The sequence below is a fragment of the Vipera ursinii genome, assembly GCF_947247035.1.
Source record: "Vipera ursinii genome assembly, chromosome: 14".
In the NCBI taxonomy this organism is placed as follows: Eukaryota; Metazoa; Chordata; class Lepidosauria; order Squamata; family Viperidae; genus Vipera; species Vipera ursinii.
Genome location: NC_139527.1, coordinates 968,029 through 1,101,676, shown reverse-complemented (window position 1 = coordinate 1,101,676; position 133,648 = coordinate 968,029). Strand labels below are relative to the sequence as shown.

The 133,648-nt window shown below is 50.9% G+C and overlaps 11 protein-coding genes and 1 long non-coding RNA gene across 29 annotated transcripts in view; 6 read left to right on the top strand and 6 right to left on the bottom strand.

Moving 5' to 3' along the window:
* The window catches only part of CUX2 (cut like homeobox 2), a 24,280-nt gene extending 8,266 nt beyond the window's left edge, over positions 1-16,014 (top strand). Inside the window, exons 3-21 of the mRNA XM_083373869.1 lie at positions 1,638-1,754; positions 2,069-2,189; positions 2,705-2,781; positions 3,586-3,652; positions 4,402-4,450; positions 4,574-4,678; positions 5,218-5,409; positions 5,868-5,926; positions 6,204-6,252; positions 6,962-7,061; positions 7,754-7,905; positions 7,988-8,402; positions 9,647-9,748; positions 10,614-11,413; positions 11,492-11,651; positions 11,902-12,171; positions 12,944-13,132; positions 14,064-14,337; positions 15,139-16,014. Of these exons, the coding sequence (XP_083229995.1) occupies positions 1,638-1,754; positions 2,069-2,189; positions 2,705-2,781; positions 3,586-3,652; positions 4,402-4,450; positions 4,574-4,678; positions 5,218-5,409; positions 5,868-5,926; positions 6,204-6,252; positions 6,962-7,061; positions 7,754-7,905; positions 7,988-8,402; positions 9,647-9,748; positions 10,614-11,413; positions 11,492-11,651; positions 11,902-12,171; positions 12,944-13,132; positions 14,064-14,337; positions 15,139-15,922 (4,082 nt within the window). The 3' untranslated portion in view covers positions 15,923-16,014. The remainder of the gene's footprint in view (positions 1-1,637; positions 1,755-2,068; positions 2,190-2,704; positions 2,782-3,585; positions 3,653-4,401; positions 4,451-4,573; positions 4,679-5,217; positions 5,410-5,867; positions 5,927-6,203; positions 6,253-6,961; positions 7,062-7,753; positions 7,906-7,987; positions 8,403-9,646; positions 9,749-10,613; positions 11,414-11,491; positions 11,652-11,901; positions 12,172-12,943; positions 13,133-14,063; positions 14,338-15,138) is intronic.
* LOC310646977 lies at positions 14,404-15,721 on the bottom strand. The gene is made up of 3 exons (XR_014493802.1): positions 15,652-15,721; positions 15,280-15,428; positions 14,404-14,782 (listed from the first exon to the last, which is right to left on the bottom strand). It is a non-coding gene; the product is annotated as an uncharacterized lncRNA (long non-coding RNA).
* PHETA1 (PH domain containing endocytic trafficking adaptor 1) lies at positions 15,894-21,912 on the bottom strand. Of its 3 annotated transcripts, XR_014493801.1 has the most exons (3): positions 21,450-21,912; positions 17,628-19,767; positions 15,894-15,926 (listed from the first exon to the last, which is right to left on the bottom strand). XR_014493801.1 is itself a non-coding variant. In XM_083373870.1 (2 exons), the coding sequence occupies exon 2, from the start codon at positions 19,763-19,765 to the stop codon at positions 18,938-18,940; it is 828 nt and encodes a 275-aa protein (XP_083229996.1). In that variant the 5' UTR covers positions 19,766-19,767; positions 21,450-21,912; the 3' UTR covers positions 16,215-18,937. The 3 variants fall into 3 exon arrangements, 2 of the variants coding, with proteins under 2 accessions (XP_083229996.1, XP_083229997.1); XM_083373870.1 differs by lacking the exon at positions 15,894-15,926 and having other exon boundaries at positions 16,215-19,767; XM_083373871.1 differs by lacking the exons at positions 15,894-15,926; positions 21,450-21,912 and adding an exon at positions 20,074-20,297 and having other exon boundaries at positions 16,215-19,767.
* Positions 21,913-23,983: 2,071 nt separating this feature from the next.
* SH2B3 (SH2B adaptor protein 3) lies at positions 23,984-49,696 on the top strand. 6 transcript variants are annotated; one of them, XM_083373652.1, is made up of 9 exons: positions 23,984-24,119; positions 24,688-24,790; positions 30,237-31,010; positions 43,070-43,171; positions 43,624-43,712; positions 44,399-44,493; positions 44,900-45,114; positions 45,851-46,022; positions 46,333-49,696. In XM_083373652.1, the coding sequence occupies exons 1-9, from the start codon at positions 24,082-24,084 to the stop codon at positions 46,644-46,646; spliced, it is 1,902 nt and encodes a 633-aa protein (XP_083229778.1). In that variant the 5' UTR covers positions 23,984-24,081; the 3' UTR covers positions 46,647-49,696. The 6 variants fall into 6 exon arrangements, with proteins under 6 accessions (XP_083229778.1, XP_083229779.1, XP_083229780.1 ...); XM_083373653.1 differs by lacking the exon at positions 24,688-24,790 and having other exon boundaries at positions 30,245-31,010; XM_083373654.1 differs by lacking the exon at positions 24,688-24,790 and having other exon boundaries at positions 23,988-24,119.
* Positions 49,697-49,940: 244 nt separating this feature from the next.
* Positions 49,941-76,914, bottom strand: ATXN2 (ataxin 2). Of its 9 annotated transcripts, none has more exons than XM_083373643.1 (25): positions 76,856-76,914; positions 70,868-70,904; positions 69,409-69,468; positions 68,072-68,143; positions 67,234-67,384; positions 65,399-65,523; positions 65,023-65,114; positions 64,558-64,755; positions 64,182-64,360; positions 63,680-63,886; positions 61,790-62,005; positions 61,006-61,203; positions 60,172-60,282; positions 59,710-59,780; positions 59,314-59,615; positions 58,719-58,782; positions 58,024-58,176; positions 57,737-57,803; positions 57,403-57,587; positions 56,833-56,965; positions 54,412-54,465; positions 51,985-52,130; positions 51,393-51,620; positions 50,796-50,967; positions 49,941-50,117 (listed from the first exon to the last, which is right to left on the bottom strand). In XM_083373643.1, exons 3-25 carry the CDS (start codon positions 69,439-69,441, stop codon positions 50,089-50,091), a joined length of 3,186 nt encoding a protein of 1,061 aa, XP_083229769.1. In that variant the 5' UTR covers positions 69,442-69,468; positions 70,868-70,904; positions 76,856-76,914; the 3' UTR covers positions 49,941-50,088. The 9 variants fall into 9 exon arrangements, with proteins under 9 accessions (XP_083229769.1, XP_083229776.1, XP_083229770.1 ...); XM_083373650.1 differs by having other exon boundaries at positions 57,743-57,803; positions 76,856-76,911; XM_083373644.1 differs by lacking the exon at positions 76,856-76,914 and having other exon boundaries at positions 61,820-62,005; positions 70,868-73,199.
* A 2,505-nt stretch (positions 76,915-79,419) lies between these two features.
* BRAP (BRCA1 associated protein) lies at positions 79,420-85,438 on the bottom strand. Its single transcript, XM_083373868.1, is given in 13 exon segments — positions 79,420-79,609; positions 79,612-79,886; positions 80,546-80,649; positions 81,039-81,128; positions 81,339-81,448; positions 81,803-81,941; positions 82,060-82,135; positions 82,236-82,384; positions 82,669-82,782; positions 83,088-83,277; positions 83,617-83,818; positions 84,520-84,681; positions 85,245-85,438. Coding segments are annotated over 13 exon segments (1,770 nt in total). The 5' UTR covers positions 85,327-85,438; the 3' UTR covers positions 79,420-79,532.
* Positions 85,439-85,547: 109 nt separating this feature from the next.
* Positions 85,548-95,184, top strand: ACAD10 (acyl-CoA dehydrogenase family member 10). Of its 2 annotated transcripts, XM_083373836.1 has the most exons (21): positions 85,548-85,741; positions 86,236-86,431; positions 86,713-86,861; positions 87,246-87,440; positions 87,955-88,113; positions 88,344-88,503; positions 88,809-88,950; positions 89,202-89,270; positions 89,356-89,537; positions 89,706-89,856; positions 90,427-90,572; positions 90,997-91,170; positions 91,265-91,638; positions 91,974-92,114; positions 92,455-92,592; positions 92,723-92,813; positions 93,137-93,295; positions 93,498-93,670; positions 93,832-93,975; positions 94,232-94,309; positions 94,570-95,184. In XM_083373836.1, the coding sequence occupies exons 2-21, from the start codon at positions 86,245-86,247 to the stop codon at positions 94,723-94,725; spliced, it is 3,168 nt and encodes a 1,055-aa protein (XP_083229962.1). In that variant the 5' UTR covers positions 85,548-85,741; positions 86,236-86,244; the 3' UTR covers positions 94,726-95,184. The 2 variants fall into 2 exon arrangements, with proteins under 2 accessions (XP_083229962.1, XP_083229963.1); XM_083373837.1 differs by lacking the exons at positions 85,548-85,741; positions 86,236-86,431 and having other exon boundaries at positions 86,742-86,861; positions 87,293-87,440; positions 94,570-95,180.
* A 681-nt stretch (positions 95,185-95,865) lies between these two features.
* ALDH2 (aldehyde dehydrogenase 2 family member) lies at positions 95,866-103,068 on the top strand. The gene is made up of 13 exons (XM_083373723.1): positions 95,866-96,092; positions 96,692-96,796; positions 97,855-97,995; positions 98,109-98,188; positions 98,931-99,042; positions 99,604-99,732; positions 99,906-100,019; positions 100,459-100,561; positions 100,992-101,176; positions 101,563-101,727; positions 101,934-102,091; positions 102,417-102,531; positions 102,670-103,068. The coding sequence occupies exons 1-13, from the start codon at positions 95,958-95,960 to the stop codon at positions 102,700-102,702; spliced, it is 1,575 nt and encodes a 524-aa protein (XP_083229849.1). The 5' UTR covers positions 95,866-95,957; the 3' UTR covers positions 102,703-103,068.
* A 1,085-nt stretch (positions 103,069-104,153) lies between these two features.
* MAPKAPK5 (MAPK activated protein kinase 5) lies at positions 104,154-114,977 on the top strand. 2 transcript variants are annotated; one of them, XM_083373708.1, is made up of 14 exons: positions 104,154-104,742; positions 105,281-105,354; positions 105,560-105,635; positions 106,934-107,031; positions 107,540-107,648; positions 108,586-108,675; positions 109,047-109,142; positions 109,248-109,328; positions 109,437-109,624; positions 109,930-110,050; positions 110,405-110,535; positions 110,749-110,864; positions 111,427-111,531; positions 112,027-114,977. In XM_083373708.1, exons 1-14 carry the CDS (start codon positions 104,707-104,709, stop codon positions 112,119-112,121), a joined length of 1,416 nt encoding a protein of 471 aa, XP_083229834.1. In that variant the 5' UTR covers positions 104,154-104,706; the 3' UTR covers positions 112,122-114,977. The 2 variants fall into 2 exon arrangements, with proteins under 2 accessions (XP_083229834.1, XP_083229833.1); XM_083373707.1 differs by having other exon boundaries at positions 110,749-110,870.
* A 261-nt stretch (positions 114,978-115,238) lies between these two features.
* On the top strand, positions 115,239-119,111 carry LOC310646900 (disintegrin and metalloproteinase domain-containing protein 21-like). The gene is made up of 2 exons (XM_083373706.1): positions 115,239-118,053; positions 118,903-119,111. Exons 1-2 carry the CDS (start codon positions 115,991-115,993, stop codon positions 118,910-118,912), a joined length of 2,073 nt encoding a protein of 690 aa, XP_083229832.1. The 5' UTR covers positions 115,239-115,990; the 3' UTR covers positions 118,913-119,111.
* On the bottom strand, positions 118,871-127,653 carry TMEM116 (transmembrane protein 116). Its single transcript, XM_083373709.1, has 11 exons — positions 127,091-127,653; positions 126,605-126,651; positions 126,186-126,249; positions 125,508-125,648; positions 123,388-123,492; positions 121,969-122,018; positions 121,650-121,733; positions 121,307-121,433; positions 119,976-120,120; positions 119,679-119,752; positions 118,871-119,577 (listed from the first exon to the last, which is right to left on the bottom strand). Exons 1-11 carry the CDS (start codon positions 127,157-127,159, stop codon positions 119,362-119,364), a joined length of 1,122 nt encoding a protein of 373 aa, XP_083229835.1. The 5' UTR covers positions 127,160-127,653; the 3' UTR covers positions 118,871-119,361.
* Positions 127,654-129,790: 2,137 nt separating this feature from the next.
* Positions 129,791-133,134, bottom strand: ERP29 (endoplasmic reticulum protein 29). Its single transcript, XM_083373874.1, has 3 exons — positions 132,918-133,134; positions 131,906-132,044; positions 129,791-130,787 (listed from the first exon to the last, which is right to left on the bottom strand). Exons 1-3 carry the CDS (start codon positions 133,071-133,073, stop codon positions 130,279-130,281), a joined length of 804 nt encoding a protein of 267 aa, XP_083230000.1. The 5' UTR covers positions 133,074-133,134; the 3' UTR covers positions 129,791-130,278.
* Positions 133,135-133,648: the final 514 nt, after the last annotated feature.

Sequence of the window (133,648 nt, the reverse complement as noted above, 5' to 3'; positions counted from 1 at the left end):
CAAGGGGGCCCTCCGCAAGAGACACAACTGCCCTTTTATTGGCTCTGGATTTATGGTCTCCACTTCTCGGCACATCTTTGACCCTGGCAAGGAAGACCCCCTGAGTCCTCTGTTGGTGGCTCCCCATTTGAACAGCCCCCCCCCCAAGAATCAGACCAAGCTCAGACAAGGGCTGAAACATTTATGAGAACTTGGGAGTATTTAGATCAGAGGTGTCCAACCTTGGCCACTTTTAAGACTTGTGGACTTCAACTCCCAGAATTCTCCAGCTGGCCATGCTGGGAGTTGAAGTCCACAAGTCTTAAAGTGGCCAAGGTTGGACACCCCCAATTTAGGTCCTGCCACCTCGAATTGGTCAAACAATCCTGCATCTTTGGGCTGCAGAGGTCCATGGTGGCCCCCCAGCCAGAAGTCCGAGGCTCAGCTTTACAAAAATGGTTTTGCTGTATATTTGTAGATTTGGCTGATTCCCCCCCTTCCCCCGGTTTGGGCAAAGCTCGCCTCTCATTAAGAACTCTGCATTGATTTAAAAGAGATTTGATTGATTACTTTGCTAAATCTGCCGTGCATATGATTAAATCCGTAGCTGTGAGGAAGATGACATCTTTTTACCGTTTTTTGTTTTTTTTCACACAACCCTCGCTGCCACGCTTTAGGTTGAAAGCTGGAGGGAGGGAACCGGGCACAGAGTTTGTCCGTGGCTGAGAGAGCCACGTTCCAAAATTCCTTCTGTGGCAGGGCCCCTCAGTGCCACTGTTTCCATCCAACGGCACATTTCGCCTATAATGCCTGTTTGCTTAGGCAGTGGTGGGCAGGTGTGTTTCCAAGAGGCCCCTTCCTCTCCCAGGGCAACCCACCATTATTAGCCAGAGTGCCTGGCTGGGGAGGGGCTCCTAACGCCTCCCAGACCAAGGTAATTATGCACTGACATAATTAACCCAGCAAACCCCATTAGGAAGGCCAGCTAAAAAAAATGCATCCTTAATTATTTGTTGTGTGCATGCTAATGAGTCCATCTGCACTGCCATTGTACGACACAAACAAATTAATTTACCAGCCCGGATCATTTTTAATAAATGTGAAAAAATGGGGCTGGTTTCTCGCTTCTTTTTCCGTTTCTTTTCAGATCAGGGTCAGTGGGGGGAGGGCGGCGGGAGCCATCCATCCCCTCAAGGTTAGGCTTCGGACCTGGCTTATGAACTCTGACCCCCGTGGGAAACTTTCCCACCATTATTCTAGGCTGAGGCCTACGGATTGCAAGAGGGAAGCGAAACCTGGCTTTGGGCTTCTATTTCAGGGGTGGCAAAAATGTTTGAGAAAAAAGTGGCCTAGGCCTGTTGCGAGTCTGAAGTCCCCTCACCATTGTGTCCCCCTTAATAGGGCCAGGGAGAGCGAATAATACACCAATGTCTTATATAGACTTACAATCCTTTTGGAGGCATTCTCTCTCTCTCTCTCTCTCTCTCTCTCTCTCTCTCTCTCTCTCTCTCTCTCTCTCTCTCCCATTTATCATATCTAATCCATCTATTCTCTCTCTCTCTCCCTCTCAAATAATGTTGAGCTTGACCTCTGGGACTTAGGGCTGCTCTGGAGGTGGGCCTCCAAGGTCACCTCTGCCTTTCTCCTCTTCCCTCCAGCAGACCCTCTGCCCACCCTTGAAGGGCGGCACCAGCCACTTCACTGCCTGGGCCCCGAGAAACCCCCCCTGAAGGAGCTGAACAGGCCCTGGAAGAAGGAGTTGCTGTTCCCCAAAGGTACCCACATGGTCCTAGTTCTTCCACTGACAGCATAAAGCAGCCAACTCCAAGGCACGTTGCTGCAGTACAGGGAGACGTTCAGAGAAAAAAACCCTCCAGGGTCAAATGAGGGTCCATCAGTGCTTCAAGGCTGTGCTTGGAAGTGCATGGAGGAGTTTTTTCACTCTGTAAGCCTGGCAGACCCGTGGCCAGTGGCCCACAGCCGAAATGATCTGAAGGAGGCAGACAGCAAGGAGAACTAGCTGAGACCTATCCAGCTTAGACCGATCCTATTGCTGATGTAGATTTCCCCTTCCCGTCCCCCCTCCCAGAGCAAAAAGAAGGAGTCCTCCCTTGTGGACTGGCAGTTTCAGAGGCCAAGTTTGCTGGGCTCGGAAGCAAAGCCTTGCTGACCGACTCGTTGTTGCAGAGAAATGAGGTGGAGAAGCAAAAGTACGTGAGTATGAGCCAGGAGGTGAGGAGGGGGAGGTAGAGGGGAGGGTGGTCCTCCTCAAAGGAAAATATAATTCAGCTCCATGATCTACCTTGCAACAACATTTATGCTGCCTGAGAAGGAAGGGCCAATGTTACGTAAGAAGCACTGCTTCTTCCTCAGTGAGATTCAGAGATCGTGGAAAACCATTCCTCTACAAATTCATGCCACTGAGACCCAACCGTACATAATAAATAATAATAAAAAAATCTATGAATCAAACTCTGTCAACACTGGGCACTTTTCATAGATTTTCTTTGTGAACAAAACCCAACTTATCTTTTTAAAGAATTCAGGTATATCTCTAGACAGGCCTCTCCTTTTAATTCTTTCAAATAGAGGAAGTTCTCTAGATGTTTAGCAAAACCAGCCAAATTATGCAAACAAATTGGGAAGTATGGGAGGTTCCCTCAAGGGACCTCAGGCTGGGGGTGGGTTGCCTCATCAAGTCAAGGAGATACCTCTCTTATCTTAGGGGCCTTCAAGAAGCCCAGTTCACTTTGGCCAGCCGGCTGGGGGAAGCAGAAGAGAAGATCAAAGTCCTGCATTCAGGTACTTTTCATGATCAAGGGAGGCACAGCTGAAGTTGCCGGAGCATTTGCCATGGCTTCCTCCTGAGCCCTGTTAATTCTTGGTGGGTTCATGCCTTTGTAAAGCTCAGCATGGCACTTTCTCTGCTCCATTTAGCTCTTAAGAAAAAAAAACTTGTTTTTTTGTACCTGTTGAAAGATCGTGTCTTCACAGGGCCAGAGTCCAATTTTCTTTGCTTCTCTGTTGTCTGGCGTTTTCTCTCAGACATTGGAGTGATGGCCAACCTCTCTTTTTCCTCCAGTCTCTCAAATCCTTCCCTTTTTCATGATATCCAGCCCATATCTGAAATTAGCATTTGACTCAGAGTGGTTGAGTCAGCCTGCATGGAAGAGACAAAGAGAGTGCTCGTATTCAAAAGTTCTGGAAATGTAAACCACTGCTGCCTAACGAATGAAACGTATCCCTTTGAGTTCACCTAGAAATGTTGGTCTTAACTGAACTCAACTAACTTGAATAAGGCTCACAATCTCTCTCAATCCACTGTCCTAAAAGAGAGCAACGCTAACCGGGATGGTTGGTGCCAGGCAAATGCCAGGATCCGTAGCCCATTGGCAGAACTTCTGCTCAATTCTAAACCTCCGAGTGGGTTGAGGAAGACCTGAAGATAATTAGTGGAGCCAATGGGTCTACAAATGTCTCCATTCCCCCCTAATTATCCAGTTTATGACTGAATATTTACTAGCCCTGAGTAACATTCTTTGAGCACAGTCCACTAGAAGAACATTTCTTACTCTCTGTTTTTATGTTCCCCCTGTTGCTGGCCAGCACTAAAAGCCACCCAGACGGAGCTGGTTGACCTGCGATGTAAATACGATGAAGAGGCAGCTTCCAAGTAAGTTGGTTGGTTTGTTCTGTTCTGTCAGATGTCCTTGCAGCTGATGGGTCAGGTTGTGAGGGTTGCCTGGTGTCTAAGTAGGAGAAAGCTCTGATGAACACTTGAAAAGGGCTTCACAAATAAAGAAGCTTAAGAAATTATAGAAGCTGGGGGGGGGAATGTCCGTAACACGTGTGTGTGTGTGCACGTGCGTGCTCGGTTTCTTCCTTCCTGCTTCCAAATATTTCCAGCATCCTCACTGATGTTTTGCCATGACTATGATCCCCAACGGCCTCTTCTCTCCTACGTGATGGTGCTAAGAACACTTAATCATATCCTACCAAAACAGATGGACTTTGATCCTTCTGGCACATGGCGTGAAATAACATTGACTTTGATCAAGACTGGGGCTCGTATGTGCTGAACGAGGAGGCACGGAAGGAGGACTGGGATGGACAGGCACTTTGCTGCTGGTTTCCATCCTTTTTCAAGATGAGAGGAGAAAAAGGCCCCAGGCGTTTTGAGGTCCATGCAGTTCCCACCACCCCACTATCTGACATTTAAGTCACCATGAAGCCAGATTTATTGGAAACTTAAACTAGGACAGATCAGAATCTCTGGAAGTTGGTTTTCCCCGTGACAATCTGAGGACCTCTTTTGTTTGGTTCATGCTTCTTGTCCCCTTAGAAACAAATGGTGGCATCTACTCCTAGTTGCCTTTGTAGATGCTCTGGAAGTCAACCATAACTCTTGTCTTCTTGCTGTAGGACAGATGAAGTGGCCATGATAATGTCAAATCTTGAAAAGGCGAACCAGGTGAGCAACAGGCGGTCGTGGGGAGAGGGCTTTGGCTTACCAATGAAAGCGACTTAAAAGACTTGGGAAATGGACGGTTGGTGTGATGTTTCAGCCCAAAGTTCTGATTCTTCTCTTTTCTAGAGAGCCGAGGCTGCCCAGAGGGAGGTGGAGAGCCTGCGGGAACAGCTTTCCTCTGTAAACAGCTCCCTTCGCTTGGCTTGCTGTTCTCCCCAAGGACCAAGTGGGGTGAGGACCAGGAGGGGTTCCTTGTCAATCAAATGAGGAAAGCAGGCTCCCATGGGAATTTCCAGAAGCACAAATCTTCCATTTCCAGATTCCTCACTCTACAAATTCTGGTTGCAACCAGCTTGATGCAGACCAGGCGAATCTAATGTTGAGAAACAATTTACATTTGGTGTTGGCTTCCAAGTCTTAAGCTAAGACCCCCATGTGCTGCTAGAGTCTTGTGTCTACTTCAGCACCTACTTCAGCTTTAGAAGAGGGGCAGATAACATGAGGCCTCCAGACTGGTCTCTTGCTTGTTGAGAGAACAGAATCTTCTGCTGAAGCCTCCTCAGAAGTTGGAGATGATGCTAGGGCGGGCTTAGCAAGAAGTGAGGGCCTCCAACTGATCTGTTTTGGTGTGCAGATGTGTGTCTTTCACAAGGATGCATGAAGTAGCCTGTCTGGAATTGACCTAAACCGGGGTGTAGTCTTTGTTATTTCTAGCTAGAGAAATCCTCAAAATTAGTACATTTTTCCCTTGAGATGCCTTATTTTTGCAGGATAAAGTGAATTATTCTTTGTGTCCGGGTCCACGGCTAGAGGCAGCCCTCGCCGCCAAGGATCGGGAAATTCTCCGGCTTCTCAAGGAAATACAACATTTGCAAAACTCCATGCAAGAAATGGAAGATTCTTCGGCCAATCAAATTGCAGACCTAGAACGGCAATTGGCAGCCAAAAATGAGGCCATTGAAGTGGGTATCATTTTTGTGGCATTATTTCCCCAAGAATTGGGTGTGGGGTGATTTAAATTAAAACCTTTCTCTTCCCCTCCCTAAAGTTAAAAGAGAAGAGAGTCGGATTAATTTTCCAAGGGTTAAAATGGGATGGAAGGATTTGCCACCTGATTTATAATCTAGGCCAAATCAGCAATTAATATACTTTGTCCAATTACTTGGTTAAAGATGAATGCAGGGTGTTGCAAATAGGTGTCATTGTCTATAGAACACACACACGCACAACATTTGAATAATATTTGAACTGAGTTAATGATATGCTAAGCAGTTCGATATATTTTGGGATATGTGGAAGAAAGCCGTGCCTTTCTTTTCGTGTTAAGATTTGTTTCGGGCCATAAACCTCTGCCTCTGAATAAGAATTTTTAAACATTTCTATTTGTGTGTCTCTCTCTTTGCACTTGTATATTCTTTAGAAGTTGGAAGAAAAGCTTCGTGCTCAATCTGATTACGAAGAGATCAAGACAGAACTGAGGTAGGGTTTCCCCTCACTTTGGGTTCTCACAAAGCTCCACCTCTCGGCAGGAGCTATTAGCTGATCTTGCGAGATTCTCCGTCCATCCTCAGAAAGTTAAGATCTAAATGGCCAGGCATTTCTCAGCCCTATTCCCAGGAGAAGGAGAGGAGATCTCTCTGGATTCAGGGATCTGTCTGTGGGAGTGGAAATCCGACGTGGTCCAGGGCAAGGATGTCCTATCACCTGGACTCATCAGCTCTTTGCAACTCCTAATTTCCCCTCTTTTCTTCTGCAGCATTTTGAAAGCAATGAAGTTGGCCTCCTCCGACTGCAACCTGTCCCAGGCAAGTTGGAAACCTTCCTGACAGGTGCACACACCTTAGCTGCAGCCTCGATCAGGTTGTTCTGCAGGAAGAAGGAAAGGAAAGGAAAGGAAAGGAAAGGAAAGGAAAGGAAAGGAAAGGAAAGGAAAGGAAAGGAAAGGAAAGGAAGAAAGATCACTAGGGCTTCTAGGGTCTTCTCAGATAGACCCCGTCATTAAGAATTGAGAAGACTTTTGCCTGCAACCTGCTCACTTCAGAAGTATTTTCAGTGGACAGACTAAATAATTCCTGAGGTTTTGCCGATCCTTGCTGGGAAAGATCTCTGTCCCTCCGTGGATCTTTTTAATTTAAACTCCTTGGATCCACCACCAGTCTTCCAATTCTTGAATTGGTAGTTTGCAGCCTTTGTTCATTTCTTGCATTTACCCCCTGCTACTCCACCAGATGGTACTCCAAGCCGGGAAGAACAGGAAATCCACAGCCACGCGCAGAAACAGGAAAGTGGCACCCGGTCAGATGGCTGAACTAATTGCCACATTTTTAGGGTTGACTGGAACAAGTTGCCGCTTTCATTGAGTTACTTTTGTTGATGATCTTTGCGTTATGAATAAGAGTAATTTTGGCTGATGGGTGCCTCGGGTGGCAAGGGCAGAACGTCAGGCTGCCACTTAAAACAAAAATGGAGAAAAGGAAGGAATTATAATCCTTAGCCCTCTTATTTTGCATTTAGAGTATCTCAAAGCCCTCCGACGCACTCTTTCTGGGAAAAGATTCCTTCTACCCATCTCGGAAGTATATCTTGGAAAAACCAAACCTCACCACCAACCCTGGTAGGATGGCAAACGGATTGGGGGGGGAAGATGTGTCAATGCAGAGAGCCCTTGTCCGTTAAGGGGATGGACTAGAACTGTGTTTCTTCAACCTCAGCAGCTCTCAGACAGGTGGACTTCCATTCCCAGAATCCCCCAAACAGCCATGCGTGGATTTGCGTGTGCAGTAGTTTGCACAGATGGCTTAATAAATTAAAATTGCGGAAGGGTTAGGGTTTAAGGCAGGGGCCTTTCCAGTTATTTTAGAGCAGTGATTCTCAACCTGAAGAGGTCAGGACTTCAACTCCCAGAATTCCCCCGCCAGTTGAAGTCCGCACATCTCCGGTTGTCAAAATTGAGAAACACTGCTCTGAGCTGTAGGAGGCTTCCCAAGATATGCATTGGATTTCAATTCCCATCACTCCTGTGGGGATTGTCCAGTACTCTGTCCACTTATTCCCCTTCTATAAATCACTCCCATTGGCGGAAAGAGCTGTAAAAATGCCTTAAATCAATAAACCATGGGACCTTCCTCAGAAAAACCATGGGTGGACATTGGAGAGGGAGCCACTTCCTTCCTCCAGCTTTCCCAGGCTGTCCAATGTTCCTAGCTGCCCATAAACAAGGGCTCTCCAGGTCCCATCATCCCCATCCGGCATGGTCCAGGGAAGCTATAGTTGGTGTGTGTGTGTGTTCCTCTCTTTGGTCTCTAGAGGAGGATCCCTCGGAAGACGAATCGGTGAAGGACTCCATGGGCCCCGAGCAATCTTACGCGTCTCCCCAGCAGCTCCTGCACAACCCCAGGGAAGACTCCACCTCCCCTCCGCTGCTCCAGCCCCTGCTGGCCCCCACGGTGGCTCCGGAGGTACTGGGCATCTGTGCATTGGCGTCTCTGGGGCCAGGCTGCTGGCGAACCCCGAGCCTGAGACTCCCTCTCCCCACCACAGATGGGCCCCCCAGGCTACAAGAGCGAGAACAGCAACACGGGCAGCTTCCCCTCCGCCTTCTATGCCGCCAAAGGGCTGGTGCTGCCCGTGAACCCCAGCCTGGGCAACGACGGGAGCCCCCCAAGTGACCAGTCGGAAGGCAGCAATCCCAGCTCAGCCGATGAGGAGCAACTGGACACGGCGGAAATTGCTTTTCAGGTGAAGGAGCAGCTGCTGAAGCACAACATCGGTCAACGAGTCTTTGGACATTACGTTCTGGGCCTCTCACAAGGCTCGGTCAGTGAGATCCTGGCCCGGCCCAAGCCTTGGCGCAAGCTGACCGTCAAAGGGAAAGAGCCCTTTATTAAGATGAAGCAGTTCCTCTCCGATGAGCAGAATGTCCTGGCGCTCAGAACGATCCAGGTGCGCCAGAGAGGTGAGTGGTCCAGGTGGGGAACCCGCTGGGGTGGGAGGTGATGGGTGCTTCTGGGGGAGGGGGGGCAGGGACCACTTTGCACAGGTTCAACTCCTCCTCCTCTGAAACCAAAGTTCTCCCTGCCTCCCTACCTTCTCTGTGACCTCCTAAGCCAAGACCAGCCAGCTGAGATACATCCTCTTCAGTTTGGGTCTCTCTGGGGCTTCTCTCTCCTCCGTGCAAATGTTTGCGGGTGAGCTCCTTGTGGACCTGGACCTCTTCAAGGCACTGTGCATTCTGCAGGCTGAAGAAAAATAATATTAGAACTGAGCCAGGCTCAAAGATGGTTATACAAGAGGCTCCTCTGCAAATTAAGTGAGTTTTAATTAAGATAATGCTGCTACCACTAATTGACTTGAAGTAGGATACAGCTCTATTTTGGAGACCCACCAAATGCACACAGCAAATCTAAGAGGTTGGCCCAACAAAACATGTTCTCTGAGAAGCTTGATTTGGGAGTTAGGGTTAAACCATTGGAGCTGTCAACAGGATGTCTTTCATAGCTCCATTTTTCAAAACCTCCAGACCAGTCACACCACATAATTCAGAACCAAAATGACTTCTGTTTCTCTTTGGGGGAAGGTTGCAGCTCAACCGGTCCAACGTGGCCTGCAGAAGTTCCCATGGTCAGCCCTGGCATTTCAGGGAGGGCTGGGAACACCTTCTGCCTCAGTGGAGACCACCTTTGGTGCCTTAGTCCCACCAATTGGTCTGCCAGAGAAGTTGCTTTCTCCAAAAGAGAGGTCTACGCCTACAAGGATCCTGTTATAATATTTATCATTTATGGGAGAGTTTGAAGCTTTAAGGGACTTCCTAGATGGCCTCCATATTTCACCTAGGCTATATGGACCAATCTTGCAACTGCATTCAACCTGAAGCCCTGGAGACCCACCCAAGGTTCTGCAGAAGTAGATGGACCAAGGCTCTGATACAAGCCTCATACAATCTGGGCTTCAGTCTTTGTGGCAGATTCTTAGCCAAGGATAAGAATTGCTCCAGGATTATTAGGATTTTCCTTTCCTGCCCTCTCCCATTCCTCTAGCCCAAGGCCCAGATTCCCTCCCTAAGGACAAGAGATGTTTCTTCAGACAGGAGCTTCTTTAAGAAAGAGGGTCCCTGATGTCCCTACGTAATTCCTTGACTTTAAGTGAATGGAGCTGTTCCAGGTCAGAAGATATTCTTCGCTATTCTCTCTCTTTGATCAGGAAGCATTACGCCAAGGATTAGAACTCCAGAGACTGGTTCAGATGACGCCATCAAGAGTATCTTAGAGCAGGCCAAAAAAGAGATTGAGTCCCAGAAAGGAGGTAAGGGGCCCATGGGGATGGGGGAGGCCTTTGGGGACACATTTTGCCCTCTGAAATTTAAAATTAAGGGGCTGTTGCCCAGATAGAAAGGTGAGACTTGGTTGCTTTAAGTTCTTCTTAACTTTGGCTGTTGTCTTGTGCCCTTAATTGGATGCATTTTTAAATTCTTCCTTAAATAAATTCTTACTTCTCTCTTGATAAAATAAGGGGCAGTCTTTAAATATTGTAAGCATTGCAATAACTAACTCCCTTTCCTTGAGTCAGTTGGAATTAAGGTGTCGTCTGCTGCCCTCTGCTGGTTCCGTTTATATAGGAATTCCGCAACCTATCCTGCGGTTAGTAATAACAAAATAATTCTGTGTACAAGCAGAGGTGGGCCATAAAAGCTCAAAAAAAGGCATTGCGGGGTGGGGGGAGAGTATGTGCCTTCCAGTCAAAATTCTCTTAAATTCAAATTGATGTAATTGACAGCTTTTTATTTCATTTGCGTAATTGACGCCCCTACGTCATCAGCATCAATTCGCAAATGATTTCAATTAACTGAAATGATGGGGAAAAGTCAACTGCATTATTAGATGAATGAAGTCTGTGGTCTGGACTGCTTCAGAAACTGTGGATTCTGCCCATTTGAAAAGGATCGTCCACAGAACCTGAAGTTGGGTTGCAAGAGTCACAGTAGTCCATCCAAAGGAGCAGAATTGTCTGGAGAAAAAAGGGCTGTACTTGACCCCAGGGGTTGCGTGGCCCATCCTAAGACATCACAGACACAAAGTAGCTCCCATGAAGTAGCTCCTGTTGATTTGGGTTCGTGATGACTTGGTGGGACTCCATCCCACGTTCTTCTCTCTTTTGCCCTGCTCCGTAGGAGAGGCGAAGACCACCTCCATGCCCCAGGTGGCCACCAACGGCGTCAGCACCAGCAACTCAGAAGACGCCATCAAGAACATCCTGGAACAGGCCCGCCGTGAGATGCAAGCTCAGCAACAGGCCTTGCTTGAGATAGAATCCGGCAGCCCCAGCCAACCCATGTCCACGCCCTCCCCTGCCGAGCCCTCCCCTCTGCCCTCCCTCAGCCAGAACATTGTCCGTGCCTACATCAAGCAGGAAGAAGGGAGTGGGCTGGGCCCCAACACCAGTGGCGGCAGCAGCAGTCGTGTGACCCAGACCCCTCTGGCGGTGCTCTCCCCTGCAGCTTTTGTGCAAAACATCATCCGCAAGGTCAAGTCTGAGATTGGGGACGCTGGCTCCTATTTTGACCAGCACTGGGCCTCCGACAGGAACCTCCTCAGCCGGCCCCTCACCTCGGTGTCCCCCTCCCTCTCTTCCTCATCCAGCTACTCCAGCATGGCCAACGGTCGAGTGTGGCCACGAGGTGAACCTGGGGACTCTGGACTGAATGAGGAGGACTTGCCCACCTCAGAAGATGAACCCCATCGGGTGTTAGAAGTAAAGTCAGAAGGGGTGGGTTCAGACGCCCAAGGAACTGGGCGCTTGTCTTACTACCCCTCCTATGTGCCGAGGACTCTCAAGCCCACCGTCCCCCCCTTGACCCCAGAGCAGTACGAGATGTACATGTACAAGGAAGTGGACACCTTGGAACTCACACGGCAAGTCAAGGAGAAGTTGGCCAAGAACGGGATCTGCCAACGGATCTTTGGGGAGAAGGTAGCTCAATCGTCAGTCGTGAGGAAGCCAGGTTAGCTGGCTTGCGAAGGGAGGTCAACATTCTCTCCTCTCCTTCAGGTGCTGGGGTTATCACAAGGCAGCGTGAGTGACATGTTGTCCAGGCCTAAACCGTGGAGCAAGCTCACCCAAAAGGGACGGGAACCGTTTATCCGGATGCAACTTTGGCTCTCCGACCAGCTGGGCCAAAACATCAGCCAGCAGGCCAGCCTGCCTCAGGGTAGGCACCTCCGTCCTCTGCAGCCGTAACCCCCCAAACCTTTGGCCACCCTATTTATTGTTCTTCTGCAGTGCCTTTTAGCTATTTAAATCAGTTATGGTGCTGCAAAGATGCCCTCACAAGGGCTGTGGAGGTCTTCTCCAATCTTGGAACCAATTCTCCAATTATTATTGGAAAATAATCATTCTTATTTGACCTCATCAGCTCCTCCCTCCCTCCCTCTCTCCCTTCTTTCTTTTTTCATTCACAGCCAGCCCTGGAGAGTCTCAGTCTTCTCCTTCCCCGCCAGCCAGTCCTTCTGAGCGAGAAAAAAGCCCACGGGAGCCCCTGAGTCTTGCCCTGGAAAGCAGCAAAGAAAACCAGCAGCCGGAAAGCAAAGCCGGCTCCTTGCTGAGTGGCAAAATGTGCCCCAACCATCACAACTCGGTTGGCATTCAGGAAATCGTGGCTATGTCCCCTGAGTTGGACACTTACTGCATCACTAAGAAGGTCAAGGAAGTCTTAACCGACAATAATCTTGGTATGAAGCAGCAGGTGGTCCTGTTCCCAGTAGCCTTGTGGGGGGTGGGGTGTTTCCAAGAGAATTGCCTTGCTCTATGATGGAGGCCAAGGAGATGTTTCCACCAGGAACCTGATCAGACATTATCCTGTCCAGACGTTTCAGGGATCGAGGACTTCATAGCCATTTCCTTTAACGAGTGAGGCATATTTTGCAGTCTCCTAATGGCAACTTCTCCTCTGCCAATTTAGTGTGGTGGAGATAACTAAATTAAAAACCGCCAGGCAGAAGGAGGCCATCTAATTAGAATACGCGTTGGGGTCCAGCACTGAGGACGTACTAAAAGCTCTTGAGGGGTTTCTCTCTTCCAGGGATACCGCTAATCGTTATTTGTATTTCTGTAGTATGTTCCCAGAGGGATTATGATGGGAATTAGGTCAGGGACTGAGAAGGCTCTATCCTTCCAGAGAAACAGGTAATAATTGGAGGTTTAAATTGAGATCCTCACCATTGTGGTTGGGTGTTGATTGTAGAATTCTTCTCATCAGTTGGAATTAGCCCCGAGTAAAATTTTAACTCCTGCAGGACAAACTCGGTCTGCTTCTGCCCAATCCTTTGGAAGAGTGAGGAGGCATTTTCCGGTACTCCCTACATGAAAAAGCTTGAGGCCAGGCTGTGTATAAAAAGAACCAAATTTACCCCCAACTTTTAAAGGGCTCAATTAAATTAAAATGACAAATTTATCTTCGCGCATAAACTGCAGCCTCAGTTTCCAATTTCTCTCCTTGGTCAGGTCAGCGTCTTTTTGGAGAGAGCATCCTGGGCCTGACGCAGGGGTCAGTCTCGGATCTCCTTTCAAGACCCAAACCTTGGCATAAGCTGAGTCTTAAGGGAAGGGAGCCGTTTGTCCGCATGCAACTCTGGCTGAACGACCCTCACAATGTCGACAAGCTCCGGGACATGAAAAAGTTGGAGAAGAAAGGTGAGACGCCCTCGTTTCTCACATTCCTGGCATGCAGTGGGAGAGAGAGATGCGCCTGTAGTGGGTCGAGTGTCACGTCTCCTCTGGAGATACTACCTGAGGGGGTGGAGCTACACCCACCACAAATCTTAGTTGATCCCCTTCGAGTTGTTTAAGGCAAGGGCCAAGAGAGCAAGGTTGTGTCAATAACTTCCTGGGGTTTCCTGCTTGCCAAAAAAGGGATGCTGCTCACGTGAGGCGTCTGTCAGTGACTGGCCTTGTGGTTATTTTGTGATGACTGGTCTACAAGTAAGCTCACATTCTGCCACGATTAATTTCCTATTACTTCTGGCACTCAGCTGCTTGCCAGCAGACGAGGCCTGGTGTATTCTCCCTCCCTCCCTCCCTCCCTTTGGTGCAGTAGATTTTATCTTTCCATGAGCAGCTACTGATTACAAGTAGTCGTCCTTGACTTACACGTTCATTTTGTGACCCTTCAATGTTACATCGGCACTGGGAAAAGTGAACTATGACCGTTTTTTGCACTTAAAACCATTGCAGCCTCTGCGTGGTCATGTGATCAAAATTCAGACGCTATATTTACGAGAGTCGGGTCCCAGGGTCACGTGATCCCCTTTTGCAACGTTCTCACCAGCCAAGTCAATGGGGGAGCCAGATGCATTTAACAACTGTGTCACTAACTTAATCACTGCAGTGACTCACTTGACAACTGTGGCAAGAATAGTCATAAAATGGGGCAAAATTCACTTAACAAAGGTCTCACTTAGCAACAGAAATGTTGGGCTCAATTGCGGTTGTAAGTCGAGGACCACCTGTATTCCATGGATCTGTGGCAACGTCTCGGAAGCCACAGCCAGATTGGGATTTATAAAAGTGAAGACGTGACTTCCCCTAAAATGCACAGCTTCCTCTGATTTTCTCCCATCTGTAGCCTATCTGAAGCGTCGTTACGGGTTGATCGGTGCCGGCTCAGACAGCGAGTCTCCCAACCCTCGTTCTGAGTGCCCCAGTCCCAGCCTTCAGCTGCAAGACCTCAGCCTCCTGCAGATCAAGAAGCCAAGGGTGGTCTTGGCTCCAGAGGAGAAGGAGACCCTGAAGAGGGCCTATCAGCTGGAACCCTACCCCTCCCAGCAGACCATCGAGCTGCTCTCCTTCCAGCTCAACCTCAAGACCAACACGGTGATTAATTGGTTCCACAATTACAGGTAAAAAGCCTTGTGCCGCCTCTTGTGTCAGACCCCAAGAACCAAGAACGGCAGGTGGAATTACTTTAGTTTCCTTTATGCTTCTTCACCTTTAGACAGAATCTTGCCGGACTAAAGCAACAATTTGCAGAACTATAAATATACTCTGGGAACCGCTAGGGAGGAGCCATTGTAATCTCTCTGTGTCAATTCTTCATGCTTGGCTGCCTCTTTGTCCTTTGCAAAGCAGTCCCTCTCTCCTGGAAATCCAGACTACCTTCCACCACACTTCCTGGTCTTTAAGATTTGCAGCAGACTGGGTCAGATAGTTCACGACAGACAGATAGTTCACACTGGTTGGAAGTGAAGGCAGCCACAAAATCTTCTAGGCTCCTAGAGTATTAATAGTGGTTTCACAATTGCAATTTTGGCCTCACCCTCAGATTTTTCTGCTCTTGATAAAAACCTGTAACTTTCAGGGGAAAAAAACTATTTTTTCTATATCCATATAACGGCTTTGTTTGCGTAACATACTTACGGCTAGTAGTAAATTAAATCATTTTTCTGCCTGCAAATGCAGAATCATGGGCAACCCAGCAAAACACACTAAGCCACAAAGAAGCAGCCAAGCTTGAGCCATGCTAAAAGAAGACAGCCCACTGGTCTTTCCCCAGAGGGCTCAGATGTGTTGGGCAAATCCAGTCCAGGAGTTGAGGCAACTCAACCTCCTGAGCTACATTGGCCTAGTAGTGTTTATCTTTCTTGCCGATGTTTTGGGATCTCCTGTGGATGCAAGAAGCCCATGGCCTTTTTCTTTGGCAGGTCTCGGATGCGCCGAGAGATGCTGGTGGAAGGAAGCCAGGACGACACAGACGCAGAGCAGAGCACGGCCCCCGCTGGCCCTTTGCCCAAGGTGGCCCAGCCCCAGAGCCCTGACTCGGAAGGGGAGGACCACAAACCCACCTTCAGAAATGCTGAGTGCCAAGGAGAAGGCAAACCGCTGGTTGAAATCAAGGAGGAGCAGCTGGATGCTGGCGACAAAGATGACCGGGTCAGCAGCAGAGACTCCTGTAGTCCGGAAGGCGAAGTAGCGCCCGCATCCGGATCCAGCCCTGGGGAAGACCCGGAAGAGTCCAGTCGAGTGAGCCCACACGAAGCTCCCAGCCTCACCTGGGCCAACACCCTACATAGCAAGGCACACCTGCCTGAGAGCCACGATTATCCCAGTTTCCATAACCCCGGGGAGACCAACAGCCACGAGAGGTCCCCCTCGGACCCCGTTAGCTATAAATCCACCTCCGAATCTTCCCGTTGCAGCCTGGAAGTTTCTCTGACCTCTCCGTCTGCCTCCTCCTCGCCGGGACTCCTGATGTCCGTCTCCCCCATCCCATCCTCCTCAGCTCCCATCTCCCCCTTGCCGGTGAGCAGTGCAGCCACCAAAGAGCAGAGCGCCAGTCCGGCCGCAGATATGGGCAGCGTGCCACCCAGCGCAAAACTGACTACGAACATCCAGCGGCGGAACGAGAAAATGGCTAATCTCAACAGCATAATTCATCGGCTAGAAAGAGCCGCCAACCGCGAGGAGACTCTGGAGTGGGAATTTTGAAGGGCTAAATGGGGAAAAAAGAAAATAATCAAAACCGAACACCTAAATTATGTTTTCCGTGTTCTAAACTCCACAGAACGTGTGGACAAAGCAGGGAGTCCTAGCAGAGTGTATAGAGGAAAAAATCAGATCTATAAATATATATATATATGAACACACATATACACATATTTTATTAATTTCATCAAGTCTAAGGAAGAGACAACAAAAAAATCAGCTGCATTTTGTCGGACCCGAGAGATAGTTGCTTTCTTAGCTCCTGAAGGTAACCTAAAACTGACTTTGGGGGGTTTTAAATGTGAAAACAGACACACAGGAACAGAGAACACTTTTAGAAGGAAAAAAAATATTAAAGTAATATTTATAGACCTCTTTTAGATATTTTAATAAAAGGAAACTTTGGAATTTATTAACAGCTCAAGCTGCTTTGATATTAAGATAGCTATAAACTGTATCAGTTGTATCATTAAATGCCCACTGAAAGTCTTGTAGTTTGCCACTGGATGAGATTAAAGAAAAATAATTAAATTTTAAAAAATATGAACCTTGGCTCATTGATCCAAGCCATCAAGAAGCACTATGAGACTGACCAAAATGTTATGAAACTTTGATTGGCAGACTCTGCGTTTGTCTGTAAGACGTCACGTTATGACAACCTGTCAAGAAACTTTGTCTTATAGTCCACGAAGACTCTAAATTTGGAACCCGCGGTGCCATCTTGAGTCTGCTATTTAGCCTGAGTGGTATGTTCTCTTCATTTTATTTTTTTCTTTCTTTTTGGGGCAACACAGGAAAAAAAAGAGGTGTTGCATGCTGTTGTATGGAAATATGCTTTCAAGAGCCTTGTTGAACAAGATGTACCCCAATTCCAGAGAATGACTTTATCTCCTTTACAAAGGGGCCATCCAGAAAGGGGTTTTCCCCACTTAAAGGGGAAAAATGCAAATCATTTAAGTCTGTTAGGCCAGGGAAGACTTTAAAGAGAATTACGACTCCTTTTTTTAAAAGCATAAAAACAGTCCCTTAGCTCAACATTTCAGCTTTGGAGGAAAGCAGATATTTTGACACATTCGCCACAGGGAGCACTAAACTAGAATAGTGGCTATAAAATGTTTGCCCCCTAGAGTAGTGGCAAATAAATTTAATAAGTAATAATAGCATCTTGTGCAATTCACCCTCCAAAGCTTGGAGAATAGGCGAAAGTTACGCCCAGGCTCCTTCTCCAAAGGCCTGGATCCCTCTTCCATGCCAGAAGGAAGGATGCAAATAGCCAGTGTGGTAGGAAGCTGTTCCCAGATTATTTATAATTCCCATCCATTTATCTCAAAACTAGAGTAAGAGCTGATGGGACTCTAGCAGGTTTCTTCCTTCAAGGGAAGTATTCCACCAGAGGTTTTCCTAATTTGAAGAGACCCCAAAGGCCGCCGCCGTGACTTCTCCAGCTTTTAACTGAGTTGAGTGATCTCCTCAAGCTTTTCAGCCTGCTGTTGATTTATTCCCCCAGATGTGATGAACCCTTTTTGAACCTGATTTACAAACGGGGAAAGAGAAGTCGCTCACCTTCCCCACACCCAAAAAAATGTGTTTTGCTCTCCCACGATGAGCATTTTTATCAGAACTGAAAGTATTTTATACATTTAATGTTCCTTATTTCATCCAGTTCGGGCTATCTGCCCACCTAAGCAAACCTGGATGTGTCACTTACCTTAGAAACCCCCTGAACAAATTCAGCTTCTATCTGTCCAAATGAAATGTGGAGTTGGGTCCATGAATTCTTCTTCACCAAAGGCTCGAGATTAATTTTAGTGGAACAGGATTTGGGTTGTTGGTGGTGGGGTTTTTTTTTTTTTAAACTAAGCACTTAAGTGTTGGTTCTCCACCCTGGAAAGCGACCGGCTGCATTTGAAGCCGGCGAGATGCGTCGGCCCCTTTTTTTCTAGGCTCCTGTACTGTACTTTGAAACAATTTCTACAAGATTGACTGAAGGTTGTTAAATACTGAAAAAAGGCCTATTACGTTCTGTAAAGAGCCGCTAAAAAGGAAAATACAGACATTCTAATAACAACTTGGCTCAATGTCTGTTTATTGCGTTCAAGGCTTGGGCCGCCTAGATAACCGTTGCTTTCATCCACTCCTGTCCTGCGGAATGAATAAAGCAAATTTTCCAGGGAAAACAGCTTTTCTCTCTCCATTGTAAACCGTGAGGTGGTGGCTGAAGAAAATGCTTACAAGGGGTGAGGTGAAGAGATGGAACAAGCAGGCTACAAGGGAGACTGTTTCAGCTCCTTCGTTTCCTGATTGCAAGAACAGACCCCACCTGTCCTTCGAGAAGACCCAGGCCGCATACATGGACCTCGCCGCCCGATTCCCAGCCTCCCAACAACCCTGTGAGATGGTTTAGGTTACAGGATGGCGACCACCCAAAGGCCTTCAGGACTGAGCAGCAGTCTCCCCTGATCTTGTCCCCACTCTTGAACTACACACTACACACCCACAATTTCTTTTATGGAGATATCTTCCTCCTTTAGCTGAACTGGACCACACGTTCTCCTGTCCTCCTGGAGAAGTCATCCAGCCAAGCCCAACCACTTCCATGGTCCTCCAGTTCTTCTGCAGATCTCCTCCTCCTCCCTCTGCGCGTCCAGGAATCGAAAGAGGCTCCTGGCTCACTTCCGTTAGTTTGCCTGCTGGGGCTGCGAGTGTCTCCAGAGGAAAACCGTGTCTGATTTCCATCAACATCTCAGCGTGATCCCTTAACCGTAGAGGTCTCCAGGAACTAGGAAGCGTTGCCTGCTGAGGAGGGGGGGGTGTTTGGAGGCGGGGGGGAGGATGTGAGCTGGCACCGGCCACGACTTTTCCATGAATCATGGAAGGGTGCTATCGGCAGACCAAAGTCAAAGTTCCCAGCAGCTGCCTCTGCAAAAGACGACGGCGCTGGTGGCTTTCCAAGTGTGGCTGCCTTTCAGCCAGTTCAGCTTTTCCAGGAGGCGCCTCTCCACCCCGGGGTGGGGGGTGTCAAAGGCTGCTGTCCTTATCCTTCTGACCCTCCAGCCAAGCCTTCTGCAACTCAGCAATCTCCCGGCCGTACCAGTCATGCAGTTGGGAAAAACACACGACGCTTGGAGACACAGGGGTGTCCGAGTTCGGGCTGCTGGAGCTGCTCGGCAGGGACCGTCTCCGAGGGGGCAATGGGGGTGGCTTGAGCCCCCCATCGTAGCTCTTGGCCCCGCTGGAGGAGTCTGTCTCTCTGCAGGCAGGAGACAAGCTGGCCGAGGCTTCCGAGTTATTCCATAAGGCGCAGCCATTCTCTTTCCCGGGGATGCAAACGGGCAGGGCCGGTTTCTCGTGAGGCAGAACAGCCAGTTCCAAATTGGGAGCCGTTTTGTTTTTCCGATAAAGCAGCCGCCGTCTCAGCCCCGGCTGGGCGCCCGGGAGGGCCTTCTGCATCTCCTCCAGCTGCTTCTCCAGCTCCCTCACCACCAGGCGCAGGTAGCCAAAGCTGGCCCTGGAGAGCGCCTTGACCCAGCTCTCCATGGCGGCCTGGCTCTCGGCCGCCAGCACGTAGGTGCGGGACTTGGGGCAGTCAAACCTGATGGCGAAGGCAAACTCCTCGGTGGCCTCGCACAGCTCCACCGTGCAGCCCTCCAGAATGATGACGCCTACCGGCTCCCGGCTCTCCCGGTCCTCGAAGTAGAAGAGCATGTTCCCCCTCAGCACGAACCAGCGCCGATGGTAGGCCGCGTTGCGCTCACCCTTCTTGTGCAGGAAGCCGGCGTTGTCAGCCGGAGAGGCGCAGGTGGCGTAGAAAGACAGGCTCCGCTCGTTCAGCTTCATGGTGGGCATCCCTGGGAAGGGAAAGCGAGAAAGGGGGGTGGGTCCCTGCAGCCCCCATCCACACCAGGTGAGAAAGGGGCCCTTTGGGTTCTTGCAGCCCCCAAATGGCTGCACCTATAGCATGTTTCTCCACCTCGGTCAGTTAAGGCGTCTGGACTTCAATTCCCAGAATTCCCCAGCCATAGTTGGCTGGGGAATTCTGGGAGTTGAGGTCCAGATAAATCCTAAAGTTGCCACTCTTTCTTTCCTCCGCCCCCTGGATTCTTTCTAGGCAGTTTGTCAACAACTAAAACTCAGTGGAGCAAAGGTGGATTTACTAAATTCAAGGAAGTTGACCACACAGCCCCAGCAGAGTCCTGTTTGGGTTAGTGGTTAAGGTGCTGGCCTAAAAACCAGGAGACCGTCAGTTCTGGTCCCGCTTTAGCCATGAAAATCATCTGGGTGACTTTGGGGGAATCGCTGGGAGACTGTGAATTCTAGTTCCACCTTCGGCATGAAAGCCAGCTGCGGGACTTTGGGCCAATCCGACTTTGGGCCAATCCCTCTCACAGGGTTATGAGGATAAGAAGAGGAAGGAGAAGCGTATTCAGTAGGTTCACTGCTTTGAGTTACTTAAAAGTAATAAGGGGAAATAAATAAATCCAGGGGCCCCGGCCAAGGAGAGTGACAGGCTCATGACTAGGAGGGGAAAATGTGGCTGGCGGTGATTCCACCAAACCTCACAAGGGAGCCAAGCAGAGCCCTGGTCAGCCACTTCCCCCCTCCGGACCATTTAAAAGAACGACGAGAAGTTGCTGTTAGGTCCAACCATTCCTGTCCGCCCAGGACTCAGTAATTCTCCTGCTTGCCACCCACACTTATCCTGCTGCTGAGGTAAACTCGGGGCAAGAGTTTGAATGTCAACTTAATTGTTTGGAAGCAGCCACCTTGTTGATACTTGCAGACCAACACGTGCCAGCCTGGCCTGGCACGGAGGCAGGAAACACACCAGGCCGGCCGTGCACCCACCTCTGAAGCCCAAGAGTCACCAAGGGGGGCAGCCCTCAAAACCGGCCCTGTTCTGAGTTTGGCCCCGCTTGCTGGAAATGGGATGAAGAAAACCAAAGCCAGCTCAGAGGAGCAGGGGGGCATTTGTCTGTAAACTGGCACGGCTTGAGGCGGGGGGGGGGGCTCTCCGCAAAAGCCTCTGGACAAAATCGCTTCAAGGATGGTTTATCAGTCGGGAGAGCCAAGGGTGGTCTCCAAGGAAGCAGCAGCCAAGGCGCCCCCCTGGGCTGGGGGTGGGCAGAAGAGGAGCCCCTTCCCATCCAAGCCCCGCCTGGCTTGAAGCTGGCGGGGCTCTATTCTGGGAGCCCCCCCCCAGAAAGAGGGGCAGACGGGGGCTTTTCTGCAGAAATCTCCCCCCCAAGCATGGCTCTTCAGACGGGGCTCTCCCTGCAGCCCCCACCGACCAACAACGCTCGCTGGGATTGGAGAGGACTTGGGGGGGGCGGTTAATGGGCTTCTCTCCCTGCCGCCCCCTCCCCACACACACACTTATTTTGCAAGGAGCGCATTTGGCCTTTTGGGGGGGGGCTTCTGGCCTGCAACCTCGGCCGAGGAGAGAGCCTCCTCCGGTGGGCGCCCCCGGCCCTGGGCTCGGCTCGGCGCGCCTCGGCCAGGCGGGGGACGGGACGGGGAGCCCGGCACTCACCTGCCCGCCTCCTCGGGGGGCTCCCCGGCGGCTTCAGCCCCCGGCCCGGCGGCTGCCTTTGTCCGCGGGAGCGCCGCGCTCTGCCACGACCGGGCGGCGCCTCCGCCTCCTCCTCCTGCGCTGCTCCCGCGCTCCTCCTCCGGCTCTCCCAGGTGGAGGCTGGGCTGGCCTCGCCTCTGGCCGCCCCCCGGCCTTCTGCTTCCTTCCGGCCGGCCCTGGCGAGCCCCCGAGTGACCTCCGCGGAAGCCCCGGGAGGGGCTGCATGGGGGGCTTCAACTGCCAGACTCCCCAGCCAGCCAGCCAAGGAAGCAATAAAGGCTCCGCGAGAGGGAAAAACTCCTTTTTGCTTTTGCAACACAGGGAGTCCGTCCTCGTGTTAGGACCGCAAGAGTCCAGCATTTACGTCACTAAATGAAACATTTGTTACCTGAGCTTTGCCCCTTTTTACGACTTCTCTTGCCCGTACCACCGATTCCGTCTACCGGCAATAGACCTATCTCTTGCAATTATTACTCTATCGCGGCGCTTCCAGGCAGGCCACAGAGATCGTAGCTGCAAGAGGTAGCCTCAGCAGCTAATCCGGGTCTGAAATGTGAGATCCCCAAATACGGAATCGAGTCTAAATGTGTGAATGCGGCCACACCAGGATTATGCTAAGTCTCCAGGCAGGGCAAACTAAGCCATATAGCAGGGGTCTTCAAACTTGGCCCTTTTATGACTTGTGGACTTCAACTCCCAGAATTCCTCAGCCAGCAAAGCTGGCTGAGGAATTCTGGGAGTTGAAGTCCACAAGTCATAAAAGGGCCAAGTTTGAAGACCCCTGCCATATAGAATAGGCTCCTCCAACAACTTTAGGACTTGTGGACTTCAACTCCCAGAGTTCCTCAGCCACCCGCTACAGAATATCCCTTCGACGGGCTCAAGGTAGTTATCGGTCTGGCCACCGGATGGCGCTCGAGCCACACTGTATTCATTCGCAAGGGCACTTTTAAGGGCCGGCGTTCCTCTCGGAAGGCAAAGGGCCTTGACGGTTGTTTTGCAATACCTTTTTTTCTCTAAAGGCGTACACAAATCCTTCAAAGCCCGCTTATCGAACGGCAAAGTGTGCCTCGCCACGCACTGCCAACCTCCCACGCTTAAAACAGGCCTAAAAGTTGAGAAAGCCTGGCTTAAAAGACACCGTGCACTTAAAGGATAGAGAAAACAAGACAAACGGCTGGTTTTTGGGGTGTGCTGTGTGGCCTGAAGCTGTCAGAATCGGTCATTCTTAAACCAAACTGCAGTTGTCAAATGCGCAGCTTGGCCGGAGTTTTTCAGAGGTGGTCTCTGAATTTCGTGAATAATTGGGCCATTCCAGAATCTTGATCCCTCCCTGTTTTAACCTGCCCAGCAATCTGGCCCCTGGGTTAACAAGAAGACCCCCCCCCTAAAAAAAAGTGTCTTCTCCTTCCTCCCTTTAGAAGGGACAGGAGCCTTATGTTAATGCCACCCAGCTTGTGAACTGGGGAACAGAGCCCTTATTTTTCATCCTGGCACCATTAAAATAAAATAAAGGCAAACGGCTTTGGAAGACCAGGCTCTGCAGCCCCCCCCCCTTTTTTTTAAAAAAATGACTTTTTGACTGCTTGGACAAACAGCAAAAATGAAGTTGACGTGTCCTTGGTGGCTTCCATGGGTGATTTCAAGAGTGGAAAGTCTCGGCCTTTGCAACTGAGTGCGGTGGGGCAGGGGTCTGCAACCTTGACAACTTTTAAGTCTTGCGGACTTCAACTGCCAGAATTCCCCAGCCTGCAATTCTGGGAGTTCCAAGTCCGCAAGTCTCAAAGTTGCCAAGGTAGCAGTTGGGGAATTCTGGGAGTCGAAGTCCACAACTATTAAAAGTTGGCAAGGTTGCAGAGACCTTCTGCAGGAGACTGGCCGGGCTTCCCTGGGGGGGTGTGGGGGGGACATGGGTTGAGGTCCTCCCCCCCCCCCCGCCGCCCGCAAGAAGACACTGGCCGTGTGGCTGGTTGATTTGGGGTCGGGAAGAGAGTGCGAATCCTGAGCACCCTACCCCGCTGAGCTCCACGCACCCAGCGCTACTTCCCCCCCCCCACAAGGATTCCCGGGCAGAGGGATCCTGGCTGGGGCGACCCCCGCTTCCTATCCCAGCGTTTCCCAACCTTAGGAACTTGAAGATGCGTGGACTTCAACTCCCAGAATTCCCCAGCCAGCATAGCTGGCTGGGGAATTCTGGGAGTTGAAGTCCACGCATCTTCAAGTTCCTAAGGTTGGGAAACGCTGTCCTATCCAAGCGTTCGCTCGGACTCTGCAGCCCCCCGCCTTTTCCCGGGCAGGATGGGGGGTCCCTGGCCGGGGACTTCGGCGCCCCCCGCCGCCGTCCGCGCCCTCGGATGGAGCGGGGGTTCCTAAGGAAGAGACCCCCCCTGCCGCCTCCCAGCCGGGTCCTCCTGGCGGTGCCCCCGCTCCTTCCAGCCGCCGCTGCCGCCGCCTCCGCCCGGCGCCGCCTCCGCCTCCGCCCCTCGCCGGCCAGGGAGGCGTCGGGCCGGGTCGGCGTCGAGGCGCCCGCCTGCTCCCCGCTCCTCCCGGCTGCAGGCGGCTCCGACGGCGCGGCGCGGCGGGCCCGGGCGGCATGGGCCGGGCGGCCGAGGGGCGCCGCTTCTCGCGCAGGTGAACGGGCGGGCTCGGCGGCGGCTCCGGCTTCAGCTGGCTGGGCGCGGGGCTGCTGAGCATGTGCAGAGTGCCCGCGATCGCCCGGGAGAGCGGAGGCAGGAGGGGAGGGGGGGCGCGGGGAGGGGGCGGACCGCAGGCGCCTCTTTTTTTTGGGGGGGGCTCGCCATCCCTGGATGGGAGCGGGCCGGTGCCAGCCCCGTCGCCCCCCCTTTCCTGGCCGGGAAGGGGCTTCTGCGCGGAGGCACCTGCGGGGGGAGCCGCGGGAGCAACCCCCCCCCTTCCCGGGCTGGCGAAGGCGGCTGCCTGTCCGCGGAAGGTCTCGGGGCAGCGCCCCCCCCAATGATCGCCCCCGGGCGGCACTTTGGGCATCGGAGCAGCCCGAATCGAGATGGGGGTCCGTCTGGGAAAGCGGGGCCACCCCCTGCCCGAGGAGAGAGGGGGGGCGGGCTGGCTCCAAACAGCTGCCCCACATCTGGACGCTCCAACATCGGAGAACGAGGGGGGCGCAGGGGGAATCCAAAATTGCGTGAGGTTTCACTATTTTATTTCTTTTGATTGTTTTAAGGTTTAGAGCGATGAGCAGCAGAGTTCCTGCCTTGAGGTGGGGGAACTGTAGGAATGGAAAGGATACGTGCAAAATACAAGGAACTTGCTTGGGCTTGGAAAAAGTGTGTCTGTCTCTGTGTGTGTGTGTGTTGGTCAGGATGGGGCCAAAATGCGCAGGTTGTCAAAGAGGCTGAAATACTTTTCGGATGCCAAAGACTTTCCAGTTGTTGGGACCAACCACAAAGCCCATGGTGCGCTCTCCTTGCTTGCAAATACCTTTCTGTAGATTTGTAGCTGTTGCTTTTTTTTTTTTTTTTGCAAACTTTTGAGTTAAAGCAGGGGTGTCCAACCCTTGGCCTCTTTAAGACTTGTCGACTTCAATTCCCAGAATTCCCCGGCCTTGCTGAATTCTGGGAACTGAAATCCACAAGTCTTAAAGTGGCCAGAGTTAGACTCCCGCTGGATTAAACTGAGATCCGAAAGAGACGCACCGTCCTGGCTTCTTCTCTTAACCAGATTGCTGGGCGGCAAAGGCTGTTGTTTCTTCGAAGCTTATCAGAACGTCGCGCTTGGGGTACGTACGTTGGGTGGCGGTGGGGCTTGGCGTGCCACCGCAGGGGTGCTGGGTCTGGGTTGCATGCTCGCTTCGCAGGCAGTGGTGGTGCTGCTGTGCAGCATTGGCCCAGGGGAGCTCCCTGCTCCAACAGAAGTCTTGCCGAGACAGACCCGGGTTCAACAGAGACACGATGGGTCGCTTGCTCCCTTCCTTAATCTCTCTAATTTGGCTTCAGTTTGGCCCTGCAGACCTGGCTTCTCCTCTCTTTCTGCTCTGCTTTTTCCTAATCCCCCCCCAGAAGGGATGGAGAGGGGGGCTTTGTTGAAGAAGACCAGCTGTAGGACAGACAAATATCAGAGTTGGAAGGGACCTTGGGGGTCTTCTAATCCAACTGCCTGCTCAAGCCGGAGAGCCAAGGGCTGCGTTCAGATCGCTCCCTTGCAAAGCCCATCCGTTGCCCTTTCGGTTCCAGAGGGACCCGGGCAGCCTGTCTGGGCCTTTGAGGGAACTGAACGCGAGTGTGTTGGTGTGGATTTTCTTCCCACGCATGGGCATACCTGCTGACACGGCAACTCCCCTTCCCGCTGGGCCCAGTTGCCTCTCATAACAAGGGGAAGTTTGGGAGGGGCCTTCCTTCCATAGTGCAAGTTAAAAGCCATTGTGCATTTCAAAGCACAAAACCAAAACTGAGAGGGGGGAGGGGGAGGGGGGCAACCTTCTATTTTTGGTGTGCTGCTAGGAACGTGTGTCCGATTTCTCCCTGCCTGCACCGGGCTGGAGGCTCAGAGCCGCGGCCACCAAAGCGCCTTTCCCAAAGTGTCCCCTTCTTGGTGGGCTCTGCAAACGTGGCTGCTTTGCTCCTTGCCCCCGAGGGACAGCCCGCCCGCCGGACTCCACAGAGATCCTCAGCTCTGTGACGCGGGAGCTGACTTATGTAACTTTGGGTCGCCAGGGCCGTCTCGCGGGCACGGCTCTGCTTCCCATTCCTTGCGGGTGGGGCGTGCTCATTGCATGGGATGGCCAGCGAGACTTTTGCAAGAATCTGGGGCCAGGCAGATTGTCTCTAGCAATGGGGCCCAGCCAGGCGTGCGTGCCTGTTTTCAATCAGAATAGAGCTGGAAGGGACCTTGGAGGTCTTCTAGTCCAACCTCACTGCTCAAGCAGGAGGTCTTACATTATTTCAAATAGGTGGCTGTCCAGTCTCTGCTTAAAAACCTCCAGGGGTGAAGCACCCACACCTTCCGGTGGCAAGCTGGTCCACCGGTTAATTGTCCTCACTCTTCGGAATTTTCTCCTTAGTTCCAGGTTGCTTTTCTCCTTGATTAGTTTCCAACCGTTGTTTCTTATCCTGCCTTTCGGGGGCTTTGGAAAATAACTTGCCCCCCCTCGTCTTTATGGTAGCCCTTGGAGTGCTGCTATCCTGTCCCCCCAGCGTTTCTTTCCCCAGTTCCCGCAACCGTTCTTCATACGTTTCATTTTCCGGGCCTTTAATCCTCCTCGTTGCTCTTCTCTGCGGTTTGCGTCTTTGGAAAAGCCCGTTCAAAGATGGCCCCTCTCTGGGAGGCAGGGGCGGTTAGGGTGGGGCCGCGGGTCCTGGAGAAGCCGAAAGCCCTAGACGGATCGGGCGGGAGGGCACTCCCACCCCTCTGCCTCGGTTTCCCAGGGACCCCTGGCCCACGGGGCAGCAGGACGTTGTCGTTGCGTCTGGGAGGAAGCCTGGTGCTGAGTCATTGGCAGGCTGGTCACACAGATAGACCCGGAGCTGGGGGCCCCGTGGGGGCAAGAGACTCAGGCACCTGGAAGCATGTTACGCAGCGGCACACAGCTTCGGCTCCTTGCGGCGTCTCTCGGGTTGGTTTGCAAAGCTTGTGTGGTTTTTATTTTGGCAAGGATGGCGGCCGTGCCTGACCAATGAAGTACCCCCCCCGCCCCAGAATTAGGAGAGGCTGGCTTCTGCAAGGGGAGGGCTCTTCGGTGTCTTGGTCTGCCTTCCACCCCCCCCCCCCAGTCAGGGGTCAGGCTAGAAGTCCTCTAAGGTCCAGCTCTGTTATTCTGGTTTCCCCTCTGCTGCTGCTTACAAGCCCCCCTTTCTTCTTAGAGGTCACGAGATGGGATCCTGCTGGAGCCCCTCGGTCTCTGCTTGTTAAGCCCACTGGGTGCCACCTGCGGGCCGGACACTCCTCAGCCCTTCGGCTGAGCTGCGAGCTCTTCGTGGTCCTCTGGCCTTTTCTTCTGCTGCCCTTTCTTCCTCTTAGAAGTCATGAGATGTCCAGAGACATCGCCCCTTTACGGCCACGTGACTGGGCCAGAGGGGGCACACGCGAGAGCCAAAGTCCAGAACCAGACAGTGTCTTCCAAAGCTTTGGGGACATGAGTTCCACTCATCCCTGCCAGGCTGGGCTGCGGGGGCCTTGTAGTCCCAGCATTGGGAGGGGGGTCCTTTATCACCAGGAGGAAAGCCGCCTCACGTTGAAATGCCCAAATCCTGGTATTCTGCTCCTTTTTTCATACTTTGTGTCCCAAATGCCGCCACTGAATTGGGAACTGCCTGTTTCCACCACCCCCACCACCCACCCCGGTCTCTAAAAGGCAAGGCCCGGATTCAGGGGTCTCTCCCGAATGGCAAACTGGTCGGGTGAGGTCCAGTGGTTACAGCAGGAGCCTGACCGGCTCCCCTTTGAAGAAGGATGAGCCAGAAGCGAGAGACCGACGTCGTTCTTTGGGCGGCGAAACTTAATAGTTGCACTCTTTCTGACCTAGCAGAGTGGTGTTCCTATCAGCTTGCCGAATTACGTGAAAGATTCATATGAGGGCAATACATGAGTGACACGGCTTCACACCTTATTGTGCTCGCTGGGCTTAGGCTGGATAGGAAGTGCACAAGGCAAACCTTGTGGTCTGTGAACCTCAGGTTAGGGCTTGCTGTAAAGTAGGTCATCGAGACGCCTTTGATCGGGGTGGGGGGGCTTTGCACAGGTGTGAGCAAGCAAGGAGGTGCGCACACAATCACAGACTGTATAAAGACAGTGCAGAGAAAGGGAGAGGAGTAATCTATCGATTTTAATCTCACTCGGCCACGTCAAAAAGTGCCCGGGTTGATTAACTAAAAGCTGGAAGCACTGTGCCTGTGGGCTTGTTGATGTACGTACACACTCAAAAGCTCCCTGCGTTTCAGTTCGCTAGTCTCACTGTCTCCAGGCGAGTAAACAGGGATTCTGCGCGCTGTTACCCGCTTTTGTTTTGCTTTTGGAAAAATCTCTCACCCTCGGGAAGACCTCCTCAAGGTGACTCCCTGGCCGGCCCACACCGCTGTGGCGAGGAAGGCCCGGGGCCTGCTTGCACGAGGAGGCGGCAGTGTGGGGCCGCACAACAAACCAGCTTCCTGTTTCACGGCTTCCTTGCCTGAGGAGGATAAAACGAGCCGTTTTGCAGGAGAGAGAAACGCCTGATGGCCGGGAGCTTTGCAAAAACTTTGGAGCAAAGTGGACTTCTCACTTCTTGTACACTTTGGCAGAGCTGCGGCTGGGTGTTTTGCACACCCACACGAGACCCCTCAATGCTGGGGGTTTCTTTAGCAGGGCCTGACGGTCCTGAGAGATCAGGCTAGTGGTGGAGCATCCCGCAGGTGGGTGTGTAGAATCTGTCTTTTCCCAGCCGGGCACCATTCGTACATGCAAGAGGGGTCCCAGAGAAAGGATCAGGCAAATTTAATGTTTAAGTCTGGCATGTGCAAAGAGGACAGGATTCCATTCTGGGTCTGACCGTTAGAACTTGTCTCCAGAAGTTGTGGGTGCTCCATCTCTGGAGGTTTTTAAGAAGAGATTTGTCCAGAATGCCTCTGGCTTGAGCAGGGGGTTGGACTGGAAGATCTCCAAGCTCTCTTCTGACTGTTGTTCTGTTTTGGGAAGCCAGAGAGTTAGGCGAGGCAGGAGGATTGGCTGAGGGTCGCCCAGTCATGGCAAGGAGAGATGGGAACACAGACCACTCAGACTAGCTCGTGTTTCTCAACCTCGGCCACTTGACTTCAACTCCCAGAGTTCCCCAGCCATGTAGACTTCAACTCCCAGAGTTGAAGTCCTCCGATCCTCAAGTGGCCGAGGTTGAGAAAGACAGGTTGAAACCATCCGTAGGTCCAACCCTTGGCCTCTTTAAGACTTGTCAACTTCAATTCCCTAATTCTGAGCTGGTTGGGCCAGTTTCTTTCTGTATTGCCTTTCTGCTTTCCCTTCCACCTATCAGCGGTGGAAGGCTGCTGTGTAGGAACGTTGACGGGAGTCCCCCTCCTTGCTCCTGTCCAGGACATGCCAGGTCATGTTTGAAGGGCGTTGTAGCCACCTCGATTCTGCTCCAGGAGTTCACAAACAGTTTAAAAAGGGCCTGTAGGAGAGCTGTGCTGGCTTGCTGAAGGGCCCGATCCCTTCTTGTGGCTTACCCACTTGGGTAGAGACGGCTTTGGGAGACGGTCCTGGGAGGAGAGGTCCTCAGGATGGCCGATGCACTCTGATGTAGTTGGGCTGAGGAGAGTGGGACCCTGGTGCGTGTCCAAGAATTGTCTGCAGAGCCAACCAGCCACGCTGGTGGCATCTTTGTAGCTCAAGGTTGAACTAGGGGGTCCTTGGCACTCTCTGACCATGGCGAGTTTCTTGCAGATGTTTCATGACCCTGCTAGCTAACATCATCAGTGCTAGAAGGGAGGGGAGCTTGCTATCTGTTTATATACGAGTAGCTTGCCCCATCCAACTGATGGGAGTGTTCTTGACTACCTGGTGTCTACTGAGTTGGTTATAGGTTTCCCACTTATATAAGTCACCGTTGAACGTCTGTGTGGCCTGCAGTGATGATATCTTACATAGTGTGTTTCTCAATTGCCTGCCCTTTTCCAATATGATCCCCAGCTGCCTGGACTAGCCTTCTCTGCTATTTGTCCCAAATTGGTCTGACTTACAACTCCCAAGATCCTCACACCATTTCTTTTCCCTCTTGTCCGTGTCTGGAACTCGTTTCCTTCATAGAACCCCAGGAGATCTCCAGACTTGGCCATGAATGGACACGCCATCCCATCGGGCGACTCCGGACACCCCGGCGGGTGGAACGAGTTCTGCAAGCAGCACGCCATCACGACTGCCAGGGAGCTGGCCAGGGAGTACCTGCACTTCGTCAGCGAGAACCCCCAGCACGAAGTTTTGGCCGCTGAGAACTTCTCCCTTCAGTTTGCGGACCTCTTCCAGCAATATTTCCGTCACGAGGTGAAGGGTACGAATGCTACGGACCAGCTTCACATCCTGCCCTTCAGCAGAGTGCGAGACTACCGGGACACAGGCCAGAAACATGGTGAGGGACCCTCGGGCACGGTTGGGACCAAGGTCGAGGTGGAATTGTCGGACCAGGTCAGCCGGGCCTCTGAGGTCCGCTCAGGTGGACTTCCCAAGTCCTGGAGTTCTGAAGAACTGGCAGTGCCCACTTCTCCATTGGGCGTCAGGAGACATTTTTCTCTGGACCGGCTACGGAGGAGCTGGCGTAGCTTGTTCCGCCGGAGATCCTTGGAGTCGGGCCCTGGCGAAGGGGAGATGGCGGACTTGGTTTTGAGATCTGGCCTTGCCCGAAAGATCTTCCCATGGGCCATCTCCAGGGACTGCTCCTTACAGATCCAGAAAGAAGGCAACCTGAAATACATGATGGTGACGGAGGACAGTGGGACTTGCTGGCAGAAATGCCGGCTAGTTTTATATAAAGAAGGGCCTCCGGACTGCCAGAGTTACGCCTTGGCGCTGTTTGATCCCCCCAAGGTAAGTGGTCTCTATTCTTGCAAATCCCCCTCCTTGCTGCATTGTGATCCCTCTCTTTTCTGAACATCTGTGAGGTGGACGCAGAGAAGAAATAACCTCTTCCTTCAGCAGATCGTTCAATTCCTGGGATCTTGCTGACCCAAAAAGTAGGCGGGGAACTGTGCTTAAATACTTCTAAAAGCAGTTTGGAGAAATCGAGCGAAGTCATACCGGTAGCCGTGGGCTTTCAGCTGAATGTTGAAGAGTGGGTAACAGATCTCAGAAATGAACCCTGGGATGACAGGAGCCTTTGTGCTTAGATCTAATGGTGGGATTTGGGATCTCTAGAATGGTGGAGACTATTTCCCCCTTATTAATGTTTGTTCAGCGCTGCCTCTTTTATCTCAGAGTCTTTGCTCTTCGGAGATTTAATTCTTTTTTTTGGGAGGGGAGTTGATCTTCTGGATGGCTCCAACCATTCAGGACATCTTCGTGGAACAAGTTGACGCAGCTGTTTTAAAAGGCTTGCTGGAACTCATCTGAGATCTTTTAAAAGCTCCTGGTTTTCGAACTTTTTTCAACTTTTTTCTTTCTTTCGTCTGTTCCTTCTTTTGAGATATTACTTTAGCTGAATATCACGGGCGGATATATATATTTTATTTTTTTATTTTATTTATTACATGTATTGTCTCGGTTTCTTTAGCCGCGTTGGCCTGGGCAGGCACCCAGATCGGTGGGCAGTCCGATGCCCCCAGCAGCTGCTGGGTGATGGTAGTTTGGTTGGTGCCACGGATGGCGGGCAGAATTTTCAATCCCTGCTTTAGCTACCAAGCGAGGCTGCAGACTTGGTGTGACTGTCCTGCCCCTCCCCCCTAAGCCAAGGACTGAAGCCAGGAGGCTCCTTAGATGCCACCTCCATCAAGACCGGCCCCTAGGAAATAAGGAGAAAAGCTGAAAAGTCTGGATTTTCCAAAGCAAATAATAAAAATGTGGAATTGTCCCCCTGTTGCTTTCTTATTTTGACCAGCCAAGGAAGGTCAAAACCAGTTAGAGAGAAAATGGTTTTTTTTTTTAAGGCGGCCTCTTCTTCCATCTCTTCCAAAGCTGCCACGAGAACAGAAATCCATTCATCCCTCAAGGCAGGCAGTGAATGGGGGATTCAGCAGAAGCTGGCGTAGGCTTGGCAGAAAACAGCGCTCCGGGTTTGGGGGGTGCCCACCCCTCCTCTTCTGGCTGTCCCCCTTCCCAAATGCTAAACACGGCGCTCTGGGTTGTCTCCTCTTTTCCAAAAGCGGGGTGGCTTTCCCTTGGTGTGTGTGTGGCTGTGTGTGTCCTCTTTTTGTCTGGTTCTTAAGGAGGAGGAGGTGTTTGGGTCGTTCTACCCTGATTTGCTTGCCTGCTCAGTCAAGATCTTTGAGTTTGTGCCCGGGCGTCGCATGAATGCATGGCATCACACGTGTGGGCAGACCTGGGAATCCATGCCATGGCCAGGCAGCTGCTCACCGGGGGGGGGGGGGGGAAGGGGAGGCTCCGAGCATCCAGTCTGATTAATCTGAAAGCCAGCAGGTGGGGAAAGCTGGTTGAGTTTATCCACAATTCCTCAAAGGGCACTTTGTTTATTTTTAGATTTTATCCGGCCTTTATTACTTTACTATTGTATTTATTTATTTATTTATCCCGCCTTTATCACAGTTGGATTGTCCCAAATGATGCCTTCCTTTACCCTCAAGATTGTTACTCTCTTTCCCCTCCCCATTCCTAAGATAATTTTTTAAAAAATAACCCTTTCATTATTTTGAATATTTTAGCTGGGGAATTTGAATATCATCTTTCCTCCTCGCTCATTTTGAGAGAGTGCTTTTACATTTCTCTGGAAACGCCTTGCAAAGAGTGGAACAAACGGGGCCTCGTTTTAGTACGTGGATGAAAGTGCTTCCGCGGGCTCTTTTTTTTGGGGTGGGTGGGGGGGCCTTGGTCAAGTTTTATAGCAGAGCCTGGGAAATTTCACGCTGGCCACCGAATGAATCTGAGTTAGCGCTTTTTCTTTGAGAGACAAGAAAAAAAGAGGAAATGTATCGAAAGCATCCTGTCCAAAATTCGTTGAAGGCATTTTCTTCAGGATGTGGAGACTTTGTTGCACAACTCAAGTCTAGCCAAGTTTGCAAAGCCAGTTTTTTTTGTTTTTGTTTATTTCTTCCAGTGGTGGCCTTGAGGTTCTCCAGGACTGGAGATAAAAGTTTTAAGGTCTGGAGCAGGAGAGGCCTTGGGGCTTTGCGTGGGCTGCTTTGCCTGCCCTCGGCATCTCTGGAGCCCCCAGCCCAGCCCAGCCCCAAATGCAGCTGGTGGAGGAGCAGAAGTGGCTGCAATCAGCCAGGCCAGCAAAGCTTTCCTCTCCCCCCCCCCCCCGCCTCCCCCAGCCAATTCAAGGTCTGGCTTGTCCATTTTTGCTAGCTTCCAAGGTAGTATTTACAGCCAAGATGAAAGTTCCAGGAACATCTGCGTTTCCGATGGAAATGTTTGCAGTTGTTTATGTCATCCAGATGTTCTGGTGAGAGGCAGGTTGAGGAGGAGGAGGACGATGAAGCCTTGTCTTGAGACTTTTTCACCCTGGGAATCACTCTTCCTCTTGGTGACCCCCCTCCCAGCCTTAGAATTCCTTCTCGTTTCCATAGCAAATGGATTGTCGTCTTCGAAAGACCGGTCTCATCCTTTCTTGCACTGTTTCCCAGCGTCCTGGAGGCCCTCACACGCCATCTGAGATCCTGGAGCAACCTTCCTGGCAGGATCCTCTCCGACTGTGCCCCAAGGGACACCCCTTATTTTAGGCTGCAGTTTTCAAAGGCCCCCCCCAAAAAAAATCCCTTTGCTTGCCATTTCTGTGTCTGCTCCTAGTGTTCATAGTCCCATTGTCTTGGATCTGAGGAAATGAAGTCTGGGGGCTTTGCATTTTAAATCCACCTTGATTCTTGGGTGCTCAAAAAAAAGAAGAAGCCAGCTTTCTTGGAGTCTGGAGAAAAAAAAGCCAGGCTAGGGTCCTGGGGAAGAGGGTATCTTTGGAAGGGCATGTCCTGGGTTCAAATTCAGCCCTCTGAGCCAGGTTGGTACTCTGCCATGGGTCAGGAGATCAAGTGTCTGCTGGCTTCTACTTCTCCAAACGATGTTGAGCTTGTGTGGAAAAGTTCACAACAGACCTTTAACAGCAGGGGTCTCCAACCGTGGCGACTTGAAGCCGGGTGGACTTCAACTCCCAGAGTTCCTCAGCCAGCTGGCTGGGGAACTCTGGGAGTTGAAGTCCGCCCGGCTTCAAGTCGCCACGGTTGGAGACCCCTGCTTTATGGCAAAGCTTGGAGAATTAGCCTAGCTTTGATGCCAGGTGCCACCTCTGGGCAGCCGGAGGTTCCCCCTCTTTCTTCGAAGGCCGCCAGGAAAGCAGACGCCGGCGGGCTCCGGGGGGGGGGCCTTGTGTCATCTGCGGGCCCGCTCCTTTCGGAGTTTTGCAAGCAGCCCAAGCAAGGCAAGATGTGTCAAAAGCTTTGTCATTTATTAAACCACAACTTTTTTCCATCCTTGGTCATTTCCGGATGAGGACGTTTGGGCAGGGGGAGGGCGGCTGGCGGGGAAGGTCGCTAACCACACAGCCTGACGTGCGTGTGTGTGTGTGTGTCTTCCGGCTGCTTATTTTGGAAACTCAGTTACCCCGAGGTTGTGTGTGAATTGGATGTTTTCTTGGTTGGCAGGTTGGTTGTTTTCCGAGGGGGGGCTAGAAAAAAAAGGGGAAAAAAAAGACAATTGTTAACTCCTGCCCTTTTGGGTGGGTGGGATGGGGTGGGGGCCAGTTTTCCAGGCTTCAAAAAAAAACAACCAACAACCCAAAAATGCTTTCCCTGTCTTGTTTGGATGCGTGGGCTATTGGGAAAAAAAATTCCAGTATCCCGAGGCGGAAAGTGGGTATTACGGTAGAATTTGTTGTTCTAACATCATGAAGTTATGGAAAGTTTGCCTAAGGGCCGGTTTTAGCCCGCTTGCAAGAGAGGAGAGGAAAAGGCCGAGGTTTGTAACATGGGAAGCTTGGGAGGGGCAGCGTGTCAGGCGGGGCAGGAGCCCTTAGGGCCCCCCCCGGGACCCTGTGAAATTAGGCAAAGTGATGCCCCCCCTTCATTCTCTCTCTCTCTCTTTCTTTCATGCTCTTCCTCTCCCTTTCTTTTTCTCTCTTCTCTTTCTCTTTTTCTCCTTTCTTTTTTTCTTTGTCTTTCTCACTTTCTTTCATGCTCTTCCTTTCTCTCTCTTCTTTCTTTTTCTTTTTTCTCTCATTCTTTTTTCTTCTTTCTCTCTCTCTTTCTTTCATGCTCTTCCTCTCCCTTTTTCTCTTCTCTTTCTCCTCTTTCTCTCTTTCTCACTTTCTTTCATGCTCTTCCTCTTCCGTTGTCTCTCTTCTCTTTCTTTCTCTTTTCTTTTTCTCTTATTCTTTCTCTTTTCTCCTCTCTCTCTCTCTCTTTCTCTTTCTCTCTCTCTCTCTCTCTCTCTCTCTCTTTCTCTTTCTCTCTCTCTCTCTCTCCCTCCCTCTCTCTCTCTCTCTCTCTCTCTCCCTCTCTGCAAGTTTGCTAAATGCCATCTAAGCTGGAGCATTTTTTCTGACTGCATTTTTATTTATTTATTAAATTTATACACTGCCTGTCTTCTTGTCCAGAGTGATGGCTGGTAAATTTAGCCACTGGAATTTGGTAAGGTACAATCCTGCCTCTGCTCACTTTTGCTTGCCTGGCTTGAATGCCGAGGGTTTCAGAAGAGTTTCAAAGAAATGGTGCCGCTTCACCAAGCACCAGATGTGGAAATATCTTCATTTCCCTTGTTTTTCTTCCGGCTTCTCTCCAATTTGCAAAGTTTGCAACTCTTTGCTTGGTCTAACCTTAGACTAGGGATCTCCAAACTTGGCCACTTTAAGACACGTGGACTTCAAATCCCAGAATTTCCCCAGCCAGCAACTGGGGAATCCTGGGAGTTGAAGTCCACAACTCTTAAAATTGCCAAGTTTGGAGATCCCTGCCTTAGACACTTGGGGTGTCATCTCTGCCCTCCCTTTTCTCAACAGATTATCACGGCAAAGCTTTCTGCTCTCACCCCATGAAACCTTGACAATATCCTTAATTTGAAACACATTTCTGAGCACAAGATGTCCTAATCTGCAGAGTCTAAGGAGCCCCCACCCTGTGTGACGGAGGAAGCACTTCCTGCAGCTCAACCTTTGCGTGTTTTCAAAAATATCGAGTGCTGCAATTCAGCCCTTCCAGGAAAGTTTCGAGAAGCGACGCTGCCACTTCCCGTCACCTTGGGGAGGCTGGTGGGACTCTGGCTTTCCATAAGCAGGAAGGTCTTTCTTTCTTTCTTTCTTTCTTTCTTTCTTTCTTTCTTTCTTTCTTTCTTTCTTTCTTTCTTTCTTCTTTCAGACAACTTTTAGGGTTTGCCTCCCCCCCCCCGCAGCTAATCATCCCTCAGGAGCTCCCTCCAGAAAATGCCCCCACCCTTCAGAAGCCTTTTGCACGTGCTACCTCTTCCTCTTAGGGACTCCGTGGCCCATAATCCAGGGTCTGATTCTTGGAGAAGCCCCCCCCAAGACACAGAATCTGTGCCTTCCCTTCCACATATTTGTATGTTTGCTCCCAAATGGCTGATTTCTCCCCCCCCCAACCACACATTCCTCTTGTCTTCCTACCCAACCCCCCCAAAACATCTTTTTTTGCTGTCTCAGCAGTTTTCTTCATCCAGCCAGTGTCTCTCCTCTGGCACAACTGCCTGGGGGCCTGGCCCAGTTTGGGGAGGGGGATCAGCGAGGGGGCAGGACATATTTTCTCCAGATCAGGCTGTGTGTTGTTTTTTTCTGATTTCCTGCATGGCTGGATATCTGCCTTCCTTCGGGCCGAGATGCACAGCCCATCTCCTCCATCTGTTTCCTGTGTTCTCCTGCTGAAGGCAGTCATGTGCTCGGTGGGAAGAAGCAACGGCGGAAGTCGGGGAGGGCAGGCCTGGGGGGGGGAGGCCGCTGGGGACACCCCGTTTGCCAAAAAAATAGACGACAACGTGCAGCTTCCCCATCCCCCACACAGCTTTCATTTTCAAATCTGCTTTAATCTGACTTTTAATCCGCCCAGAGGCCTTTGGCCCTTGGGGCAAGGTCCAGCGACAACTCCTGACTTGCAAGGTCCCAGTCGCTGAATTTTTTATTGCTATTACCTATAAAAATATTATCTATTCTTTATCTCTTGTGTTTTTATCGAGATGTGATGTGAATGCACAATACGATAAAGCAATCAATCTACAAATCAATCCTTTCCTTTCGTTTCTTTTTTTCCACAATGAAATTTTCTCCTTGAAAACAGTTTTGTTTTGACAGAGAATTGAGCATGAGACACTGGCTGAAAAAAGTGATGTTTCACTCTTGAGCAGAATGAAAGTGTGCGGTTTTCGCTTGTCTTTCCTTTTTTGTGATTTCAAGAAAAACACACAGTATCAGCTCCTTCCTATCCCAGCTGAGAGGCCTGCTCCTCTCCTCATGCCTCCTTCGGCTTTCTCCGCCTGGCTGCTCCCTTCGGGAGGCGTGGGATCGCTTCTCTCTTCTGTGCAGGCTGGGAAGGATGGGCCTTGTAGTCTGGCACATCTGGAGGCTCCAAGGGGCGCCCCTCTGGCATGCAGTCCAGCACATCAGGGACACCAGGGTGGGAAAAACAATTTTGCTTGCTGCATTTTTTCATCCTTGCAAAAGGAAATTCCCTCACATTGCTCTGGAAAGAGGTGTCAAATGTTTGGCCCAGTCGCTTTCATTTCACGAGAACCGTTTTCGGCACGGAATATTTAAAGACCACGAAATGCCCTGTTTTCAACCAAAAAAAAAAGATTTATTTTTTGGGATAAGTTAGTGGAGGGGAAGAGGAAGGAAGGCAGGTTTCTTGGGATGTTGGCTGTTTGAGAGCAAATTTCTGGCTCTTTTTTTAACATTCAATGGATCCTATTCTATCCCATTATTCATTTCTCTCTTGCTAATTACTCGTCCTTCAGAGGCTTGCGACCAAAACCCCAAACAGGGAAAGTATGAAAAATGCTAACAGCCTTTTGAAACGGTTTGGGTTGAAAGCTCCTGTAGGTGAAATCCACCTGCTCTGCTTCCAAGCTAAGGGGAAAAGGGTGCAGGAGATCAAAGGCAAACTTGAGGGGGGGAGACGTATGTTAAGGATATTTCTGGGGTAAAATTGCAAAACACTTGTTTTTTTTTAAAATAATTATTTTGATCTTTAAAATGCAAGGATGTTATCTGCTCTAAAGACTTGAATAGGCACTTTTGTCTGTCTGGCTGCTGCTGGCTGCGACCCGGGGGTGAATTTTGGCAGTAAAGGAAGGCTGCGTCCTGGATCTGAGCTGGCAATCTCATTTCCACTCGAAACCCTGGATCTGCAAGCAGAGGGGATCTGCAAGCTGGATTTTTGTGAATTGGGCCAAGTCTTCAAAGCCTCTCTTCTGTTTGTCAGAAGTTGTGGGTGCTCCATCACTGGAGGTTTCTTAAGAAGAGACTGGATAGCCACTTGCCTGACATGGTAGACGGTTTCCTTGCCTGAGCAGAGGGTTGGACTAGAAGACCTCCAAGGTCCCTTCCAACTCTTGTTATTCTGTTATTTAAGGCGCATGGAACCAATTACAGAGAGTCACTGCACTCCTTTTGGGACCTTCTTCCAAAACATAAGTGAGGGGGGCTTAGTCACAGGTGGGTCCTATACGTTCGTACCACCTATGTCATCTGATTATTTTTTTATCTCGGCTATTTTCTGCACCCGTCAATGCCTTGAACTCTAAAGTAGCCAAATGGGCTGAATAAGTAATTTTTTTAAAAAAAACATCTTCTAACCAAGGTTAACACCAAGCACGCCTGCCCCATTGTGCAAATAAAATCGCGATGCTTTGGATTGACCCGGGTCAAACAAATAGCATTAGCTCAGCTGCTGCCATCTTTGTGTTGGCTTCAGAGGTTCCGCGACCAAGCCGAGAGGACTAGAAACTTGATGTACTACTCCTAAAAGAGGAACTGTAGGAAACCTTGAATATGAGCTACGCATCGTTTGGGAAGGTCCCCTGTGCCACTCAGAGCCTCTGAAGCTGATGGAGAAAGGTATCCTGGCATGCCACAGCATGCCACAAGCTTCTTAGCAGGCGGAGGCCTCTTTCATTCTTTGCAAACATTGTGTGTTTGTGCTCGTTTTGTGAGCCTGCTCCCCCCTCCTCTCTGCCCCGTTTTCAGTTCCGAGGGTGTTGAGGTTCTTCTTTCTCTGAATCGCAGTTTCTTCGAATTAGTTCCTTTCCTCCCCTCCCAAGAAAACATGTGGCCGAAAGTGGTTTTTGAGGTGACACGCAGTGCCGGGCCAAGAACTCAGAAGCCAGGGCTGAGCTAGACCGACGGCCAACGTGCCTGCTTCTTGGGCACGCTCAGGGCAGGGCTGCGCACGCATCAGTAACTCCGAAAGCAGCACTGATTTGGCCCTAGGGCGGCTCATGTGAACGGGCAGATCTTGTAGTCATCACCCGTGGGTCCCCTTGCTCGGCATCCGGCGTGCAGGACTTTGAAAGGAGGCAGGGCTGTGGGAACACTGGGGCTGCCTTCCTCATTTCCGGCTGAATGTCGGGGGTTGGACACAGGCCAGGAAAACCCAGGAGAAAGTTTCCATAGGAGCATGAATCTCCAAGTGATGCTGGACCAGACCCCCAGGATGCCAGTGAGGTACCGTGTTGCCCCCAGAGAAAAGGCTGGCTCTAACTTTGTTCAGCTGCTGCTCTTTAGGGTCCCTTCCAATGCTAGGTTGTGGTTCAAAGTAGGATTGCCGGAAACCGTCTTTCCTTGCGGAAGCGTGGCCCATAAAGTCTCTTCTTCACTTCGGTTTGTCCCCTGGTTCTCTCACTGTCCTGGTCAACCCCGGGATGGGGAGGCTGACTTCTGAACCGAACGGTTTGACCAGGGAGGCCTCTGAGCTTTTCCCAGAACTGTTCCGAATTCCAGGATTCCAGACAAATCTTTCTCAACCCTGCTTGGTGGTCCCGGAAGTTGAATTTGGCTGCTGGCCCACAGAGCCTCTCTCTCTGGTCAGCCATGGCTGTTCCTCCTCAGCTGTCAGCCGTGGAGATTGCCTCTGTTTCTGGCCAAAGTTCCCCCAAAGAATGGCCACAATCTTCACAAATGGAGGCAAATCTCCATCTTGCAGGATTCCACCTGAGTCGGTCACCAGGACTGGAGGTTTATTCCTCCGAGCTTTTGGACTTCTGCTGGAGTCCGTTGGAGGTGGTCTCAGTGCAGGGGTGGTGGTCTTCAGACGGTCTCTCTGAGGGCCCCCTCCATTGGGGAGCACAGGGGTCCCCCGGCCCTTGGCTCTCCCTTGGGCTGCAAGATTTCTGGCTGCGGGGTGGCGGGGGGGGGAATGAGGGGCGAGGGAGTCCCACACATCGGGGGCTGGAGAAGGTTTTATTTTTCAGCTCTGGCGGGGTAAATATTGCAAGGAGCGTCCGACTAAGAATGAGGCGGACTGGTGGGATCCCCAAATAAACTGAAAACGGTTAACTTTATACGCAGCAGTCATCAAAATAACTCCTCCTTCGCTCTCTGCCCCCTTGTTCGAAAGCCCAGACTGGAAAGAAAATGATGCATGCCCAATTTCCTTTTGTGCAATTTGTACTCATTGTGACACTTTCATGGGGTTTCCTTCAGTTGCGGTGCTTTTTCCTCTTTGCAAACAGAGGAGCCGGTTCTTCCCTTGCCTGGTTTCCCCCCCCTTTCATGCCATCGGGGTGTTTTGGGATGTTTGTGCACCCAAAGGACGCTCTGTTCTGTTTTGCAGGGCATCTGTTAAGGCTGCACGCTGGACTCTTTATCTCTCACAACCAAACACACGTCGGCTCCCGTCTTTTCAGAGCTTTGTTGCTCCGGATTCCCTTTTGAGGAACGTCTGCAAAAGCGGATGGTTCTTATTGGGCCCAGTGAAAATTTCTTTCTTCTTTCTTTCTTTCTTTCTTTCTTTCTTTCTTTCTTTCTTTCTTTCTTTCTTTCTTTCTTTCTTTCTTTCTTCTTTTCCTTCCTTCCTTCCTTCCTTTCCTTCCTTCCTCTTCTCTACTATTTGAGGACTCCTTTCCCTGTTTTGATTGAAATGTAAAGTGGTCATTACACTCACTCCCAAATATTTTGGGATGAGTGGGGCTTGAGGAGGGGGCATTTTATACCTCTGAATGAACCCGGCTGTTTACTTGCAAATAGAAAAAAAGTGCACAGGGAAAAGAGCACCAGGAGACTTATCTCTTCCCTGAGGCGTTAGCTTTCTACTTGCAGGGATTAAAGCCAAACCACGACGTTTTGGCGGTACCTGTATCCAGGTGGACCCTGCTGCGCTTGTGAAAATAAGTCTCTGCAGGGACCCTTGGAAGAAATGTTTTTCCCGGCTGGCTTGTTTTGTCTGCTGGGATTCCCAGTTGGCTTCCCCCTCAGGCACAGAGCACACAGGACCCCTAAAGAAGGCCCCATCCTGTCTGGATTTCATGTCCTTTTTTCCTTCACGATAAAAAACATTTTTCAGACCAGATTTTCCAGCAAGAAAATTTGCCAAACATGCTGGAAGCCAACAAAGAGAAACAAACTCGGAGTGTATATAACTTGCAAAACGGAAGAGGCTTGCCTTGCCTTCCACTCTGAAGCTGTTCCCCCTCCCAATGCATGAGCAATCTGGACCCCTTCCCCCCCACTGTCCATTTTCCTCCAGCTGTTCTCACAGTTGGCTCCAAACTGCAGACAGGCTGTGACTCATGGGCCCGCAAACCCCAGGAGGAGGCAAAACCCGGAACGGACGTTGCCTGACCCAGGGAGCAGAAGTGGCCCAGACCCAAGATAGATGGGGGTGGAATAGGATATTTGAGGAAACCCCCCCATTTATGGCTCAAAGGGACTTGGCTGCTCCCCCTCCCCTTCAGCCCAGCCCAGCTGAGTGTCTCAAAAGCGATCGGATTCCGCAGGTTATTAATAGATTTGTTTTGCTGCATGCTGGGCACCCTTTGCTGGGTTTTCTGGTGTGAATGGAGAAACAGCAATGCAGAAGCTGAATTCCCAAAGGGGAAATCGAGGCAGGTTGAGGGGCTGTTGGAAGACTGGAATTTGGGATTTGGCCTTAGATGTCCTCTCGGCCGGCCGGATGCCCTGGGAACCTCCCGGATATGATCCGGCGACTTTATTGCTCAGATTCCCAGCCTGTCCAGTTTTACCAGTTCAGCCTTGCCTGGGCCAGTTCTTAAGCTTGTCTCACGCAGAGGTGAAAGGTGAACAATCAGTAAAAGTGGACCTGCACCCAGAGCACTGAACGCCTTGGGAGAAAAATAAGAGGATAAAAACTGCTTTTAACCATCTGCAGTGTGTCCCCCCCCCCCCGAGAACGTTGCGTTGACAAAATGGCGTAGGAAGGTATTTGATGCCGGACGTTGTTGCTCAAGAGCGATTTTTCCAGCCCTGGTTTTAATCCCGGCTTCCCCACGGCTCCTCGGCCCTTTCCCTTCCTTCGCTCTCCTTTTGGGGAGCAAGACACAAATCTTGCTCGTCTTTGGGAGGAGGGAGGCAGGGATTTGGCCTCCTTCCCTGAGGGATTTCGCAGATGTTGGAATCCAAAAGATTTCCTGCAGCTTTGACATGAAGTTGAACTCCGAGGAGACCTTGCCCCGGAGGAGGCGCTGCCAGGATGTAGCCTGGGGGCAGGAGGGGGGCTGCTTGCGTCTCCTCGGCCCACGCTTGCTCCAGATCCTCTCCCGGAAGTTGGTTTAACGCCCGTGAATCATGCTGCCCCTCGGAGCCAAGAACAGCCGGCCAGGACTCTCCGCTGTGGGACAGCCCCCCAGGCCAGCCGGCCATGGCGCTGGACCCGCAGATGGCCTGTCTGGCAAATCCATGGCCCGGCTCCCCATGAATTCCCTGTGGACCCGCTGCGTCTTCAGCGCTTGGGCAATTTGGGGAGTTGAAGCCCACAAATCTTTTTTTAAAAAAACATGTTTAACTCCGGCTTGTTCTTCTGTTTTGGCAGTGCTCCAGGCTCAAACTCCAGTCCCCGTGCTTGGCGATCCAAGAGACCCGGGCGTGCACTCGGCTGGAGATGCCCGACCACCTCCACACCTTTGTGGTCAAGGTGAGCAGCTTCCTTCCCCCGCGGCTGCATCAGCCCCAAGCCGGGAGAACTGGTCTTCTCCCTGCCTGGTGCTCTGGGACCTTCCTGGATGGCTGTGTGCAGAAGCAGGATTCCTCTCCAGAAAACAGAGGGGGCTGCTGCAATGCACGGGGGGGGGGAGCCACGAGCCCCAGAAAGAGCAGTCATCGTGAGGTGGGCCGGGGGTCTGTCTGCAACCGCCCCAGAGATGCTTTTCCCAACTCGAGTGCCCCCACCTGCCTGGCTGAAAACCGCCCTCATCTGGCGTGTCTTCCCAAAGGATCTGGGAGCAGTTTTCACTTAAGAGAGCGGAAAATTCCTCCTGCGATTAGAGGACCCCCCTGAAGTCCTCCCACCCCCATTTTATCTGGAGAGGGGCTGTGTCTGGCTTTGCCTCTGCAGTGGGATTAATGCCTCACTTCTCCCCCAAACAGGTCAACGCCTCCACCGAAATAATATTTGAGGCTGGAGACGAGCAGGAGCTGTCCGCCTGGCTAGCGGAGATTCAGCAGGGCCTGCCCAGGTGAGTCGTGCGGGAAGAAAAGGTGGGGGCGACCTTCCAAAGCAGGGAAGAGGCCTTTAGAACTCGATCGCTCTCAGAATAAACCAGATTGGTTTTTATTTTTGTTCAAGGCCACAGCTGGGCTGCACTTTGCTTTGTGGCTGGGGAATTCTGGGAGTTGAAGTCCAGGCATCTCCAAGTGGCCGAGGTTGAGAAACAACTGGCTGAAGGACGGATAGATGAGAACAATTGTGGCTCAGGGTTGGACTGTGGGATCCTTGCTGCTCTCTTGAGTTGGGTGGTTTTTGGTCAGCAGTGATAGTGTTAACTAGCTGGGTCATGAAACGTCTGCAAGAAAACCACCCAGCTCAGACAGCGCCAGGGACCCCACAGTCCTCCTCCTCCTCCCTTCTGCAAATCCCTCTCCCTCCTAGCACTGATGATGTTCCCTAGTTTGGCAATGAAATGTCCGCAAGGAAACCGCCAAGGTCGGAGAGCATCCAGGATTCCCCTGGCTTAAGGACTTTGCTCACCTTGGCTTTGGGGGGTTTCCCAGGAGAGCGTCAGCATTTGTGCTGTATCGGCAGCGCTGTGATGCATCTCTGCACCTTTAAACCAGGTGAAACCGAGGATTTTCAACATCCCCTCCCCCCCCCCTCCTTGCTCTCGACCTGCCTGTTTCATCCCTCACCGCCCCTCTTTTCCAGATCGGAAGGAGGCCCCCTCGAGGGCACCCCAGACCCTCGCTCGGAGGCCGGCACCCCCAGCCCTGCCAACAGCAGCACCGACTCCCTGCACCAAGGTGCCTGGCCGTGGGGCGTGGCGTGGATGGGTGGGGGGAAGAGTAGGGGGCAGCCTGCGAGGGGCTGGCTATCCCTAATGATCCTGGAGTGGGGGGAGGGGCCTAGGGAAGAGACTGTGAGGGATGAGTTTCATTCTAGTTGTTCAGGCGACTGAGAATAAAATGGTGCGGATTAAGCTGGGGGGTCTCTTGCCTCGCCAGCGGGTAGTTCCTCTCTCGACCCCCAGCAAGGCTTTGCTTATTGCCTGAAAGACAAAATGCAAAAATCTCATCTTTCTGCCCGGCTTCCTTCTGCCTCATGTTGGCTGGGGAATTCTGGGAGTCTAGTTGCCAAGGCCGAGGAAGCCAGATGTAATCGGTGAACGTGTTGGGCCCCAGCTGACATCCTCCTTCCCCGCCCCCACAGGGGCCTTGCTCTCCAGGCCCGCCGAGCAGCCGGCCCAGAGGATCGACCACTACTTGTCCGCCTTCCCCTGGTTCCACGGCTCCATCTCCCGGGTCAAGGCCGCCCAGCTGGTCCAGCTGCAAGGCCTGGACGGACACGGCGTCTTCCTCATCCGGCAGAGCGAGACCCGCCGGGGGGAGTACGTGCTGACCTTCAACTTCCAAGGAAAAGCCAAGGTGACGCCTCGCTTCCCTTTGCCCCCAGCGCAGACGCCGCAAGCTGACCCTGGTTCACGCAGCCCCGGTTGGCCTTCGCGCCTTCTAGCTGGTCCTTGTTAGAAGACGCGAAACCGGAACTGGTTTGTTTGGAAATACAGGTAGTCCTCGACTTAATAACGGTTCATTTAGAGTCCAAAGTTACAACAGCACTGAAAAAGGGGACTTATGACCCGTTTTTCACACTTACGACCGCTGCAGGACCCCCACACGCACGTCGTCCGAATTCAGACCCTTGGCAACTGACTCATATTTATGACGGTCGCCGTGTCCCGGGGTCACGTGATCCACTTTTGCAACCTTTTGACAAACAAAAGTCAAGGGGGAAACTAATTTCACTTAACAACCATGTGACTCACTTAACCACTGCAGTGACTCACTTTAACAACTGCGGCAAGAAGGGATAAAGCGGGACAAAACTCGCTCGACCGACGTTTCACTTAGCAACAGGAATTTTGGGCTCCATGGTGGTCGTAAGTCGAGGACTGCCTGTAAGGACTTTTGTGCTTCGTGCCGAAAGGGAAACCGGCTGTAGAGTTGCCGAGATAAAGCTTCTAGTCCTCATGGAGGTCTGAAAGCCGGGGAAGCAGGAGGTAGAGAGGGCGAAGGGCTTGTTCCTTCAACGGGCCATGCTGGGGGAGGGGGAATCGGGGTGGGGGGTGTCAGAGGGTAACGTCTCTTGTGGCTCCTCCGGCAGCACTTGCGGCTTTCCCTGACGGAGCGGGGCCAGTGCCGAGTTCAACACCTCCACTTCTCCTCGGTCCTGGACATGCTCTACCACTTCCAGCAGTGCCCCATCCCCCTCGAGTGCGGCACGGCCTGCAGCGTCCAGCTCTCTCGGCACGTGGTCTTCGTCCCCCCCCTGCAAGGTAGGCGGCTCCCCTGCTGAATCCCCCCCCGAGGGCCCTCCATTTACGACTGCAACAGAGCCCCGCCCAGCGTGGTCGTGAGTTGCGACGGTCACGAAGCAGATCAGACCTGGTCTTTTTTGCGGTGGTGATTAAACAAACCAATTCTTGCTCTGGAAGTAAATACAGGCGGCCCCCAACGACCCCAACGGAGTCCAACAATTCTGTGGCTAAGTGAGACATTTCTTAAGTGAATGTTGCCCCATTTTACGACCGTCTTCTGATTCTGAAGCAATGACCACCCCTTTCCTTCCTTCCGTCTCTCCCGCAGCCTCCGGACACCCAGCCGCCTTCCCCCCGTCCCCCCACGCCTGCACGCCAGAGGTCAGCTTCCTCCAGCCGAGTCCTGCCGGCTGCCCGCGGACCCACCTGGCCGACAGCCTTCGCCGCCACTCCGTGGAGCAGATCTTCCACCTGGTGCCCCCACCCGAAGACCTGGCTGGTGTCCTCCGGCCCGGCCCCAGCAGCGCTTCCCCCGGCCCAGCCCCTTCGCCCGCCCCCCACCGGTGGGACAGTGACTACGAGGTGGAGGTGCAGAGCCGGGGGCACCTCCGGGCGGTCAGCAACCAGTACACCTCCCTCTGACACAGCTGGCGGAGCCCCCTCCCCATGGCTCTCGCCCAGGACGCTGGACGGCCCCGCCGAGAACTGACCTCTTCTGGCTGCATTTAGTATTTGGGTGGCAAGGCTCCCTTTGGGGGGGGTGACTTTTCCACCAGGATCCCCTCAGCCTGCGTGTCTCCCCCATCTCTATCGGTTTGCACGTCTTCCTTTGCATTTGGCTTTTTTTTGGTGGTGGGAGTGGTACCCTCAATGCTTGCAGTGGCCAGTTGGGGGGGGGGGTCTTTACTACCCCAGATGCCCTTGGATAACAACTGTAGTTAAAGGCCAACTCATTTGGCCGTGGCGACCCAAACACAAAGCCAGCATGTTCAGTTCCAGAACAAAACAAGGCCCCCTCCCTCTCTCCTCTCCTCTCCCTTTCTTTCTTTCCTTCTCTCACCTCTCCCTCCCTCCCTCTCCTTCCTTCTTTTCTTCTCTGGGTCAAACTGTCCTCCTCTGGCTGGGAAGGTGTTTCAGAAGCTGCTCCTTCCCTTCAAAAACCCTGAGAAAAACCTCTTCGGCCACTTTAAAATAACTTTAAACCACCAGCAGGGCTGCCTTAAAACCAGCATCTTAGAAACTCAGAAACCGCTATTTTGACCCTTTCCAAGCCCCTCTTTTTTGCAAAGAGCTAGCTGGTCAGCCATGCGTTGGCCTACAACAGAAGCCAAACACCTAATTTGGGAGGGGGGATGAAATGCACGACGCCTACAGGGGACGTGCTCAGAATCAAGTGCCAATTTTCTTAAGGACTTTATTTTGGTGCATTATGGATTTGTTTCCCTTCTCCCGACGCGGAAGGCAGCCCCCTGCGACGGGGGACGGGGTGGGCCGTGGCGGCCTGGCCAAAGGAGGTGATGTGGGCCCTTCTTGGTCCACGTGCCCCAGGGCTGTTACAGGAGGGGGAAGTTCCCAGTTCCCACCGCGGACCGAATGTACCTCGAGGAGGAAGTAGGCTGCAAAGCAGCCACCGCAAATCATCGTAATCTAGCTGTCAGCAGGAAGGAAAATGGGGAAGCGATAAGCCTGTTAGGGTTGCCATCACTTAACCAAACAGAGGAAGTTGAATTTGCACTTTTGTGCAAGAGGCAGGGCTTTTTTTCCTCCAGCATTCGAGGCAAGTTCAAACTTGCAATGGCCAGGGAAGGCCAATAAAGACGTGGCCTGGGTCCTTTTTAGCCAATTCGCACGTGCTTTGCACTGGAAGTGCCTTTATCCAGTCAGTGGCTCCACCCTGAAGGACTTTGGGCTGGAAAGCCCCAGGAACTCCCAAGGGGGAAGTTTCTAGACCCACCTTTGGCCTCTGAGGTCTGCCAAACATCAAATGGAGAAGCTTCCTGGAGACACCGTAGGCCAAGGCTGGAGGGCACCCGGTAGGACAATATATTGAATTAAGCCTGAAACTAAATTTCGTAGCAGTGGGCTTTTTTCAGCGTTAGCCATGGGAGCTGAAGTCTACCTATCGTGAAATGACTAACACTTGAGAAGCACAACTTTTAGAGCAATATTTGACTTTTTCCTATCTGGTGCATTGTTGCCTCTCTAAATGACGATATCCAGCAGAGCCTCAATCAGAGGTGAACCAAACCAGCTTGAGACCTGGGCCTCAGCCGCCCTGCCTTCAAATTACCTTGCGCACGCACCTTACAGGGTTTCAAATTTTGTGCCTTTCCTTGCTAACGACAGATCATCTTTCAGAGTTTGTGTTTAGGATAATACATGGAGCTCCAAAGCTTTCTGAACTATTGCAACAAAACCTCTAAAGTCACGTACACCAGGGGGGGGGGAGAGAGAGGAGAACAGGGCCCGTGGGGAGAATTGAACCCAGGATTTAATGCGAGCATCTCCAAACTTGGCCATTTTTAAGACTTGTGGACTTCAACTCCCAGAATTCCTCAACCAGCATCCTCAGCCAGTGCTGGAAGCATTCTGGAAGCTGAAGTCCACAAGGGGCCAAGTTTGGAGACCCCCAATGAAAGAGAATGACCTCCGCACAGGCAAGAAGAGACGGGCAGGTGGGTGTCGGAGTGGCCTCCTGCAGGTTTGAGCCTTGCAATCCAACAGGTTGGCCTCTGGAGGGACGGCAGCCCGCCCAGGGTGGGGTGGGTTCCACAGCTTGGTTCTTTCAAATAATAAATTTGGAAATAATAAAGAAAACCAAATCGCTCTTTTGAGGAAGAAAGCCTTGTGTTGTTGTCGTTTTCAGCTTCTCCGTTCACTTACAGAAGTTCTATATGCAGTTCTCATCCCTACGTCTACCGGGTCAAATCCTGCTAAGATATTCAGATGTGCTCCTTCCTTAATATAAACTGATCAGAGATGATCACAGGTGTTCCTGTTGGCCAAATCTTAACAAGAGATGCTTTCTATTAAAGATAAAAGATTTAAGGCAGTCGTAACTCTCAGGATAGGAAGACCTGGAGCTTCTAGCATTAATAGCCGGGGTGAAAAATCAGTATAAATTTGACCCCGGTTGCTTGGCACGTCTTCCTTGCGAGGCTGAAGGCTGAGCCACGCAACCAGGTGCCAAGCGTGTTTGGAGAAAGAAAAGAGAGAGGAGGAAAGAAAAAAGAGAAAGAAAGAAAGAAAGAAAGAAATAGAATAGGGAAGCAAATACCACACAGATGCTAGCAGGAAAGGTCAGTTTTTAAAACTTTTTTTTTATTTTTACGATTATTTTTTTAGTTTTTATTTTATATTATCTACAAAGTAAGTTTTCCTCTTAACTTAAAAGTTAGACCGCTGCCTTGAGACAGCGGTTCTTCTTTCCTTCCGACATGATTTTTCGTTTTATAAATAATAAATCCATTTGACGATTAGACTTCTTTCCCCCACAAAACCTCTTTTAAGTTTAGTTAGTGGCAAAAGGGATTTTTTTTTGTTTAGAGTCTTGATTTACATAATTACTATCTGCTATTATTGTTTTTAGGGAGAACAGCAACAAGACTCACCCTCTTGTTACTTCTGGTTCTCTAAGCTCATGAATTCGTAACTCTGAAGGGCTGTTTTAAAAAATAAATAGCTTCTCCAGTTTTGTTTCTTTCTGCAAGCGAATCGGGGCAGGGTTGTGTTTCTTTGACACAACACACACGGAAGGAGTCACGGAACCGTCCCCCGGAGGGATCGGCCTGCCTTGGACTCGGGTCCAAAAATTCTCCCCCCGGAAGGTTGCAAAGGGTTATTAGCATTCCTACCGGAGGGGACGCCTCGCTTTTGTTTTTTGCTCTCGCCTCAAAAATAAGTGAAATACTAAGGTGTGTTTTTTTTTGCCTCTCGTTTCATTTGCTTTTGTTTTGTTTATGTGCTTCCGAGTTGGATGAAGCAGGAGAAAAAGGAAAGGTATTTGGCCTTTTTTTTAAAAAAAAGAAAAAAGAAAGGAAAAAGAAAGGAGGGATCCAGCCTCAGTTACTCTGCCAGGTCAGCTTTACAACTGCTGTTGATGGTGAGTGGGAACTGCAAGAGAGGAAAACAATAAAGTAACAATAATAACAAGGAATGTGGAGATCTAAATTAACCAGGGGAACCGCCGGCCTCCAGAAGCGGTGAACGCTCCGACGCTGGAAGTTTTTAAGAAGAGGCCGGACAGCCGTTGGCCTGGAAATGGTACAGGGTTTCCTGCCTGAGCAGGGGGTTGGACTAGATGACCTCCGAGGCCCCTTCCAACTTTATTAATTTAACCCAGTGTTCCTCAACCTGGGCCTCCTGAAGTCGGGTGGACTTCAACTCCCAAAATTGCTGGCTGGGGAATTCTGGGAGTTTAAGCCCCGCCCCCTTTTAAAGCAGGCTAGGTGGGGAATCCATCTTCAAGAGGCCAAGGTTGAGAAACACCGGACTTCCGCCTCCCTTGGTCAACAGCTTGGGTCTTCGGACCCTCTGCCAGTCTAATCGCCCTCCAGCCCCCAACTCTTGGTCAACCACCAGGAGGAAGACGAGGCGACCCTGATGGAAATCCATCTTCCCAAAGGTGCCAACAGAGGGAGCCACCCCACCCCCCGCTGCAAGGGGCGCATTCTGGACCCACTTCCAAAGCAGCGATTCGGGCCTTAGCCAAGCAGCAGCCGACCTCCCGCCTCCCTCGGGCGCTGAAGCCCCTGGCTTCCTTGCCAGGCAGGTGGACGGCGCAGTGCTCACCTGAAGGGTGTGTCATATAGGGGAAGTGTGTGGCTGTCGACACTGGAATGTGCTGCAGTGCACTCTGCGCAAGGGCGGCCTGGGGTCCGCCGGGCGGTGGCTGCGTCGTCATGAGCATCACTGGAGCATGGGTAGGGGGGTGGGAAGGAGCCATGCCTGACTGCACATGGGCCTGGGACAAAGAGCAAGGCCGTCAGGAGACCCCTCCTATGTCTGGGGACCCTCAAGGGCCACGGTCGCCCTCCAGGGCTGAAGTAGTCTGACCCGGGCTAAAGAGGAATCTCGGTCGTGACTCGCAAAGGGCTGCCTGCCGCCTGCCGACCCGGGTTGCACGAGGGCCGGGGGGTCTCCTCCGTCTCCCTCCCTCCTGTCGGAGCCCAGTTTCTTCCAGGACCCTCGGCACGGGGCAGGACTGCTTGTGTGGGCCAAAGTCCTACAACAGACACGCCAGGGAGCTCCGGCTGGCCCCAGGCCCAGCGGGGGGATGGACCGTGGGGCCGGCCAGCCGGCTCAGAGCGAGGTGGGTGGGAGCCCCCCTCCCCAAGAGCAGCCCAGAGGGGGAGGGTCCCGGGCGAGAGCTGGGAGGAGCGGGGCTACCTGGGGCATGTGGGCCATGTGGGGCGGGTTAGTGTAGGCCGGCTGGACGTGGGACGGATGGATGGCAAAGACGGTAGGCTGTGCGGTCGGGAAGCTGCTCTGCGGGGACTGGGCGTTGGAGCCGGGGGCCATGGAGGGCGGCGTGGGGGCCAGGCCGGCGTGGTAGATGGCCGACTGCTGCTGGGCGCTGGTCAGGTGGAGGGCCTGGGCCGCCTGGTGCTGGTGGGGCTGCAGAAAGGCGGGTGGGGGGACACGTCACACAGCAGCACAGCCGTCGCCAGACTCGGCTGGTCCTCAGCTTACAGCCAGGGGGACATCCCCGCTGCTAGGCGAGGTGGTGGCAAAGGGAGCCACGCCCTATTTTACCACCGCCGCAAATGGGGATCGCGTGACCCCCCCACCCCCAGGATGTGCAACCGTCACAAATACACACCTTGTAAAAACGGTCACTAAACAAAGAGAGGAGCGGCTGCGTGGCAGGCCACCCTCCCCTCTCCTATGGGAGCCCCTGCCCGTCCCCCTGGGGGGCTGCAGGCCAAAGGGGGTGCTGCGGCCCTTCCACCCCACCTGCTGCCCAGGGGTGAGCACTTACCTGCACCGGGCTGGGGGCCGGATGGCTCCCCCCGTGCTGCGACTGCTGCTGCCCCGTGGGGGTGGCCGACGGCTGCGGGTGGGGGCTGTGCGGGTGCAGGCTGGCGCTGGGGTGGGCATACTGCTGAGCGAGGGAACCAGTGGAAACTGGGGAGGGGGAAGAGAAAAGGCAAGATGGATGGGAAAAGGCCCCCCACTCTTCAGGCGGCCGGCGGAAGTCTTGAAGGCCGCTTTTAAGGAACCGCTTCCCCCCCACACACACCTGGGGGTTTGGCCTCCTGCTTCATCTAAAACGCTGGGAGGGGGCTTCCCGGAAGTCTTGCCCCCTCGATTTCACCCCCTCCATTTCTTCTTTGTGCACAGAGGAAGCTGGGGAGGGGGACTTCAATGGAAGGGGGAGGCAATCACTTTGCAGCCCCAAAAAGGGGGCAAATATCCCCAATTCCTCGTCCTCCGAGCTAATGCTATTCCCTGAAAGAGCCTCCTGGTCTCCTTGGGCAGGGGTCCCCAACAGCTCAGCGTTTCTCTGCCTCGGCAGCTTGAAGATGGGTGGACCAACTCCCAAAGCAGGCTGGGGAGCTGCCCGTCTTCAACCTGCCAAGGTCGACAAACACTGCTCTAAACTCGACCACGATGCGCTTCCCTGAATTCCAGCTTACTCCAAAGGCAAACCTCTTTGCACCCCGGGGCACGATCCTGGCGGGCCCCCTTTTCTTTCCGACTGAGAGGACCACAATTTGCAGTGAGAATCTGGCTGGGAAACAAGTTTTCTGATGCCGCTGCTTGAGGGAAGGGGATCCCCAACCCCACCCCACCCGCTTCAAGGAAACTGCCAGGCCACAGTGCACAAGAGGCCGGCTAGGAAAACATTTGGAGTTAACTTTCCGGTCTGCCAGGTGCCCTGGCAGAGGGGCAGAGTCCAGCCGTAAACGGGCCCTTGGCGTCTCCGAGCTGCGCCTGCAAACGCTGCTGCTTTACACGGGTCGGAAATGTGATTTTTTTTGGGGGGGGCCAGCTCTCTGCACCTGCCCTCCCCAAAGATGACTTCTCAAGGAAGTAGCTGGAGGCTCAATTCTGCACGAGAAGTGAAAAACTGGAAGTCAGCAAAAAGGGAGAAGAAAGGGAAGGAAAAGGAAGTCGGAAAGTAGCTATTCTGAGGTGGGGGTGTGTGTGGGGGGGTGGAGACGGAGAAAGGCTAATTGTGCAACAGAAACTGGGGTCTAAGAACAGGGCGAGAGAAAGCAGCCCAGTCCAAGTGGGATTCTGCAGGCAGGCTGTGCCATAAATGAATTTGGAAGAACCCCTGACCACAATTCAGGCAGGAGACTGCCAAACCCAGTTAGATGGTGGTCAAGATCTTTGCCTGAAGATTAGAAAGACTGGCGCTCTTTCCCAGATAAAGTGGGCGACTACAGCCGCTTTATGACCTGCGGACTTCAACTCCCAGGATTCCAGAGCCAGCATGGAACTCTGGGAGTTGAAGTCCAACGGTCATAAAAGGGCCATTCCCTGGTACGACGACAGGCTTCGTTTCACAAAAGGGAACAGATGGGAAGGGAAAAAGAGGGCCAGGACCCCGAGTGTGTGTGCCAGGGCTGCCCAAGGCAAGAGGCGGGCAGCAGATGCCCCGTGGGGGGGGGAAACACAAGTTTTTCCCCCCCAGGGGGGACGTGCCCCCTCCATCCTGCTGAAAGGACCCTCAGATTAGCCATCCTGGAGGAGTCCAAAGCTGCCTCTGTGGGCACAGTGGGGACCCCGTCAGTGAGTGGAGAAGTTGCTGCAGGATGAAACTCAAAGCCCCATCATCCTGAGCCCCTCTCTGCTCAGCGGGGTCCCAAAACAACCTCCAGCCCCTCTGGGTCAGGACAGCGGCCCCCGCCGAGTCCTGTGGAGTGGAACTAGCGAAGGTTCCCAACGCAGCAGCTTCCCTGCCCTTCCCAGTCTCCATTCCCCCAGTTTGACTGGGAATTCTGCACAGAACAGCCTGGAGCCCAGCAACGTTTTGCAGACTGCTGCTTCCCTTAAAACTCAAGGATGCTGTGCGATGGGAAGGGAAGAGCTTGGTGGAACGGTACTCCTCCTCTGTGTCCCGCCTAGTGGAGCAAATTAGGTGGCAAATACATTTCGTAGTAGTAATAAATTTAAAAACATGAGAAACGCATGCCAACAAGCAGGGCTTCACGCCAAATGGTCTCTTTTTCCCAGCGGACCCAGCTTCTCTGCTAAAGGTTCCTCTGGCAGCTTCCTTCGGCATCCCTGGATATCCTACAAGTTCACTACCCCTCACCAACCAGAGGGAAAAATACAACTCCTTGTGCCAAGAAAAGGTTTGGTGCAAAGAGAGGAGAAGGCCTCTGATCCCCCTTTAACCAACAAGATCCGTGCAACGTGTAACATCAAAGTTAGTACAAAAAAAACCCCAACTCACTGGCAAAGTAGAAAGATGGGCCTGTCTCCTTGCTGTAGGGTATTTTGGGACATGCTGGATTTGAGAAATAAAAAGGGAAATTAGCCACATGCCACAAGATTAAAGCACCACTTTCAGGCTTCTGGAAAAGGTTTAACAGTCAATTATCGTGGGGTTTTTTTCATGCACAAACCAATTTGCAATTTTTTTTAAAAAAAAAGTTAAGACGTTTCCAACAGGTTACGATTGTCAGTTGGAATCCATTACTATTAAGATGTTCATCACTACAATCATTTTGCATACGATTAAGACACAACAGGAAAAATGAACAGGATTCAAATGTGTTTCGAGCAATTTGCAACCGATATTATAACACTGATTATGATCCAGGAAACCCAGCCCCTGGTCAGTCGATCATACTGGATTCCCAGCAGAGAGAGAGAAATCAGACATAGGAAAGAACTAAAGTCAAAGGGAAAACCAAAATACAACTCGAGGTCCGCATGCTCTTTGGAACAAACTGCACGGTTCTTAGGACTGTGAAACCTGCTGTTGCTCACAGGTTTATCTAAATGGTGACTTGGAGTAAATCTGAGCCAAAGGCTCTTCGTTAGATGCGACTTTTACGAGCCAAGGAAGCATCATCTCTCAGCTCTTCCTCCAGAGAAAGGAGGAACCGGGGTATTTAGCGTTTCTTCAGCGCTTCAACACGTTCAGAAGATGGCAAACATTTTGGTACGGAGATCAGGGAGACCCATTAAAGCAGAGTTTTTCAGGCTGGGGAACTCTGGCCGCTGGAAGTCCACCCGTCTTCAAGCGGCCAAGGTTGAGAGACGCTCATTTGAGTCCTGCTGGACCCCAAAACGTATGACGACTTTGAGGTTTTAACCAGTCTTCTCTGTTTCCCACCAGCTAAGGAGCACCGCATGCATCACTGCCAAGATCTGGGTCCTCTAATCCTTAAAATAACGAAGCCCCAAGAATATCCCCCAGCAATTTTTTATCTCAAGGGTTGGATCGTCTCCCCCACAGACCCTTTTGTCAAGGAAAAACTGGCCCTCTCGCCAGCCTGGGGGGGGGGGAACCCACCTCACAGGGGTTTCACCACCTATGGACAATTGGGGGGGGGGAATTCAGATGCCTCTGTTCCCCCTACAGGCAGGCTGTGTTCAGGACCGGGTCGACCAGACGGCTGAATTTTCAGTGGGAAGAAACTGTGGGGAGTTTCAGCACGGAGAAAAATAGATAAATAAGAGGATGACTGAATTGGATGACAAGGATGACTGAATTGGGTAGGGGGCACCATGAAGAGAAGGGTCTGGGATCCCCCTCACCAGGAGCATCCACAGCTTGGACCCTCCTCCCTGCAAGGGGGCTGCGCGCTTGAAACGGCCCTGCTGGGGGGGTGTCCCAGGAATTTTGCAAGAGAACGCAGACCTGCCACAGCTGCCCCAAAGCTGAGGGGGCAAACACCCCCTCTGTGGACAAAGGGGGCGTAAGGTCTAGAAACAGCCCCAGAGGGGGGCCCCCACCCCCAGGAGGAGGAGGGCCTTAAAAAAGGTTAAAATCATGGCAACTAAACCAAGGTTTGTTAATCCGAGACGTTTTGTTACTCATCCGATTAAGTTCATCAGTCAAAATAAAGAACGTGGTTAGGCAGATTGTGGGAATGTACGGTCCCCCTCCTCCACCCCCCCTCCCGGGGCCTTCCTCCTGTCCTAAGAGCCGCTGATGCTGACAGGCAGCCTCGGGGACGGCTGAGCACGGAGGAGCCTCTGCCCGTCACCGCTGGAGGCAAACACAGGCCTATTCATGGCTGGAGAATCGGCTGGCGCTTCCTGTCTGGGGAAGGGACTGCAGGCTCTCTCTCTCTCTGTGTGTGTGTGTGTGTGTGTCAGCCCAGCTGAAGCCACGGAGAGGCAGGGATTGTTTGGGGGGGGCAGAGGATGGAGACGGGTCAAGCGTCGAGGGAGACCCACAGCCTGCCCGGTGCCAGGAGAGGTCCCTGTGGCTGGAGAGAGGCAGGGACCCCTGCCCCACCAGCCCTGGAGTCCACCAGCGAGGCCATTTTGGCCGGGAGGACCTGGGCTCTGCACTGGCACGGTCACACAGGCCGGCAGGGACCCTGCGGGAAGCAGCCATCATCCGCCATCTGGGGGGAGGGGGGGGCAAATATTCTGACTACTCCGGAGATGGATCAGAGACTGAAACGGGGGCCACGAGGGGCCAGGCTTTAGAATTGTACTTTATTCTTCAAACCAACATTGTTAACAGTGGTTTTGTTTTCCTGAACAAACTCAAAACACAAAGTGCCGGTTTCCTCTCCTCGGCTCCGCAAACGCGCTGCCCTGCGTGGTGGCTGGGTGGGTGGGTGAGTGGGGGCGTTAAAAGTGTTTTTTTGTTTTTGTTTTTTAAAAAAGAATGCAAATCAGGTCATCCTACCATACATCGCATGCGTCTGTTCGTGGGCCCCGTACTGGGTGGCAGGAGAAGAAACCAGGCCAGGCTGTGGGTGGGCCGGAGGCGCCATCATCCGAGCGCTGCCCGGAATGACAGGGCTATAGACGTGGGGGTGCTGTGGGGGAGAAGGAGAAAGAGAGGGAGGGAGGCAGAGAGAAAGAAAGAAAGAGGAAACGAAAGAAAGAGAAAAGGAGAGAGACTGTGAGGGCTGGAAACAGAGGAGGCTGCTGGGTGGGCTCTGGCCCCACATGAAGGTGCCTATGAGGCAGCCTAGGACCTGCCCCCCACCTGAAGCGAGACCAGCCCCCCCATCTGAAACGTTCTGGTATTGACAGCCCCCCCCTTGCTTGTCCCCACAGCATGGAGGCGGACCACAGCAGACTCTCCTCCCCACAGGACCCAGACGCCCCCCCTCCTGGAATGAGGGAGGGGCCCACTAACAAAGTCTCTGGCCACTTGTAGACATGCTGGGGGGGACACTCTGTAGGTGGGGCGGGTGCCCCGCGATCTGGAGGACCGATTTCTGCGGCAAGTCGGGGGCCCAAGCCGTACCTGAGACTGGTAGTGGGGGACGTGCTGCACCAGAGGCTGGCTGGGGAACTGCTGGGGGCTGTAGGTGACGTACTGGGCCGAGTAGGCGGGCGGCGTGGCGACCATGGGGGCCCCGGCAGCCGAGGCCGGGTGCATCAGGGGGTTCTGGGGGTGGGGGTCTTGCCGCTGCTGAGGCATGTTGGCCACTGCGGAGACAGAGAGAGAAGGGCACTTCCAGGAGGGCACCGTCTTCAGCTGCCCCCCTCCCTGCCCTGCCCCCCCCGCCGCAGCCCAGCTGAGCCTTGACCCTCTGCATGCAGCCCCAAAACACGGCCCCCCACCGTGGTCTCCTCACCTTTACCTGTTCTGTAGGTCTTGGCCTGGTTGACCGGCATCGGGGTCATGGGGATCGGGTACAAAGGCTGGGAGAGAAAGCAGGCGGCCACTCAGAGGTCTAGCCGGACCGTGGCCACTTGAAGGCTTGTGGACTTCAACCCCCAGAATTCCCCAGCCAGCACGAGGCTGAGGCATTCTGGGAGCTGGTCCACAAGCCTTCAAGTGGCCGAGGTCTAAAGCGTCCTTCTCTTGCCCTCTAACGGGCTACTTGGCCCCAGGGCAGGAGCCCCCCGTGCCCCTCCTTACCTGGACGCCCGGGCTGACAGGAACCGGGTACATCATATTGGGAGCAAAGCAAACAGGCTGGGTGTAGACCGGAGCTGGCTGCTGGTGTCCCACCATCGAAGGGCTGGGCTGGGCTGGCGGACGGGGCGAGGTGGGCGTGGTGGAAGGCTTGGGCTGCCAAAGACAGGATGGGGGGGGGGGGAGACGGGCAAGATGACCCCTCCAGGAGGAACTCCCGTGGGGCCCAACACACCCTGTGTGGACGCAGAGAGCTCCAAGCTTTCCTTCTGGCAGTCCTTGAATTAGGGCCACAATTCTGCTTCAAATTTCCGTTGTTAAGCGAGGCAGGGGTTAAGTGAGTTTTGCCCCATTTTACAACAGTTGTTAAGTGAATCCGGCTTCCCCGTGGACTTGGTTAGTCGGAAGGTCGCAAAAGGGACCCTGCAACTGTCATAAATGTGAGTCAGTTGCCAAAAGTATGAATTTCGTTCCTGTGACCGTGCGGGATGCTCGTAAGTGTGAAAAAGGGTCGTAAGTCACTTATGCCGCTGTAAGTACAAATGGCCACTAAACGAATTGTTGTCGAGTCAAGGACTGCCTGCAGTCCGGCTTTTATGGGAAACGTGGACCTTTTCCCTCCACAGACCAATTTGGGGGGGGGATTTTGGAGAGCGGCCTCAGCCCGAAAGGAACAGCTCTGCTTTTGGGGGGCTCACCTGGGCGAAGGACCGAGGGTTGAACTCCTTCGCATGTGGGTTCAGCGTGGATTTTCTGACTTGTCTGAGGGGACAAAAGACACAATCACACGTGCACGAGAAGGCAAGGAAGACACACCTGGGTCTTCTTCGAGGAGACCTGAGGCTGCGCACGGCAACAGAGTTTTGCCTCTCCCCACCAAAAGTAAATATCTATGGGAGGGATGGAGGGAGGGCGGGCCTTGGCCTGAAAAGGCGCCGTATAAAATAAATCGAATTTAATAGAGCAAAGAGAAAGGAGAAATTGAATCAGCCACTAGAGGGCCCAGGAGGACACTCTGGTCCACAAATGAGACAGAGCAGGACGCCCCCTAGTGGACAAACCAAGCAGCCGCCCACCCACTCAGCCTTCATCAACCTGTGTGTGTGTGTGTGTGTGTGTGTGTGTGTGTGTGTGTCCCCCAAGAATGCTCCTCCGAAGAGAGGCAGAGCCAAAGAAAGGCTTAAAAGACCCACACCCCCCCCCAGCCTGAACCCAGCAAGGCTTGGCCGGGAACCCTCGGGGTCTTGCCAACCCCCAGGCCCGGCCGGCTGGACCCGAGGCCGCCTCACTCACTCGCTGGCCTCCTTTTTCTCCTCCTTGTCCTCCTGCTTTGCTCCGGGGCCCGAGGTCTGCACGCCCTGCGAGGTCACCTCCGGCCCGGCCTTCTGCTCGGCCAGGCTGCTGGCGGGGGAAGCGCTGGGGCTGCTGGGGGGGCTGCTCCCGCCGGCCAAGGGAGCCGCGCCGCTGCCCGGTTCGGCCACCGAGTCTTTAGGGCCGGGCTCCACCTTCTCCTTGGCGACCTCCCGGGGCTTTTCACCCTCTCGGTGTTTGCTTAGCAGCTGCTCCACCGTTTCAGGTGCAGGACTGGACTGCAACTGGGGGAAAAGAGAGGAAGATGGAATTATTTCCTAATCTGGGACTTACAGAGGGGAGAGACCGCCTGGACCGGGGGTGCCGCCTGGCCCTTACCCGAAAGTCGTTCTTGAATTTCTTCAAATCGTCAATCTGTTTTCTGTGTTCTAGAACAGCCGGAGAAACTCCTGGAGGAGCAAATGCGCAACCGATCACCTGGTGCACCAACGCCGGCGGCCAGGCGCCCCAGTTTTGATCACGTGACCGGGGGGGCCGGGACGTTGCAACGGTCACAAGGGGGTGGACCGGTTATAAGTCACCTTTTTCAGTGCAAATGGTCACTAAACGAATGGCTATGAGGGGAGGACTGTCTGTAGTCACGCTTCCCCAAAATTATCCTCCAACACTGAGACTTTCCCCAAACACCGACAGATACGTTTCCTCTCTACACACTGAAAACGCCCTTGGAGGCGTCCCTTACTCACACGTTACCCACCTCCGCAGTCTATTCACGCACCAATGTGCCTTTTTAAAGGTCCAGAAATAAAGAGAATCGGCCAGCCTTTAGCCAGACCTCACCTTTGCCTTCCGGCTTGTTAAAATTGGGAGAAACTTCGCTGGGCTTGAGATGTTCCTTGGCTGCCGCAGGGGAAGAGCTGTGCCTCTGCTCGTTAAGCCGGGAGTCTTTCGCTAGGGAGGAAAACCAGGGTCACCTCAGTGGTGTGAGTCAAACGCCCGGATGGGTTTTCCACGCACAGCATTCTGACAAGCCAAGTGGCAGCATGCAGGCAGGAAACTAGAAGGCAACTTCTACCAAACGAAAATTTGACCGATAGAAGGAAACATTTGTAGCTCAGGGTTGAAATGAGGGGTCCTTGGGGGTTTCTGAGCTTGGCTGTTTTCTTGCAGACGTTTCACGACCCAGCTAGGGAACAACATCAGTGCAAGGCAATGTGGAAACCCCCACACTCCCTCGCACTGACGATGTTACGGAATTGGGTCATGAAACATCTGCAAGAAGGCCAAGAGAACCCCCCAGTCCTCCTCCTCCCTCTCTTCTTCTTCTCTCAAATCACCCCCTCCCCTTCTAGCACTGATGCTGTTACCTAGTTGGGTAATGAAACGTCTGCAAGAAAATGGCCAAGCTCAGAGAGCACCGAGGACCCCACAAACAAAGTTTTGCTCCATCTATTTCCTGGAGGTAAAGATGGCACTTTCAGTCCAGAGACTAAATGTCAGCCTAAATGCTGATCCTCATCCAGAAAACCAGTAAGCCCGCTTGTCATCTAAGGCCCAAACTGGGGGAAGCCCTTGTTCCCCGTTTCCTTCTGCATGAGATCATCCCCTGGCTGTGCATTCTGAGCCAGGCTCAGCCCTGGGAAAGGCTGAGGAGCCATCAAGGGGGTCCTTTACCTTCCGCAGATGGGGTGCCTGCTCTGTTGGCGGCAGGGCTGGTGGGGGTGGGCGAGGCTGCTGGCACCGGGGTGGCTGCAAATTCGGCCGGGGTCGAGCCAGCTTGGGGGGAAGACAAGGCTGGGCCGGAAGGGATCCCTCCCCCGCTGCTCTGCCTCGGAGACCGGGGTCTGTGTGCCTTGGGGGATGACCTGGTCACTAGAAAAAGAGGACAGGACAGTTTGTTACGAGGCTCCCCAGCTCTTCACAGGCAAACATACCACTATGATCTGGGCCCGAAATGGCCAACCTTGCAATTTTGAGGCCGGTGGATTTCAATTCCCAGAATTCCCCAGCCAGCATTGCTGGCTGGGGAATTCTGGGAGTTGAAGTCCACCAGTCTTAGTTGCCAAGCTTGGCCAAGCCTGATCTAGACAGAGAGATTAAACTGGCAGCATGCCACCACCACTATCTGACCAGGAAGTTCCTAACTTCCTAAGACACGTGTGAACACAACATTTCTGCTCACACGTTTGCTGACAGCCCGTGATTCAATGTGGCCCTTTCGGCGGCAAGGCACCTGCCAGAATCCCAAGCCAGCCTGCCCAAAGAATTTCTGGTTACAAAGAGTGTGTGTGTGTGTGTGTGTGTGTGTGTATCTCGGTGTACGCATTGTGTCAAGTCCCCAGAACGGCCCACTTCCGACAGCAGCCGGGCGCAAGGAGGCTGGTGTGGAAATTCAGGGCTGTTTGAAGCCCAAATGTTTGGAGTAGGACATCCCCATCCCCAGCCAAGCTTCACTTACCCCCCATGACCACCGAGGACCACGTCCCACCTGAGGAGCTGCCTCGGGCTGAGGAGGAAGAGGAGGAGGAGCAGGAGGAGGCGGAGGAGGAGGAACTGGCTTCTCCTGGCACGTTGTGGGAGACAAATTCTAAGCCGCTGGAGATGACGCCCCTCCCGGCCGGGACTCTGTGGCCTCGTGGGTGCCGCTGTGCCTTGGGAGACATCCGGGGGGGTCCTGGAGAAAGCAACACGACCCCCAAACCGTGTATACCATGCAAAAGCCCCCTCCACCCTCGGCTACATCCCACCAGGGCAACAGCATTTCAGCCAAGTGGCCATGCAGGTAATCCTCAATTTACGACCGTTCCTTTGGTGACTGTTCGAAGTTAGGACACCAATGAAGAAAGTGGCTGATGACTGTCTTCCCCCACCTGGGGATCCGCTGCAGCATCCCCAAGGTCACGGGATCAGAACAAGGGCGCTTGGCAACCGGCGTGTTATTTATGATGGATGCAGTGTCCCGAGTGTGTGTGTGTGTGTCCTGCGATCGCCCTTTGCAACCATCCCAGCCAGCTTTCGACAAGGAAATGCAATGGGGGAAGCTGGGCTCACTTACCATCAAAGCAATAAAGGTCGTAAAATCAGGCACAGTTCACTTAATGTCCTTGTGGCTTAGTGCCCAATTGTGGTCGTAAACCAAGGATTATCTGTACGAGGTTTCACTGGATTTAAAGCGTCTTCCTGCCTTCAGCTCTCCAAGAATTTGCAAAATACAGTTATGAACTGCGACATCTCTTCCGGAAAAGCCCAGTTTCGATTTATTGCTTTCTTACTTTCTGACGCCCTGCACGAAAGCAACCTCCAGTACTTTTCCCATAGGATTCCAGCAGGGCCATTGGAGGCTGATCCTGTCCTTCAGGAGGAGGGCGAATCGATCACCGCTACTCCAAAAGGCAAATTTAGCTGCGTGCCGATACTCTTAAGTTTGGCTTGCGATGCTTCCCTGCTGAACAAGCCTCCAAAGACACATTGCGAACTATTCCACTCAGCCAAACAGACTTTTTAGAAATCACCACAACTTTAAAGGGAACGCAGAGACCCCATGAAATTCTACCTAACTCTCATCTGTTCTCCCAGAAAACCACGCTCTTCAACGGGGATTTGCCAGGATTAAAATTGGAAAGGGGACGTTTCTGATGAATGTGCAAATAGAGAAGGAGGAAAATTTTGTGTCAAAAGGGTGGAGGGAGCCAACGTCACTTTGTGAGGACAGATACACACAATATTCTCATCTGGGGGGGGGGGACTCACACAACTCCCCCAAATCTTCTCCAATTTGACCTATAATCTCCCACTTCTCAAACAACATCCAGCACCCCCCTTAATAAAATGTATTTATTTGATCTCAAAGTCTTCCAGGGCAGGGGCCCCGAACCTTGGCCACTTTATGACTTGTGGACTTCAACTCCCAGAATTCCTCAGCCAGCCTGCGAAGTGGCCGAGGTTGAGAAACACTAGTTGAACCTCACATTTGAATGGACCACCCACTCTGGCTGAAAGCAACACGGAGTCTCGTGGCAAAGGGCCACGTGAGGCCTGAGCCTTCTTGCGGTTAACAAGGGACTGGGTAAGCCACGAGACCTGGGGGCCACCATCACACAGCCAAAGCTCTTGCATCTACACGGGCTTTGCTCCACCGTGAAGGGTGCTTCTTCGCCTCTTCCGACTCACTCCAGACCAAACAACCGAGCAGGAAGCCACCAGGCCATCCCAGCGCCCCCCGCTCTTCTCCGAGCGCCCCAGCTCCCCTCTGACCCGCCACTCGCAGAAAAAGGGGAGGGGGCAAATGAAACACAAAGTTTTAAAATGCAAACGCGTGAACAAACAAAACGTTTTGTGGTCTTGGTACCTTCTGAAGACATGCGTTTAGGCAGAGTAGAGACGGGAGCTGGAGAGCCATGATCAGAGGGGTGAGACGGGGCCCTGGAGGAGCGCGAGGGGGGCCTGGCGGGCGGCCGTGTAGGGGTGGCTGCCCGTGGTGGAAGAGAAGTGGGAGCTGACTGGTAGCGAGGTGGGCGAGAGGAAGGAGATGGGCAAGGCGATGGCCAGGGAACACCTGACAGAACAAATGATATGAAGAAGGAAAGCATAAAAACTAAAGCAAAATAAAAATTATGGGGGGGGGGGAGAAACAGGGTGGGGGTGAGGGGGAAAGTAAAGATGACCCAAATGGTTTCTCATCCTATTGTTCTGAGTCTCCTGGGGATTGCTGCAAGCTCACACTAAACTTGGGGAAGGCCGCTGGCATCTAATCCCGGAATATCGTCTTCGAGAAGGTCGCCCTCAACCTGCAGGGCACCACGGTGGCAGTCTTCCCAAAGGCTGGCCTTGAGGTCCCCGGGAATACTTGCCTCCGTTAACGATCCTCTGGTCGGTCCCCGAATGGAGGCTGTAGTCTGACGAGTGGGACCCGGGTCTGGAGGCGGAGGGGCCCGATCCAGATGGGCCAGCCCTCGGTGAGTTCTGCCTTCCGGCACCCCAAGGAAGGACGTCTCGATTGCGCTGGCTGGGAGGGATGTACTTGTTCTCTCTGGAAAGTGCGGAGGGAAGGGCAGATGTGCCATTTTAGACAGACAGATGGATGGATGGAAGGATGGGAAAGAAAGAAAGAAAGAAAGAAAGAAAGAAAGAAAGAAAGAAAGAAAGAAAGAAAGAAAGAAAGAAAAAAGAAGGAAAAGAAAGAAGTCCCTGATTCCCCACCCCACCCCTTCCCCCCCCTCGCTCTACCTGGGGGCTGCCAGGGCTCCTTCTCGCTCGTTGGCATTTCGCTGAACCGCTGTGTATTTTTCTTCTTCGGAGCGGTCATCGTTCTCCAAAGCCACCCGAGCCTTGTACTGGGCGCTGGATTCGATTTCTTCCGCTAATTGGGTCGCTCTCGCTTCCCGTTTTAAAAAATCTTCTGAATTATCTTTTTCTAGGGGTACCCTAAAACCAGGGGGAGAGACAAGGGGATCCGTCTGTGATCCAGATTTGTGGATGATGAGATACACAGCACAAGAAACACAACGGTTTAGGTCTATGTTTCTCAACTTTAAGCCATTTTAAGAGGGCGGACATCAACTTCCAGAATCCCCCAGTCAGATGTGCTGGCTGGGGAATCCTGGGAGCTGAAGCCCACCCCTCTTACAACGGCTAGTCTAGGCCAAAACCTTGACGCAGCCCGTAAGAACCAGGCAGCCGACGGCAACGTACGTGTAGGAAGCCAAACTGCTGTCGTACGTGGAAACCACCCCGTAGTTTTCTTCGTTGTAGCGAAACATGTCGTTGGGATCCCATCCGTTGGACTAGAAGGCAAAAAAAGGGTTAAAGGGTCCCAGGGTTAAAATGGCACAAGGGTACAAAAATAAGCTTTCTCGCATTTAAAAGCTCCCTGCATCTTCCTAAACCTTTTAACCAAAGCTGTCGCCGCAGACCCCGGCGTGGGAAGACCCAGATCAACGTTCATCCCTTGAAGAAGCGGGATGGAAGGGGAGACGGTCATCAGAAGCAATTCTCTTTCTGGGGCCCTGGGTGTAAACCCCTCAAAGACCCCCCAGACCCTCTGAAACTCAAGTCAAGAGAGGCTTACAACATCAGTTTCTAAAGCTTCAAGGTCTTCGGCTGTAGCGCCCTCTCCTCCGTCCCAGGGCTCCAGATCTTTCTCCTTGTGTTCGCCATTCACTTTAGCGCTGATGGCAGAATCGGTAAAAGCATCTGTGATTGAAGGAAACAGCATCAGACAATAGCATCTCCTGGAGCACCTTTTACCTTTTGGCAAGGGACGGCTAAAGTGAACCTCTGCGAATCCTACACAGGCCGAGTCAGAAGCGAGCCCTCTTAACATTTAGTAGACTTTAAGGAACTACCACCTAGAACAGAGATTAGCACTGATGACGTGACCTAGCTGGGTTATGAAACGTCTGCAAGAAAACGATCCAGTTCAGAGAGCACCAAGGACCCCACAGTCCCCCTCCTCCTCCTGCCTGCAAACCCCACTCCCTTCTAGCACTGCTGACGTTAGCTAGCTGGGTTATGAAACGTCTGCAAGAAAACAACCCAGCTCAGACAGCACCAAGGACCCTGCAACCTAGAACAGAGTTCTAGCCCACCAGTCCATAATCGGGACCCCTCATGACCCCCCTAGTAACCTATGATAAAATAAGAGTTAGAATCTGATCGTCTGAGCTGTGGTCATTGCCATCCCTGCATAACCTCGGAAATCACTTTAAATTCATCCTTCTTTTTTCCGGAAAGCAGGAATCTAGAGTCAAGAAGGGCCTATTCCTGACACCACAGCAGAACAATCGGCTCCATTCCCCAACTGAAGTTCTGAGCTTCACTCTTCGATGAAATAGCCCCCCCATCCCAGAATTTGATTGGCCCTCAATCAATCATGAAAGGTCAGAAGCTGTCAGAAGTCCACGCATCTGACCCCCAAACCTGGGATTTCTTCCTGTAGGTAGGAGAGCAACTCTTTGACAGGGCTGGCACGCGGCTACCTCTCCACCCCCGCAAACAGCCTGATCCTCAGGAATCCCTTTGTTATTCAAAGCAACTTCCTGTTCAACCAGTCCAAGAAAAGTCTTTGCGGTGGCTGCTTAGTAGACAGCCGGGCTCAACCCACTTCATTCCTCCTTAGGAAGAGACACTCAGCTACTGCATTTGGGCAGCCAGCGGGGAAAGTGATCTGTTTCTGCAAGACGGGCCGGGCTCACTGGGCCCGGGGTGTTCTGCAGCACCTCGAGGCGGCTTTAAAAGGGGGGAGAAAGGGAATCCCAACAAAGGAGAATATTTGTAGCTCAGGGCTGAAACAAGCAAGCAAGGAGCCCTCAAAGGGACTTCCTCTCCTAGACATTATTGCTGAAATGGCCAAAGCAAGGAGGAATCAGGAGAGGAAGAACTTAATTCTTAAGTCCATCAATCAGAATAGAGTTGGAAGGGACCTTGGAGGTCTTCTAGTCCAACCCCCTGCTCAACCAGGAGGCCCGTATACAATTTGAGACAAGCGGCTGTCCGGTCTCTTCTTAAAAACCCCCAACGACGGAGCACCCACAACTTCTGGAGGCAAGCCGTTCCACCCGTTAATTGTTCTTCTTCGCTGTCAGGAAGTTTCTCCTAATTCCAGCTTGCTTCTCTCTTTGATTAGTTTCCATCCACTGTTTCTTGCCTTGCCTTCTGGGGCTTTGGAAAATAAATTGACCCCCTCCTCGGCTTTGTGGCAGCCCCTCAAATACCGAAATATAATGTCCCCCACTCCCCACCCCTTCTTTCCTCTAAACTAGCCATAGTCAAAGTAGGTGACTTTCTTGAAGAGATCAAAGTATTCTGGCCAATGGAAGCCAGCAGAGCAATAGCTGCTATTTTAAAAGTGGATCCAATTTCCCAAAAGGTTCAAATATATTAAAACCCCTCCTCATTCCAGACCTCTCTGGGCGTAGCTGGAGTCCATGTCCTTAAAGTGCACCATAACGAAATCTGAAGACTTGAACAAGATGCTCTCAATGATGTCTTCTTGTTTGGGCCCCAGACTGGATTCAGCCGTTTTCTGGTGAGCGGCGTCGAGCACTAAGTCACACTGGAAGACACAGCGAACAGGATCAGGCCCAGCTCCCTAGCCAACAGCTTCACGGAGCAAAACCATCACAAGCAACATTTCCCCCCCCCCCCCGACCTGCCCGAGTGAAATCTCAACTGACTGAGTGGCCCTCTAAACGGTCAGCAACTGGACATATCAAGGTGCATGATGAAGAGCAGCTGTGGCTGGACATTTGAGGTCCAGTTCAAGACTAAGGACTTCTCTGCTCACCCCTCCCTTAGCCACCAACTCAGGGGTCTTCAAACTTGGCAACTTTCAGACTTGTGGACTTCAACTCCCAGACTGGCTGGGGAATTCTGGGAATTGAAGTCCACATGCCTTAAAAGTGCCCACGGTTGAGAAACACTATTCTCAAGCAATGAAATTTAGAGTTTAAGGTCCAACCATTTATCTTAATGGTTGTTTCATGTGATTTCTACTTTCTCCAGGAACCAAGATGGCGAAACAGACCCTCCAGCTTTCTCGTGCTTCCTGCCACAACGTTACGGCCTGAAAATTCTGAGTTTCCGTGGCCGAGAAGGGTCCGAATCCTGGCTCCTTCCAGTACTTAGCCCAACCTTACGCAACCCTGAGACCGGCCAGGCCCCATGATCCACAGCCAGAAGGTTTAGATCCGTTTGATTGGGTCGGGCAAGGAGGGAGTAAAAGAAAGGAAAATGTATTTACCTTAGAGCTGTATGTTTTAAAAACTCCTTCATATATACTTCCATTTTTCACCTGTACTTCGCATTTGGATCCCTGTGTGAAAAAAGGAGGGGAAAGAGAAGAATCATGATCAGACAGTCTCATTTTAAGATTGGGATTAAGATTACCATGCGGTTAAGAGGGGCGGCTCATAAATTTTACACATAAATAAAAACCACATCCATTTATAGGCAAGGTCTAAGTCTTTCTCTAGCCTCCGACCTGAATCTTCTTCATGCTTCTCCAAAGAGCCTGGCCCTAAGACTCCGCATCCACACACGCCCCACCCACACTACACAAAATGACACCCCCAACATTACCAGAATCTCCCCATGCGTCGAGTTTACGAATTTATTATCCAATGAGGCAAAAAAATCATTGAAGCAAAATCCGAGCGACAGAAATCAAAGGGCAAAACCAGCTCTCAAGAATCAAAACCATGAGGAAAAAAACAAGGGATACACAACACAGGGGAAGCCGAGTCCCGGCCATCTTCATTACCGGACCCAACGTTGCTGCGAGTCCTACAACGTGCTGATCTGTTCAACGACGCTCCCAAAAAAAAGTCCTCGACTTACGACCACAAGTGAGCCCAAAATTTCTGCTGCTACGTGAATTTCCCCCCATTTTACAACCTTTTTTGTCACAGTTGCTAAGTGAATCACTGCAGTCGTTAAGTCAGTAACCTGAATGTTAAGTAAATCTGGACTCTGCTTGTCCAAAGGTCGCAAAAAGGGGAATCCCACGATCCTGGGACACGGCAACCGTCGTAAATATGAAGCAGCTGCCCAGCATCCAAATTTTGATCATGGGACCAAGAGGAGGCGGCACTGGTGTGAAAAATGGTCGTAAGTGACTTTGTAACTCTGAGCAGTCATTAAATGAACTCTTGTTAGGTGGAGGACTGCTCGCAGTCAGCCTTCCTTCTCTTCCACTCAACTTCACTTCACTCCAACAAAGACACAAAGCAGAAGCCAGAAACCTTGCTACTCTTCCCCCACTCTCTTCTTTGCAACGGCAAAGCAGCGAAAAAATAAAATTACTTTTGGCTCTACAGGATATTGGGAGCAACGCTGAATTTTGCACCAGAAAAGCAAATGCAAAAAACTTTGTTAAGCCTCGAAATAAAGAAGCAGCGGATGGCAGCATACTTAACAGAAAGATTTCCCCCCCTCCCAGACACAAACACACACACACACACACACACACACACACACACACACACACACACAGAGAAATTGCTAGATTACTGAATTTAGAAATTTCCGTTTCTAATGAAAAGCGAAGCATCGCCAAGTAAAGAGGCGGCCATAACTTACGACAACAGATGTGAGTATGTGAACCATTCTCATGTTTGCGTATATGCCTTGAAAGGGGATCTGAAAGAAGAGAAAGAGTGTGGTACGCATGAGAGCACAACTACGCATAGCACACAAACAGAAGGGATTGGCAGCAAGCTCTAAGTTGGGAGTGGCTGAGGTGACACTAGGGAGAAAATCTTGGAAGTTGGGAAGACTGTGAACGCAGACCATCCGAACACATCCAGAGCAATTCCTGAGAAACTCCAGGTCTGCTTATTGGGCGTCCTTCCACTCTAAGGCAGCCACAACTCAACCGAGACAACTTTAAGACCTATGAACTTCAACTGGCTGGGGAATTCTGGGAGTTGACATCCATAGGTCTTAAGAGTTGTCCAGGTTGGACACCCCAGCCTATCAGTCCAGGCGTACCACAGGAGCACGAGAATCCAGCCACCTGTCTCTGCCTACTCTCAGGCTTCCTAGAACTTCACCACCACGTCAACGTGCCTACAGTCTTCCCGGGAGGTGGGGAGGAAGGCAGGGAGAGGTTTACTACTCGATAGAACTCTGTATGGACGTACATTACAAGTGTCTGGCCCTCGTTCACCCAGGCTGGGCAAAGAGGACGTGTCCCCCATGGAGCTGCTTCTGGTGGGCTTGCACAGCCGTCCATGTCGCGTGGCCAGAGGTTCTAAACTGGGACCGTCTTCCATTTCCCCCCACCCTTTGGACGTTACTCTCGGGTGCCAGAGAAGAAGAACAGAAACTCCATCCTATCGTTGGCTCCTTTTGGGCAGCTGGGTCTCTCCTCTGGCTGGATGTGATCCAGGCTATTCTGCTAAAGGGGAGGAGGGGGGGTCTACCCCTGCTTTACACTGAAGTAGCCTGGGGTTTGTGACATCACCGATTAATGTGCTGGACAAACTATTCAGTGAAGGGGCAGCCTGGCTAAAATGTGGCTTTTGGCTTGCTGGGTCTTATCACTCCTCAAAATCTGCAGGAGGTTGGCATAGGTCGGTTTGGGTGACCCCAGGGGAGTAGAAAGGGCTGCATGATAGAGGACTACACATATTCCTCCAATAAGGGTGTTGGGAGAGAGTCTCTAAACCCAAATGCTTCCTGGGACAAAGGTCAAGACAGAAACTCTACAGGTGTAACTATATCTAACTGGGCTTCTTAAAAACAAATGTCGTGGCAAGCAAACACCAAAAACCTATAGAGGGCAAATAATATCTGCAAGAATAATAATAATAATTAATATTTTATCTCTGAAAATATTTCCATGTGACAATGTGAAGGCGCAGTATAGGCCCTTACACAATGATGGGCATTGTGGCATTAACTGGGATGAGGTCTTTATTGTATCGGGCAGTTTTCATTGCTCTAAACAATAAAATGCATTTGAGTTTTGACTTTTATAAAGAATGAATCAACCAACAAGCATCAAGGAAGCGGAAAAATGAAATGTTGTACTTACCGGTGGTTGAGGGGGCCCTTTGCCACTGCTGCGCCCTCTGAAATTAATAAAAATAAAAAAGAGATGAGATCAGAGCAAACTGAAGAGTTATCATTGCCGAAACCGTAATTTCACCCTAGGAATGAAAAGGTGAAGAAATGTCAAAATCCAGGACTTTTCAAGGCACGGGGACCGTTAGTTAACAGGAATATTTTTTTACAGATCAAATGCTGGCGCAGATTCAGTGTGGATTAAGCTAGAGTCGCTGCCAAGGTGGCTTGCTTGCAATTTTTAAATCATTTTTAAAATACATCCCTGAAAAAGCAGCAGGACAAACGAGCATCGTTCCAAGTTGACCTGCCTCCTCGCAATTTTCAGTGCAACCCACAAGGAGGGAGAAGGGGTGAACCAGAATTCAAACGCCTGTCTAAAGAGGCACAACGTGGTCCCATTTCAACACAATAAAACAAAGGTTTCCTGGCTGGAATTTGAGGACCCAAACCGGCAACCATCCAACTCACGGGGGTCACGATGAGCAACAACAAACCGCCCGAGGAGCAGCAGCGTTTGGTGAGCTAAAGATATTTAAATGCACCCCTCGTGTTTCCGTGCAGAAGAGAAGCCTGAGTGCTTTGCAACCCCAGCTGAGGTTGCAGAGAACCCACCGCCTTCTTCCAGCACCCTCCAGCGCCCTGCAGCTCTCAATGCACCAGGAACAAACCACCGTGACACTCCCAATTTGCAGGACAACAATGCTCGGTATTCATCACCACCGGCCAGGTTTCCTAGGAATGCTGGGAAGTGTAGTCCAGTAAGCCCAGGAATGTGGCACCCACAACATGCTGATCAACTCCCTTCGGTTGGAATATGCAACAGGAGGAGCTCTGTGTAAAAACCTTTTGGCTGTTTTCCTATGGTGATTTTCCCCCCCCCTCCCAATCTATGGGTTTGAGCCTTGAGAGTAAGCATTTCTGAGTTATTTTTCCCAAGTAATTAAACGCTTACGCTTATGCCTCCCCGTATAAAAGTCTCTCGCTCTTTGACAACCAATATAATACTTAAAGCTTGTTAATTAACTCAATGCATTCGCCTTGGGCTCAGAGCTTCCCTGCTCCCTTAGGGAGCCCCTGTGCTGTGCAAGCTCCAAAACTCCAGTTTCCTTTAGGATCGGGCTGCCTAGAAAGTTCCCCAATTTTCCATAAAAATCCCTCTACGTCCATCCCAATTTTTAAGAGGGACATGCTCTTCAAACATTCAACTGAGCTTTGATTAGGAGCATTAACAAGAACTGCTAAGTAAATGTTAGTACACACCGAAGACAAACTACTCCGTGTAACTTCCTCCACCCCTACCCTGGTCCTCCTCTTGCATTACCAGCAGGAGCAAAACACTCCAATTTCAGTCACGTGACTCGGGGCCCTTGTTCACCCTTGGAAGGGGGGGGCACGGTGGTGTCTTCCCTCCCAGAGGCCTCAACTTCTGGCCCATGACCCAAACAGGCCAGGGGGGAGGAGGAAGGCCCCAACCACATGGGTGGGGGGGGTTCCCGAAGTCTCTACTTCTGAGGGGTACGGCTCTCTCCAAGGGCTGGTAGGTCAGCCGAGAGGCTGGTGGCAGCTTCCAAGCAGAAGCCAGTGAGGTCCTGGGGTGCTTAATGGAACGCCAGAATTTTCAAGGAGGTTGAAGAGCCACCAGCCTGGGCTTTGGGCAAAGCACATCAGAGCTTGGAAAAGAGAGTCGGCAGCTGGGAGCCACAGATCTCCTCCCACCAAAGAGACCAGCCACTCTATCGGGGAAAGTCCCAGAAAATATTTCTTGAAGGGAAGGCCAGCAGCTCTCCCAGTGAATCCAAAGGGCCTTCAAGACTTGCCCCGATGGTGAGACTCTTTAGCCTGGCCAAGGAGGACTCGGATGGGCTCTCCATAAGATGGCTGTCAACGGCAAGCTGCCCACTGCCAAGGCCTGACAAGTCCCCCCTTCTTCCTTCTGAGCAACTCACAACCCAGAGGAAAAAGAACAAGGTGATGGTTCCTAGACCAGCTGCCAAATCCTCTCTTGGATTCCGGGAGGAGGCTAAGCGAAGCCCCCAAGGTGCCAGCCTGCTCCCACTTCGGCAGATGCTTCTTGGCCACCAGAGAAGCTGGAGCAGCCACAGGTGGTCCTTGGCGAGAGGACCCGCAAGCCTCTGTAGCACGTTCTGAACTCCTGTAACCAAAACACCAGTGGAGGCAGCACCCACAAAACTTTCTTCTGGGCTCCCTTCTCTCACGGCAGCCAAAGCGTCTGTCACTTAAGCCATTTGGCTAATGGGAAAAACTGGTTAAGTACGGATCACTTCGTCAATTACCTTCCATCACTGGCAAAGTCCTCGACTCACAACCACAATTGAGCCCAAGATTTATGTTGCTAAGTGAGACATTTGTTAAGTGAGTTTTGCCATTTTACGACCTTTCTTGCCGCAACGGGAGAAGCCAAATTCGCCACAATAACACAGCGTCCCTGGACTTTGCTGGTCAGAAGGTCGCAAAAGGGGATCACATGATCTTGGGACACAGAAACGGTCATAAATGACCCAGTTGCCAAGCGGCCAAATTTTGATCATGTGACCCTGGGGACGTTGCAAAGGTCGTAAGGATCAAAAAACGTCCCTACGTCTCTTTGTTCAGGGCCGTTGTAAGTTTGAACAGTCACTAAACAAACTGCCGTTGAGCAGCATCCGCCTCTTGTGCTGAAAAAGATCCCTCTCCACATTTACCAAGGATCTGAAACCAAAGCCAAACCCAAGGCTGCTTGTAGGTGGGCAACGCTCAGGCTACCAAGGTGGCCTTACCGGAGCCGTAAAGGTTGCAAAGCCATTTCTGTGCAAGCAGAAGCTGGGAATTTGCACCCTGAAGTTCCTAGCAGGGGTGGGAAAGGAAGGCCCAGGACGTGGTAAAACAGGAGCCGAACTGCAGGAGGAGTCTGGTCCAGGATCCCGGTGGCACCTTTTCCCATGAAACGTTATTAAAAGGCATTACGTTTTTATGAGCTGCAAACTCACTTAAGCGCCTGCCTCTGAATCAAACGGGTCTGTTGGATAAGGTGCTACCGAACCTCTTCGGAACACTGTAAATATTTACAGAATTCCTTTCCAAGGAAGGTGGGCTGATTCTCTTTTAAGTGTTAGATGCACAACGGAAGTGTTTGCTTCATCCAACATTGGGATGGTCTTCAAATTCAGCTTCCTTACGCATTTTCCTGTTTTGTCCCAGAATTGCTGTGCAAAAAAAAAATTGAGTGTATAATTTGGACTGAGTTTATTAGGCGCTAAGCTCTTTTGGCTGGCCCCAGGTGGCATCTACAGGTGGGTAAATTCCCTCTTTTCATGACTCTCGGGCCCCAAACAGTAAGGAGAGAGACCAAGGTTACCCATTTAAGTCTTTCTCAGCAAGTTAACTGCAAGTAGCCCTTGACTTACGACCACAATTGAGCCCCAATTTCCTGTTGTTAAGCAAGACATTTGTTAAGTGAGTTTTGCCCCATTTTATGACCTTTCTTGCCACCATTGTTATGCGAATCTGGCTTCCCCACTTGTCAAAAGGTGATCATGTGACCATGGGACACAGCAACGGTCGTAAGTGTGAGTCAGCTGCAAAGCAGCTGAATTTTGATCAGGTGACTGCGGGGACGCAGCAACGGTCGTAAGGGTGAAAAACTCCCGTAAGTCCTTTTTTCCAGTGCCCTTGTAACTCTGGCCACTCAATGAAGACTTGTAAGTCGAGGACTATCTAAATCCTCTCTTGCAATTTATACGGTCTGAAATATTCCCCCAGATTCATAATTACAAAGTTGTTGTTATTGTTTTCTACCCTTGCTTTACTTAAAAGGGTGTTCTTGTAGATTAGAGTAGCTTCCCAACTAAGATGTGTGGACTTCAACTCCCAGAATTCCCCAGCCAGGAACTCTGGGAGTTGAAGTCCACACATCTTAAAGCTACCACAAGGTTGAGAAATGCTAGATTGGAGGAACAGAACAGGGCAGAAATGCTTCTGATAATAAAACATGGACGGATTTATCAAGCCCTAAGCGGCCTAAGAGCTGGACAGTCAGACGGAATTGCTACGATTTCTTAGAGGATTGAAAATAGTTTTGACTATTTATCTCTCATGCAATCAGGACTGAGCACACCAATTTTCATGCTCCAGAGAGGGATAAAAGAAATATAGCTAAATGGCCTGGGATAACAACTCTCAGAAGTTTCCAAGCATGACCAGATAGGCACGCGTACAATAATACACACAGGTTCTTCTAACCAAAATAATAACAGCCAAAACTGAAGCTCTGTTGTTAGGCACCAATTTACATTTTAAAAGTCAACAATGCAAACCCTGAACCGGGGAATCAATTATAAGATGGGAAGAATTTGCTTTATGGGCATATTTCAATTCAGGCCACACATTTAGTTTCATGTCCACTCTGTCCTTAAGGAAACGGTCTTACACAAAGCCAAAATTATTTTGGCTCGGAGTATTTCCAAGCTGTCCCTGGAGATGTCAGACCCAGGACCAAAGACCCCGAGAGCAGGCTGACCTTCTTCCTTAGCATATGGGCACCCTGTCTTCTAGCAAAGATAACGCCTGGTGGCTTTCAACACCAGGAATCCAACGTCAAACTGAGTTTGAAACTGGAAGGAAGAGGATCCGAAGCATTTGGCAATGTTTTCACAGTGCAAAGTCCCACCTTTAGAAGAGAATCTGTGCTCCGTTCAGAAATGCTTGGAGACCTTGTCAATTCAAACTGTCCCTTTTCAGCCCTCAGCCCATTCACTCACCCAGATGGTCTTTCCTCTCTGTCCCAGGGCTGACCTGCACAGGGGATTAACGGACTCCCCAGGTCACTATAAGGGTGATGGGACAGAACGAAGCCCAGCAGGCCGATTTGCAAGGAGGTGCTCCTGTGTCCGTCTCCGGTAATAAGCTTAGGTAAAAAGTGAATCCTTGCAAATCAACTACAGCTACAGAAACCTCTCCTAGGAGAGAGGAACTTAGGAACGTGTTGCTGCAAATCGAGCAGCGTTCCCCATTCAGAACAGGGGAATAAGCTTACCTCTATTTCCTTCGGACTTTACTCTGGAAGTCTAAAGAGGGTGAATTTAGTCACGTTCAAAATATGAAAACCGGCCTCGGAATAGAAAGCGGACCGGCGTTTCCCTTTGCTGGGGTAACAGTATACCATAAATTAATACTACGGCATTGCATAACCAGAGAAGGTATTTCAGGGCGGAGGGCAGTGGCGACAGCTGCTCTACCTGGGAGAGCCAACCGGCTGCCCCACGGATCGACTGGAGAGACCCCAACCGGCTGAAAAGCGCAGCCTTGGCCCCCTCCCCACCTGCAGCATTTGCTGCCTCAGGAGGGAGAACTTGTTCCCCGGCAGGAAGGGAAAGACACGTGTCCCGGGCTAATGTCGCAAGATCCAACCTGGGTCGGTCACGGGGTGCCAGACGGGAGGGGGGGGTCTCTTCTGGCCCCGGTGACCCACCCAGACCGGATCTTGCAAAAACTTTTTCTCTCCCCTCAGAAGCCCCCGGAGGAGGCAGGCAGGGACACCCCCACCCCCACCCCGGGCCTGGCGTCAGCAGCCGCCGCAGCCGCCGAGCTGCAAGGCTGAAATTTGGGAGGTCCAAGCGAGAAAAATCCGGTTCTTTCTCCAGCCTTGCAAAACCCCCAGAATCCCCCGATTACCCCGCCCGGCCTCGCAGGGGGACGATAAGGGAGCCGCCGCCCCCCCCGGTCCCTCGGAGCGCCAATGCAGGCGCCCCCCCCTCGGTCAGGCCGACCCCCGGGGACACCTGGGGCGGGGAGGGGGGGAGGCCTTTCGGGGAGGGGTCCCGGGCCCTGCGGCAGAGCAGGCCGCGGCGGCGCCCTCTGCCCGGCCAGGCTCCTCCCGGCCGGCCTTGAAGGGCAGCGGCCTCTCCGGCCGGGGACGCGCGCGGCCTGCGGAGCCCCCCGCCCTCCCCCCGAGACCCACCTGCCCAGCGGGGGCCGCGCTCCGGGGCCCGCCCCGCCCGCCCTGCGCCCGCCCGCCGGGGCCCCTCCCGCGGCCGGGGCTGCCGGGGGGGCGGGGGGCGTCGGCGTGGCGTCGGGGGCGGCCGGGGGGGGCTGCGGCGGGGCCGGGGGCGGCGAGGGCTGCGGCGAGGGCTTCAGCGCCATGGCGAGGCCGCGGAGGGATCCGGCCGCGGGGCGGAGCGGAGGCGGCGGCGGCGGCGGCTCCCCCGGGCGGGACGGCTGCCTGCCCGCCTGCCTGCCTGCCTGCCTGGCTCTCTCGCTCGGATCGGCTCCGATCGCCCGGCCCCGGAACCGCTTCCCTCCTCCTCCTCCTCCTCCTCCTCTCCTCCTCCGCCGGGCCCGGCTACGCGCGCGCGCTCCCGACCCGCCGACTTTGCGCGCGCGCCCCAGCCCCTGAGCACGTGCAGAGTGGAGCCGGGAGAAGCCCCCCCCATTTGGAGATCCGTAGGCAAAGCCCCCCCCCCACGCACACACGCCAGCCTCCCCTTGCGGGAGCCGGGAAGGCGCCCGCGGAGCGATGGGGCGAAGCGCGGCGGGCGCCCGGTTGCAAACCCGGCGCTGCTGCTTTGCTCTGCGGAGGGTCTCGGAGGCCGGTGGCACCCGGGTCCCTCCCGGTCCGCTCCAGTTTGACCGGGGACGTCCGTTCCTCAGGGCGGGAGGAACAGACCCCGGTTTAATTCCGGCTGAGGAAACCAGCCAGCGTTCACACAACAGATTAAGCCGCAAACCCTACACGTGAAACCTGAGCGGCGGGCTGGCTTCCCTTTGCGAGCGGTCGCATTCCGGCTTCGTGTCGAGCGGGTTCAACCCAGCCTTGTCATGAACTCGGCCGACCTCTGGATCTGCGGTTTTCATACTGGGGGGGTTTGTCTTTATTAATGAATTAGACTTTAATAAAACCGGATTTGCGGCGGCAATAGAGGGTGAGATGCAGATCGCCCGACCACATACGGGGATGCGAAGCAACCAACTGAAAATTGGGTTCAGAAGGCACAAATGCTTTAGCGATGCCAAAAAACATGTATTTTTTTTTCTCAGAGATTGGAGGAACAAATCTTACCCCCCTCAAATCTGCAAAGGCCCCTGGGAAATGGATGTTGCAAATCGAAAAACCAACCGTGTGAATTAAGTATATAATAATGTATATAGTAAGATTGCTGTGTATTAATAGATGTTTGCTTAATTAGTTGTAAGAAAGCCGAGTTTGCTTCCTGTTTAGCTGGACGCTAGCTGGAGGAAGGGAGGAACCGCTTAAATACCCAGAGAGGTGACATCTTTGTTGTGACACACAAAAAAAGAGAAGAGCAATCTTCTCCAGAATTCATTCCCAAACCTGCAGCTCAGCAAAAGAGGTGCCAAAGGAGGGCAACTCGACATTGGGAGAGACGCAACTGGATTAAGCTGAAGATTTCCAGGGGACCGGGGCAGCTCCTTGCGCTGAAGGACAAGTCTGCCTTGCGAGCTACGGCTCGAACTTTTAAAAAGTCTGCAGGTGTTCAGCTGGTTCTGTATCTAACGCTTGCTGCAAAGTCTAATGGGGCCACACAGGATGCCCAAACCTGGTCTGGCCAAAGCCTGTGCCAGGGAACCTGGTGTTTTTGCTCGCTTTCAGGCCTCGCATCCTTCCTTGGGGAACGCCAGCACAGAAGTGGGCAGAACCAACACCTCAGTGCCCATTTCCTCCTTTTCAGAAAAGGGGGTTTGGAGCAGAGACTGGAGGCTGGGGCAGGAGGAGGGGAGAAGCTTAGTCATCTCGGTAGCTTTCCACGGGCCGGACTGCAGCCGGACGCCAAGCCTGGAGTCCTGCAATGGACATGTACGGGACCGAGTGGAAACTCCAAAGTGGGAGCAAGGCAAACGTGCACAAACACACTTCACTATAAATCTCCCCCCTAAATGGCAAAAGGAGAAATGCACGGCCAGGGATCCACCATGGCAGGAGGAAAGAGTTAGCTGCAAGGGAAGGGGAGGGGAAGGGGAGGCAGGGAGGGAGGGAAAGAAGTCCTGGCACTGTTACACCAGAGCGTGGGAGACCCCATAAGGACAAACAGCTTATCAAGAAAAGGGGGCACATTTCCCTGACAGATGCCCCAATCAAAGGACTTCCACCCCGATATTCTCCAGCATCTTTTCAGGTTTCCATCTGAGCTGAGCCCGTCTCTCCCCAAGGCCAGTAACTGCCCCCCCTCCTCATCCTGGGGTGGGAAGCCTACATTCGGGTATAACTTTCAGCGTCCAATGGACGTCAAGCGGCAGCAGCCCTGCCTGCTCCTTCCAAAATAAAACCTACGTCTCGGCCAGCATTTTGGTTTCCGCGCTCGTTTTCAACGAGGGCAAAACATCTGGAGCTGGAAGAGGGCGTTCCCAAGGAAACAGCGGGGGGGGAGGGGGAAAGAAGGCCCGGCAGCTGGTTTGGAGATCACTACAGAGAGCCTACGGCAAGCTAGCTAGTAGAGGAAAAGGCGCCTTCACAGCCATCGCTGGCCGAGGGTTTAGCGCAAAAGACCCAGAAACTGGACACTCATCCCTGGCTAGGTTTTCCAGCCCATTTTTGCCAAAACAGACAACTCTCGTTTTGCCCTCCGGACACCCTTCCTGTGCCCAAGAGCAGTCACCTCCGTTGCCCCGGCCTCGTTCGGTCACTTGCCCCTCTTGCTTCTTCCCTTGCGGGAGGGGGGCCTCCCGCTGCCCCCCGCGGAGGAACCCGCCGAAGAGGGATGTTGATCTGCCCGTCCTGGATCTCCTGTCTGGCCTCCGCCGGCAGGTGGTTGATCTTCTGCTGGGCCTCCAGGTAGAACATGACGTCACGGAGCTGTTCCTGGATCTCGGAGATCTGGAGGTCCTTCTGCTCACAAGTCTCCTTCAGGAGCTTCTCTTCGTCCCGCAGCTTGTTCTGGAGCAGGAGCTGGTTGGCCCGCAGGCATTTGTTCATCTCTTGCTCTTCCTTCAGCTCGCTGGTCAGCTTGGACAGCTTGGTGTTTAACTGGGTGCATCTGGGGGGGGGGGGAAGGAGGAGGAGAAAGGGGAAACTGAGGCGGCAGCCAAAAACCTTTAGTGAGATATAAAAGGAGCAGGAATTCCTACGCGGCCTCTCTAAAGTCTAGCCGCCCCCTGCACCGGGAACTATTTCACCCCTCCAGGGCCTAATAGGGTAACCCTCAAGTTTTGACAGGTCATTTAACAACTGTTAGAAGTTGCAGCTGATCCAAAAGAGGGGAATTATTCTGACAGTTGCCCCCCCCCTCCCAAATTCACATGACCGGAACTCAAGTGCTAGGCAACCCGGCTTCATTTACAGCGGTTTGGAGCATCCTGCAATCAAGTGAGGAGGGCATTTCACAAGGGCTTTGCCCAAAGTGGCCCTTCCAGTTTTCAGCAAAGCCAACGCCCGTCCCGAACCACTGGCTCCCTGACCAACTGCGGCATTTGCTTAGAGGCTGTTGCAAAAACAAACCCCGGGCCACGTCATTGGCCTATTTTATGACATTAACGGGCAGGCTCCATTGCAGTGGAGGACTACTGCACGTTGCTCCTAAGGAAGTTAATTCCTGACCAAGAGGAAAACTGATCCACAGGGGTGGATTAGAGTCACAATCACAGACAAGATGCATTTTGCACCCGGACCCACTACTAAGTTCTGAAAGTTACCCACTTCCTTTCAAGCGACTGCCTTTCCTTCAATAAGTCGTTCAGTTTGTGTTCAAGCGAGTCGCATTTCTCAATGGTCTCTTTAAATTTTGTCTTCATATTGTTGATCTGTAAATAATTTTTTCAAAAAAAGGTATTTTAAAGTCGAGATGGGTGCTCTTGCATGGCTCAGAATCAGATTCAGGGTCCCCAGGGCAACTGCTCGCCATTCTTCTCTGGATGTTTTCTGGGTTGGCAGAAAAGGATTGGCTCCACTTTGGAAGAGGAAAGACAGACGCAGAGAGAGAAGAGGCCAGCCCAGGAAATGGTTTCCTGGGACCAAGAGCTACCTCCAAGCTCTTGGGCCCTTCACAAGGGGCTTCTTGGCTGGACTGAGACCCCAGGGGCAAAGGGGGAGACTGAAATCCGGGATGCGTTCAAAAATGGAAGGGGGCCAACCTGACCTGAAACCAGGTTCCTGCTGTCCACAGGAATTAAAGCATTTGGAAGGAACTTACTTCTTCGGCTGTGTCCTTTTCGATTCGGACGATCTTGTTCTCCCAATAGATGCGCTGGGACTCCAACTGGCTGGTTAGCAGGTAGGAATACTGAGTTCAGAGAAAGAGAAAAAGGGGGCAAGCCGTCCTCACTTTCTCTAGAGGAGAGCTGGGATCTCATGCCAGAACTCTCCCGTCCCCAAGTTACGTTCAAGAAAGACAACCCTAGACTGTGAAAAAGGTTCTACGGAGCATCCATCAAGCTAGCCATGAAAACCTCCACAAACTAACCATCTAGGAAGAGCAACGGGGCATGCTTACTTCTAGCTGTAAGGCATCAATTTTCTCTTCTTGACACACATCCCCCTCGCATTCATACTGAACCAGCTTCCCGTCTGTCTTGCTGGCCACCAGACGGTGGACGTAATTGTCTGGCGAAAAGAAAAAGAACCAATTGGTCGTCCTGAGGCAAAGCTCCGAATCGGGGTCCAGGTCCAAGCCACTCAGGTGCCACCTCCAACTATGCCCGCCTTCAGGTGTGTGTTAAGGGGGAAGATTCTCCTGGCTGAGAACCTGGAAAGGGGAGTTCATAGCTCTTTTCCAGATCCATGAGGCGAAGAGATGGTCGTGGTCACCCTTAACTTCTCCCCACCCAAAGGCTGCAAGACTTCCTCTCTCCCCAAAATGGAGCCAGCTCTGTTTACAGCAAAGTAGATGGACCAACGGTCTCCTCCTCTCGTTAAGGAGGCGGCCCATTCTGAGGTGGTCTATGGCGCAGGGCTTACCACCGGCGTAGTCCCAGACCCTGTGATTGGTCAGCTGCATGGCGTAGGTGTGTTGTGTCTCCTCAAAGTGCTTGTACGCGTGCCGACTCACGTAACGCCCGCACCCAATGTGCCCACAGATGAGACATATCCAAAGGTTCTGCACAACAGAAGGAACAACACAACTGAAGTCCAGGGCAGAAAAAAAGGAACACCCAGATCCTATTTCTGAAGAAGCAACATTGCTGATTTCTGAACAGACGTGGATCCAGACTCACTTCTTGGACTCCACATTCAAAACATTTGTTTTCTTCTACAGGCTCTGGAGTCTGGCAGTACCTGCAGACGGGGCACCTGGAGAAGGGAGACGGGAGAAGGCCTTGAGGATCCCAAACCAGGCCGCCTGGCTTTGACCTCCTGGATCCCCACTGATCCTCCCCCGTGAGGCTCTTACGTGGTGTCCTCCCACCGCTGCAGACACTGGCTGTGGAAGCTGTGGTTGCAGACCGTGGTCAGGATCCCGTTGACCGATTCATCCATCCTCTCCAAGCAGACGGTGCATTTGGGGAGCTCGGTCAGATCCATGACGGGGAGGCTGGCCCCCTGCATGGGGAGGAGACAACTTACCTCAGTCTTTCCCCAGCCACTGGAAGGTCTGTGGACTTCAACTCCCAGAATTCCCCAGCCAGCAATGAACAGCGACTGGAATCTTTTGCAAGCTGTTCTGCCGGGCAGCCTAGGACACATCCAGGCCTCCTCTGGAGTGCCAGAAAGGGCTGCGGGGCCTCATCGTCGCATATCCCCACCGTAACTCCCCCAATCTGCAGGCCTAGCTGGGGAGAGACCCCAGCCCCTAGAAAGGAAACGGAGAACAAGAGACCACTCACATCTTCTGACTTGAAAACCTCTGCCCTTTCGACGTAGACAAGCTGGCAAATGTCCTCTTCTATGGAGTTAAACTGCCGACCGTTGCAAGCCATGTAGAAGCTGTCCGCATCTGCCTGCAGAGAAGTCAGAGGAGGGACACAAATTGCTGCAATGGGTCAGAGGCCTGCTTCCCTCAGCCATCCACCCCCTCCTCAAAAAACAAGCCATACAGGATGAGCGGTTCCCAGGCCACTGGCACTCACTCACAAAGCCCCTGCCTCTTTCACGATTCTGGACTTTCTAGCCCCGCTACCAAGAACTTCCGGTTTTCCCTGAGTTGCGAGAGCGGATATGCAGCGTACGTGTTTCTGGATCAGAACGAGATGGGAGGCGTGGAAGGAGCCTTCAGCCCAAAGCTGGAGTCACTCTTTGTTCTTACCTGGGTCCGGAACTTGATGAGGACCATGTACTGGTTTGGGGTGGAATCTCGGATGATTTTCATGTGTTCAATGACGTCATAAAAAGAAGCCACAAACTTCATGAGGTCGTGGCTGGTCATTGTGGCAGGGACTGTGAGAATACACAGCATGGCGCTACGCCGCACTTCTTCTTTTAATGAGGTCATTTTGCTGCACAAGGGAAGAATTAGACCCGTCAGCAAGTCCATTCTTTTTTTTTCTGACTCTATAATGCAGTATTTGCCAATCTTAACTAATTTAAGATGTCTGGACTTCAAAACTCCCAGAGTTCCCCTTCAGCCACAGCCTTTCCTTCTCAAAGGAAGGGGAGTTTCATAGTGATGGCAGCTTTCCAGATCCTTTAAAGCAGGGGTCTCCAAAGTTGGCAACTTTTAATACTTGTGAACTTCAACTCCCAGAATTCCCCAGAGTTAAAGTGCCCAAATCTTAAAGTTGCCAACTTTGGAGACTCCTGCCTTAAAGCATCTAGTGTGAGTCCTGCTTTCTTACTTTGTCTTGTAGAGGTGCATAATGCCGTGAGCTATTTCAACAGAGGGATTCCCACTGAAAAAGGAAATCTGGTCAGGGAGCTGCTTTGACGGAGAATCTGGTGTAGTCCCACTGCTTCCACTCTGGCCATCCTGATTATTGGGATCCTCAGGGGAGGAAGCCTCAGCTGCGCCAGCTTTCTCCATCATCGATTTCACCCCATCTTTTTCATAAATCCAAAAACAGGCAAGTTAGAAACCTGACACTTTCCAAGCTGCAACCCATACTTAATTTAAAATCTTTTCTTGTTGAAGGGCAAGGCACTGCTTTGAGGCAATGGGCAGGCGAATGGCAGAAAAATTCTTAGAAATGTTTTATCAGTATATAAACAGCCCATCAACATTTTGAATCCAGAACAGCTGCTCAGAAAATCAGCTCATATTTCTGAGAGATGCTGTACGAGAAGATTAAACCTTGCCAGTAACAATCCAGAGGGAGGTATAATTTCTGACCATTGGTTTAGTCTTATTGATTCCTACAATCATACAAAATTAAAAAGCAGGCTTCAAGAACTGCTTGAAATGGTGCCTTACGAACAAGCTCACAAAAAGTTGCTTGCAACTGAATCTATTCAACCATCTGACTCTGGAAAAAAAAAGACCCCCACATTTCTTGCTTAAGCAGCTCGATGCCAAGCTGACCTCAGAAGGCAGGTTATGTCAGCCCTTCAACTGCTCCTTATTAAGCAAGGAGGATGGGTGGGTGGACGGACAGACAGACATACACACATATATGCAAATATACACTTTGAAATAAACATAATTCCAATCAAATAGTGCTTATGCCAACCATCCTTTACACTCTAGAGAAATGCATCGTTCCTCATGCTTGGCACTGGGGCACAAAGCAGCACGTCACAGGTACCTGGATCCGGCTTTATTGTCTCAATGATCACGTCCGTCATTTCCCGCCGGCCGATGTGTTGGTGGATTATGGCCGCCCTCTCCACGGGCGCCTTGCCCTCCAAGCTCACCGCAGCGGCCGCCAGCGATGTCTCCTGCATTGCCTCATTAGACATCTCAGTAGCTGAGAAGCAGGATTGACATGGCTGTTAAAGAGTTTCCGCACAACACAACCTGGCCAAACCAGACCAGCTAAACCTGAGCAGCTCAGTGCGCCGAGCTAGTTAGGCCACGGGCTGTTCGGACACCTCCCTTCCTCCCCCACTTCCACCTTTGGCCTATAAAAGGGCTGAGAGCTGAGTTTGCCAGGTGTGTGTGTCTCTGTGTGTGTCCCCTATAAAGAGGGCCAGAGAGGGCTGAGAGCCGAGTTTGCCAGATATGTGTGTGACCCATAAAGAGGGCCAGACAAACCTTGCTCTAAAAGTTCTGGGAGTTGAAGTCCACCCACTTTAACGATTTTGACACTAAATCGTTAAGGTGGGCGGACTTCAACTCCCAGAATTCCCCAGCCAGCTTGGGAACGTTAAGGCGGGTGGACTTCCATTCCCAGCTGCGCTGGCTGGGGGATTCTGGGAATGGAGGTCCACCCGTCTTAACGTTCCCCAGCTTGAAAAACGCTGATTTACCCGGCCCAGATCCCTCTGGCAGCCCCCCCTCCGCCTCCCCTCGGCGCCCCCCGGCCCTCACCGGCCCCGCCGTAAGAGAAGCCGCCCGGCACGGGCGAAGACTCGGCCAGCTCCAAGCGAAGGACCACCAGGGAGACGCTCATAGGGCCGCCCCGCGGAGGGTGCCGGGCCTGCGGGGCTCCAGCTGGGGCGGGAGGGAAACGGGGCCAGCCAGCCCTGCGCCGCCTCGGACTGCCCGGCGCTTCCGCCTCTCCGCCCTCGCGACCTTTGACACGGGGGCGGCGCGCAGGCGCCGAGGGCCGCAGGGGGCGCGGCCGGGAGGTCACGCGGGGGGGCGTGGCCGATGACGCCCCTCTTCCGAACCCGGAAGGGCTCCTCTGGCCCGCCCTGGACGCGCTGCGGCTCGGAGGTTTCCCCGGGCGGGGAGCGGGCGGGGGTGCAGCGTGGGAGGTCTTGGCTGCGGAGGGTGGGCGGTGTAGTCGCCCCAAGCACGGTGTCCTTTGCTTTAAACAGCCCTGATTGACTCTGAAGGAGGAGGAGGAACCAGCCAGGGGAGAGGTAGAAGAGGTGGCTGGCCGGGGACAATGGGAGTTGGAGTCCAGCGCCTCGGTCGGGGGCTAGGAAGGCTGAGGTCGGGCGGGGAAGCCCTTCCTGGGGCGTCAACAGGCCGGAGATGCCGAGCTGGATCTGCCCCCAGGTTCCCCCCCCCCGTGTTCTGGGCTGTGGGGCCGGTGGGAAGGGACCTCCCGGGGGGGACCTCTCTGACCCCTGATTTTCTGAAGCTGTTTTGAGAGCCTCTAGATAGAAGATGCTATTATAACGGTATTTCTCAGCCTTGGCCACTTAAAGGTGGGTGGACGTCAACTCCCAGAATTCCCCGGTCAGCCGGCACTGGCAAGGGACCTCTGGGTGTTGACGTCCACCCATCTTCAAGTGGCCAAGGCTTAGAAACACTGGCCCGTAAGAAGCGATGGGATTTTTAACAAATCTACACAATAGTACATGTTTTGCACAAGTCTTTGAAGCCTTTCCCTCTCCCTTGACCTTCGCAGTGCCAGAGCATGGGTTTCAGAGGAATTTTCCAAGCCTTTTGCGGCTGCCCTGCATGGAAGTTACACATCCTTTGCTCTTCCTGGCACAAACCCCCAGACGTGGCCCGGTGGAGGAATTACGCATCGTGTCCCTACAAAGCGGTGATTTTCGACATGGGTGGCGTTCTCCTTCCTTCCCCATACAAACTGGCAATGGGTAGGTGATTCTCCCAGAGTTCATACCATCACCTTCTCTTCCCTCTGCTGGTTCTGTTTGAAATTTCAGCTCTTGAATTTCTCCCACCCTCTGGAGCAGCAGAGAGAATCATTTTGAAACTAAAAATGGTTTCCGTGGCTGAGCACCAGCACAAACCGTAATTCCTGAACCTTTCTTGGTGTCGGTTTTGCTCCTGTGCTGCTTAATTGCACTACAACAGCACATTATTCTTAAATCTTTTGTGTCCTGAAAGATACCTATGACTTCCTGCCTTTATTTAGATTGGGAGATTCGGAATCGTGTCCCCGCCGGCACCATCAAACAGGCCTTAAGATCCGGGGGTGATGACAGGCCCTGGATGAGATACATGAGAGGGCAGCTGAAGTGTGCAGAATTTCTGCAGGAGTTCAGACAACAGTGTTCCAGGATTGTAAGCCAGTTTTTCCCTTTGATCCCTGTGGGATGAGTAAGGGAGGAGGTCTCGAGCTGAAGGTATGTGGAAACACCTTAGGATAGCCCCATGGATGAACAGCCTCAGTGTTAACATCCTTTTTGTCAACAAGCCCGTTTTGTTTTTCCGTAATGCCACGGGTTAGAGTGGATGAGCTCAACCAGAAAAGATCTATCCCTATTTTGGGAATTTAAAACAGTTCATGGCTACCATGCGATCTCAGCAACTATGCTAGTTTTCTTCTAGCTGAAAAAGAAAAAGAAGAAAAACTACAGTTGAATGTATAAACTACGTAAGGTAATTGCTGTTTACTTGTTCGCTGAAAAAACGCACACCATCCAACATGTCTCTTTCCCTCCCCAGGCAAATGCTTCTGTTCCAGCAGACTCTTTCCTTTTTGAATTAACCAGGGTACAGATGTCAGATCAGCTCCCTGCTATGACCGAGGCCCTGAAGAGCATCAGAGCCAGAGGTCTCAAGACAGCCGTTTTGACCAATAACTTTTATCTAGAAAGTGGAGAGAGTTTTCTGCCTATAGACAGAAAGCAATTTGATGTGGTGAGTTTTTGTGCTCCACAAAACATCCCATTCCTTGGGGCCATTACTTTATTATGGTAGTTGTAGCTTAGCAGTCGTGCTTGCCTAAACTTACACAGAGGTACGCAGTATTCATGAAGGAAAAAGAATTTTATTTTTCTTTACGTTGCTCGTGTAATGGAATATCTTAGAAAGATTCAGGATCTTGGCTGTTTGGACCCCTCTGATCTCCTTGTTCAACTGATGATTACCTAACTGCCTTTGCTAAAAGTAATATTTAAAAAAAATATTTGGGAGCCTGTGGTTAGCCAAAGTTCTTACTCCATTAATCAGCTGGATTAAGGAGTACATTCTGTTATTGCTTGGTTTATATCTTTAAGATCATAAGCCAAACCTTGAGGGAAGAACATAACCCTGAAACCTCAGATGAAACACAAGAAGCCATTTGCTTTTTCGGTCCCATTTACTTTATTTCGGAATCCCTTGTCTACCCCCTCCTGCCTGATCATCTGGGCGTTTGTCTTTTGTCTCCCAGATTGTGGAATCTTGTCGGGAAGGGGTGTGTAAACCCGACCCTCGCATTTACCAGCTGTGCTTGGAGCGCCTGGGTGTCCTGGCCAAGGAGTCCGTCTTCCTGGATGACATTGGACAAAACCTGAAAGCTGCCAGCCAACTGGGCATTAAGACCCTAAAGGTGAAAAAGTGAAGGTTTAGGGCTAGTCTTCCCACAGCTGGCCCAACCTCCTTCAGACAGACTTTTTCTTGAAACTATTCTCTAGGTATAAATGTCTAGCCCTACATTTTTGTCATTTGTTCCCAGCAGAGATATTTATGCTTGCTTTATGCTTGGAAACTGTGCTTTAAACACAGAGTTCTTCTAAGCATCTTTGCTGCTTCAGCTCCTCAGTTCCTTCCTCTGCTCAGGTCGAGGATGTGGACTCTGCAGTTCAAGAATTAGAGACCTGCCTTGCATTTCCTTTGCGTCGTGCGATTCCTTACACGTCTTCTGTGAGGCCGGCCATGGAAATCCCCACGGCGCCTCTGCAAAAGTATCTTGAAAACCTCTTGGGGGCCCAAACGGAAGGTAAGGGCTGATATTCCCACGTTGCACGGGGAGTCTTCGTTTGGGATACTCGGTGGTGCTCCCGTTAGCAGCTCATATAAAAAAACCAGTGAGCATTATTGGCAGAAGGGTGCAGATCAGGGCCAGGTTTATCTGGGCTGAAGCCCCATCTCAGCTCTCAATCTGCGGGAGACGAGGGCCAGTCACCATCTCCAGGCGCTCTCAGCTTGCGGAGTTGCAAAGATCAAATGGAGGGAAGCTCAAAGTCTCTGCGGGGTCTCCTGGGGCTGCCTGCTTCACGTGGGCTGTTGCTGCCGACTTCGCAGGTTCTCTGGAGCTGCGCCAGTTCAGTCACGGGCAGTCCAACCCAACTTACTACGTCGCCTTTGGGGACCATCGGTTGGTTCTAAGGAAGAAGCCGCCGGGGACGCTGTTGCCTTCTGCTCACGCGGTGGAGAGAGAGTACAGGTGAAAAGTTCAGCAACCACAGCGATAAATGGACACCCAGCTTCCCCAATATGCAGAAATGCTAACAAGGAAAGCTCTCCGCCTTGTGGATTGCCGTGTTCGTTCTTGATGTTAGTTGGCAGTAAGAGGCATCAGAAGCCAAGACATCGCCACACATACTTATGATTATTATTTCATGTTCCTCCTCCTCCTCCTCCTCCTCACCCAGCACTTCTTCTCCATCTTCATTCGCTTCTCCTTCTGTTGGGCAGGGTTCTGAAGGCCCTCAAGGAGACTGGCGTCCCTGTTCCAAAAGTCCTGGCCTTATGTGAAGATTCGAGGTGAGTTCTGGGCCTTTGCACGTGCGGGAGCTTTGGGGGGCTGAAAACGTCAGGGTCCTCTGCTAATGTCCTGACGTTGCTCTAGTGTCATCGGCACCCCCTTCTTCCTGATGGAGTACAGCCCCGGCCGGGTCTTCAAGGACTCTTCTCTTCCAGAGCTTGAGCCCCACCAGCGGACGGAGGTTTATAGCGCCATGAACAGCGTCCTCTGTAAAATCCACAGTGTGGACATTAAAACTGTTGGTTTGGAGGATTATGGAAAACATGGTATATAAAGCCCCTCTCTGCTGCTCCCTCCCAGGAACTCGCGTATTTGGGGTTATCTTAAAATAAAACTGGGTCCTCCGATGGAAAGAAAACGGGACATTGGCTTTTGTAGGGCTTTTTCAAAGAACGGGACAAACACATTACTTAATGGAGATAATAATGTTCCAGGAAATTACACCCAACGGCAAATCCAGACATGGAGCAAGCAATATCGAGCCACGGAGACCCACACGATCCCGGCCATGGAGAGGCTCCTCAAATGGTTCCCCTCCCACCTTCCAGCCAGCGAGCAGCTCTCGATTGTTCACGGAGATTTCAGGTATTGGCTCACCTGTCGTGTTTCTGCTGGTTTTACAGAAGTCTTCTCAGAAGCAGCAAAGTAAGAAATACTTTCTAAAATGAGGGAATGGAGACTCGGCACCAATTCTCTCTGTGCTGCCAGTCCTGAAATATTTCAGAATGTATCCTTTCCGGCCTTTGGTTCTCAGCTGATGCAGGATCTTTGATTTTCTCTGCAGAATGTGCGCCAATTGGAAAGGGGGGGGCACCCTTTGTCCTCATTCTCAGTCCCCTCCCTCCCCCCAAACAACTGGCTTTGCAGTTCATTAAAGCTAGGGAAGAGAACCTCAACCACAGCAGCCCCTAGCAACCTCCAAACCAGAAGGACTGACTTAACTTAGTTTTTTTTTTAAAAAAAAAGAAGGAAACTGACGTGTTTTGGGATCCTTCCCCAAGTCGTGTGAGCCCTGAGGGTCATCGGAAGACCATCCACCTGGCTTGGCAGCAGTCTTCCCCGACCTGCTGTGTTGGAGTTACGGTGCCAGTGTGGCCAAAGACGCCCTTGAGCGACTGAGCTTCCCTGCAGCTGCTGCTGCTTTCCCCTTTCCAGGTTGGACAACCTTATCTTCCACCCCGAGAAGATGGAAGTGACGGCTGTTCTGGACTGGGAGCTCTCCACCCTGGGGAACCCTCTCTGTGATGTGGCCTACAACTGCCTGCCGTATTACCTGCCCTCGGGTTGCAGCGTCATAAGAGGTGCCCGGCCGTTCCCAAGGGCCGGGGGTAAAGGGAGGGCTCCCAGTTCCACAGCAGTGGGGACTCACAGAGCTGGAAGGGACCTCGGACGTCTTCCGGTCCAACCCCCTGCTCAAGCAGGAGACCCTAACCCTTTCCAGACAAGGGGCTGTCCGGTCTCTGGAGCAGAGAGGGAGCCTGAAGGCCTTTGCCCAGTAGGTTGATGGGATGCTGGAGACTCCTACACAAGCTGGCTTGCAAGCCCCAGGTGGGCAGCTGTGGCTATCCTTCCACAGATATCTAGAGAGGCTCCGGCTTTTCCTTCTGCCTTCGCTTTTCCTCTTCGCATTCATGGGCAAGGAACAGGGTAGCAAGACCGCGATTCCAGCGGTCGCCGTTCCCACCTGAGCCTGGTCCAGGCCTAACTACGGCTTGCCTCTTTCAGGCTTGAGCGACTGCGATCTCAGCCAGCTGGCCATTCCCACGGCAGAGGCCTACTTGCAGATGTACTGCCGTCACCGCGGCAGCCCTCCGATCGAGAACTGGAACTTCTACGTGGCCTTTTCCTTTTTCAGAATGGCTGCCATCCTGCAGGGGGTCTACAAGCGCTTCCTCTCAGGTGATGCTGCTCTGTAGGTTTGTGGGTGCGGGACGGGGAGATTGCAACCCCAAAAGGCAGGCCAAGTGAGCCACTTGAATTTTTTCCCACGCAGGCCAGGCCAGTTCAGCCGCAGCCGAAAGCTTTGGGAAGCTCCCGGAGTTCATGGCGGACCTTGCCTGGGACTTCGCCACCAAGGAAGGCTTCCGGATCTTCAAGGAGCTTCCGAATTCTAAGCCACCCATCAGGACATTCGGGACTTGGACCGGCCCAAAGTTGCTCATAAAGAGAGGCTGCACCACGCTGAGTCCCGGACCCCAGTCCCACCTGATCCTCTCTCCGGACGGCCTGCCGAGCTGCGTCCGGGAACTGTACCACAACCTGAAGAAATTCATGGATTCCCACATTTACCCGTCTGAGCAGCTCCTGCGAGATCACCAGTCTTCCCCGAGTAGGTGGACTCCCCATTCTCTGGTAGAAGAGCTGAAGGCAAGTCCTCGTCCTTGAGAAACAGGACCAACCTCTTGCTTGGTGGCCCTTATAAAAAAGGGATGTGGCGTTTTGCAAAATAACTTGACTAAATGGGGGGGGGGGGAATTGCCCTCCTGCCCCAAGAGGTTTGCAAGCTAAAGTTTATCGGTCAGAGGAGGAATAAGAGGGGATGCGAGAAAAGGGCAGCCGATCTCAATCTGATTTTGGTTGGAAGGGTGAGGACAAGGAATTAAGGCAGAGTTTCTCAACCTCAGCAACTTTAAGATGTGGACTCTCAGAATTCCTCCATTCTAATCACCTTTCTTTCTTCTCTCTTTCTTCTCGTCCTGCAGGAGAAGGCAAAATCCGAGGGGCTCTGGAATCTTTTCTTGCCCTTGGAGAGAGATCCAGAGGCGAAATATGGAGCAGGCTTGACCAATGTGGAATTTGCCCACTTATGTGAATTGATGGGGACTTCAGTCTACGCCCCTGAGGTACCCAGGAAAAAGCCTTGATGGGGACAGGCTTGGGCAGAAGGCTGAGGCCACATCCTCCTTGTGCCTTCTCTATCACGGAAGGACCGTCCATCCTTCCAGACCCCAAAAGCAACAGATCAGGCCCCAGAGCGCTGCCGGCCTCCTGGTGCAGCCACGCTTGGTCTGCTGCCGCTCTGTTCCTCTCCATCCCCCTCTTGATCATCTTCCTTCCTGAAAACGCTTAAGGGCCGTCTCTGCTCCCACTGAAGCCTTACATAGCCTGTCTTCCCAGATCCAGGGAACGGTTGACACTCTCTTTGACCACCCCACCTCAGATAATCATGGTTGCCTTCTCCAGGTCTTCAATTGCTCTGCCCCAGACACTGGCAACATGGAAGTGTTGGTACGCTACGGCACAGATGCCCAGAAGGAACGCTGGCTGGTGCCTTTGCTGGAAGGCAAGATCCGCTCCTGCTTTGCTATGACCGAGCCCCAGGTCGGTCTCCATTTCCCTCCCACTATGTTTTCTTCCTCGCTGGACCAGAGGAGGAAACTCTGGTCTGGCCCAGGACAGGCACGGAGGGGCTGGTGTGCTTCCCTCGGCAAGGAAGTCTCTCTTTTCTTAGGTTGCTTCCTCCGATGCCACCAACATTGAGGCTTCTATCACCAAAGAACAAGACACCTACATTCTGAACGGGCAGAAATGGTGGATTTCAGGTATGTTCTGACGTGCCCCTGGGTTTCGGCACTCTTTCCAGAGTTTCAGCGCTACGAAGTGCAGAATAAAGAAAAAACAGTTGTGCTGTGGAAGGAGAGCTTCCTTGTGTCTGCGATGGGCAGTCACAGAGGATCTCCTGGAGCTTGCAGAAAGCAATGGGAGGATCTTCCCTGGGGATCAAAGCTTGGTGCACATTGATCCTGGTCCAAATCAGCAGCCTGTTCAATTACCGGTAAACTTCCACTGTTCAGCAGCGGAGAAGAAAAGAGAGGCGGGTTCAGGAGTATCTTTCCCCAACCTAGAAAGCCTCTCCTTCCATTAGGTTCCCTGGACCCTCGCTGCCAGCTCTGCATCTTTATGGGCAAGACCAACCCGGAAGCCCCGAGACACAAGCAACAGTCGATGCTGCTGGTCCCCATGGACTCCCCTGGCCTCACCGTCACCCGGCCGCTCAGCGTCTTCGGCTTGGAAGACGCCCCAGGTGAAGCCGAGGGTCCTCGCTGGCTTAGCTTCACTCTGATGAAGCTTAGCCTGGTGATTTTGTGCAATCGGTTTCCGTCAGTCCTCAACCCTCTGCGGTCGGTTCAGACAAAACCTCCCCGGGAGTCTCCGAGTTGTGGGGAGTTTGTCGTCTAGCAGCCTGGGTGTAAAAGGGGCCTTTCTCACATCCGTCTCCTTTCCAGCTGGGCACGGGCAGATGACCTTTGAAAACGTCTGTGTTCCCCAAGAGAACCTCCTGCTCGGTCCTGGCCGTGGGTTCGAAATTGCCCAGGGGCGGCTGGGCCCTGGAAGGATCCACCACTGCATGAGGCTGATCGGCCTGGCAGAAAGAGCGCTAGCCCTCATGAAGGAGCGGGTGAGCAGCTCTACAGAGGCAGCTTGGCATCCCTTGGACCAGCTATTTCCTCTGCCTGTTTGCTAGCTCTTATTCCACGGGTCTTGGGAAGGGGAGAAAAAGCTTTGTGGAGTCGTCACTTATTTGGGGCAACCCCTTCCTCTTGGTACCTTGGTTGGCAGGTGGCCACCCGCGTGGCCTTTGGCAAGCCGCTAGTGGAGCAGGGCACCATCAGGGCGGATCTGGCCGAGTCCCGCCTGGAGATCGAGCAGGCCCGGCTCCTTGTCCTCAAGGCGGCCCTTCTGATGGACACTGTGGGAAATAAGGTGAGCAGGGGAGACTTCCCCAGATGGGAACGCCACGAGCCCCAATCTCTCCTTTCGGCTCCAGGCCGGCAGCAGCAGCAGAAGGCACCGCCCGCTTCCTCCCCTCCTCTCGAAGGGAAGGTGCTGCTGTTCATGTGCTGGGAAGAGGAGGGGGTCCTGGCAAGAGGCACGGTGGCCAGTGGGATGCCTTCTCCTGGCACCTGTGGAAAGCCTCCAGAAAGCCTTCTTGCCACTGTTGTTCTTTGCATGCATCTAGGAAGCCGCTCTGGAGATTGCCTTGATCAAAGTCGTGGCTCCGAGGATGGCGCTCCGGGTCATTGACCGGGCTATCCAGGTAAGAGCCAGGACGGCTCTTGGACACTTTCCTTTGATCCTAACTTCTCTCCTTCAATTTAGGGCAGGGGGACCAACCTTGGCCACTTTCAGACTTGTGGACTTCAACTCCCAGAATTCCCCAGCCAGACATGCTGGCTAGGGAATTCTGGGAGTCGAAGTCCAAGGTTGACTACTCCTGATTTAGGGATTACCTCTTGGGGATTTCACCCACCCTGCAAATACTTGCAAATGCTTTAACGCTTTCTCCCTTTCCCCCAGGCCTTTGGCGCAGCAGGCCTTGGCAGCGACCTGCCCCTGGCCCAGGCCTTTGCTTGGGCACGGGTCCTGCGCTTGGCTGACGGCCCTGATGAAGTCCACAAGGCGGCCATTGCGAAAATGGAACTCAAAGCCTCACTGGGCCTGCGTGGAGTCTGAGCGGACGTGCAGGCCACGTTTTTAAGGAGCAGAGGCCACACTTTCCAGCAAGGCCTATTGGCTTCTGGAGTTTACTTGCAGCAATACTCTAGAGGAATGTGGAAGGATTATGCAGTTGCTGCCCTTGACTGCTCTTGATTTTGCTGGCTGCTACGCGAGATTTTGAGCACCAGGAAGCGCTTGCTCCATCTCGGGCCCTTGGCTGGTTTTGGCTTCTCTTTGGGAAGATGGTGAGGAGAGAGAAGATGGGGACAATCTTCCAATGGCTTCTTACAAAGAGAGGCCTTCGTAGTCCATTAGTGTAAGGGGTGAGATTTGATATTTTTGATAATGCAGGGGGTGAAATCGTGGGAAAAATAAACACTGCGAAAGGTTCTACAGAATGTAGCGCTAGAAAAATCAGCAATAAGTGTACTGTTTGCTTTACTTCCGCGGACAAATTGGCAGGCTTGCTTTTTTTATCTGGAAACTGATAAAAGGGGCAAAGGGAGGGAAGCTCTGGTGAGGGGCAGCCACTCACGATTGGGAAACAAAGATTTTTCTTCTTCTGCGAAAACTACTTCAAGGTCTCTTTGATGTGTTGCGTAGCTAGTTCACACCAGAGCCGGACACAGGCTGCGATGCCCTTGTTAACCCAAACTCAGGATTCAAACCCCTCCAAGGATCTGGAATGAAGAGAAGCCTACATGTTTTATTTGGGGGAACCAGATTTTGGGTTTCCTCCTCTGCGTGTATATTCGGCTTTCATCAAAGGAAACTCGAGTGGAAAAAAGCAAAGAAAGCCTCCTTTGATTGGGGATTAATTAAGCCAAGAAACAGGAATGCAATCGAGGGCCGGAGGGGACGGGACTTAAGCCCCCCCCCCACTCTTCCCTTTCAAGCGGGGCGCTGTTGAAACCTGCCTGGCACGGAAGGAGTTCCAGAAGGCGGCAGCTCCGGGCAGGCGCCTCTTCTCGGCGTAACGTGTGAACGGAACGGAACCGCTGGCACCGCCCTGAGTCCCTTGGGAGAAGGGCGGTATAAAAATTTAATAAAAACTAAACTAAAAAACTAAAACAGCAACGCGCGGGGAGGGGAGGGAAGGGCTGGGCGAGAGGCTGTCGGCCCGCCTGATTCGGCTGCTATTGGCTGTCGGGAGGCGGAGGGCCGGGCCCAGACCCCTCCCCGGCCGGGGAAAGGGGTGAAAAGGCGGCGGCGGCGGCGGGCCTCCCGCCCTCCCTGCGCCCGAGAAAATGCTGCGCCTGGCCCTGGCCCCGCCGAGCCCTGCCCGGCTGCGCCCCGGGGCGCTGCTCCGCCTCGCCTCCCGGCCCCTGGGCACCGCCGCCGTGCCCGCGCCCAACCCGCAGCCGGAGGTCGCCTACAACAAGGTGAGGGGGCGCCGGGGACCCCGCCAGCACGTGCAAAGGCCCCGCTTGCCAGCCCCCCCCCCCAACCGACTCTCCTCTTCCCACGCCCCCCTGGCCCTCGGGGGCCGGAGTGGGCGCGGCGGCCCGGGAAGGCGCTCGGGAAAGCGGGCCGGGGGCGGCTCCGAGGGCCGGGTCCGCCTTCCCCCGCGGGCCCCTTGCCTGGACCCGGCGCTGCCTCACCGCGGGGCTCTGCTTTTGCCTCTTTCCGTTCCTTATCGCCGTTATCCCTAACAGAAGCCTCCCGGTGCTCTTCCTGGATCTCTCGCTTGCTGGGAGAGAGTCCAGCCTCTCGCCGGGGAACTTTCGGGTCTAGGGTCACTATGAAAAATATTTCTCGGTTTTTGAATCATTGCCAGCGGTGGCCGGTTGTCATATGGCTCCCTGGAGATCGTGAGTTCAAAGGTGTGCTGCGTCCACCGGGCGTGCAGGTTTTGCACGATAATCTTGCGTTTATCGATTGTCACAGCAAAATATTGCCCGTTGTCCCACAAACGGTAACTGAAAGTAGAGGATTACAATTCCTCTGGGCAGGCTCTCAAAGGCTTTATTCTGAATTGCAGATTTTCATCAACAACGAGTGGCAGGATGCAGTCAGCAAGAAAACCTTCCCCACCGTCAACCCCTCCACGGGGGAGGTCATATGCCAGGTTGCGGAGGGCGACAAGGTACGAGATTGGGCCAAGGCAGCCCCAGTTCGTTGGTGAGAGAACTCGGTGCCATCTGCAGGTTTTATTTTCCAAAACTTCAGTCGGTTAAATCACGTCTTCCTCTACTTCAAAATTCTTTGCTGTCTTGACAGGCATAACCTATTAAGCTGCAGTGAGACTCACACGACAATAAACGTCTAAACCGCTTTTAGTTTTCTTGAAAAAGGCTGCTTAGCTTTCAAGAAAGGGTCCAGGCTGTGTCTGAGGAGGTGTTGCGATATAAAGCGTGCCTGGCAATTTGCTCTTGCCAAAGACACTGGGGGAATCCACCCCCAGTTTGCCTTAAGGCAGGCAGCCCGAAGCCTTGTAAACATTCCTCAATCCAACCGAGCGGCAGGCTTTACATGGCTACAGTTTGGCAGCCAGACAGGCCTGGTTTTATTCTTTCGTAAGCTACGATAGGGGAAGCTGAGGCAGCAATACTTCACTAGCCAACAGGAATGACACAGCAGAAATTTCACAGAATATCTGAAGTAATTCACTGCAGGCTCGGAGAGGGGGTGAGGAATAATTCGTTAGTGGAGATTAGAAATATGAAATGGTGGAAAGTGCATTCTTAGAAGAAATGGGTAGAAAAAAAGTAAGCAGGTTGATACTTAACTTTCTATACTCCACCAGCCAGCTGTAATGTTGATCTGTGTATACAGTACTGGCCATATAGAGTAGCACTGCAAATGCAGACAAGCAGTCAGCAAAACATGGCCCAGATTAAAGCATCTCTTCCATTCCATGATCAGACGTTTTGGGGCAGGGTTTGTTTGATTAGACCAGGGGTCTCCAACCTTGGCCACTTTAAGACCTGTAGACTTCAACTCCCAGAAGTCCCCAGCCAGCATTGGGAGTTAAGGTCTACAAGTCTTAAAGTGGCCACGGTTGGAGACCCCTGGTTTAGACCATTCTGGGTTTGGTCTGCAGCTTTGGTGTCTTTTTTGACCCTCGGACCTGCTCACAGTGCAGCCATCCTGTCTGCCTGCCACGTTTCTCTGCTCACGTTAGCCTCCCTGGGTTCTTTCCAGGCCGATGTGGACAAGGCGGTCAAGGCAGCCAAAGACGCCTTCAAGTTTGGGTCTCCTTGGAGAAGGATGGACGCCTCTCAGCGGGGCAGGCTGCTGAACCGACTGGCTGACCTGATTGAGAGAGACCGGACCTATTTGGCTGTATGTATGGGGCGGTTGGGGAGAGGAGTCGCTTTGGGCAAGCTCTGCTCTCTTCTCAGAATCCTCCTGCAGAATCTGGATTTATCAGAACCTGGCTTAATATTTCTTCCTAGGCTTTGGAAACGTTGGACAATGGCAAGCCGTACGCAATCTCCTACCTGGTAGACTTAGATATGGTGGTCAAGAAATTCCGGTAAGAATTAATAAATAGATTCTCAACTGTTGCCAAGCACAACTTAGGATGAAACTTTTGCAGTTGCAACTGTTGCAGGTTGGGGGTTTTTTTGTTTTTGTTTTTTGCAGGAATTGTCATTTTATGAAATGCAAACATTACGTTGTTATTTTCCAGCAGTTAATAATGCGAGATGTTGTTTCACTCAATTAAACGTGGAAGGAATCTTTCTTTCCTGCAGGACTAGAACCGTGGGAAAAATCACATGAGTTGTTCAGCCATGTGCACAAATCCCTTGGCCTATTTGAAAAAGAGTATCTGAAAGGATTAAAAAAAAACTTGAAGGATTTCCTGAAGTTGGTAGAGGCAGCTGTTTTCTTTTCACTTCAAAAACTCAGCATAAAGAAACAATGAGCAAGAATTGGATAACGTAGACCACACCTACTATGTATCAAATAATATTTACATTTGTAAAACTTTTAGAATATTTGCTTGCATAATAACACCTTTGCAATGATCCTTCTGCAAACTGCTCTTTTACATGTTGTCCCTTGAATTGGAACTGAAATGGCTTGGGTGATAAGTACTAAATTTATAAACTCCAGTTGCAAAACAAACAAAATCACAACTGCCTTGTATCCTCGCTTCTGATCCTGTTTCAAAATATTGCCAGGAGTAAATTTTCATCAACAATTTCCGCAAGTTTGTATTGGAACTTTTGTGATTCCAGGAACACCTGTAATGTTTAATGGCTTTGCTACAGGTATTATGCAGGCTGGGCTGACAAATTGCACGGAAAAACCATTCCCCTGGATGGAGATTTTTTCACTTACACAAGACATGAGCCTGTCGGCGTTTGTGGACAGATCATTCCGGTAAGTCAAGCTGATCCACAAGTCCTCTGTGCTGTGGTGGTAAACGTTATCACTGGATGGGATGGAATAGAAGTAAAGAAGACGTGTTGTTAGTACTGTCCTCTTCTCTGGCCTATACAGGCCTTCTTTAGGTAACCCAGATTTAAAAAAGAATCCTGAGCTCATGTTTCTTTTCCTAATATTTCTCCCAAATACGTTGCCTTCCCAACTGTGATCCCCATCAACCTGAAACAAGATGCGCTACATTTCAGGATGGAGGCATTTAACCCACGAAGACAACCCTCAAATAGAGACAAATGCTCTAGATTTTCTCTAGAACTCTACTTAACAGATGCTTACTTTACACTGAAGTATTTCCATTGGCCTGTGCTATTATTTAATTGCCAGTTGACCGCTGCGTTCCTTTTGGGATTAGTCTTACAGACCTTCCGATTTCCAGGGAGGGAAGAGAAGGGAAGCCCAGTTCTGTCAGAAATGAATTCTGCAATCCCAACACGTCATTAACAATGAATGTAGCAGACTTAAGATTTTTGAGTATCTGCGCATTTCTTTTCCTTGTAGTGGAACTTCCCATTGCTGATGCAGGCGTGGAAGCTTGGTCCCGCTCTGGCCACAGGGAACGTGGTGGTGATGAAACTGGCCGAACAAACGCCTTTGACTGGCTTGTACGTTGCTAGCCTGATCAAAGAGGTGAGAGAGCCATCCCGGGGGCTCCTACGCTCACCTGGTTTCCCCACTTGGATTGGGGGGGGACAGATTTCTAGCTGTTGCTGAGGCCTCCACATTTTGTATTTGGCCAGGTGACCTGTCAGTTAATCTTGATCTGTCCACTTAGGAAATGATCTTCTCTTGTGTCTTAACAGGCTGGATTCCCACCAGGCGTGGTGAACATTATTCCTGGTTACGGCCCTACGGCTGGGGCTGCTATATCTTCTCACATGGAAGTGGATAAAGTTGCATTCACTGGTTCCACCTCGGTGAGGAACTAAATATTTAGAGCCTCTCGTTCTCCTTCGGCCTTTGGGACTGCAATTAATATGATAAATCAGAATACTAAGATTTTGCAGTGATTCTCAAAGTGGGTTCTTGGTTGCCCAGATCAAGGGTGTCAGGGATGGCCTCAAATAAGTACAGTGATGTTTGATCTACCTTGGTCCAATAGAGTCACCTTCAGCTTAGGTCTTTCGCTGCTTCTAATATTTTAGAAATTGCCCTGGGAACAAAATCAGAGGCTGGAATTTCAGGTTTCAGGGATTACCTTGATTCCCCTAACCAGGCATTAGATGTCAGTCTTAAAAAGGGTAATCTCTTGTTGCATTTGAAAACACAAAACAAAGCTGATTCCCTTGCTGGTCTTTTCCTCAAATACAGCGTGTTATATTGACCAATAGAAACTTCTGATTCTTAACTGTGCAGGTTGGGCACCTGATCCAGAAGGCTGCAGCAGACAGTAACATGAAGAGAGTGACTCTCGAGCTTGGTGGGAAGAGCCCAAATATTATCATGTCTGATGCTGAAAGTAAGACAGTCTTCTTCTTGGGGGATTAAGTTGCATCTGGAAGGGGGGCTGGCAGCTTCACAGTCAGCCTATACATTTCCACTGAAATGTATTTCATGTACCCCATAAATGAAGATGACAATCCCTTTGCCCAGTTTAGAAAGGGCAGAGGCATTTCAGATTGGTCTCCTTTTTAGTCTTGATCAACTTTTCTTAATCCTGGCTATGTTGGACTGGTGAGGAAAACAGGAGTTGTAACACATTGGAATTTAAACCAGTCCAGATAAAAAGGCTAGCCGCACTGATTATTATCTAATTTCCTGATTAAATTCACTGATTATGGTAATCAGTGAATCTCACTGCAGTAATTAGAGAGATCATATGAAGGTTTTTTGTGCGTTTTGTTTCAAATTGCCTCATCTGGATGTTTTCTTCCTTTTTCCTTTTTTAGTGGACTGGGCTGTTGAACAATCTCATTCTGCACTGTTCTTCAACCAAGGCCAGTGCTGTTGTGCTGGATCTCGGACCTTTGTCCAAGAAGATATATATCACGAGTTTGTGGAAAGGAGCGTGGAGAGAGCCAAATCTAGAGTAGTTGGAAACCCGTTTGACTTCCAAACTGAACAGGGGCCACAGGTGGGGGAAAAAAAACAGTTCCAGTCTGCCACCATCCACTCTGGGGAGCCTCTTTAAAATAGTATCTCAGATTAGAAAAACAGAGGCATTGTTCTAGATAGGAAGAAAAAAAACCATCTCAGTCACTGTACATTGTACAAAACATAATCTTTTCATTAACTTAGAATGCTAACCTTTCTTAAAATCTAATCAGTAAATTGCAGATGCAGTTGTGATTAAAAAATAAAGTAAAAACTCATAGAAATTATTTCTCCAGGGCAGCTGGTTTAAAAAGTGTCATTGTTGCAAACTTCAGCATTAAATGCTTGGTGAATTTTTGTTCATACAAGCAGATTTGCTCCTTTATTTTGTCTGAAGTTATGTGCTAACTTTTTGTCTTACTTTAGGTGGATGAAGCACAATATAAGAAGATCCTTGGATACATTGACAGTGGGAAAAAGGAGGGAGCAAAATTACTTTGTGGTGGGAGCCCGGCAGCAGATAAGGGCTACTTTATCCAGCCAACTATCTTTGGAGATGTGCAGGACAATATGAAAATAGCCAAAGAAGAGGTGAGGAGAATCATATACGTATCATATAATATAGTACATATAATATCATATAATATAGTACATTATATAACCAGGTTTCTGAATTCCAGAATTTTTCAGTCTGTATGAATGGATCCCACTTTCTTAAATATGTACTCTTATACGTGAGTTTAGGCAGTAGTAATAGTGGAGACAATATTAATCTTGCAGATGTTTTTCTTTTACAGATTTTTGGGCCTGTTATGCAGATCTTCAAATTCAAAACCATTGAGGAAGTCATCCAGAGGGCAAACGAAACCAAATATGGGCTGGCAGCCGCTGTTTTCACAAAAGACATTGATAAAGCAAACTATATTTCTCAGGGTTTGCGAGCTGGAACTGTTTGGTAAGCCCTTAAGAATGGAACTCAGAAGGAAAAACCAGCGGGTCAGTTGTGGGGCGCTTGCTGTCCCTGCTGCAGTCCCCAACCCATTAGAAGTATTAAAAGATAAATCTTTTGGTCACCCTTTCCCCACCCCCTTTCAAATTAATGAAAACTGGGAGCTCATATTCAAGATTTCCCACATCACAAATGAGTACTTGCCCTCAATTGTCCTTGTATGCATTTAATGCAACTTTTAAATGTACAGTGCTAATGTTAATTTGTTAAAACTTTGTATAACAGAGGAAATGTAATCAAAAACATTTCTAATGCAAAGTTTCTTTTGCAGGATCAATTGCTACAATGTGTTTGGGGCACAGGCTCCATTTGGAGGCTTCAAAGAATCTGGCCAAGGGCGTGAGGGGGGAGAATATGGCCTGAACCCATACATGGAAATAAAAACAGTAAGTATTTTCACTGCTTGTTCCTTTCAACTATAGTTCACATCTTCAGATCAGGTTAGCTCAAATACAAGGAAGCATTTATTTTAAGTTAGGCGATCTAGATGAGATTTCATGTTTTTCACTCTATCTTCTTCCTAGGTCACCATCAAAGTCCCACAAAAGAATTCTTGAAGAAGAAATCCGTAGAACCGTCCATATACATCACCCCATACTTGGTAGAAAAACTTAATCAGGAATTGAAGAATTCTACATTAAGAAAGAAAATCTGGCTTCTATAAGCACCTCACGGAATGTACATGTAACCAATGATTAAGAAGACTTTATTTTTCTGCTTAAACTGTCCTTGGTTCTTCCCAACCCGAAGATCAAACATTTGTAACAATTAAGAGCAAGGAAAATCAAATATATTTCACTCCAAAATAACCTGAATAGAAAATCTGTACAAGCAGGCTATTTTTGAGTATCCGAATGTTATAAGGCACCTCTTCATACATTCTTTTTGTACGTTTTCTAATACATACAAAATTTTATGCTTAACGTGTCTTTGTATTGCATCTGTCCAGAGCCGCTTTGGGAATAAATACATTTGCTTCCCTTTGGATGGCGAGGTGGGGCTCCAGATGGCCAAGAACCAGGATTTGGGAAAGACTCGAGGGGGGGGTGAATGTGGATCCCTAAGCACCCCATCTTTTGTGACTGGTTGTGTATCCCCAAAAGCACAAATAAAACTCACAGGAAGGCTCTTTTTGCCCATGTTTCCCAGCCTTGTTGCTTTTTAAAGATGTCTGGCTTTCGGCTCCCAGAATCCCCCAGCCTGCTAAGAATTCTGGGAGTGCCAGATCCACACATCTTAAGCTCCACAAGGTTAGGAAAAGCAGTTTTCTGCCCTTATTTATCTAAATCAAGTTTTGATCGTTTGCTTCCTCGATATGTGCTATTAAAAAAAAAATGCACACGAGTAGGGAGTCTTAATATATCCAAGCACCAAAGTCTTAAGGGCCAGAAAGTTAGATTCTCACTCACTCCCCTCAGAAACTAGCACGGTGTTTAAAAAGATGTGCAATTATAGGGAAAAAAGATGGAACAGAACTAAAAATATTCCAGATCTTCCGAAAAGAGCCAAACTCCGAGGGGAAATTAAGGCCCCGCTTTTGACACACATCTCGGCGATATTGGCGGCTTTGCTGGTTATTGGAGGAAGGATATTAATTAATCCTACCTGAAAAATATCCCACCTGAAATTAAAGGTTCCCCTGTCAGTCAAATGGCCTTTTCCCAAAATGGCGACCAACCTCACAGCAGTACCATTTCGTCCTGCCACGCTCGAAGTCTCGCGAGAGGTGGAGAAACGCCCTCCAACCACAACAGCGAAGGGGCGTGCCCGGAACGGAGCGAGGGTTTCCCTGCCCCGTGAAAGCCCCGCCCTTCCCTCGGACGAGCCAAGGGCTGTCTCCTTCCCTCAGATAACCCCGTTCGTGACGTCATTAGGAGGCGCGGCTCCGGCGAAGAAAGCCCCGGGGGCCCCCGAGGGAGCCTTAACTGGAGAAAGAGAAGAAAAGAGGGAGGGGCCTCCGAGGCAGGGCGTCGCGTGTAGGCACGGGGCTGCCCCGGACAGCCGCCTGACTGCTTTCTTCCCCGAGAGCCTCGGCAGCGGCGAAGCTCCCGTCGGCATCGACCCCGCGCCGCTTGCCCGTCAAGACCGCTCGGAGACCAGAGGATCCGGGCAGGCCGCGGCTGCGGGGAGCGCGGCGGCCGCCCTTCCCCAATCAGGCGGGGCTGTCCGAGGCGGGGGCGAAGCAGTGGCCATGGCTGGCGGCTGCCCCGCGTCAGTCGAGCCCCGGCGGCCGGGCTGAGGCGGCTGCGGCCCGTTCCTCCCGCCGCCCGCGGCCTCTCTCTTCCCGGCCGCGAGAAGAGGGCTCCCGGGCCTCCGCTTCCCCGTTGTTCCGCTCCCCTTACTCGGCTGCTGGGCGGGGATGAGGCGGCAGCCCGGCGGAGGCGGTGGCGGCGGTGGCGGCGGCGAAGGGGGAGGCGGCAGCGGCGACGGTAGTGGAGGCAGCGGGGACAACGACGCCGACGACTCCGACTTGGAGGGGCGGCGCCCCGCCTAGCCCCCCCTGCGCGCCCCCCGAGCCCCCCGAGCCGGGCCTGAGGCGGCGGCGGCGGCGAAGGAGGAGGATGTCGGAGGAGCCCGACGCGGAGAGGATGATCAAGGTAGGCGAGGGGCCCTCTGAGCACGTGCAGAATCCCCCCACCGGGGTTCTCTGACTGCCTCACCTGAGAGGACATCACAAACCCTGGGGCTGGTGGCCGCTGGAGGGGGTGAATTACACCCCCCATCATCCCCAGCCTTGCCTCTCTTGAGTTGGAGTACCGCTACCATCATCCCCAGTTCAAGGAATGGTCCTGGCCCTGGTTGGTGGCCTCTAGGATAGCTCCCGTCACCCCCAGGCAGTGCCCTTGTCTTGGACTACAGTTCATCTCATCCTCAGCTGGCACCGAGACCCCAATTCCTGTAAGACCAGCTGAGGGATCAAATGATTTGGGGGGTTGCTATTCTTGTCCGAATTTATGACCCCTGGAGCTGAGGATGATGAGCTTTGTAATCCAGGAGCCCAGGCTGTGATCCAGAGAACTCCATGCTGCTGCCAGCCTCTTGGTTTTAAAGCGATGGTTAAACTACTACAGGTGGGACTTCTTATCTGGGACCACCAGCCTTTCACTTTTTTCCTCTCCTTTGAAAAACAAATAGGAAACTTCTATTTTGGAAGACTACCACATTAACTGGACTCAGAAGCTGGGAGCTGGAATCAGCGGCCCAGTAAGGTATAAAAATCTTTATATATTGGTTTGGGTTTAAACTCAGACGAGAGCTTGAAATATCGGATTCTTGAAGTAAGCCGTGAATAAAAATCAAAGGTTGGATTGGGACACACTTTCCTTGATGTTTATTATCAGGCAATAAATGCAGTCATATGTCAAAGTCTTCCACAGACTCCCACTAATTAATTTTTTACTCCTGCCTGTACAGAGTCTGCATCAAAAAATCGTCTCAAGAACGGTTTGCACTGAAAATCCTTCTTGATCGCCCAAAAGCAAGAAATGAGGTACAGTACTCTATTTATGGAAAAGTTTTGGAACTTTGGATGGCTCTGGAATTCTGGGAGTTGAAGTCCACAGGTCTTAAAGGTGCAAGGTTGGACACCCCTGAACTAGACAAAGTGGCTGACCATTTTAAACCAATGAAACACAATATTCCGAATACTGAAATATTGTTGCAAAGCATAAAAGAAGCCGCGGTGAATGTCTGACAAAAACCTGATAGCACAATACCTTGTAATGAATCCTGGCATTGCACGTAGCTGTTAAACTAAGTCGGAAAAGATAAGCCTAAGTACATGCAGGAGCATCTTTGGAAGAATTTGCTTAGGAAAAGCTCACTGTAAAACTGAGCCCAGAAAGACGCTGATAGCTTGGTTTTTAGCTTGGTTTTTATTTATTGAAGATATCGATATAACACCAAGCGACTTGTCATCTTGCTTGGATAAAAATGTTGATTTCCTATCTTCCAGTCCAGGGCAGGCTTTTTCAGTCAATGCCAGAAACCTCCTGAGAGTCCCCTTAATGTCAGCGAGATTCCACACAGGATGGGACAGAGTGAACATAAGAACAGGCCTGCTCCTGTTACATTTGTCAGCTGGTGCTGGCATATGGATGAATTTGGGGCTTGTTTTGATGATGCCATCCAGAGTAGCTCTTGATGGGTCAATTTTGCATTATTAGAAAATTCCATTTTGCCTTGTTAGGCTTCAGTGTAGTGGAGCTAGAAAAATCTGGCCTTTTCCAGTTCTGCTGAATCTGACTTGTCCAAAGGAAACAGCAGAGGCCCCTGGCAAACCGGTTAGTTTTGTGCCCAAAGCACTCAATCAACTCCGTTCCACTTTCCTGGGGGTGGTGCTTGATGTTGACCTTTTACTTAACTTAAATCTCTGTGCTTTCACCTGCAGCCGAGCCCTCTTCCTCTGAATTTCTTCTCCCATTGCAACTTGTTTCTTGCCTGAACTTTTGCCCAGGCTGTGAGTTTTATACTCCGGGTTTTGCTTTACAACACAGTTTAAAAAGACAAGATCTCAGATCTCACGACCACATGACCATCTGGGAAGATTGAATTCCTTTCTGGCTCAGAAAGTTCTCTTGGTTGCCAAATATCTGAAATGGTATCTCTTTCAGGCAGTCAGTTCTGGGGGAAAAATCCCAAGTTGACCTTAATTCTGTTGTCCTTTCCTTCTTATGAGTAGCTATCTAGAGATGCTTTTGATTTCTGTCATGTAAGAGACAGGAGTATTTTGAGAGCTGAGACCAAAGGCCATGGGGATTCAGTGGGTTTTCTCCCATTTTACACCAGGTCCGACTTCACATGATGTGTGCGGCACACCCCAACATTGTCCAGATTATTGAAGTCTACGCGAATAGTGTACAGTTCCCCCATGAGTCCAGTCCAAGGTAAGATGGTGCAGGTTCCTTCTGGTGCCACGGCATTCTTTTTTGCACTTCACCACAAAATAGAATTTCTGTTTTACATCTAAAACATCTCTTCCCACAGACTACCTCAAAAAGCTATTACACAAAAAAGGTTACTGCAGAATGCCTGGAAGGAAAAATGAGGAAAGACACAGAAATAAATATGGGGTTGGACTGTGGTTTTGGCTTTGGCTGTAGTCGTGACCACAGAGAGTACAACAAGCCACTGTGTTTCCTAGGAGGGGGAGAATGGTGGCTTTCTTTTTTTAAAAAAAATAGTATTGTTTCGGTGACATATTTGTGGCCCTTAGTTTTAAATTGCAAAACCATTGTGCTGCTTTTTCTTTAAGTTGTCCTGAACAGTACAGCTTCTGCAGAACATTTCCTGGGTCTACTTAATTACAAGAATAGCGCTCCAGGGCAGAGGTTTTTCTTAACATCTTGATATTTTTTTTATCCATGTAACAAACTGGAATTCTTTTAAAACCAGGTCTCGACTGCTAATTGTAATGGAGATGATGGAAGGGGGTGAGCTGTTTCACAGAATCAGCCAACATCGGCACTTTACTGAGAAACAAGCAAGCGAAGTAACAAAGCAGGCAAGTTTTAACCCTCCCACAGACCTCCCTGTTCTGCCCTTGTATAAGCAAACAATATGGGAGAAAAGAACCGTAAAACAAAGAATAAACTCCAAGAGATAGATTGGGAAGAGGCAAGCTTTAAAATAAAAAAAGTAATGTCTGGCCCTCTCAAAAGATTATCATATTTGTTATAATCTCAACATTTGTTTCCCAGGTTTTGACAGCCGAGGAGCATCATCGTTTCCTTTTAAATATAAAAGTGGGTGGGGGAAACGTGAGGGTGCTCCTATGCTGCCTCAGGAGGTATTGGTTGAATTGCCCAGGAAAACCATGTTACGGTTCGTCCACATTTGTTCAGGTGTACAACTTCTTTGCTCTTAAGAATGAAAAAGAGATGTGCATTAGCTGAGATTGTGGGGTGTCTGTCGTTTCGTGTTCGGTTCTCTACATGCCTGTCTTTCCTGCCCTCGAGCTGCATTCGAGCACATTCCATAGTTGCAGGAGTCACCGTTTAGCTCTTCTGATGATCGTGTGGCTCTGGGTGGTTGGTTTAGCCCAAGGTTTAGGCCAAGGCGCAACCAGTCCCTCCTTGTGCAAGCCAACTATTTTAATGGGGTTCCTTCCCACTCCAGGATTGCTAAAACCCACCGGCTTAAAATCCCAGCTGAAAGTTGCCAAGAGAAAAAGGGCCCTTTTCCTCGCGGTGACTTAAGTTGAGCTTTGTACAGTTTAAGCTCACTTCCTACCTGCTCCTGCGCAGCGAAATAACATAGCTCCACAAGAACTGTGGTAGAGCCAGAAAGGAAGAAAATATCGCAAGCGGGCTCACCGTGGATTGGATGTGGAATCAGCCCGACCACGTAGAAGCAGCCGGCCCAGAGGGGCCCGTCAACGTCTCAGGAGAGGTTCTGTGACCATCTTCTGATGCCCTGTGTTTTGTTTTTTTTCCTTCCAGATCGCTTTGGCTTTGCAGCACTGTCATTCTTTAAACATCGCCCATCGAGACCTTAAACCTGAAAATCTTCTTTTCAAAGATAATTCTTTGGTAAGGTGGATGTTGATTGGCCTGGATGCTGGGTTGGGTTTATTTGTTTTTCCCCCGCTATTTGATCAGTGCTAGCATCACAGTTGCCTTTCCTCTCTGGTTTTCTCCCAGCCGTTGGCCTGCAGGAAAGGCTGGCTTCTTCCCTCCAGCCCATTGGAGGCTCTTTCCTTGCTGCTTCAGGCCAGGATCCTCTCCTTCCCCAGCTCTCCGGTCCTGTGCCGTTCATCCCCCTGGCCTCCTTCTGTTTTGATTCTCTTGCTCTGGTATCTCTTTCCCTTCCTTCAGCAGCCCCAGAGATATTTCTGAGAGGGTGTGTGCTCCGTGTTCTGACGCTGACACATTTCACCTAAGCAGCTTGTTGCTTGCTCTAGGATGCTCCTGTGAAGCTCTGTGACTTTGGGTTTGCCAAGATCGACCAAGGTGACTTGATGACACCACAGTTCACTCCTTATTACGTAGCACCTCAGGTAAGGCCATTCTTCCTGGGGCTGGCCGGCGTCTTTTCATGGCTCTCGAGCCCCTGTGCAGTTAGATCTAAGATTGCCAATGGTTGTTTCCTCTTTGCCCAACAGGTCCTGGAGGCACAAAGACGGCATCAGAAAGAAAAGTGTGGTATTATCCCTACCTCACCAACCCCATATACTTACAACAAGGTAGGCCTCTGGCACCCCAATGCGCTTGGCTGGCTCTGCCTCAGTTACGCAGAGTGGATTTTCCTCTCTATTAGACATCAGTATTCCCTTTTCCCCCCTTCCTGTCAGAGCTGTGACTTATGGTCCCTGGGTGTCATCATTTACGTGATGCTGTGTGGGTATCCACCCTTCTACTCGAAACATCACAGCCGGACGATTCCGAAGGACATGAGGAAAAAGATCATGACGGGGAGCTTTGAGTTCCCGGAGGAAGAGTGGAGCCAAATCTCAGAAATGGCGAAAGACATCGTGCGCAAGTAGGTCCTGGGCGCCTTTGCCTCTTCGCTCCATCTTCTTCTGCAGGCAGCCGGGCCAGTGGTTAGCAGGGCTTTCGGCCTCTCTCTGCTGTCCACCAAATGGTCGCAGTCAGTGAAAAGTGTCTGGGAGCCTAAAGCAGGGGTGTCCAACCGTGGCCACTTTAAGACCTGTGGGTTTCAATTCCCAGCTTGGCTGACTGGGGAATTCTGGGAGTTGAAGTCCACAGGTCTTAAAGAGGCCAAGGGTGGGACCCCCGCCTTAAAGGGTCAACTGAGTGATGGGTTTGTTTCTTGAAAATACTTAGGCTGCTGAAGGTGAAGCCAGAAGAGAGACTGACCACAGAAGGCGTTCTGGATCACCCATGGCTCAACTCAACCGAGGCGCTCGATAACATTCTGCCTTCTGCCCAACTAATGATGGACAAGGTTCTTGTGAAATGGTTTATTTGCAAAGAAGTGGTTTGTTTAGTATGCAGGGGAGCTGACCGTCTAGTCGAGCTTCCCTTCTTGGGGGTGACGGTCTAGAGGTCCACCTCAGTCCTCACCTGATGCTTTTTTAAGGAGAGGCCTGGGGAGTGGGATCCATTGCAGTCAAAGACTTTGCAAATGTTAACCCCATCCTCTGGTTTTTCAGCTGATGCTCTCCAGCTGGTTTTTCTTCCCTTCGGAAGATGTTCTCGGTCCCTGAGGTGGTCTGTGTCTTGTGCTCAAGCCCATCCTTCCTTCTGCACCATGGGTTGAAAACCTCCGCTATTAACTTCTCCTCTCCAATTGTAACAGGCCATGGTTGCCGGGATCCAGCAGGCACACGCAGAGCAACTGGCAAACATGAGAATACAGGATCTCAAAGTGAGCCTCAAGCCCCTGCACTCGGTCAACAACCCGATTCTGCGCAAAAGGAAACTGCTGGGGTGAGTGTTCGAGGAGCTTCTCGTGGTGGTGGGAAGGATGAAAAATAATGATGGGTGGAGAAAATATTTAGCCTGGCCAGGACACGCCCCAACCCTTCCCTGCTTCTCTTTTAGCGCAGGCTAATGTTCAGAAGACGAACTGGGAGGAGGTTGTCCCTTAACTTGCCGTGTTAGTCGCTGTAGCACAATTGACGTTTCTCTCTGTCCTTGCAGAACAAAACCAAAGGAAAGCGTGTACATCCATGACCCTGAGAACAGCAGCAAGGACTCCAACGTTGCTCTGGAGAAGCTACGGGATGTGATTGCTCAATGCATCCTGCCACAGGCTGGTAAAGGTGGCAGATTCTAAGACGAGGCGCTTTTAGGGGCGAGGGTGCGGGGCGTGGATGGTGCACTCGCAGTCCTTCTCGCCTTTTCTCCGGCAAAAGAGCCAGAAAGGTCTGGAAATCAAAAGTCCTACTCTTCCTCTCGATTAACAGACCAAGATCCCCTACTCTGTTTTTGACTTAAAATAATGAACTGCTGCTTTTTGTTCCTGCTAGATTTTGAGGGGGCTCCCAGGGGTCAAGGAAAGGTACGAGATGATATCTTGCAAACAAAGTCCTTTTTAATGCCCAGTTTGACGTTTAGTGCCCCGTTCTTTGGTTCAAAAGATTTAAGTTGCCTGGGAGGAAGAACTTTTGTCTCAGAGTATTGGAAAAAGGGGCAGGAAATCCACTGCATAAATCTAAATCCCTCGTCTTTCCAACCTCCCTTCAGCATTGATTTGGACAGCTGACCCCACAGACTAAAATTCAACTTTAATTATTTTCAAATAACTCCAGTTTGACAATAAAAAGTCTTAGAATGCTCAGGAGAGTTTTGTTTCCCCCCCCCCCTGTTCTGGACCAGGAGAAAACGAAGATGAGAAACTGAATGAAGTTATGCAGGAAGCTTGGAAGTATAACCGGGAATGTAAATTACTCAGAGACACTCTGCAGACTTTTAGCTGGAATGGTGAGTATCGCCGTTCTTTTTTGGGTGAATTAAGTCTCTCCTCTCCCCTCATCCTGAAAAGGGTGCTTATGAAAACATAGCAATCAAGAGGTTTTTTTTTAGGAAATCGAGTTTCCCCTCCGGTTGTGGGGAGTCGCAGAATGGGGCAAATGTCTCACTTAGCAACCTAAATTCTGGGGTCGTTTCTGGTCGTATTTTGAGGACTACCTGCATTCTGGAATTGCCCAGGTGCTGGAGAAAGAGGCCTCAGAGTAGCTTTAGTTTTGTAAACCAGAGCAAACTTCGGCCTTCAGGACACCTGTTGCTACTCTGCTGTCTTTCTAGAGCTCTGTCGGCTTTTATGGTGGATTGGGAAGCTAACCGGTTCCGAAAGGTCCCTTTCCACCCGGAGTTCTCTTTGGGATCCCCACGCCTCTCTTTTCTGCCTGCCTTCTGGCCCTGCACAAGAAGCGTATCTGACGAGATTTCTTTTTTTCTGACCATTTCTGTTTTTAGGCAGAGGGTTCACAGACAAAGTGGACCGGCTAAAACTGGCAGAAATAGTGAAGCAAGTTATTGAAGAGCAGACAACTTCTCACGAGTCGCAGTAGCTGGAGCTGCTTGTTCTTATCCAATCACACACACACACTCGCCCGTTTTGTGTTTTTTTTTAAAGACCATTTTGTGAATTATCTGTTAAAGCAGCCTTGCCCAACCGGGCGCCTTCCCAGATGTTCTGGTTTGGGATGATAACGGTGGAAAGCACCCAGCTGGGCAAGGCTGCTGTAAACTGTAAAAAGTATTTTTATGTAAATTAATAAGTCATAATTATTTCATTAAATTTCCACAGCTTGAGAAATGCTGTATAGATGTAGATAATGAGAATCATTGGTACTGTAATATTTTTTTAAGAAACTCAGTTCCTCAAAATTATATATATATATATATATATATATATATACATATATATTATATATTACATGATTTTTACATACCCCTTCATGATTTTAAATGGGGCAAATGGTGAATTGTGTTCGCCTGAATATCCAGATGAGGCAATCTCCCTCCAGCTGCCTGTCGTAGGGGTGTGTACCAGCTCAGTTCTGGGGTCTCCCTTGGCCTTCATCTCAATAAATTACTTGAAGAAACCAGCCAGAGGCGTATGGGCTACTCAGCTGCCTGCTGATTCACGGCAGCCTTATAAAAAGTTGTGATTACTACAAAATAGCCCTGTGTTTCTGGACCTTGAGACCCTTTTTCTTGTACCCAGGGTTGCCTTTTCCTATTGCTTTGTACCGCGAAGCGAAGGGAGGACACAAATGGTGGCTTGTGGGTTTTCACCAGTTCAGCCGAGAGAGAGCTGGACCTGTTTCGAGTATTCTGACAACCGATTTGCTTTTGAAGCCTGGGGGCAGTCCCACAGAACTACTTTGGTGCCGTTCCCCGCGTCCTGGGGCCGCCGAAATGCCAATCTAAGGTTCTATGTGGGCTTCTCGTTGGCCACCACGATTCTGTGGTTTGCTATCTCTGGGGCAATGTGGTTGTGTTTTTTTTTATCCTTCCTGAGCCATGTCAGCCTTGCCCGGCTTCTGTTTCTGCTCTCTGGGCCCATCCCTCAAATGCTGTCCTGTGGACTTTGCATATTACGGCTGCTGGTTGCATCCCTGCAGTTTTTATTGAGAACCATTTGATGGGAAGGCCTGCAAGTGTCTGGCTTTAGGTTTGGTTTTAGCCCCTTTAGTTTTTAACAGGAAGCACAGGAGGTTTTTGCCGCTAGGAGGGCTGTTAGGGCTAAACTACATCCGGAAAGCCGGAATCTGTCTAGTGCTAGTGCAGTTGATAATCTCAAGACTTTGCATCTGCAGACCTACAAAGAGAATGCATTGAGAAACAGGACGGGGACATTTTTTTTGGAGAGGCTCACGGGGATAAATGAAGCCGCACCAGAGAAGGAGCCTTTTAATCTGGAGAAACAAAGTCCTCGGCCAGATAAAAAAAAACCTGCAGAAATAGGAAGATGTTTTTCACGCTCTGCAGAAGGCCAAAGTGAGCTCACATTTAGCACCAGCTTGTCAATAATTTCCTGCTGCGATTAATTTCTTCTATTGGCGAAGATTCTTTTGCACACACAAGGATGCCCGTGAGGTGGCATTTGGCTTTTGTGCAGCAAATGGCATTCCTGGCTTGGAAAATATTTCATGAGCCTTTTCCTTGAGGCTTCTGTTTCTCCGTTTCCTCTGGCTTGTGGGAAGTTCTTAAGGGCGTATTTGACTCCTTTTTGTAGAAGTACTATATGCAAGACATACTGGCCTTGCCTCAGTTTCCTCAGCTGGAAGGATCGGCCACCCCAAGGATTCCCTGGTGGCCTCTGCTTTCTATTGGAAGGGGTTGGATCCACAAATAGCTGCTCCCAGAAGACGCCCCCCCCAAACAGTTTTATGTTTTTGGATGCGGTTTAGTTTTATTTAATTTTTCTTTGACTATCCTGGGGAATTTTTTGAGATTATTTTTTACTTCTCTCTTTGCCTGCCACCATTACTCATTTGGATGTGGCTCAGGGGCTGGGCTCTTTAGATCAATTATTCTTAGCATCCCTTGTGTGTACTACTAGCTCTACTCAAAAGGAGGGCCTGGATTGCCACCTTGGAAGAAACGGGGTGTCTTTCTCTCCTAACAACATTGACAGCTCTGTGATTGGCCTCTGAGAAGTGCCTGTCTCAGTTTTTGCTGTCTCTGCTGAGTGGGCTAAAGAGGAATCTTTAGGCAAGATGTGAATAATCTGCCAGGGTGGCTACGGGGTGGAATACGGCAGGAGGCGAATGGATGGGAGTCGTGTCCCCCCGAACGATGTATCGGTTCTGACTTTCCACCTTTGCGATAGTTCTGCATGATGCTGTAAATATATTAGCTTTCCCCGACTTGAATGCCTCCAGATGTGTTGGGGCTACAGCTCTCATCGTTGGGGGTTGGGCATTGTAGTCCAATGGTTTTGGAGAGCCTCTGCTTTGGGAAGGTTGCTGTAGAGAATAGCTGTGGTCGTCAGAAACCACTTTTCCTTTGAGAGGGGGAAAAAGGGCATCTTTTATAAAAACACGGCGGTGGTCCTGGAAACGGATGTTCCTGGGCTTCCCTTGTGAAGCTTTTCATATTCATCTCCATCTTAATTTCTTTCTTGTACCTGTGGAAGGAAAAATCAGCACTCTTGCTTAAGATGGGCGAACCCCCTAGTGATGTTGATCCTTGGAAAATGTTTTGAGGCCGGGAATGGCGTTGTGCATGTATGTTTTCAGCCACAGCGTAGCCAACCTTCCGCTGTTAGGTTCTGTCATGCCTTCCTCATCCTCCTTTTGCTTTCCTCACTTTTAAGCGTTTTGCTGTATCACTGTTTTGTTTTTCAAATCAGTATTATATGAATGTAAATATTATGCATTGGTGTACATAAAATAATTTTAGTAAAATTTATCAAAGTTTCTGTCTCAAGATTTTTTAATGTCTTTTTCAACTAGTTTGGGGTGGTTTTTTTTTAAAGGTAACATCGGTTGGCAGGTAACCCATTTTTTTTCTTTGTTGTCTTACACCATCAATTCTTTCAAAGTAAAATTGCAAGCTCAAATTGATTTTGCATTGCTTGTCTGCATAAAATTTCTGCCCTTGAGCTATGTTGGCTAGCTCCTTAGTCTACATCAAAAGAGTGGACATGGTAGCTGTTTCTTCATGGGTGAGTGCAGCGGAGTCTCTTGCCTTGTGTGTAAATTCTGTGCCAATTACGGAAGGTATAAAATAGATTACCTGAGCCACATGAATAACAATGAGCCAGCCCCTTTATTTCATCTCATAAGGCCATGAAATAGCTAGAAGGGGTTGACTAGATCCTTAAAGACAGAACTGGAAATTAGAAAAATAACAAGCATACTATCCAATTTTAAATAAAAAGAGAAAATCCAGGTATAGCTGCTCCACGATTCAGTCCTGAAATTAGCTGTTCAGTAGCACTGAGAAGCCTCTTGTTGGAGGAGGTTAAATGGAATGTTCATATTTAAAGAGGCCGGAGAAACAGTTGCCCTCTGGAGTCTTCCAACGGAGAACACCTGTAGGAGGGAAGCGGTTGGATCGGTGGTGAGTTCATTCCTGGCTTGCCTGTTGGCTACTGTGATCTTTGCAAGGTTCATCCAGAACATCTGAGAAGAGGAAGGATCCAAAGCTCTTGAGATGTCCCTTCTTTTTCTGGTGTCCTCTCCGTTTTAGCTCTCTATGTTAAATAAAGAGGGCCACAGAGCCAGAAAGTAGGCCTGCTTGAACATCTTGATGGCTCAAGGAAGTGATGGTGATAGCCAGTTTTTTTGGGCATCAATGAACTGAAGTAAGTAATTGACTGACCCCCAGAAAACAAACAAACCCTTGACTTTTTTCCATTGGACGTTCACATCAATCTCACCTCCACTCTGAGCTAAGCATGTGTGAAACACAACATAGCTGAATCATGAGAAGTGCGGGTAGACATCTTGGGCGCTGGTTTTTCCTCCCATTGGCAACCTGGATTGTGTTGGTGGTCTTTACCCTTTCCACCATCCATTGCAGTTCGTTGCTTCCTCCAGCACATCCCTCTTATGAGGTGGTAATCCCAAGACGGTTATCAGCCCAAGGAGCGAAGGCAAAGAAGGATGAAATATCTTACGCCATCAAGGCAGCAGCAAGGGATTATGTCATCCGACTCAAACCCTCAAAGCATTTGCTAGCTGAAAACTTCCCAATCTTCACCTATAATTCGAAGGGGGAACGCGTTGAGAGCCATCCCTACATGCCAAATGAATGCTACTATCAAGGTTACATTGAAGGTATACTTGATTCACTTGCAGTTCTCAGGACCTGCCTTGGTCTCACTGGTTTGTTGAAAATTGGTGCAAGAACATACGGTATTGAGCCTCTGCAGAATTCCCCTGCTTTTCAACACCTTCTCTACCCCTCCGAAGAATCACAGCCTATTTTCTCATCATTCAAAATGGGAGTGGGAAGAAGAAAGAACGAAGCAAAAAATCTGCGGGACAGACGAACCAGAGCGATGTACAATTATCTCCAGTATGAAGATTTCCCCAAATATATTGAACTGTATATTGTAGTGGACAAAAACCTATTTGCCCAAGAAGCAAATAACGTTAGCAGAGTGCAAACCATAGTGTTGGATGTGGTGAACATTGCAGATGCCACCTTTGAGGCTCTCAAGACACACATTGTTCTAGTTGGACTTGAGATCTGGACTGAAAAGAACTTAATAGATATTTCTACAGACATCACCAAAGTTCTTCAAAATTTCAATAAGTGGAGAACAACCAGCATGGTCAACAGGACAGTGTATGACACGGCCTTCTTGTTCCTTCAACAGACTTTTAAAAATGTCTTTGGAAAGTCCTACCACTCTGCTATTTGTGAGCCCCATTTTTCAGCAGGAATCCAAGTCTACCTCCAGAACCAATCGACCCGCTTCGCAAGGGGATTTTCTCATGAGTTGGCCTCTCATATTGGATTGGGTCACGATGACTCCCAGTGTGTCTGTGGTGAGTCTGCAAGCTGCATTATGCACACGTACCACGCCTCTGTTAACCGGTTCAGTAACTGCAGCATTCTGGATTTCATAGAACTTCACGAACAGGGTCTCCTGCATTGCTTGCTAAATGTTCCCAAGATACCTTCCAGATTTCAGCATTGTGGGAACGGCGTTCTGGATAAGGGCGAAGAGTGTGATTGTGGGGGGCCAAACTCATGCATAAATGATCCTTGCTGCAATCCTGATTGTCGTCTGAAGAGAAATGTCATTTGTGGGGTAGGAAAGTGTTGCCAAAAATGTATGCTTGCCCCTAAAGGAGACGTCTGCCGGCCTAAAGTCAGCGAGTGTGATCTGCCTGAATACTGTGATGGGAAGTCTGCGCAGTGCCCCAAGGACTTGTATGTGCAGGACGGAACACCCTGTGGCAAATATTCTTCTTACTGTTACAAAAAGAGGTGCTGGAATTACGATTTCTTGTGCCACAGAATCTTTAAAGGACAATCCAAAAGGGCTCCGGAGAGTTGCTACCTCGGTCTGAACACCCTCGGAACTTCCTATGGCAACTGTGGCAGTGACCCTTCCAGGAAGGAATATTTGAAATGCCATCCCAAGGACAGCATGTGTGGAAGAATACACTGTGTAAATGTGAATTCTGTGCCTGACCTGAACCATATGGTGGTCCATAAGAATTTAGTGCGAGGAACGCTGTGCTGGAGCGTTTCGCATCCTGCCGAAATCCATCACCAGGACATTGGGAGTGTTCCTAACGGCATCATGTGTGACCCATACAAAGTGTGCATCAATCGCACCTGCATCCCCAAAGCCCTACTTAATTCGAGCTGTGACCCACGGAAAACCTGCCAAGACAGAGGCGTTTGCAACAACCTTCACAAATGCCACTGCAACAGTGGATGGGCCCCTCCGAATTGCAAGCATTGGGGTGCCGGAGGGAGCATTGATGGAGGGTTTCCTGTGATTGCCTGGGGCAACTCCTTGGCCAAGTACGTTCTGGGAACTGTCATTCCTTTTTCCATGTTAATTATTGCTGCTATTCTTGTGATCCTTCCGAAAGCGTGGGAACTCCTGGGACCGGTTTTGAGGTGGTGGAAAACTCCCATGGACAAAGCACCGAATCCCCCCCAGAAAACAGACACCAAGGCAAGGCTGCCAGTTGGGGCTCCCTAGAAGGCCCACAGAAATTCACTCCAAAAATTACCTCCTATAATTTCGTGCAACATCTCATAATCCTAAAGTGAGCAGTGGGTCATTCATTCTTCAGAACTTCCCAAGATGAAAAAGGGCACCGAGAGCAAAAACCGAACGGCTGTGCCAAGATAATTTGGGTCGACGCAAAACATCCAATCGAAAGCCGTACTCTCCACTGTTGAGAAAGGGAAGGGAAGGGGGAGGGCGAGGATTGAAAACACTTTGCTGAGTTGTAAACAACAGGAAAAGGAATAGCAAGGTGTTGGACTCCCCAAATTCCCATTCCTCGGGTGCCACCGAAAGAAGATCTAACTCTAATCATGCTGGCTAAGATCATCTATTCAGCGCAATCATCTCTGCATTGAGGGTGGAAGGATCTTAGGGGTGGATTGAAAAGGATTCCTGGGACACCTTGAAAGAGGAAAATAAAATTGTGCAGCTGAGATTTTTCAGTTTGGACAGGGGTTTTGGAGGGGGTTGGATTTTGGGAAGCCATGACGTTGGTGTCAGTTGTGATCAGCAGAGGACATTATTTCTGTGTAGGTTAAAACAGTAGTCAGATAAGTGTGCTTTTTAGCAATCCTGGAATCTAAAGGAACATAAATCCATTCATAGGCTTGCTTTTATGTTTTACTGTTTGGCAGGAAGCTGTAAAATATTCCACCAGCAGCGCTGAAAAAAAAGGGTAATTTCCAGGGTGGTCACACCGCACTGCAGTCACTCCGGATCCCGTTCTTTGGAAGATCCTGGCAAAACTCTATCATGGGGAAAATACGACACAATCTAAAAAGTCAGTCCTCTCCACCCTATCCAATTTTCATTTCCCTCAAATAAATAGTGATTATTTAAATTTAAGGAGTCTTTCAGTTCCTTCTTGTCCAGTTGGACTTTAATTCTCTTAAAGCTCTTCCAAACTCTCTTTTTAACTTCACCCATCTGCCACTGACTTGTATTTTCCCAGCGAGGCTGTGAACGAGCTAGCTTCAGGGCCATTGGTTCAACTTCCTCTGTGCAGGATCTAAAAAGTCTAGCTGGCATTGCTGAGCAGAGCCTCGTGGCGTGACAGGGGTGGAAGGAGAGAGATCAAAGGGTCCGCTTCCCGTTCATAACACCGTCGTGGTTGAAGGAGAGGAGGGTTTATTAGCCACTGTCTGGACACGGGCTGGGAGTGTGCTGGCATAGAACCTCTTCTGGGAACGCAGGAGGGGCGTCTGGGTGTTGACGTCACAGCAAGCCTTGCGTTTCACACAGCGGAACATGTGCTGAGTCCAGCCGTAAACCACACAGTTCAGGCACCCCTGGGAAGAGGCGGTCAGGGCCTGAGAGCAGAAGGGAAGATGCTCAAGTGAGGTGGCTGCAACCCGGAGTTGTCAGGTGCCCGTGGGCTCTTCTGGGTGTGCATGGCTGAAGAGATGCTTACCTCTAGAATATACAGGGCCATGTAAACACTGGCGTTGTCCATACGTGCCAGTTTGACGAGGCCAAGGATGAAGGCTGTAGGTGGACGAAACAGGAGAAGATCAGTAACAATAAATATAATACGGATGGTATGCCTAGCAGCTACATCTCTGCACGTATTGTGTTTTTTTTTTTTAATAATTCACTTTTGATGGGTCCTGGCCTCCAATAAGTGGCTATCTGGAAGAACCCACTTCCAAACAGACATGCGGAGGGCTGTCTCTTTCCATGCAAGCAACGTCCCTGGGTCTTTCCTTACCTGGCCCCCAGCAGCAGAAAAACACCACGGGGTACAGAATCACGGCTTGCTCGACCACCTTCAGCATTGCCCACTGTTGATCACCGACGTAGCCCATCGAATTCACAAACCGCTTGTACAACGTCCTGGCTCGGATGAGCAAGCTCTAAAGAAGGAGCAAGGTCGAAAGAAGGCCTCAGCAACGTGCTCATGCCTGAAGGAGGAGAGTGTGGACGGAGGAAGCTGGGATGGGGTTCCTGTTTCACTTCGAACTCTTGGGAGGAACTGAATCTAGTCACTTGCCTGGTCTGGGTTCATTCATTCCTCCAGGCCATGAGTAACTTAACCTTGGTTTGTCGGTTAAACTACACCTGACTGAGCTTGCACAAGACAATAAAGCCTAAACCATGGCTTCCAAACCACTGGAGTTAGTTTCCACATCGCTTTAGGTTTAGGTTTAGGTTTTATTTAATTTGTATACCGCCCTTCTCCCTAGGGACTCAGGGCGGTTCACAGGGCATATATAAATAACAATACAAAAGTTAAAAAAAGATTAAACCAATGCCCAGTTAAAAACAATAATACAATTCTAAAACAACAATTTAAAACCCATAATCCCCCGTCAGGCCAGACCAGCTAATTCAAATAAGTGGGTCTTCAGGCCACGACGGAAAGTTCGGAGGTCTGATGCCATCCGGAGCTCCACCGGCAGTTGGTTCCATAATGCCGGAGCGCCCACAGAGAAGGCTCTCCCCCTGGGGGCTGCCAGTCGGCATTCCCTGACTGGAGGCACCCTGAGGAGGCCCTCTCTGTGGGAACGCACAGGGCGGAGGGGAGTTGACGCCGGCAAACCCAAAACAAAGTCATGTAGTATAATGGCTTGTGTGAATCAGGCCATTGAGAGCCTCTCTTGATCTAATTTATCCCAAAGTCCTTGCGTAACTAAAATCAGCAACCAGCCAATCTAAGATGTGCCTGGCCAGCAATTCAAGTGTTCCTATTGTTTCGCCTTGCATTTTCCCCCCAGAGAATCTCTGCTTATTCTGAAGTTCATCTGTTTACCATTAGGGAACAAAAACAAGCTCAGATTTATTCAGGAAGCTAGACTCCGGGGTGTGGAAACTCAGTTCCACATGTGGTCAGAATGTGATGCATTAAACCAGTGTTATGAAACTGTTTGCTCTAACTTACGAGGGATGCGGCAGCAGTTGGAAGGCAGCAAATGTTAAGCATCAGGGTTGGGAAAAGAAGCATGATTTGTGTGCTTCAGGCCTTTCCTGAGCCCCCCCTCCCATAAGTGCTGAAGGATTCTCAGCAAGAGGAGGAGATGCGCCCCTTGGCGTGCCTCTTACCAGAATTGCAAGGAAGCTGGCCACAAACGAGACCAGGAAAACTCCAGTGCTGTACAAACACAACCCGGCACAGATGCCCTGCTGAGAGCCGGTGCCGAGTGTGTTTTCCACGTGCAACAGGAGGCACCTGTGGACCAAACGGAAACAAAGGAGTGAGCCTGGGGGGTGGGGGTGTTGCTGAAGAGTCAGGTTCTGCCCAAAACCGTCTTCTGAAAAGAGAGGCTGGTTCTGCTAAGAGACCTCTGGGAGCCACTGGCCACCGTAGGACCAAGTCTCAGCTCAGATACAGGCCATCCTTGGCTTTCCATGCCCGGCAAAGGGTACTGGATTCAGATTGTCCTACCCATGTTCTGAGGTGAAGTTCTGAGAACACTGGAAGTGGTTGCCGAGTCCCAAAACAGGCACCATCAGGAGGATCGGGATGAGGCTGGAAGGGAAAAGAAAGGTCACTCTCCTCGTCAAGATCGTGGAGGCCCTAAAGAAGAGTCCGGCTCACCTTCCAGGGGGCTGCATCCGCCGGCCCAAATAGCAAGAATCTGGCCCTATCAAACTGGGGGGCTCATCCCAGTTTCTCCAAGTGAGGTAGCAAGCTCCCCTGCCTCCCCCGACCCCAATTCCTCCCGAATCAAGCAAGCAAGCAGCATTTGGGAGATTCATCTTACCTAGAGGAAATGATGGCTACTCGGCCTAGGTGATTTGAATAGCTCAACACCTACAAAAGGAGGAAAGAGGAGACACCAGGATTTGGCTCCACAATATGTGCTGAAGATTCAGGAGTTACAACCCGGAATGGATCTTTTTTTTAAAAAGGGGAAATAAAATGTGTACAGATACTCCCCTGGAGTTGTTTGGGGAACTGGGGGTGGGGGGAAGACTCTTAAAAATTTAGCATTTAAGCATGGGGGATTGTTGATGTGTTAGTTTCAAATGAAACTGTGCTTACAACAACGAATTTTAAAAACTTGAAGGTGAACCAGTGTTGAACCAATTGAGGGTTAATTCTCTACCTGGTACATCCTGATGTATAATTTATTTCACTGGCATGTGCGCATGCATCCACACACAGAGGGAAGAAATATCCTTCTTTCGTGCAAACAGCATACTCTAATCTTATGACACATTTCTTCAAGCCCTTAAAGCAGGGGTGTCAACCTGGCAACGTCGCGTGATGTGTCGCGACGTACCGTGCCTTTTTTCCCATTGCCGGCAATGGGGTGGGTGCGGTCTCGGCATGACGCACCCAGCCCGCAGGCTGGTGGCTTGACAGCCCTGCCTTAAAGGATGGAGTTTTCAAAGAATGCTGGAATTGACTAGATGGTTGAAGTGATCTCACAAGCTTTGTCTGGGGACAGGATGTGCTGTTCCAGGATGAGTTCTGTCCTCCTGATGAAGTGGGTGGCAATGTAGACCAGACTAACACAGCCGCCGTGCTTTCTCTTCCAATTCATAAGGGCCCCCTGGAACAAGCATTATTCCAAATATACACCAGCAATTAGCCAGGGTTTTCAAAGGGCGAGGCGAGCTCTTTCTTTGATCCTCTGCCTAGAGGCTGGCCCTGATGGTTGAGAAGGTCTGTGGTGCTTGAAAGGGTTTCCACTGAAGATGAGATTTCAAAATGTTTTTGAAAGTTTTTGAAAAAAGTGACCGAGAGTCCATTCTGTCTAGGACACATACATTTTTCTTTGGTTCTGTTGTCCTCTGATCAAGCAGGCATTGACAAAGGCCTTGTGCAACCCACAAAACCTGCTGATCCTGTTCAGGTGGGAGCCAAAGTGGAAAAGCCGAAAAGCCGAAAGGGTGTGGCCTTCTCTGGAGTAAATCCAAGGCCCTCCAAATCTCAACGGCCTCCACACTAGAGTCATCAATTCAACTGGATTCAATTTCTTGGACTTCCATGCAATCCAGTCAACTTTGGTCCTGCCCTTGTTGGCTTCTGCCTGGCTCAGCCCAATTGTTGGGAGTTTGGCCTCCAGCACACCCTGTGATGTCCACAGGTGCAAGGTGGGCAGATCTCAAGCACCTCCTTCCCACATCACAAACACGCTTAGAGATATTCAAGTCACCATGAAAGCACCATTTACCTGTGGCCTCTGGCTGTGTAAGTGCTGGTTGAATTTCCCTTTCAAATCCATGTAAAGCTGCCAGGTATAATTAATTGTGTATAGGAAAGAGGCGACATAGAAGATCTGGAGAAGCAAAACAGACAAACAAACAAGAACAAAGGCTGTTGGTCCTCCGAATTTGCCTTTGGAAATCTGGAATAAGTTGTGATCTGAACATGGCTGTTGGTTGAAGGGGGAGGAGGTAAGGAGGGGATGGCAAGGGGTGGCCCCTGTGCCTGCAAACCCACCCACCCCCAGCTTCCTCTCCAACCTCCTCTATATTTCCGCTGTTGAAAGTAACCTTTTGCAGCTTTGATTTTGTCACTGAACTAAAATCCGAAAACAACAACTATCACTGTACAAAGAGAGCGAGCTACGATGTGCCTTCATGTCTGGGTGTGGTTCTGCCCTTTTATATATCTGCCCACAATTTGTACGTAGGGCTGTGATTTTCTGACCTCGTCACCAAGCATAAACAGCTCCAGAAGGAGCCAATCCTCCACTAAAGGCATATGTGAAGTTGGTTTTTCCATTTCAGATGGCAAGACTCAAAGAAACAGGAAGATGTAATTTCCTAACACGGCTGATGAAACATGAAGTAGCGGTCCAAAATAACAAAACAAAATCACAACGTTTTCACTTTCATTCTCCCATGATAAACAGTTTTATTTTGTTCTTTAAAGGAAGCCTAATTCAGGAAAGCTATCCCAATGCATATATGATTTTTCTGTGCTTAAAAGGATCCCAAGTCCAAAGACATCATTGCAGGGGGGCCCCCTTCCAGTTTCCACTCTGTTTTTCATCCACTAAATGTGGAAAATGTTGGATTTGTTTATCCTATCAAGGTTAGTTTGTTACATAAATCATATTCTACAAGACTGACGAAACAAAATCTAATCCAGGAAAGCAAACGTTATCTGCAATAATACTGGGACATTTTATAAATAAGTATGCTTAAAATACCTTATAAAAACATCACAATAGTATACTGTATCTTCCCCAATTTTGTTTTGTGGTTTGTGTCCCCAGACAGCACGCAAAACATATTGGAAGAGAGTGAGGTCGATTAAACTGAATTAAATCTTTTTGCTGCTCTGATCTGTCCAGTAGATTTGGGGGTTAAGTGGGCCTTTGTTAACCCAAATGACTTCCTCATTGCTGATCATTAATGTTTGCAAATGGATTTTGTATCTTGAGAGCTGGCTGGGCTTTTTCAAGTTGTCCAATATACCTGCCAAGGCACACATGTTGTGAAACAGGCAAACACCAACTTCTCTTGAGAGGCAGCCGAAGGTAAACATTCAAAGGGATCAATAATAGGAAGGAACTTTGCTGCTAACTGGCACAATAATCAACATTTTGGGTAGATTACAAGACAGATTATACACCCATTTAACAAACAGAATCAAGGAGAAACAGCAACCAAGCAGCAGTAAATAAACAAGGTTTGTGGTGGTTTGGAATTGCCTTTCTAGGAGCAGGACCATTAAATGGTAACCTGGCCTCAAGAAGATAATCCTGGACCCAAACGTGCCTCACAAGCGACGGAAAATGCACAAAAGTGAGGAGAGGGAAGCAAAAAAAGAGTTGGTAGCTTTGTAAGAAGCTGGCATTGTCACAATAGAGCAAAGAAAAAAAGTTTACTAATAATACAGGATTTTTATATATCCAATAGTCAAATTAAAAGGGAAACACACAACTTTCTCTAACAGGCTCCAGTTCTGTTTGGGCTGCAAACCCCAGAATTTCCAGACCTTAGGCATGCTGGCTGAGAATTCTGGAGTCTTAATCCAACTCAGAAAAGTTATCGAGAAACTTCCAGAGAAAAATTGCCTCTCCTCTCTGTATGTTCTTGATGCCTTTGACTTTAGCTCCTCTAAAGCTTTTACCCTGTCAACATGGCACATCAGCCCCAACCAAAGCTCTTCAAGCACAAAGACTCAGCAACTGGCAGCAGATGGAAGCAACTGGATTGCCTCTTCCCTATGCGCCTAGTCCACCAGTCCACGCTGTATCGCACAGAGACCCCCTTTGGAGCCCACTTCCAAATTACACACTTTCCACCCCACCAAGGAGCCGGAGATCAACTTAGGCTTCACCTGTCCGGTGGCTTGCAAGTTGTAGCAAGCATCGGCTTCTCCAGTTGGGTGGGATGCCTCTCTGCTATACAGAAGGGCCCCCGTGAGCCAGCACAGCCCCAGAGAGAGATCGGAGAGGCTCAGGTAGACAAGAGGACGCACCTGTGGAAGGAGGAAAGCAACAGTCACTCCACTGACCAGTAGCCTTGCATTCGGACAAAAATTGGAGATCTAAGGACGGGTGGAAACGATGATCTGACCGACTGAGTTTCTCTTTCTCACTGCAAAGAGAATTGACCACACACTGTCAACTCTAGAATATCCACATATACTGTTTCAGTTCAAAGTGTGTATTAGTAGAAGAGAATGACAGGGAATAAATAAAACAGCTACTCGGCTATCCTAAAGTTGTCAGGATTCAAAAATACTGAGATGATAGATAGATAGATAGATAGATTTGGTGCTGCAAATTGGTGGTTATACTAGCTGGGCTGTAGGGCAGCTATAGACATTTGCTGAAATAAAAGTAAATTATGATTCAACCACCCAGCTTCTAAAATTAATATTTGTTTAGTAACAAAGTGGAAAGGTACTTGAACACTGCAAAACATTCCTTATGAAGATCATTGCTCCTCCCCGCTTAGTTCAGAAGGCACCATCTTGCTTACGGCCTTTCATGAGCAAAAGAATTCCCCTTACCTCGGGGGATCTGGCGGTGTTCTGGAAGATGGTGTAGCCGATAATTGAGCTCGACCCCATGATGCTGTGGAAAGAAGGGGCAGATTGGTGGAGTTTAGTTGTTAGCTTTGATACGTTTTTAGAGCTTATGTGAACCTTCTTTAGCCCAGCAAATTCCCGCTTAACAAACACAACATGCACATTTTATTGTAACAAATGCAAAGCCATTTTTAGTCCAAGAATGACTGGAAATAAAAGGCAAGAATGACCAACAAAAGCAAATAACACATATACATCCATGGCATTTAGCAGTCCCAGAAAAGGGAGATAGACCTGGTAACCCCTCCTAAAAACCCCGACTAGGTTATTTCCTGGCTGATCTCCTGGGAGATTCCCTTTTAGTCCCAGGATATCTTAAGAGAGAAGGCTGGACGAAATACCTCAGAGTAGCCGTGGCAGCTTGGATCCAGTGGATGACAGTGAAAAACTAGGTGGGAAAAAGAGCGAAATTAGGTAAGGCAGATCCTCTGGAGGGACGCAGCCCACACTTGAGGTCGTGATGGCCGGGCCTCTTAGTCCCCTCTGCGCCTCCTTCGTTCCCTCTGCTCAGCAAGGGCAGCATTTTCCATCTCTTATTGATTTATGTATTTATTCAGCATATCTCTAGACTGCCCATCTTTTACCCAAGGGACTACTTTAATCTGTGATCCTAGTCCTCTTTGCACCCCAGGCCTGGGACTGACCGTCTCTTCTCAGGAATGACTGCAGCCGACTTAGAGCAAGCTGCGAAATTCTCAGGATGCTGCGAAGTCTCTACCCCAGTGTTTCTCAACCTCAGACAGTCTGCCATGGGTGTACTTCAACTCCCTGCTAAGGGAGGGAAACCTACCTGCTAGAGCATCTCTACAGATTCTTCCTTGACTCACCTGAGCCCTCTCCAAATCCTGGGGCTGCAGGAGCTCCTGAACAGCAGCCCCAGCGGCGAAGGAGCCCATGCTGGCCAGCCAAGCAAGGAGCTGCAGGCAGCAGCAACGGGATCAGCCGTGGGCAGGCAGCTAGCCGACTGGCCATCCGCCTGCCTGCCACCTTCCTCTTCGCTCCACCTCGTTGGTCCCGCCCCGGTTGCCAGCAGCGGATGGTGGGAGGCAGAGCAGGCTGGACTGAGGGGTCCAGCACCCAGTCTGTTTCCAGGAGGGAAAGAGGAGAGGGGAGACAGAAAGAAAAAGATAAACCTGGAGGGCTGGAGATGAGGGAGAGAGAGAACCAAAACCAGAGCAGGGATGCGAAAGGAAATAAAACAGAAGACTTGTGGGGGGGAGGGGGAAAGGACCCCTTTTCCAGCTGCTCTAGGTCCCAACAGCTCCGGCGGGCTCTTTGCTCGAGGCACTCCAATTATTTTGACAGAATTAGCCAGGAAAGAGGCTTCCTGTGCCCCCCCCCCGCCACCGCCTTTTTAAATCAGAGTACTTTCCTCTAGAGTAAGATCCAAAGGCGTCTTTAGGGGAGGGGCTTCCCCACCCCAATTTAAATCCTGGTTTAAGTTAGCCCCTCCAGGCAACCAGCACGGGGAACTGCAGCTCTCACGAAGCAGATGCCTTTTAATAAACTCTGGAGAGTCTGAAGAACTGCTACCAAATTCTCGATTTGGAGCTACTCCAATGTAACTCAGCAGTCCTGCAGTTTCCACCAGAGAGTAAAGCAGCAGCTCCACCTTCTGATGGGTAAAGCTCACAACCACTTTGAATGCCCCACAAAGAGACCTGTGTGTTTGTGGGTCAGGGATTGTTTGTGAGAGCGAATTGAAAAGCTGGATCTCTTCTCTTCTACTGATCTGAACCCACAGAAGACGACCACCCAAAACAAAATACACAACTCCTTTTAAATTGGGCATGGGGTGAGGTTTCTGGTTGGGGAATTCTGGGAGTTGAAGTCCACAAGCCTTAAAGCAGCCAAGGTTAGGCACCCTTGGTCTAAACCATGGAAAAAACCACCTAGCTTCCCTTGGTGGCCACCCAGCCCAAGTCTTGAACTGGCTGGCTGGTGCCTGGAGTGGAAGGGTTACCTTAACGACCTCCTGCCGAGTTGGATAACCAGACCAATCATTCCCAGCCAGCATGGGAGTTGCCGTCCAAAGCACCTGGAAGGCAAAGGTGAGGAACTGCTTAGTTAAGACGGCCGCTTTGCAGGGGGAAGTCAGAAGGGCAGCGACTAAGGCAGCTTGCGCCCTGGACTGAGCGCCCCATCGCCGTCCGTGTTGGTGCCTGGGGAGCCAATGGTGGTTAACCACCGAAAGGAGCGGAGGCTTCCCTTGAGAGAAAACCAAGCCCGTTGGGGGAAATCCGGCCGTTTGGGCGGCTTTGGGGCCCAGGGAGGAATTTAGGCTGTCAGTCAAGGAGGGGGGCTGCTCTGAAGTGCGCCTTTGGCTGCCACTTGACTGCTTTGAAGTGGAAAGAGGGGGATGCACAGGAAAAAAAGGGCCTTTGTCCCATTCCAGAAAAACCAAGGGTGCAATTATCCGAGATCTGTGACAGTTGCGCCTTCTTAACTGTGGTGTTCTATTTCACTACCGCATTTATTTGAAAACTCCCCATGAAGGCTGCTATAGACCAGCTTTCCCTAACCCAACCAGCTCCAAACGCTAAAGGGAAGAGCAGGAAGTTTTTAAAATTAGTTTTAATTAAAAATGGTCCAAAATTGCTTGATGGGCAAAAGGTTTCTGACATTATTGGGCAATAAATTTAAACACCTGCCCTGCCCTATTTTTTTAAAAAATAAATGTTGTAAGAGGGTTAATACAAAGCCAACGTTCATCTAACCATTGTACAAGCAGGTTCCTCTAATATCCCAGACTGACGCTGGAAAATCACTTACTTTTTGGAATATATTGGGCTATTTGAACCTGAGGGAGGAATGGTGCTGCCTAGATCAGGCACTGCCTTATTTAATGAAGCAGAGGTAGAAGAAAAATAAAATGGTAGTGCTTAAAACATTTCCCTGCTCCCAATTCCGACTGGTATTAACAATTCTTTCCTTCCAGCTTCAAGACCCCAAGAAGCTGAGTTGCAGATGGAAACGTTCTGGAAGACTTCAGGTTATTAGAGGTAGCAAAGAATGGAACTGGGCACAGAAATTGGGTTTTTAAGCATCTGAGCTGTGATATAAGTTCCTAAATTTTGTGACGAAGGAAGGATTGCAAATGTTTTAGCAAAACTTGGTAGAACTATGTTTTCCTTTGAAGAATGAAGTCTGAGAGTTTGAAGTGCTTAGATTCGGCTTAGCATGTTGTGTGAGTTCAAACTGTTGCAAAGTATCCAATAAACCAAGGTTAGTTATACTATGACTTGTCCCAACAGCTTGTCTCGGCTGTTAGAAGGGAGGCAAGATGGACATTTACATTTTCCTGATCAAAAAAACCTTGCGATTTTTCTCATACAGTTGTGTGTTTGTGGGCTTGTGTGTGATTCAAGACAGAGTTGCTAAATAAAGGGTCGAAAGATATAAATCCCCATATTGGCAACCTCAAATGCAACTTTAAATGTCAGGCACAATTTCATTTCTTAGCTCAACCAGGAGGGTTCTGTTGATTAAGAAAGTTGTGATAAAAGAGAAAAATGCCTTTACGCGTTTGCTTCCCCAGTAACTTTTATTATCAAATGAAGGACCTTTTCCATAAAACTGATTTCGGTGAATACTGGTCAGTAAGAGGCAGGTGTAGCGTTGACTTCACTTACATTTTCCTTGGACCAAATGGTGCTCCACACACACACACAAACCACCCAGAGTGCTAACCCCATTTCTCGCATGCTCAAATCCCCCCCAAAGGAATTGGGGGGGAAGGGGATCCAACCCAGCCAAACGAGCTCACTAAGGCTCCACGTCAGGTCAAGCTCTAAATGTTGCCATCCTGAAAACCGCCTTGTTATTAAACTTCATGGTTGTCTCTGAAATTTCCCTCTGCTGAAGTTGGGTGTGTTGTCCCCAGTAACGGGGTGGCTAGGGGCCTTTTAAAAGGGCTTTGCAACCTCTTTGAAACAGCAAGGGGAAGTTTTTGCCTGCTTAAAGGAACACCAGTTGGGACCTCAGCCCACGCTATGTACCATCTTCACCTGCCCTGTTAAAGTTCTTCTTTCTCATTGTTCGGCTTCTTTTGGAAGGAAGACAGGATGTTTAAACGCTTCGAGAGTTCCTCTTTCTTCCCGTCGCTCATCTTGTTCTCATCGATCAGCTTGGTGATCCGGGAGATCTCATTGGGGATGAACTGGTCCCCCTGGGCAAGGATTTTGCCCATGATTTTGATGTACTGCTCGGCGGATTTGCGTTCGCTCTCTTTGGCCTTGGCCAAATGCTCTTGGCCCTCTTCCAGGAGAGCCCGGCGATGCTCAGGGTCTTGGGCGGCACTTACAAATTTGCCGGCCAAGGCATCGAATATTTTCAGGCAACCTGGCATTCCCATGTAGATCCCTCGGAGTTTCAGCCAACGCTGGAGAGCACTGGCCTTAACCTGCCCATCGTAAGGCAAGGGCTTCTCCAGGTCACCATCTTGGAACAGGTAGAAAACTGGATAAGAGTCTTTATCCAGTTTGTATTTTTCCCCCAACTCCATGTTCTGCTTGTCACCATAATCTGTAAAGAAAAGCAATATAAACTCAGGTAGGAGACTTGGATTGGGAGAATAAGTAGTTGGTGCGTTTGCTGGTCATTGTTCACCTAAGATGTGATTAACCGGGAGTCACTTTATGGGAGGAATGGGTAGCATATACATTTAATAAGTCAAAAAATAAACAAGAGACTTTCAGAAACTGAAGAAATTTCTAAACAGAAATTTTAAGTTAGGCTTGAGCGGATTGATTAAACTATTACTGTAACTTTCTTAATATAAAGGAACAATCAATCATTTGAAGGATGAAAATATGCAGCTGGTAGAACCCCCAAATTTTAAAGCCTTGAAGTCTAGAAGCTTGTTCCTTGCAAAGCACAAGAGAATGGAAACTCTCTATTCTCCCTGCAAGAGAATGCAAACTCTCTATTTCGTTCACCCTCTTTGTGCTCTTATTTTGATCGTCCTGGGGTGGAAAGAAACAGCAGGTGTAATTTTAAAAGAGGAACAGGTGGGGAACTTCCATTTCTAAAATGGTTGCAGAGAGAGGCCCGTTTTAGAAATGAAAATCGAAAGCTGAACTTTTGGAAAATCTTGTGTTTCCACCGAGATAACCCAGGTCACATTATGGGCCAGGAGCGAAAACGGCGTTAGATCAGCCAGGGTATTTGCAAACCTGTACCCAAAACCTTGTAATGGCTGAAGGCTCAGTGGTTAGAGCCGATACAGAGGCTACATCTGGAAAATACCAGACTGAGCACATGACAATTAAGTAAATCCAGACAGTTTTGTTTATATGAGAGGCAGTATGGCCTAGTGGTTACGGCACCAGGCTAAAAAGCAGGAGACTGTGAGTTCCAGTGCTGCCTTAGCCACGAAAGGCAGCTGGGTGACCTTAAGCCAGTTCCCCCTCTTTCAGCCCAGCCCACCTCACAGGGTTGTTGTGCGGAATACGAGGAGGAGGAAGGCATGTTGGACATGTTTGCCGCCTTGACTTATTTCTCAAAATAATAGAGGCGAGATGCAAATATATTTAAAAAATCCCGCCTTTATTATTTTGATAAATAACTCACGACGTCATCATCATCCCAAAGCCAACCTCTGGGCCTCAGGTAGGGTCCACCTAGACAGAGCCCCATCTCACCTGAGATTCCCACCTCAGCCACCAGCAAGTCACTGCTGGACTCCGAACTCTCGGCCACTTTTTTGAACTCGTCTTGCTTCTCCCCGTAAGGGTACTGGGTGTCGAATTTCACCAGGACGTACTTGTGCTTTGGGATCACCTGTGGAAAGAGCGACACAAGCCAGGCTGTGAGGAAACGGCTTTGCCTGTGGAAACCCACAAGGATCGTCCCATACAGTGTTTTCTCCGTCACTTTTTCTAGCAACCAGTTGAAAGCCTGTTATGTCCCCTGGTATTTCAAGCCATTTTTCTCGGGTCCTCCTAGGCCCACCCCTTGCAGCAAATTATGTTTTTTCCCCGCAGTTTCTTGAATAAGCCACAGTTGGGAGGGAAACACACCACACGATCACCCTGCAGACTCTGCCAGCGCGGATCCCTTCCAAAAACGGAGAACAGGTTATTCTGGAGCGTCTCCAGGAAGGAGTTGCTTTGACGCTTCGCTGCCTCGCTCCAGGCTTGGGGAAACTGAGGCAGCACCCAGGTGGGGCTGCCTGGGGCCTTCCGGCCGCGGTTCCCACGCCTCCCCAGATCCAGAGCACCAAGAGCCGAGATGGGCAGCACGCAACTCGGATAACGAGAAAGGCAAAGCCTTCGCAGCCCTTCGGTCGTCTGAACACGGTGCTTCCCGAGTAAGAGGGGCAGGGTGGAGAGAGCCCGGGATTCCCGCTGGACTCCCCCTTTCCGCCCCTGCCCAGAAGGGGAAAGCGCCCTTTGCGCCTGGTCAGAGGCACGGCCGTTCCCGGTCCGCGTCGCCCTCGCCGTCCACTCGCACTCCCCGGATTGGCGAGTCGTGGGAATCGGCCCGCGCGGGCTTCCCGGGGGGGAGCGCTGGGGAAGGGCAGCCGAGAGCCCTCCCCGCTCAGCGCCGGGCCGCTTCCTTCTGCGGAGGGTCCCCGCCGCGCCCGCCAAGGCCCCGGAAGAAGGCGCCGGGCCCGCTCGGCTCTGCGGCCCGGCCAGCCCCGCCGGGAGCTACCTTGTAGAAGGTGACGGCGTCCAGCGGGAGCGCGCCCTTGGTGTGCAGCGCGCCGCTCCTCTCGGGGCCCGCGCAGAGCAGCAGCAGCAGCAGCAGCGGCGCCGGGGGCGGCAGGAGGCGGCGGAGGCGGCAGGCGCGGCGCCCGGGACCCGCCATGGCGACCGAGGCTGCTGGGCGAGCGGGCGGCGGAGGGGCTGGCGGAGGCGGTTCCGCTGCGCTCGCCGGCGCCCCCCGCAGGCCGAGCCCGGGAGAGCCCGCCTCCCCCCCCGCAGAAAAACCTCCGGCCGCCCGGCCCGGCTTTAAAGGCTGCGCGTCCGGAAAGGCCGCCGGGCGGGCTCTATTCTCCTCTTCTGGCCTTTGAGAGGTCACTGGGCAACTGTGAAAAAAGCCCAGCAAGCGTTCCACCCCGCAGCCCTTCTCATGCTGCAGAACATGGGACTTCAAATGCACGGAGGCAGCCTTGGCTTCTGCCAGCCTGACTGACGCCCGCAGACCCCTCTAGCGTCTGCCTGTCCCCGCCACGCTTAAAAGACCCCTCAAACGGTGCGCTCGGGGTCCCCGCTCGCTTCACAGGGGTGAACGTTTCCCAGCTTGAAAGAAGAAAAAAAAGGCACAGAGAAAGTTGGTTATAAAGAAACTTGAGGTTTTTTTTATAAATTATAAACCCATTCAGTTTACAGCAGATTGTTAGTTTTATCCTTTTCAATTTCTGTTGGTGGTCGAGGTGTTTA

What these genes read in the sequence shown, in the direction of transcription:
- PHETA1 (XM_083373870.1), bottom strand. Translation starts at nt 19,765, where the DNA reads ATGCCCACCATGAAGCTGAACGAGCGGAGCCTGTCTTTCTACGCCACC.
- SH2B3 (XM_083373652.1), top strand. Translation starts at nt 24,082, where the DNA reads ATGGGCCGGGCGGCCGAGGGGCGCCGCTTCTCGCGCAG. An exon ending in CGCTGTTTGATCCCCCCAAG is followed by an intron (nt 31,011 to 43,069) that starts GTAAGTGGTCTC and finishes CTGTTTTGGCAG; the next exon opens with TGCTCCAGGCTCAAACTCCA. An exon ending in CACCGACTCCCTGCACCAAG is followed by an intron (nt 44,494 to 44,899) that starts GTGCCTGGCCGT and finishes CCGCCCCCACAG; the next exon opens with GGGCCTTGCTCTCCAGGCCC.
- ATXN2 (XM_083373643.1), bottom strand. Translation starts at nt 69,441, where the DNA reads ATGAGAATGGTTCACATACTCACATCTGTTGTC. An exon ending in ACATACTCACATCTGTTGTC is followed by an intron (nt 68,144 to 69,408) that starts GTAAGTTATGGC and finishes TTTTTCACACAG; the next exon opens with GGATCCAAATGCGAAGTACA. An exon ending in GTCCTCGGTGGTCATGGGGG is followed by an intron (nt 61,204 to 61,789) that starts GTAAGTGAAGCT and finishes CTCTTTTTCTAG; the next exon opens with TGACCAGGTCATCCCCCAAG.
- ACAD10 (XM_083373836.1), top strand. Translation starts at nt 86,245, where the DNA reads ATGGGTTTCAGAGGAATTTTCCAAGCCTTTTGCGGCTGCCCTGCATGG. An exon ending in ACAGAAAGCAATTTGATGTG is followed by an intron (nt 87,441 to 87,954) that starts GTGAGTTTTTGT and finishes TTTGTCTCCCAG; the next exon opens with ATTGTGGAATCTTGTCGGGA. An exon ending in TGGGCATTAAGACCCTAAAG is followed by an intron (nt 88,114 to 88,343) that starts GTGAAAAAGTGA and finishes TCCTCTGCTCAG; the next exon opens with GTCGAGGATGTGGACTCTGC.
- ALDH2 (XM_083373723.1), top strand. Translation starts at nt 95,958, where the DNA reads ATGCTGCGCCTGGCCCTGGCCCCGCCGAGCCCTGCCCGGCTGCGCCCC. An exon ending in ATGGTGGTCAAGAAATTCCG is followed by an intron (nt 98,189 to 98,930) that starts GTAAGAATTAAT and finishes GCTTTGCTACAG; the next exon opens with GTATTATGCAGGCTGGGCTG. An exon ending in TATCATGTCTGATGCTGAAA is followed by an intron (nt 100,562 to 100,991) that starts GTAAGACAGTCT and finishes TTCCTTTTTTAG; the next exon opens with TGGACTGGGCTGTTGAACAA.
- MAPKAPK5 (XM_083373707.1), top strand. Translation starts at nt 104,707, where the DNA reads ATGTCGGAGGAGCCCGACGCGGAGAGGATGATCAAG. An exon ending in GGAATCAGCGGCCCAGTAAG is followed by an intron (nt 105,355 to 105,559) that starts GTATAAAAATCT and finishes CTGCCTGTACAG; the next exon opens with AGTCTGCATCAAAAAATCGT. An exon ending in GCGAAAGACATCGTGCGCAA is followed by an intron (nt 109,625 to 109,929) that starts GTAGGTCCTGGG and finishes GAAAATACTTAG; the next exon opens with GCTGCTGAAGGTGAAGCCAG.
- LOC310646900 (XM_083373706.1), top strand. Translation starts at nt 115,991, where the DNA reads ATGAGAAGTGCGGGTAGACATCTTGGGCGCTGGTTTTTCCTCCCATTG.
- TMEM116 (XM_083373709.1), bottom strand. Translation starts at nt 127,159, where the DNA reads ATGGGCTCCTTCGCCGCTGGGGCTGCTGTTCAGGAGCTCCTGCAGCCC. An exon ending in ACACCGCCAGATCCCCCGAG is followed by an intron (nt 125,649 to 126,185) that starts GTAAGGGGAATT and finishes CTCCTTCCACAG; the next exon opens with GTGCGTCCTCTTGTCTACCT. An exon ending in GTAGCCATCATTTCCTCTAG is followed by an intron (nt 121,734 to 121,968) that starts GTAAGATGAATC and finishes TTTCCCTTCCAG; the next exon opens with CCTCATCCCGATCCTCCTGA.
- ERP29 (XM_083373874.1), bottom strand. Translation starts at nt 133,073, where the DNA reads ATGGCGGGTCCCGGGCGCCGCGCCTGCCGCCTCCGCCGCCTCCTGCCG. An exon ending in ACGCCGTCACCTTCTACAAG is followed by an intron (nt 132,045 to 132,917) that starts GTAGCTCCCGGC and finishes CTCTTTCCACAG; the next exon opens with GTGATCCCAAAGCACAAGTA. An exon ending in GGCTGAGGTGGGAATCTCAG is followed by an intron (nt 130,788 to 131,905) that starts GTGAGATGGGGC and finishes TTTTCTTTACAG; the next exon opens with ATTATGGTGACAAGCAGAAC.